Here is a 135000-nt window from a genome sequence, read left to right as displayed (position 1 = left end):
GCCAAATTTAGTGTATATAGCACACATAACAATTCTTCAACTACAAAAAATAGTTGCTATGCAAAAAAATAGGTATCCATAGCAACTAAATAAAAAATGACTTCTTCATAAAAAGCTCAAACCTTATATTGGTAGTCATGCCAAAAATAGTGAATGTAGCACTACTATTAAATTAGTTATTAATTTTGTCTCAAAATAGGCCATTCTGGCACACTGTGCATGGGTGTGCTTATTTTTAAAGGTTTATGAGTATATATATTTTTAGAATTGTTAAATTTGTTCTTAAACTGCTTCATCTTTTTTATTACTTAATTTTAAAATATACTAACTGACATTGCTTCATTATTTTAATAAGTTTGTGCATTAGTTCAAAATAGTTCTTTGTTTAATTAAAAAAAATTGCCCAGTATAAAAAAATTACTTTTGAACAACGTTGTTCCAACTTTTTTTGTATCGTTGGAAAGACGTTGGTATAATGTAATAAATAAAACAGCGGAAAACATTTTGCTAACGCTATTGCAACGATATAAAATTGACGTCGAAACAACGTTACATTTTCGTTAAATGACGTCGGAAAGGCAACGTTACATTTTAGTTAAATGACGTCGGAAAGAGCAACGTTAAATTTTAAGAATAAAGACGTTATAAAGACGTTAGGCAAACATTATATTTTGATTGAAATGACGTTGAGACAATGTCTTTTCTATCGTTGTTTAGATATTGGAATAATGACAGTAATGAAACATAGGCCAACATTATTTTGACAACTTTGGCCAAATGCTGTACAAATAACGTTCTCCAACGTTTTTCTAACATTTTCACCTTGTTACTTTTACACTAAAAAGAACAATAAAGCACAATGTTACACTGCATAACATCGCAATGTTTTTATTTCCTTTTTTTTTATTAAAGTGATACAGAGCACTTATGTTAGTCCAACCAAATAATTGAATAAGGAAATTAAAAGACTAAAATAAAATAAACTTTTCAATTCTTCTATTTCAAAGTTTTTAAAATTATATGCAATAACTCAGAGCGAAACTAGTTTGATTTTTTTACTTGTTTGACTTTTTTTCTAAATTTCAACCATATCTCAAATAATTTGCGTATTCTTTGTTTGACACTAAAAAAGGAAAATGTACGAAGAAACATAAAGATACAAATAAATCCTATTGCATGGATTTTCAAGAACGTAATAATAAAAACATTCGAAATGAAAAAATAGAAATACCCCTAACATCGTTTTTTTCCGAGATTGATATGTATAGTAGGGGGATTTTTTTTTAATCTATTGGGCATAATTACTTTATTTTTGTTTACCAGCCATTTCACAATTGTTTGTATGACTTTGGTGTGTTGTTAAGTTACTTATTTTTTTGTATTAAAAATATTACTAAATTCATATTAAGTTAATATTAAACTAAACTGATAAATTCTTAAAGTAAACTAGAAGCTAAACTAAAAAATTGGCTTCATCTAGTTTAAGTTCTGACCTGGAGCAGGGTTGAGGTTAAAAAGATATTTGTATTTGGTAATAATTGGCTATATTGTTGTATTTGTACTTCTAATGCATTTGATAAACTTCTAAAATGTTTGTATTTGATTGAAAAGCATATATACATAAATGTACATAATTACCTAAATTGACTGGTGTTTATGCAAAACACCAAGAGACTGTTGTTTTTTTCATTTTTAGCACTAAAATAATTTTAAATTTTAATTTCAAGTGATATTTATGATTTATTACGTTATTTTATCAGTATTGACTTTTTGTATTTTTTCTTAACTTAAAATACAAATGTTTGTACTAGGAAAATGCTGACTACATATACTTGTATTTGAACTTGTATTTGAATATATAAACTTGTATTTGAATCGGTATCGAAAGTTAATATATTTGTATTAGATCAAATACAAATACATTAGTTACATACAAAAACCCTGACCCAGAGCATAAGCTAGTATGAAAGCCAATATTTTATGTTATATAAAGCAATATTATCATTTTTTGCAAGATGTACTATAACTGTTCAGGCTTCATTATTTAGTATTTTTACATAGTGATGTCAGTGTTTACATAGTAATAGTCTGAAAGACTATTACTTCTATAATATTATAAAATGTCTTGTGATGCAGTTGTTTTTATTTGGATGCTAGCCAGAATACCTAAGTTCTCTAATAATTAAAAAATGATGCAGCGGATTGAATAACGTGTCGGAAAATTGTTAGAGCCGCATTTAAATATATTTATCTGGCTATGAAGGTACACAAAACAAAACAGCAACATGTTCAAAAATAGGCGTAGGGATGAAATCCAGAATAAAGATTGTTTATTCTTCTCATGCAAAGAAAAATTGCTTTTTCCTGCTGCACAAGTGGTGTAGTAAAAAGGTAGCATAAAAAGACAATAGGGGAAAGGTAAAAAAGCAATTTTTAAATAAAGAATGACAAACAGCATAAATTTAGTTATGAGTCAGAAGCAAATGAGGAAATCAGCTAACTCAAACTAAGCCATAGAAATGTCATGTATGATTAGGGTCATAATGGTCACTCCGCAACTGCGTTATCCAGTGCAACCTGCACCCTGCTGCCTTAAGGGTTTGTTTTTTATAAAAAAAGGCTAGAAAAAGTTAAATCAAACTTGAAATACACCTGCCTTGGAGTTCCTAGTTGAGTTAAGGCTAGAGATGATGTCTTAATAAAAGTACTAATCTTGAGGAGATGCTAACTGCAACTGGCTACAGTGTCATGTAATAGGCCTCCTAGGCAAAGACTTAAGGTAAAAGCAGAAAGTTCTGTTAACCAGTTTTGCAGTACTTATTCATCTATTAAGCTGGTGTAAATATAAACCTGTGTTACATTGTTTATTGTCTTGAGTGGTGAATTGTGACTCAACTTATGGATTTTTTGCTTGTGTATCCTTGTTCGTGGTTATGCAACTCTTCCTTTTAACTCCTAATGAGAGGTATGGTTCAAAAACTCAGTTTAATTGTTCTAAGGCAGACTGGAAGTAAGGTTTCCTGAGTTCTGTGTTAGCTTTCAGCTCGGGTGATTATATCAACAATATATCAGTGTAAAATATAAGTGTTGATCATTATCACAGTACCATGATATGGATAGTGTTCCTGCCAGTGCTTTTGGTGAATGAATTTCGCAAATGGATGGAGTCTCTGCTTGTAATTTTGGTGTGCATAGTGAAGCCGCATACTGAACCCTTTGTTGTGACTTTGAGTTAGTTACCAGCTAAAGTGAGTTGATTATTATTATTAACTAATCGAATCACGTTCTCTAATAACTTAAAACATAAGAAAAGTACCTAAAAATAAATATTGTAAACCTTTACTACCAGTTATTTACTTTAATCTTTCTTATATAAGTAATTTTAGTAACTTTTTATCTGTTAAATCTACTGAAGACTCCTGAAAATTTACTTACATGCTTTTTGTGCAACTAATTTGAGTTAGCCTGTTTCATCTTTGCATCTCAGTGTTATTGGCTTTTGTCTTTTGATTCACAAAGACTGCGATAATCACACGTTTATGCCTAATTTATGTTTATGCTTACGTATCAACTCACTTATTTTTTGTAAATTAGATGTGAATCCTCTAATCATTTTTTTATGTGCTTTTATTTAAAACCTCTGCTCTCACCTTTCTCTTTGTTCTTAATTATTCTACTTCTTTAGAGTTCACTCTTGTCAGTGTTGAAATCAAATTGACAGTGTCCTTTACCCATCAGCCAATATTTTTACCATTGATTGATTTAATGCTTATCACAGTTAATGGCTTGGTACCACTTACCCTGCTAGAACCAAAGCCCACAGCTTTCGCATTTCTCAATTTGACTTTGACCATAAATTTTGCTCAGTTTTTTCTTGTTCTTCTTTAATCTCAAATTATATCCAAAAAATAATGCAAAACTATTTGCAGAAACTAATGACCAAACTCTTTCTATCATCTATTTGCAGAAATTTAATGACCACACTCTTTCTATCATACCAGTGAAACAGGTTTATCTTTTGTTAAATTTTAAAATGACTTCTGTTGGTAAAGTTGTTTCTTTGTTAGACCCTTCCACTGCTTGTAGTAATAATAAAGTCCTGTCATAGCCTCACAAAAGTGTTCTCTACAACTCTCTTTAATATTCTGTAAACTATTTAATAAATGCTTAACTAAATCTGGTTTTCTTGCATGCTGTTAAATGGCATCTGTGTTTCCTTATTTTAATAACTCTGGAGAACACTCTGACCTCTCAAACTATTTTCAAATTTTTCTTCTCTCTATAATTAGCAAGGTCTCGGAGTCTTTAATAAACAAACTTTTAATATCTCATCTTGATTCTAAAAACTTACTCTCTGACAATTAATTTGTATTTCTATACTCTCCCTCTGCAGCTAACTTGTTGATTATTTTAACATAAAGGTTTTATTATTCATTATTTGGAAATAGAGAGGCAAGGGTTATTGTTTTAGACATATTAAAGGCTTTCAATAAATTAAAGCATGCTGGTCGTTTTTATAAGCTTATTTCATATGGTGTAACTTAAAAGGTTTTTAACATTAATAAATCATTCCTTATTAATTGCAATACTTAAGTTGCTCTTAAAGATCAGCCATCTTCCATCTTTTATCCTCTATTGCTTCCTTTCAATAATAAAGATCTTGACATTTAAAGTGGCTCAATTTGCTAACAACACATTCAGCAAAGTTGCATTATTTTTACTTTGCTTTTCCCTTCATGTTTTAAAATCTTTTATTCAATTAGTTTTTTTTCTGCATCAATGCATTGGAACTCAATTCCGTCTTCATATTTACCAAACTCATGCAATTTACAATTTTTTTAAATATTTACCGTTTGTCTTGCTCCATAACAATATTTTTTTGTTTTCTGGTTACTCGCAATTTAAATTGAGGTTGTTTGCAGCCTTGTTAGAAATAAATTAGTTTTAAAAAAATATGAACATGAGAGACTTTAACTTACGCCTGTACTGAGTTAATTGAGAAAAAAAAATTTGACTTTACTAAATGTTATGAATTCATAAAATGAAGACCTCTTGATAAAGGCTTTATTTAATAATAATTTACTAATCTAAAGATAAAAGAATTGAAATATAAATATATATATATATATATATATATATATATATATATATATATATATATATATATATATATATATATATATATATATATTATATATAATACAAATAGCAAAATAAATAACAACATGAACACTAGAAACCACAACAATCTTTTCATCTATATTGAAAAGTCAACGTTTCATCATTTCAATGTAAAGTCATTTGTAAAGTGCTTGTAAATTTTAATTTTGCCTCTTGTTCTTCTTACCCCTCAATCAAATGGTTTAAATTGTTTAAATGTTTTTCTTTAATTAAAGTCAACAATCTATTTTCATCATTTCAATGTAAAGTCATCATATTTAACGGGAACTTTGCAAGTTCTAGCAGAGCGTTGCAGAATGTCAGTAAATGACTCATTTATTGGGTTATTTACTTTAACTTTTATTTCAGATTTAATTTTAAGTGATGGACTGTTATTTATATCAAATACTTCTGCAGTTGCATCTTTGTTATAATTACAATTTTTGTTGAGTATACACATTTCCTGTAAAAAAATCTTCAAAAGATTCACCTGATGTTTGATGTCTTATAAGTAATTGATACCTTGAAAAAACTTTATTAAGGGTTTTTATGTACAAATTTTCAAAGCTTCATTAATACTTTCATAGGAATAACAATCTTCGATGCAATCATATTGCAAAATTAATAGTGAAACTAAGTTTGTCTGGAACATTCTCTCCACAATCCTCGATAAAATTCTCAAATGTTTGCATCCAATGCTTCCATTTTTTTATAGCAGTTGGTGCATTATGATCAAGATCAAGCCTCATCGTTTTGAAGATCTTTAACATTTTCCCTTAATTTTTTTCAAGAGTTGAATGAATTGTGATAAACTCAAAATGAAGACCTCTGATAAAGGTTTTATTAAACAATAATATATTAATGCAATGATACAAAAGTTGTATATATGTAAATATATATATATATATATATATATATATATATATATATATATATATATATATATATATATATATATACAGAGGCGTCCCGAAGAGAATGGCATTGGGGGGGGGGGGAGGTGAAATACGACTTTTTGCCGACGAGATTTACATTTTATTAGAAAAAGACTAAAAAAAAAAAAAAAATATTTGCCGTCTGAAAGTCTACATTTGTCGACAAGGTAGATATGGCCGATATTTGCCGACAGGTTTTTTATAGTCGGGGGGTTAGACACCACCCCTAAGGACGGTCCTGTATTTATATATATATATATATATATATATATATATATATATATATATATATATATATATATATATATATATATATATACAGGACCGTCCTTAGGGGTGGTGTCTAACCCCCCGACTATAAAAAACCTGTCGGCAAATATCGGCCATATCTATTTTCATGTGATTTCAGAAGGAATGGCTATCAAAGAACCAAGATGTTTTTTAGACTGTGTTCATTTAATTACTTGTTGATTCATGTATTTTATTCTTACCAAATGTAAATGAAGCAAAAAAAATTCAAACTTGATTTTTATTTGAGTACAACTCTAAATTTGCTACAACTAAGAAAAAATTAAAACTCTTTACTATTTCTTTCGATCCTATTTTTTTCTATTTATTTTGTATTGGTTTTTATTACATATTTTCTATTATACTCTTCATTTTTATTTTTTATTTTTTTTTTGTCATTGCCTTGTGGTAAGGTTTTAAATTAAAAAAATTGTCTCGTGGTTATATTTTAAATTAAAAAGATGGTAAAAGTTTAATATTTTTCATATCTAATTTTTATTTGTTTTGTTTTAGTTTTCCTACTGTTGAAATATGGTTTTAATATAGTAAATTTTCCTGATTTGAAAATTACTATATTAATCATTAGCCAACAGTTTCTGAAAAGTAATTGAATTCAACACAATTAAGATAAGAATAGCTATGTTTACTTTTTGTGTTACAAAATTAAGTTTAACGGTTAATTATCAGGATCGCCGGCCTTCTTTGAAATTCGGGAAATTTCTTGTAGCTTAATAGTTCCTGGAAAAGTCATTTAAAAACGACTACTTATCACAACTAGTCCTATAACGTTTAGGATTTTCTTTCGAAATGATTTAATAATACCTTATCATGTTTTTATTTTTTACAGAGTCATTAAAGTTTAGTATTAGTATTAGTTTATCCAGTGACTGGCATTGCTACCAATGAGTGTGGTTTTAAAGTACACTATGACAGTGGAGTCTTGTGATGGTTTGACTCCCATCGATCAAGTCTTGCTTTAAATCAACTTAATGAATTAGCTTAAATAACATTTTTTTTCATTCCATTAATTTGCTGCTGGATTTAGTAAAATATTTTCTCTATAATTAAGTACAGAAAATTCGTTAGAATACTTTAGGTTATGGCCAGGAGTACAATTAGATTTGAAGGACTTATTTTCTTTAAATTCAAGTTTATCGTAATCTTTGAAAATTTTTACAGTTGAGTTATGTCACCTTGTTGTTTTCTTTTAACTAGTGAGGGCATTTTAAGACAAGTTAGTCAATCTTCAAGGCATAATTTATTGATTGAAGGTATTAATTTAGTGGCACAACGCTGTACTCTTTGTAAAATGGCAATATATTGTTTTTGATAAAGAGCCCATACTGGTACAGCAAACTCTAGAAGTGGTTGAACAAAAGAAATACATAGAGGTTTTAGCAGTTCTGCAACAAATTTAATAAAAGATTTCTTTATTATGCCCAACATGCAGTTTGCTTCGCTTGCACTCAATAAGACTTGATTTTTCCACTTCAAGTTATCTGAAAAAATCACTCCTCGGTCTTTTTCTGAATATGATATGTTGAGTTTACAACCATTTATATAAACTTGATATCTCTTATTTTTATAGCCGTAGTGCATAACTAAACATTTGTCAATATTAAAGTAAAGCAACCAATTTTGTATCCAAGCATACGCAAAGTTCAATCAATCGCGTTGTAGTTTATTATGTAACTCATCAGAAGATCTGATCAACATGATTTTTGTGTCATCAGCATAAAGTTTTGAAATATTTTTAAAAGGCTCAGGAAGATCATATGTATAAAGTATAAAAAGTAGTGAATCCAATACGGATCCTTGAGGAGCTCCCCTATACACATCAGCCCAAGTTGAAACATAATCTCTCATATAAACTCTTTGCCTTCTATTAGATAAGAAAGCTTGAAACCAATGAAGTGCTGAGCGACTAACACCATACGCTTCAAGTTTCACGATAAGCCTTTGATGTGGTACAGTATCAAAGCTAGTACAAGTATCATGCTTTTTTAAATCAAGTAAGACTACATCCACAGGAATTCCTTGATCACATTTCTTGTAATGCAACCTAATGTTTCATGTAAATTCGTAGTATATGACCTTTTTTTAACGAATCCATGCTGTTGATTAGCAATAATATTATTTTCATGAATATATTTTTCAAACTTGTTCTTTATTATGCTTTGGAGTATTTTAAAAGTAACACATGAAATTAATATAGGTCTATAATTTCCAGAATCAGTCTTGTCACCTTTTTTTATATAAAGTAGTTAAATTTACTGAATTAAATGATTTGGAAGTTGACTTCTTTCTATTGACTTCATAAAAGTTAGCGTTAGAGGAAGAACGAAAGCAGTAGCACAGTTTTTTAAAATAGATGGATGTAACTTGTCGACTCCAAAGGGTTTGTTTGATACAATATGAAGAATATCTTCATATTGGATATCTTCAGGAGTTAAATTAAAGCTGGTACCATTGGTTCTTGTTTTGAAAAATGGAGTGCACTTTTTAGTTTCCTAGACAAAAAACTTTTGAAAATTTTTTATTTAGTAGATCTTTAGCAATCTTTTCTGGATCCTGGGTTATTTCATCGTTTGGTTGTCGCAGAGCTTTTATATAGTCTATTAAATATTGTTGTGAATTCATATATCTAAATAACACTTTTGGGATCTTTTTAGCTTTTTTCAAAATCATTGTTTCGTATTTTCGTCTTTCTATGGAAATTTCAAATGAAACTCTTTTTGAAAATTGTTTATACTGTTTAAAAAGGTTTGAATTTTTCCATTTACTACAACAATTTCTGTATCTTAAATTCTGTTTTTCTCTAATTATTGAGATAAGTTCTTTGTTTAGGTATAGTTTTTTTGATGAAGAATTTGAGGTATTTATAGAAACATATAAGTTACACACTTCTTCAGTATAATGAATTAACTTATCATATATTTCTTGAACATTTTTGGTATGAAAATACTGAAGCCAATCAACACTTGTAAGGAAATCATTAATGTCATTGTAATCTGATTTTCTATATAAAAATTTATTTTCTTCTGTATTTTTATTCATTGTTTTATTTTTAAGAATAAAATCAAAACACAATATTAAATGACCCCTGGATATGTTTCCTGAAACAAATTTACTATCAATGGCACTTTTATTTGCCGACTGAGTAGTGAATATTAAATCTAAAATATTTACAGCGGATTTTTTTTTTTTTTGAAATGTTGGTATCTTAACATGCTAATATAATTAATTGTCATTTATTATTTTACAAAAAACATGCTTAATTTCTGACAATTCTTTAATCAAATTTATTAAAAAATTGGACCAACTTGTTCCAGGAAAATTCAAATCACCAACTATGATTAGACCTTTATATCCTTTTTGGTTAACATATTCTTTTGCAATTTTAAATACATTTTCAATATCTATCACATCCGTGAAGTAATAAGGTCTATAAATACATCCAATAAGATATTTATCATTGCCGAACTGGATAACAGCCCAGACATGCTCTTTTCGACTCAATGTAAATCTGTTATCGTTTGAAACTTTGAAAGCTTTCAATTTTTGAACAGGACAGCTTAACGATAAAGGTATTCTTAGTTAAAATATTTACTTTAAGTTCTTAGGAAGCAAGATGTCATTAGTGCAAAACAAATTGATATTTCTAACACGTGTGTACCTTCATATCTTTTGTATATATATATATATATATATATATATATATATATATATATATATATATATATATATATATATATATATATATATATATATATATATATATATATGTATATATATATATAAATATATATATATATATATATACATATATATATATATATATACATATATATATATATATATATATATATATATATATATATATATATATATATATATATATATATATATATATATATATATATATATATATATATATATATATATATATATATATATATATATATATATATATATATATATATATATATATATATATATATATATATATATATAGGAGGGTAGATAAGGGCAATATGAGTATAATAAAAAATTTCTAAGATGTAACCAGTGAAGTTAAAGTTGCTTTTTTTAAAATTGACTTTATGTGGTGATAACAGAAATCAGTATAAATAGCATAAATTTATATGCAGTACTTATCGGCTCTTACTTAATTTAAAGAAATCCGTTGTTTTTTTTGTTTGAAAAACAATACACAGAAGCACTTAGTTTAATATTTAAAGACACCATTTTGTGTAATATGAGCATGCAAAAAATTACCCAGGGTTTTTCATTGAAATTACCTAGTTTAAAATCCTAAAATTGCAGTGGTTTTAATTTATTTTTGAATAAAAGCAAATCATAGTAAAAGTTTTTTAGTATTTCAACAAGACTAAATATCTTTTTGTTATTTAAATTCAAAAAGTTTGAACTTTTATCGTTTGCGTAAAAAAAAAAGTATTTTTCCAATAAAAGCGGTATAAAGTTTAATCTTTTAACAAGTTTTGTTAATAACGAACCATTATACTTCACAAATTAGTTCTAATAGTCAGTATGATATTTTTTTACTTAACTAATGTTATTTTTTTTGAACTAATTTAAAGAACATTCTCCTAATTTAAACTTTTTTTAAATTAGGAGAATGTTCTAAAATACAAATTAATGCAGCCTACTATAAAGGAAATTTAATCTTTAATTCTGGCCAGGTAGAAATAATATGGACCTTAAACAATGTAACTTTTTTTAATGATGATGTTTTAATCAATTTAAAGTGCCTATTAAACTAACTTAATTTAAATTAATTTAAAGTGTCTATATACCTAAGTACCTATATTCAAATGAAATTGGAAGAACATGCAAAGAAGTTGAGCTACTTTGATTGAGGGTTTGGATTAAGGTAACATGTTTTCTTCTTTTTGCAAAAAGCCTTATGGATTTAAAGGGCATAAAAAGTTCAACCTTTGATGGCCACCCTGATAAATAAGTTTAAGTAATTTATTGGCATGAAGTTTCATTTTATTGTGATAACAAGCTTTATAAAAAATAAAAGAAATGTTGCAACTTAGTGGAACAAATGTGAATCTTATTTTAATTTTCAACTATTGAGTCACATTGCTATCCTTTTTTTAATAATAGCTTAAACACATTAATTAAATCATATTCACCATTTTCTTTATACTATTCCAAATGCTAATTAGATAATAATTTGAAGAAACTTTGAAATTTGAAAAAAGCTGATTAGATTATAATTTACATATAAAAATCTTACAAAGTTCAAAATTAAAAAGTAAATTAACAGCTTTTTATTATTCATATCTATAGTATCGGAAAAGCATGTAAACTCAGCTCAAATCGTTGAAAAAAATTATGTTTAATCCCTAATCTTAAAAGCGTTTCAAATTTGGGCTCGTAATGTGGTTAAAGACTTTTTAGGTGGTAAATGATAATCCGTTGTGTTTAAGTTGAATGTGTTTGCAACATTAGCTTAAAAAAATTTTTAAATATGACTTTGCGATTACATATTTTATATTTATTTTAAGTAAACAAGTAGTAAAATGTTCCTTATATTATATTATATATTATATATTATATTATATATTATTATATTATACACTTTATCACAAGTATAGTTGAAAAGTTTATCATTAAACATATAAAGTAATTGTTTACTTATTACTTTTTAAATGTGTTATATCATACCTATATTTCCTATTTTCTTTCCTATTTTAACTCAAATAATATAGTTGCAAATGGTTAGGAAATGTGAGATTTTTTAAATATTTATTTATTTTTTCTTACTGGCAGAAACAAATTTATCACCTGTTTAAAAAAAATTAAATTTTTCTCATTAGCTAATAACGTAGTTATTAGTTAATGAGAAAAAAAAAAAAAATAAAACCAATTTGTTTTTTAGCTCCACTTACATTCGGTGAGAATAAAATATATAAATCATCTAGTAATTAAAAAAAACTACTATTTATGATATAAAAATACTTATTGCCAGGCGAATTTAGAAAACCATTTATTTTAATCAAATGTTATAACCACTATTATCACGCTGTGACAATTTGGGTACCAATAGTTTTATTTCTAAGACAACCAGTAATACTTAGAATTTCAAAATTCCAACGCGATGAGAATGATATCTAGTACATCTAAAAAATCTAGTACATCTAAAAAAATATTAACGTTTAAAAAAATAATTAGCTCAAGTTATTTTTAGAATCTTTTTCGCGCCGTGACGTCACGGCGTGACAATTTTTTAACAAAATTTAAAACTGCTAAACTGAACACACAATTGAGTTTTTATCAACTTAAATGACCCAGATTAATTTGTGACCCACTTTTTAAGAAGTTTTCTACAAAGACTACAAAGTATAGGTATGTTTTGTATAGGCAACATTTGGAGGATAAATGCTCAGCTATCCTTGAGGCTCTCTTTTGAAATACATTGAGCCTCTCTAAGGGATAGTTGTAACTCCATTGAGCCTTAGATGTAATACGTGCTACTTCATAACAACTGTGTTTCTTTTTTTAATCTTTCAAGGGTTTAACATGCCTCTTACTCATGCTGAACGTCAAAAGAAATATCGTGAAAGTAGTTAAAGAAAAAGAATCAAAAAGGAGAAAAGAAAGAAGACTTGCTAAATTGGAGGCTCAACGAGAAAAAGACAACAAAAGAGAAAGAGCAGACAAAAAATAGCATAATCAAAATCTTTTGCTATTACATCACCCCCTTACAAATCTGCGAGCACTCTTGGAAAAGCTGTTAAGAGAGCCAAGTCACAACTACCAAAATCACCCAGAAACAGGGCTAAATGTTACAAAAACTTTTAACAAAAATGAATGAAATCCCAAGCCCAAAAAAAATACTCAGTGAAAATGCATTACATGCTTCAACTGTAAAATTGGTTCTTGATTTTTACCAGCGTGATGATATATCCCGTCAAGCACCAGGTAAAAGAGACACCATTGTGGTGAGATTAAAGAACTGTGCAAAAGCGTCATTTGTTTGTGAATGTTAACAAAGCTTATGCTGTTTTTAAAGGAGATTATCCTAAAGAATTAGTTGTAAATACAAAGTTTGCTAGTTTACGCCCAACACATGTCCCAGTGGGCACAGGACCTAAATAAGACGTCTTTTGAACGTTCAAAAGACGTTCAAAAGACGTCTTTTTTACATCTTGTGCCCACTGGGGTGCTTTTGTCTAGTTCAATGTCAAGAAACGTTTGTTGTTGTCAACGACATCAAAATATAATCCTTATCCTTTAAGCCGTGCACAAGTTTGATTCAAATATTCCATTGTATTCATATGAATTTCCTCTTAGCATTGTATGTGAAAGTGAAAAAGACATTTGTTATAACAATATGTGTACATCATACAAGATGCTGCAAAGCCTTATAACCTATATGTTTTGAATGAAATTAACAAGAATTAATGCATTACATGGTACCAATGGGAAAAAAGTTGCGGAAGGTAATAGGGAAGAATATAATAAAAAATTGAAAAAAAAGGGTAGAGTTGATGATCTTTACAGCACCTTTTCAAAATCTTTACCTTCATTTCTTTGACATTATTTTATTAAACAGAAACAATCAAAGACATATTGTGATCATAAGATCCAACTTCAAAGTAATCCAGACACAGCCGTTCTTCAAGTCAAGTGCAGTCAGCACATTGGCACAAGAAGCAAGTTACTGTGTTTACTGTTGTATTTTGGTACCAAAATTCATGCTCATCAGCTGTCATAGTTTCAGATGATTTAAACCATTCAAAAGAATCTATTCTTGTATTTGTTCATAATTTATTATTTAACCATATTGAAAAGTAATAAAATGCTACAGGTTTGGACAGACGGACCGAGTAATCAATTTAAAAATCGTTTTATAGCATCAGCAATATCCTGAATGGGAGAACAGCATGATTTAAAATTACTCGAGAACTTTGTTGCTGCTTCACATGGGAAAGGACCGGTAGGTGCAATTGGTGGGACCGTTAAAATAACAGCAACGCAAAAAATAATCCAGAGACAATTTATAATAACTGATGCCATAACTTTTCATGAAGCTGTTAAAAATGAGAATAACTTCAATGTCTATATTGTTTCTATGGAAGATATTATAAATACAATAAAAAAATTTAAAAATGATGAGTTATTTACAAAAGGGGCAACAAGATTATTATTAATTCGAAGATTGTATTTGTTTTTAGGTTTCATACAATAAAGATTTTGTAATACATTTGGCAACAAGTATTCCCCACATTTAAACATGAAACGTAAAATATTCAAGACATTTAGTTGATATAAATTTAAAATATTCATTTTTTAAAAAAGTTGTTTCGTATGAAAAAACCGATTTTTAAAATTTATTGCGCGAGCTGCGTGTTTCTGATGTAGACAAAGAGATTTTAGCTTTGTTCTATGAGTGCTTCCCCATATAATGTTCGCGTAGTTTGTATGATAATGTATTAATTAATATTAAAATTGTGTTAACTAGTGTTTGCATAATATATTTCTTGCTTTATAGAGAATTTCGATGAGTTTAGCAGTTTTATTGGAGGCATTATCAATATGATTTCTCCAAGATATATTTTTATCAATATTTTATATATTACGAGAAACTTAATAAGTTTTTCTCTTTTTATTATTATATTATCAATTAAAAGGTCTGGCATGATATGAGGCAGTTTTTGTTTTTTTGAAGGTGGATAAAAAAGTTTTTATCCACCGTTTTTTCTATATTTAGAGACAATCTATTTTTTTTAAACCTAACAGATACTTATTTAAACTCATTTGTCATATTAGTAAAAAGCATATCAATATCTTTATAAGACAAAAACAAATTTGTGTTATCTGCAAAATTTATTGTTGTTAAGTTTGATGATTTATTAAGATCATTTGTGTATATTAAAAAAATAAGTAGACCAAGTATGGATCCATATGGAACACCACATGTTATATTCATTAATCTTTATTGTAAACAAACTGTTTACGGTTAGTATGATAACTTTCAAACCATAAAAAGGTTTTATCTTTAATACCATATGATATTAGTTTTTTCAACAGGATTTGATGATTGACGGTATCAAATGCCTAGACAAATCAATAAACACTCCTAGTGTAAAACAAGAGTCTTTAAAAGAGTCAGTTATATTGCGCGTAAGTTGAAGAATGGCATGCTCGGTTGAATTATTATTTTTGAAACCAAATTGGTTTTCGTTTAGAATTTTGTTTTCAACAAGATAAGAGTAGATTCGGTTATATATATTAGTTTTTCTAAAATTTTTGAAAAAACTGGAAGAACTGAAATAGGGATAATTTTTAATATTTGTACGATCCCCTGTCTTAAAGGTTGGAGTTACTTTTGCTATTTTCAGTTTATCTGGAAAGTTTGTGCAATGGATGCTCTGAAGATTTTATTAAGAATATCTTTTATAACATAGTAGGAATCAATCACAATCTTTGTGTTAATATCATCATAGCCAGTAGCTATATTTCGTTTTAATGACTTCCTCAAGCAACCTCAAATGCATTAAAAGTTAACTCAGTAAAATTTAGATTAGAGCTTATTTATGTTTTGAACTCATCAACAGATTTATCTTTAATGAATAAAATACTATCGCCTGATTTTGTCCCGATAGTTATGAAAAGCTTATTAAATTCAAATGCAATATCATTTAAGTCTTTATTAATTTGTTATCAATTTGTTATCAGTTTGTATAAAATTTAGGAGTAAATTTTTATTTGGTTTAAGTTTTCCAGACACCTCCTTCATGATTTTCCAGACGCGTTTTGAGTTTTGCTTAAATTTATCAAGCAAGTTTGATTAGTAGTTTTTTTTGCATTTTTGCGAAGCTTTTCAAATAAGTTTGTATAAGTTTTATAATTTTGTTTATGTTTTTCTAATTTCGATTTTAGGTATTTAATGTATAGCTTCTGCTTAGTTTTTGACGATTTTTTTAGACCTTTAGTAATCCAAGGAGATGACATTTCTTTATCGCTTAAAACTATTTCAATTAAAGGAAAATCGGAAACGGAATACACTTGGTAAAAAGTATTGAAAAAATTGTCGTAGATTATGTTGATATTATCATTAAAGTTAATATAACCCCAGTCTATAAGTGATAATCGTTCTCTAAAAGAATTTAAATTATTATTATTATTGATAAGCTGTCTTTTTATAAAAACTTTTCCCTGCTTTTCTTTTTTTAAATTAACACAAATAGAAAAAAAAATTGGGAAGTGATCGGAAACATCGGTTTTTACAATTCCCTTTTTTTAGTGACTTAGGGATCGTCCATAAATTACCTACGCTTGGAGGAGAAGAGGGGGTCTGCAAATGGTGTATATGAGATGGGAGGGCAGTGGGTCAATTATAAAAGAAAGGAAACACTAAACTTAAAATAATATTATAAAATGTTTGATAAATAGGTTAAAAGCGTAGAAACTTTTAGGAAGGTGGAGGGTACTCAAAAAAGCGTATTGCAAAATGCGGAGGAGGGGGGAGGGGAGGGGAAGACGAAAAAAAACGTACGTACTTTATGGACGACCCCTTATTAAAAAAATCTGTTGTTTTAATGTTATCAATTAATGATGATGAATGACTTATGATTCTAGTCGGGCGATAAATTAAAAGTAATATTCCAGTTTTAAATAAACCATTAAAAAATTTTCTCGAACTTTGATTTTCATAATAATCAAAAGAGTTTATGTTGAAATCCCCGATTGAGTAATTTTTTTCTCTTCAAGATCAGTTTGCTTTATTATGTTTTTTAGTTAAAATTTGCCAAAGTTTTCAATTCTTCCAGTTTCAATTCTTCCAGCCTATAGCAACAGCTTATTAGTATATTTTTTGAACGCTTATTGATAAGTTTTATTGCTAAAATCTCTTTGTTTTCGTCAGAAACACACATTTTGCTTTAAACTTTATACGGAAGGTTATTTTTAACAAAAAATAAAATTCCTCCTCCTCGCTTATTAATACTAAGTTCTAAAATTACTGGATCAAAACCTGGGAGGTTTGAGTTATTTTTAAAATCTGCTTGTAAACACCAGGTTTAATTTAAACAAATTAAATTAAAAGAACTTTCCGCTTCGCTTATAAAATTTGATAAGTTTTCAAAATTCTTTTTGAAGCTACTTATATTAATGTGGACTAATGTGGACTGCATTGAGTTAATCGCTTTTATTATCGCTTTTTAAAATTTTGCTCATGTTACTAGGATAAAAATAAGAGGTTTCATTTCAGGAGAATTAATTTCATTAAAATAATTAATATGCGGATCGGATTCGTCGTCTAAGTGTAATTTATGGGTTTCAAATAAATTAACTTTTTTTTCAAAATTGTTATCAACTGTTTCCATTTTCGCTATTATTTATATTTGGCAATAAATAATAGTGTGCGGCAATTTGAAAGTCTTTTAGGAAGACTTAGTGATAAAAAAAATGAAAAAGATTAGATATTTCTTTATTTGGAATTCCAATCCCGAACAATAAGTTTGATTTTTTTCACGTGGCGTCTTTCGTATAACATTCGTTTCCTTACAGTAATCTTCATATATGAAAATATTTTTACCTTTTAATTTGGAAGAGTTGTTGAGAACAGTTTAAGTTAAAACTTCAGTTTTAACTTTAAAATCCAGAAGTTTTAGGAATATTGTTCTATGTTTGTTGTGAACTACTTTGCCTATTCTATGTACTCTTTCAATGTCTACACTTTTGACTCCAAATATGTCATTGAATATTTCTTTTACTTTTTTTCACATTCACCTCAGCTTTTATTGTCATTTTCAGGGACACCATCGATTCTTAGACTATTACGCCTTGACCTATCCTTAATCTCTCTGAGTTTGTTATTTATCTTTATAAGTTCATTGTTGTTATTTTGTATTTTGATGCTTGCCAGATTTTCTTTAGTATGACAATCAATGGCGGTTTTTATTATTTTATTGAAAAGATCTTCATGAAAATTTAAACTTTCTTTGATTTCTTTTACTTCCTTTGCAATTGATGCTATTTTGGTTGAGTTTTGAAGGATGTTAAGTTCAACTCTGTCAAATCGATCATTTAATATTTTTGTGTTAGAGCTAATTATGTTGATAAAAGTATTTTCTTGTTGCTTAAGCATTTCTTCTGTCTTCCGTCATCTTTAACTTCATAAACATTTCCGTTATTAATTTTTTAACTTCAACTTCAAGTGTGATAGACATGTTTAATAAATATAAATTATTATAATATAAACAATTATTAATACTATTACGATTTTTTATTTTCTTTAAGCAGCGAAAAAAGCGTGCGTTCACTTCAGCGTTCTTTTTAAAACTGAAAACTTTTAAAAACTAAAAAACAATGAGAAAATTTTGGTGACGCTGTGACATTTTCTATTTTTTTGCATGAATGAGAGAGGCTAATATATCCACCCAAATTTTTTTCTTGTTTTTTGTAGCACCTATTATGAGCTAACTAAATAGCAAAAAAAAAATTCTTTTTATATCTATTTTAGTATTAAAATATTGAAGGCTTAAAAAAAAAAGAAGACGGTTGTCACGCTGTGGCGGTCGTGGAATTGCTCAAAAATATTTGAAATTACAACTTCAACCACCTGAAATCGACAAGTTCAGCTTGCAGAGGAAAAGTTTAAAGCTGGGTCAGTGGTATCAAGTAAATAATTGTGATAAGCATTAAAGTCACCAATAACAACCATAGTCTAATAATGGATAGAGAAAAGGATTTGATCAGTTTGATCAGAAATAAAGTTGAAAAAAGTGCAGTCTTGATGCAGTCTTTCCATTATTCTTTGTTTTTTTCTTCTTTTTCTGAAAATTCATATTTAACAGGGTGGCCAGCGGTCCTTGAAAACCTGGAAATGTCCTGGAATTAAATAGGCCCTGGAAAAGTTTTAAAAAACACCCCTTTTATCAATAAATCCCGGAAATCCTTGAACTTTTTTCTGAAATAGTTCAATATTTCGTTATCATATTTTTACCTTTTTTTTTACCTTTTGCAGAAATATTGTTAATATTGCGTAGATTTTTACTGAATTTATTAATTATGTATTTTCTGAAATACAAAAGTTTTTTGTTAACTGCTACTGTCAGCATTATTAACATCTAGTAATTATTTATTTTGTTAACTGCTACTGTCAGCATTATTAACATCTAGTAATTATTTATTTTGTTAACTGCTACTGTCAGCATTATTAACATCTAGTAATTATTTATTTTGTTAACTGCTACTGTCAGCATTATTAACATCTAGTAATTATTTATTTTGTTAACTGCTACTGTCAGCATTATTAACATCTAGTAATTATTTATTTTGTTAACTGCTACTGTCAGCATTATTAACATCTAGTAATTATTTATTTTGTTAACTGCTACTGTCAGCATTATTAACATCTAGTAATTATTTATTTTGTTAACTGCTACTGTCAGCATTATTAACATCTAGTAATTATTTATTTTGTTAACTGCTACTGTCAGCATTATTAACATCTAGTAATTATTTATTTTGTTAACTGCTACTGTCAGCATTATTAACATCTAGTAATTATTTATTTTGTTAACTGCTACTGTCAGCATTATTAACATCTAGTAATTATTGAAAAAATATAATATATAACTAAGATAATGCCTAAGAAAAAGTAATGTCATTTTCAAAAAGAATGGCTTTACAACAAAAAAAACGGCTTTACAACAAAAAGTATTCTTCTTAGGTAAAATTTTGTATTTCAAATTTTAAAAAAGCAAGCTATAGTTGGTGCAGAACGGATATTAATATTTCTAACATGGGAGTATCTGACTTGAATTCTCATCCAAATGGTAAGAAGCATAAATTTAATGTAAAGACACATAATGCAGCAGATATACTCTTTAATGGCAGTTTATTAGTTTTTTATTTTAATTTAAGTTTTTTTACTTTTATTACCTTTTTTTTACTTTTATTTAAATGTTTTCCTAAATTTTGGAAAGTTTGTAGCGAATTAATATGGAGCTTAATATGGAGTTTGACAGAAATAATATGGAGCTTGAATGTAGTAATGTCACATTTTTTAAGATCGTGCTTAAATTTAAATGAAATATTCAAATTCATATTCTCTGACAGCACAATAGCATCAAAGTTTGCATTAAGTAAAACAAAATGTGGTTACCTTATTAATTTTGGATTAGCACCATACTATCAAGAACAGCTTTCTCTGATTTCAGAGCATCACCAATCTTCATTTTGTCATATATTGAAAGTATGAGTGTTATCTCCAAAAATGAAAAAATGGATTTCCGAGTTTGATACTGGAATTTAAGTTCTAGTGTTGTAAAAGTTAGATTGACTCAAAATTCCTCAGACGACCTAATTCACAAAGTGTATTTGACAAACTCATTGAAGCAACAGAGGTGTTTGATCTTGGAAAACTATTTCAAGTACCAATAGATGAGTGCTAATGTTAATTGGGAGGTTTTGAAAATGTTAGGAAAACATAGACAGGAAAAAGAATATTGTGGTATAGTTAATATGGGGAATTGCAGTTTGCACATTGTTCATTGTTCATACAAATAGTAATAATGTTATAATATTGCTATAATAATATACATACATACATGCATACATACATACACATACATACACACATACATACATACATACATACATACATACATACATACATACATACATACATACATACATACATACATACATACATACATACATACATACATACATACATACATACATACATACATACATACATACATACATACATACATACATACATACATACATACATACATACATACATACATACATACATACATACATACATACATACATACATACATACATACATACATACATACAGACATACATACATACATACATACATACATACATACATACATACATACATACATACATACATACATACATACATACATACATACATACATACATACATACATACATACATACATACATACATACATACACACATAATTTAAGAGTAATTCAGTTTTAAAATTTTTTTTATTATTATGTTGCAACTTCTGTGCAACTCGCTGGGTAGAAGATGAACTAGTGGCATCTAGAGGAATTGATTAAGATGATCCAACATGATTAAAGTTATAAAATATTATGAATCAGTGTGCAACAGCAGACGTCACAAAAACAAGAGCTATGATGCTTTTTTAGATTATTACCTTGACAAGTTTGCACCTTTGCGAATGCAGTTTTTTAAAGATCTTGCTAAAAAATTGAAAGGATTTCAAGTTGCACATTCCGAATGCACTTGCGCGGTGCTCTGTGACAAGACCGATAGGTCTTCTTGGGGCACCTAAATAACAACAACAAAAAAAAGTTCCATTTCAAACAGAAAGACCTATGGTGGCATTTTTATTTGAGAGTTTAAAAAATATGGTGGAAAGTTTGATGAATTGATTCTCAATCCAAACATTTTAAAAGAAGCTGCAACAGCATTTAGTTTACTAAAGATTGAAGTAGAGAAATTAAATAACCAACTAGAAGTAGACCAAATTGACATAGGAACAGCACTGAAATGCTAAGTTCTCTTTATTATTAACCAGAAAAGAAATTAGAATTCAAGAAAGAATGAAGCCAGATTATCAAAATGTTATTGCAAAATTTACAAGAAAGATACCCATTGAAGTATTCTTAAGGGAGGAATGCTTCATCTTAGTCTCCAAATGCAATGGTTTAAAACAAGGAAGTATCCGCTCTGAAATTCAAGGGATTAATTGCATTAAATGGCTTTCAACTGACGATGCAGATGATACAAAACAACAATTTAATGAATTTTCAGTGCAAAATGTGTTTGATTTAGAGTCTTTGAATTGATAATAAATAAATTTGAGTATTTTAATGAATTAACTAATTTTGTTGATAAGTTTCTTGGTGTCTGTTTGCACAACTCAAAAGTATTTAGCATTGTGGAAAGTCTGTGCGATCATTTTTGTATTATCTCATAGACAATAGGGAATAGAACGAGGATTTAGTGTTAACCAGCAGTTGTTAGTTGAAAATCTACAAGAATGATATCTTGTTTCCCAAAGAATAGTTTATGACCACATCAATTCCCATGACATTGTTAGTCTTCAGCATGAGCTTCCAAGTGATCTTTTAACAAGCTGAAGGTTAGCATAAAATACGTACAATTCAGTGTTGAAGGAAAATAAGGATCCGTTAAAGGTAAACGAAGTTAGCAAGAAACTTATATTGATTGATGAAGAATTTGTAATTATAAAGAATCAGAATAATTTTTTTGCAAAATGAACCAAGGTTCTTAAAACTAATGTAGACGAGTTAAAACTGATGTAGACGAGTTAAAACTGATGTAGACGAGTTAAAACTGATGTAGACGAGTTAAGCATTGAAGCAGAAGAAAAGCGAAACTTCACTATCCTTACGAAAACAAATTCATTTAGAAACACAATTTAGAAAAAGAACTGGTAATTGAAGAGCTTGATGTTTCACTAAGAAAAATGTAAACAACCAAAGAAAGAGATTAAATAGAAGTGTTTGATAACCTAGTGTATATACAGTATATTTTTTAACTTGTACCATACTATTTACAACTATATTACAACAAATATTTACATTTATACATACAACGTATTTTGAAGACAATATATTTTGTTTATTACTGGTCGAGAAAAGATCAATATATCCTTAAAAATCCCAAATTATCCTTAAATAGTCCTGGAAATATCGTGGAATTTTAAATTAGCTTTTGGCTGGTCACCATGTTTATTTAATGTAACAAAAGTATGGTACAAATTTGTTACATAAATATGCTATAGTAGATACATATATATATATATATATATATATATATATATATATATATATATATATATATATATATATATATATATATATATAAATGTGTGTATATATATATATGTGTATATATATATATGTGTATATATATATATGTGTATATATATATATATATATATATATATATATATATATGTATATATATATATATATATATATATATATATATATATATATATATATATATATATATATATATATATATCTATATATATATATATGTATATATGTATAAATGTATATATAGATATAGTTTCTGAAAGTGTTATCTACAAATAGAGTGCTCAATGTTCTATCAGAACAGAGCAATAATAAATAAGTAAAAACACTTATCTTGATTTTTCTTTTATATATATATATATATATATATATATATATATATATATATATATATATATATATATATATATATATATATATATATATATATATATATATATATATATATGCACAGGCCTCAGCGTGAGTAAATGCGCGCGAGAGCGAAGAAAAGCTCTCCTGTTTATGCAGTTAAAAAAAAAAAAATCTATCTGTTTATGCAGTTAACAAACTGCTTATGTATAAAAAGTTTGGTCTCATACATGTTACGTAACGTAAATGTTACAAATATATATACATAACAAGCGTCATTTATTGCGCCGTGAAAACCTCTTCAGACGAGCATTGTCTTTATGCTTTCACACTAGCTATCCATTTTTTTAATTAACAACATTACTTATTTGATAGAAAATTGACAAAGAGCTACAAAAGTTTTTACTGCTTATAAAAATGGTTTTATATTTTCTTATTGAAATAGAATGCAGGCATTTTAAGAATTATTACCACAATTAAAAATTCCACAATAAAAGTAAAAAATATAATAAAGTAATATCTAAAAAATATAATTTATTACATAAAATAAAATTTATTAGGTCATAATTTAGAGTGTAATAATTTTATATTTAATTAATATCTAATTTTATCAATATAATTTAGAATCTTATAATTTTATACTTTTCAGTTAGTCCAATCTAATCAAAAACATTTGCATTTCAATTCCCAGAAAAAAATATTTTATAGAATTTCTATAAACTTTTGGAACATATGGTCCATAGAAATTCTATAGAGTTCTATAAAATTTCTATAGAATCTCTGTTAATTTCTATAGAAATTCCAATAGAACTTTTTTTTACTACTATTTTATAGAAAATAAAGTTTTATAGCAATTTCTATAGAAATTAATAGACATTTTATAGAAATTTTATAGAATTCTTTAGAATTTCTATAGACCATATGTTCCAAAAGTTTATAGAAATTCTATTGAACTTTTTTTCCTGGGTTGGCGCTCTTTTTGATTTTATTTTTTTTATATTTGCAATAACTTTGCCTTTTAAAAAGTGTTGCAGTTTATTATGCAATTATTTATTATTTTAATTATTGAGTTTTTCATTTTAGTTACAATGATAGTTACAATTTTGAGAAAAAAAATTATACTTTTGCAAGAGCCGTAAGTTGCTCCCGTAAACCATTTTAGGGGAGTGTAAGCAAGAGCGAGAGCTCTCACTTCCCGCCGAAGCCTATATATATATATATATATATATATATATATATAATATATATATATATATATATATATATATATATATATATATATATATATAAATATAAAATACGGGTATGTATTATACATTATAATATATATGAATGATCCGACATACTTTATGAATGATACGTGGGTACATTGACCATAGTGGTAGTAAGCCTTTTTCTAGGTACTCTTGATACTTTAGATATATTTTTCTTGGTACTCTTGATGCTTTTATTTTACAACTAATTAACAAAACTTTGTGATTTCAATTCACGTTGACAAATGGCTTGCCAAACTATAATATTTTTTAGGAGTTTCTTCAATTTTATCGTTTTAAAATTCGTGTTAACCATTTACCTGCAAACAACTTAAAATTATATTTAAATAAGTAATCAAATTTATGTAAAGGTATAATAATTGTAATGTAAATGTGATCTAATTTATAGGTATATTATAATAGGTATATAATAAGTAATCTAGTTTATGTATATGTAAAGTAATGTAAATGTGTAAAATAAATAAGTAATTTAATTTATGTAAATGTTAAAAATTATTTTTATGTAACATTGCAAAAAAATATTATACTAAAAGTATTTTTTTTATTAAAATAATGTTAAAATTACATATATTAGATAAATACGTATTTATATAAAACTTTAATAAATTTCAATACACACATTTTTTGGTCTAATGAAACATTTTTTGGTCCACCTTATCCACGTGCTTTTTTTAGGGTTGGACTGACCTTTAATTCTGTAGAACCCATAATCCAGCTCAATTCTTTTGTTTTAAAAGTAACTCGTTTGCGCGAGTTAAAAGTACTACTTTGTTTTTATAGTGCTAAAGCTGAAGTTTGTTAAAAGTAGCAATTTTTTTTCAGGGATTCTTTAACTATAGGTTTACAGCTATCTTTTGCTAATGAAAAAATAATTTTAAAGTCCTTAAAATGTATATTCACTTCTTAATATAACTTTCTTTTTTTTGTATGATACTTCTACCTAACCTAACTCCAACTCCCACCTAACCTAACTCCAGTAAATTTTAATTGTAACTTTAGAAAAAATATAAATGAAAAGTATTTCCTTAGAACAAACCAATCAAATTTCTTTAAGTTGCCTAAGAAACTAAACAAGTTTACAGAGTGTTCAATAGCATTTCGCGGACCAAAAATATGGAACTATTTAAAAAAAAAAGAAGCTAAAAAAGATAATATGGTAAAATCATTAAACTCATTTAAGTTGCTAGCAAAAAAACACATTTTTAATTCGGAGGAATTACAAGAACTCCGCTAAGTTTTTATCAAAATAGTTTTACCTTTTTTATTCTTTGAAAAATTAATTGTACATATCTTTTGTAGTTATTTATGCAATGGTGTATATACTTTAAATCCTTGAGTATTTAAATTTGAAGTTTTTACATCTTACTTTTATCTGCAATTTATTTGAACATTTTGACGACATTTTATTTTTTCAAGGGGCTCTATGAAAAGATTGTGGTGGTATTGTATCACCCATTCTTTGAGTCCCGGTCTGTTTTTTAAATTGTCTTATTTGTTTATATATTTTATTACGTGATAATCTTATGTAACTTATTCTATTAAGCAGCAAAAAAATATATTCTAAAAAAAAAAAAAAAAAAAAAAAAAAAAAAAAAAAAAATTGTTTTTAGCAATTTTAAACGAATTTCTTATTCGTTTACTTGATAACTCGATTAGTTAATCGAGTTTTCAAGAAACTTTTTTTGAGGGACATTTTATATTAATTTCGAACTACTGTGTTTTATTTTAGTGAATCTATTAGAATATGCTTTAATATTATTTATTCATGCAAGCTTTTGATTTCCTTCTTTTTTATACTTATGACTTACCGGTTTTTTAAAAACCTCACTCGAAAATACTCGAAACTACATTAAAAACATCGGACATTTGTAAATAAAATTTTTGTTACACTTGTTAGACTTAGGAAAAATTACTCCATAGATTTTTAAACTTTTATATAATAAATGTTTAAAATCTATGGAGTAATTTTTCCTGTCTAACAAGTGCCCTTAAAATAATTATTTGACTTAAAAATCCAAAACACAAAAAAACAATACTTTTGTCCAGTTTTAAAGCTATTCTGCCCCACTGTGCGACACTTGTATTCCAAGCTGACTTGAAAAACAAGTGTTGCACAGTGAAGTACGTGTCTCTTTGCCTCAATTTATTTTATTGGCAAATTAGAGTTTTCCACTCAAGCGTGAAAATTTGCATTATGCACTTGTTGCTGTTTTGTTGTTATTGTAAATAATAATTAAATTTTGTTTGAAGAAAACTTTTAAATTTAATTACTAATAAGTAGTTAACTTGTTTTATTGTTGTTTTTTTTTGTGAAGCCAAATTTTGACTAATAAAATGTCAATTTTGCTTTACCCAACTCTTATTGGCAAACTATTGCAACGGATGTTTAAAAATAGGTAATCAGCAATAATATAAAATTAAGGAGTTATCTCAATTAACTTGATAAACTTTTATGAGGCATTAAATAGATTTATTAATGAAGTATCTTGGTATTAGTTTAACATCCCCTTTAAACGAAAATATTCCATTCTTACTGAGAGTAGTGTTAATAAAAGATGACATTTAAAAGCCTACAAAAAATTATTACGACCTTAATTTTGCTATAAGTATAACAAAAACTATTGATTCCACGACAAATACAACATACTAACACAAATTAACAATGAAATGATAATAGTCATAAAAAACTGTTTGATGGTGTTACAAGAAAACAAAGTTGTTCTTACCTTGACGGTGTTGAATTCAATTTTATTACCAAAACTGTTGGCTAATGATCAATAAAGTAAATTTCAGTTCACGAAAATTTACTAAATTAAAACCATATTTCAACAGTAGTCAAACTAATCATAAATTACGAAGTATAGCAGAGCTTTAATGTTAAACTAAAAAAAAATTATAAAAAAAATTTGATATAATAAAAAAAACATATTTAAATTTGCATTAAATATATGATTCTTTTAATAAAAATATATAAGAATAAATAACGGTTTATGCAGATTAACAGAAATGGCAAAAATAGAACTTAAAAACATATACATGATAAAAAATTGAATATATATATATATATATATATATATATATATATATATATATATATATATATATATATATACAGTCGTCCCCCGGTTAACGAACTTAATTCGGAGTACGAGCTAGTTCGTTATCCGAAAAGTTCGTTAACCGAAACGCGTTTTCCCATTGGCCGCCATTAAAAAAATTTTAATTGGTGGATTTTGCCGAAATAATGGGGGAAAAAATTCAAAAAATTGTCCAACTTTATAAATAAAATAGGCAAAGGTGAAATGATTGAAACCTGAGATTTATGCACTTTTAAAAATTGAAACAAATTGAAATTGTGCATGAAAATTGCTTGTCAAAGTTTTAGAAAAAACTAAAAATTGAACATGAACACTGCTTATCAAAAAATGAAAATTCAACAAGAAAATTGCTTGTCAAATTTTTACCAAAAAATTGAGAATTGAACTTGAAAAATGCTTGTCAAAATTTTACGAAAAAATTAAAAATTGAACATGAAAAATCCTTGTCAAATTTTTTACCAAAAAATTGAAAATTGAACTTGAAAGAAAAATCAACAAGAAAATTTCTTGTCAAATTTTTACAAAAAAAAAATGAAAACTCAGTTGGAGTCATCCGCCAAGTCAATTACAGCAGCCCTCTTCTGAGCAGTTCCAGATGGCCCAGCAGCTGCAGATGGCCCAGAAAAAAGCACAAAAATGCATGAAAAATATTAGTGAAACAAGAAAAGAAAAAAATGAAACAACAAAAGCACACCCAGCACAACCATTCACCTCCCAGGCTTCCATGACACTCACAAAACTAAGGGGGAAATGCTGGACGGCGCGCCCGACCTTCACGCGCGTGTGCACGCCATTTGGCGGTTCCGGTTCGTTAACCGGGGGAGGATTTTGGGCAAACTTTCGGTTCGTTAACCGAAAGTTCGCTAACAGGGGGGTTCGTTAACCGGGGGACGACTGTATATATATATATATATACAAAATAGATAATGTATTATTATGGTATAATAATAATAATACAAATACTCTTGTGAGTTTAAGAGTGCTCAATATTATTAAATAATGGAGCAATATTTATTTAAAGAAATTTTTACTATCAAATTTTATCAAAAATTTTTACTATCAAATTTTTACATTCGAAGAACTTTTTACTATCCTTATTCAATACCGGGGACTAAAGCCTTTGACGTCTTTTTGTTTTTGTTTTGTTTTATTTTTGTAACGTCAGAATTCGTTCCACCGTAATTTTAATTCGTAATTTTTAAACGGTTTTTAAGTGACGAAATACACAATGGCTGATGATTGCCGAAAGGCATAAAACTCTGAGTTCTATCAAAAGTTGTTTTTATTCATTTTATATATATATATATATATATATATATATATATATATATATATATATATATATATATATATATATATATATATATATATATATATATAAAAATGTGTGTGTGTAATTCCGGAAAGTTCTAGAACATTTAATGACGTTAGGGGTTTAAAAGCTTTAATAGTTTTTACCAATAATAATTGTAAATATGTGTTTGCGGTGATTTATGACGGTGTTTGGAAGGATATTTTAGGAAAAGCATAGGGTATATATATTGAGGAAAAAATTTGTAAAAACAGAGTTTTAATTAGGAGAAAAGATTATTGCTGTTTATTAATTTGCTAATTACGAGAAAAAACTACAAGCTAACCTGGCATGGAACCAAGTATGAGATTATTTGATATGTTTGAAACGTATGATGGCACTTCGGATGCTGCTGTTTGGATTCAACGAACGAAAGTGATTGCTGAAATTCAGAACTTAAAGCTTGAACTACTTTTTCCGATTCTTCTCAGAGAAGCTGCTTATGCAGTGTACGATGCTTTAACCGCGGAAGATAAAAAAGATGTAGTGGAAGTCGAGCGTGTGTTATTAGCGGCGTTTTCTGTAGATGCGTATACTGCATATGAACTGTTTACAAAACGAAAATTATGTGACGGAGAAAAAGCCGACGTGTTTTTGGCTGATTTAAGACGATTAGCCTATCTTGCTAAATTACCAGAGGAGTCTGTGCGTTTGGCGTTTGTTGTGGGTTTGCCAGAAGTCTTATCATCAAGATTTCGAGCCGTAATGAACCCAATTGATATAATGATACTCAGAGTGAGAGCTACTTTGAACTCTGCAAATGTGATTGACAGTGATGCTGTTGGCGCTGTATCTTGACGCCATGCTACAAAAACCGCGTTAGTGTGTTACAACTGCAAAGGTTTGAATCACATTGAAAAGAATTGTTTGCTTGCGAAGAACTTGTCACCGAAGACTGTTAGATGTTTTAAATGTGGTGAGGAAGGACACAATGCATCGAAATGCTGGAAGCTGCAGGGAAACGATTGCAGGAGTGAGGAATTTGCGCTACCTCGCTCCTGAACAACGGTGGAATGAGCGCATTATCTGTTATTCGTTTGAAAGTTAACGGTATGGTTGCGACAGCTTTAGTAGACACAGGGTGTTCGAAGACAATTTTGAATAAAAAAATTCCTGCCCAAAAGTCAATGTAGGTACTCAAACTTTCAAAAGGTAGTAACGTTTGAAGGAAAGGTTCATCAGTGCACTGGTTCAGCGGTCGTGATTCTTGAGGTTGATGGCATTAAAGCACGTGATGAAGTTATTTTAGTGGAGTACCAACCGTTTGGAGTTGATATGATGCTCGCAATGAGTTCCATTAAATTACTAGGAGGAGTATCCATTTCTCCTTTGGGAAAAGCGAAGTTCGGATTAAGTTACTGTGGAGCATCGGCTTTGAACAAGGACAAAGTCAAGAAAATCGAAATAAAAAAGAAAGATCATGAAGCAGTTTTTAATGGTGTCAAATGGAAATGGAGAGATGGAGAAAGCCCCAACCGATTGCATAATAAAGTGGCACAGTACGGAATTCCACAATACGCTAGAGCAGACTATGAAAACGAACTACAGGATTGAATTGATCGGAAGTGGCTGTTAGAGTATGACGAAAATGAATTGGGGCCGCCCAAAGGGTAGATTTTTAATGGCTGTCATTCAGAGAAACAAAGACAACAAAATCCGACCTGTTCCGGACTGGAGAGAAGCTAACGATTTCATTGAGACATACACGAGAGATGCAGATGTGTGTGTCGAAAAGCTTAGAGAATGGAGAAGAATGGGTAACAAACCAGCAATTATTGATTTACGCAAGGCTTATCTTCAACTAAAAACTAATAAATCTCTTTGGCCCTTCCAAACAGTGGTGTTTCGAAATAAAAGGTATTGTTTGACACGACTTTGTTTCGGATTGAATGTTGCGCCAATGATCATGAAATCCGTTGTGAGTGCCGTCATTGATCAAGACGAATTAGTGAAGAGTGGAACGTCCGCTTATCTAGACGACATTTTCGTAGACGAAAGTGTGGTGAGTCTTGATTATGTCAAGAGGCACTTTTTAAAATATGGTTTAAAAAATAAAGAAGGTGAGCAGATTGGTGATAATGGAGTTCGTGTGTTAGGATTGTGTGTGCGCAAGGTTGGTAACAAACTGATGTGATCCAGAGGGAATCGAGTTGATGCTATCTCGCAAAAGTTAACCAGGAGAGTTGTGTTTTCAATCTGTGGACAGTTAATAGGACATTTACCCGTGTGTGGTTGGCTGCGAGTGATTTGTAGTCTCTTGAAGAAGAAAGCTGTCAGTCTGACGAAGGGTTGGGAAAATGAAATTTGTGGTGAGAACGTTAAGTGGGTGCTTAAAGAAGTATTTGCTGAGGTGGAACGTTGCGAGCCTGCTTGTGGTGATTGGGCTGTGTGTGGTAATGAGGGAAAAGTGTGGGTTGATGCCAGTTCTTTACCGATTGGTGCTCTTATTCAAGTTGGGGAAACTACTGTGCCATGGACTGCGAAAAGAAACGTCTGATACTCATATAAACATGGCAGAATTAGACGCTGTGATACGTGGAATGAATATGGCTCTGATGTGGAAGCTGAAGAAAGTGACTGTTTTTACCGATTCCGTGACAGTATTCCACTGGGTTTCTGACGCCCTTACAGGAAAATCAAGGTTGAGATCAAAAGCGACGTGTGAAATGCTGATTCGAAGAAGACTGAGCGTGTTGCAACAGCTAATTGAAGAATACAATGTTAGCGTTGAGGTGAAACTCATTCCTTCTAAAGATAATTTGGGTGACGCATTAACAAGAGTTCGCAGCAGATGGCTCAACAAACTGACTGTGCCAGAGTGTCGGAATAGTTGTATGGGAATCGCAGCTACGAAGGCTGAATCTATTTCCAATATACACCAAAGAACTGGACATTTTGGAGTGAATCGAACGTTAAACTTTGTTCGTAAAACAATTCCGACAGCTACTGAAAACGATGTTCGAAATGTGATAAAAAGTTGCGAACCATGTCAGTCAATAGATCCAGCGCCAATACGGTGGGAAAAAGGGAAATTAGATGTTGAAGGAAACTGGGAGAGATTGGCCATGGACATCACGCATTATGGCACTGACAAGTTTTTGAGTTTAATTGATTGCGGACCTTCAAAATACGCGTTGTGGCAACAATTATCAAGCTCATACGGAAGTCTTGCCATAGTCCGAATACTCCGTCTTTTTTTTTGTGAACGTGGAGCACCGTCTGAAATATTGACTGACAATGAGCCGACATTTAAAACTAAAGAGATAAGGAGTTTCCTTGATAGTTGGGGAGTACAAATTAAATTTAGAGCCGCTTATTATCCTGAAGGAAATGGAATTTTGGAAAGAAACCACCGTACGATCAAAGAATAGCAGAACGATCGCAAATGTCGATACCGGAAGCACTATATTGGTACAATGTCTCAGCCGACAAAAATGTTGCAAGTCCGATGGACAAAATATACAGTTATACCATTGGTGTGAAAGGATTGGGAAAAGAGAATCTTCCTGTGCAAAATGTCACGAACGAAAGATTTCGAATTGGCGATAAAGTCTGGCTGAAACCACCAAATGCGAGGTACTATACAAAGTGGCAACCAGCTACGATAACTCGGAATGCGTCGAAACAAATCGTAGAAGTGAACGGCATTCCGCATCATGTGAAACACGTTAGACCTCGAAATGATACTCAGTCCTGCATTATCCCTGATGTGGAAATAGAGATGAATACTGAAACTGGTCAAGAGAACGCTAAAAATCAAGGAGAGCAAGTTAAAGATGTATTAGAGACGAACGAGGAAAATATCGAAGCTAAAGATAGACCCCAAGAAATTGACATGCTTTTGCGACGGAGTGGTCGGGAATGGCGCATGCCTTCAAAATACTTTGATTGCTATTTGGATGATCCGTAAGGATCAAGGAGGAGTGTTATTCCGGAAAGTTCTAGAACATTTAATGACGTTAGGGATTTAATAGCTTTAATAGTTTTTAACAATAATAATTGTAAATATGTGTTTGCGGTAATTTATGATGGTGTTTGGAAGGATATTTTAGGAAAAGCAAAGGGTATATATATTGAGGAAAAAAATTGCAAAAACAGAGTTTTAGTTAAGAGAAAAGATTATTGCTGTTTATTAATTCGTTGATTACGAGAAAAAACTACAATATATATATATATATATATATATATATATATATATATATATATATATATATATATATATATATATATATATATATATATATATATATATATATATATACATACAAATACATTAATTCTAAATTTCTAAATCAAAATTCAAATACATGCAACCAGGACTTTCGAATCATTTATAAAGTAGCTCGGATGGTGTATATGAGATAGGAGGCAGGTGGTCAATTATAAAAGTAAGGAGAAACTAAATTAATAAAAATATCACAAAATGTTGAGTAGGTAGTTTAAAAGCGTAGGAACTTTTAGGAAGGTGGAGGGTACTCCAAAAAGCGTCAGCATAAGTGAGGGGGAAGGGGAGAGAAAAGGTCGAAATATTAGCGTATGTAATTTATGGACGACCCTTTTCCAAATACATATACAAATATTTTTACTTCAAGATATGAAAAAATATATAGATTTTTTCGAGACAAGACTGATAAAACGGTTAACTTAATAGAAGAATGAAAACAAATCTTCAAACAAATTTCCCTCAAAAACAATTTATTAATTAATTTAGTGTTACAAAGTAAAAAAAAAACACAACAAGTCTTTTGATTATTCTTAAAAAAACACAAGTTAATCTAGTTTATAGAATTGCAAATACATTTCAATTACATATATTCAAGAAACTTTTCAATAAATACGAATACGCCAAATTAGCCTACTTTTTACCAAATACAAATACGTATTTGATCTCAACCCTGATACACATATAATTTCTTCTTAATTAGCCAGCAAGTGGGTTTCCAGGTACATGGAAAGACCACCAGATAGGCAGGTACTCTTTCTCTTAGTTTTTGTCAAATCCATCATGGTAGAATCATGGTATGCAAACTGTTTTAGTTTCTTGACTAAAATCAAATCGTTGACTGAGGTATCAGCTGCAAGCGGGAATTTAATCCACCATTGCACATAGACACTTACAGCAAACTCACAGAAATGTTCTAATTTCTTGATTTGATTTTTGGTTGTTACTTCCGAGTTGGAAAACTGCTCAATTGTCTTTCCGGATAATAGGACTATTTTTATACAGTACAGAAGTTTTGCCATCCATCTTGCTTTGTGCAAAGCTCCGGGTGCTTCATGCTAAATGTCTGAGGTTCTGATCCTTTTGTAATTAATAACAGGCTGAGATTAAAAAGTTCTAGGTAATTGTCTCAAGTGAAACCTAACGCAAAGAATTCATGGAAGCAATTTGTTAAGCTTTTTTGTTCTTTCTAAGTTGGTCTAGGAAGTTCAGGATAGTAAAAGTTTTCTTTATTAACTGGTGGAAATTGCAAATAGTGGTTCTTGAATCAGCAATAATTTATAATCATTTAGTTAAAGCCAATTGAGTCTAGTTAAGTCACTTGAGTCTAAAAAATCTTTTTATTCAATGATGTTGTAAAAGCATCAAGCTTACTTGTAAAAAGTTGAGTATTTGAACCGGATTAAGCCTCTATATTCAATGAATCCCAACAGTCGCTAAGCATGGCTTCTCCTACATACCTGCGGCATGTAAACCAAAACAAAAGACGTTCTAGCTCTCTCTGCAGGCAGACACATGCTGCAGTATTCTGTCCTGTAATGTAAAGAGTGAATTAATTAGCTTTTTAATAAAACTATACCTAATAGCCTATTACAATAGCCTATTACTTGAAACCTCCACAGTATTTGTAATCCTAGAGCTTGTGAAAGACCATGGCTATGATGTGTCAAAGACCATGGCTATGATGTTTTTGTCGCATTTTTAATCTACGAATAGATTTTTTGTTGCAACAGAAATAAAGTTATCGTGTTTCAGATCAGTTTTTGTTGTTAAACTTGGAAGGAGTGTTACACCAAGAAGTTTAGTTCCATTGAATCCGAATACTAAAACATGCAAACAATCATCAGTGACTTCGGAGTCCAGGGTAGCCATCAGTTTTCCGTCCCAATGTGTCTGCATTGATGGATTTTTTTTCCATTAATGTTTTATGTCGTTTTTGAGCTTCCATATCTTGGAAAGCAGATTTCTTATGAAATTTCATGGTGGCATAGAATGTTGACATAAATTCCTCAAATCCTTGGTTATCCAAATATCTTCAATTTTCATTGTATTTCATTAACTTTATAAATTCATAATATGCTTCCTTGATTATTTTGACAATATAATACTTCAGAACATTATCAATTGTAAGAGAATACATTATTAAAAGTTAAATCCTTAATTTTTGCAAGCAGGCCATAAATTACTTGCTTCTTTGTTGGTAGTTTATGTCCCTTGATTTCCTTGTTATTGATACTAGGAGTGGTCCCTAATATCATTTTTACATATCAATCATTGTGTCTAGTTTCCATTATGGTACATTTATATTATATATTAATCATTAATAATTTTCCTATTTATTTTTCATTATCTCAAGATTTAAGAACCTAAAACAATCCTAAAACCAAAATTTATAAAAGAAAAATCAATTAGTTTTCTATTAGAAATTTTAAAGACTCGCTACCGGTAGTAAATTGGGATGGAGTGTATCAAGAATGTAACCTTGGACACACAAACTCCGCATACAATTTATTTATAAATATTTTTCTAAATCACTACAATAAACATTTTCCTATTGAAGAGAGAGAGAAATAAAGCCAAAATGTTTAAACTGCCTATGGATAACTAACGGGATTAGAAAATCATCAAAAACAAAGCAAAAACTCTATATCAAGTATTTAAAAAATAGTAACGAAACTAACTTAACAACATACAAGGAATACAAAAATCTATTTGAAAAAATTAGAAACAATTCAAAAAATATATGTTATTCAAAACAACTACAAAAAAGCAAAAGTGATATTAAAAAAACCTGGAACATATTGAAAGAAATAATAGGTAAAAACCATACAAAATCAAATAATTTACCCGATAAAATTATCGTTAACAAAACTGAATATATCGACAAAATTTCTATCGCTGAAAACTTCAATTGTTTTTTTGCAAACATTAACCCTAAAATGGCTTCAAAAATTCAATGCCTTCATATTTCCATTGAAACCTATATCTCATACCAACATTTCTGTTTAAATACTTTCTCTGGACTAAACCATGAAGAACTAGAAATTGCAAAAAACTCGTTTAAGACCAATAAGCCTCTTGGGAAAGACAACATTTGTAGCTTTATAGTTGTAAATGTGTTTCCGGTGATAAAACAACCTATCTATGAAATATTTAAATCTTCAATTATTACAGGATCTGTACCGAATAAATTAAAAATAACTAAGCTATTACCAATATTAAAAACCGGGGCTTCATTTACACTAAGTAACTACAGATCTATCTCAGTTCTTCCTGTATTTTCAAAACTTTTGGAGAGAGTAATATACGATAAACTGTATAAATATCTAACTAATAACGAAATCCTAAATGAAAAACAGTTTGGCTTCCAAAAGCAACATTCAACCAAACAAGCAGTTCTTGATCTTATAAATAATATAAATGACTCCTTTGAAAACAAAAAATACGTCCTTGGAGTCATTGTTGATTTATCTAAGGCGTTTAACACAGTAGATCGCGCTATCTTAATTAGGAAAATGGAAAAATATGAAATAAAAGGTGTTGCACTAAACTGATTCACAAGTTTTTTACTAGACAGAAAACAATGCGTTATTGCTCATAAAATAAAATTTTTAAAATTACTCAAAATAAAATGCGGTGTTTCCAAGATTCCATTCTTGCACCTCTTTTGTTTTTAATATACATAAACGTTCTTCCCAAAGCCTCAAGTAAATTGGATGTCATAATGTTTGCAGACGACACTAATTTATTTTATGCACCCTCATCAATTGCAGAACTTTATGAAACTACAAATACTGAACTTGAAAAAATAAACAGTTGGTTAAAATCTAACAAATTATCGCTAAACACAGAAAAAAACAAATACATTCTTTTTCATTCTCACCTTATAAAAATACCTCCCAATATACCTTCGCTAAATAAAGATACTAAAGAAATAGAGATAACCCAAGCAACTAAATTTCTAAGGATACTTATTGATGAGAACATTTCATGGAAATCACATATAGATTTATTAAATACCAAAATATCAAAAAACATTGGTATCCTTTACAAAGCTAGTTCTATACTGTCTCCTGATAACTTAAAGTTCCTATACTTCTCGTTCATACAAAGCTACTACACACTAAAAAATAAAGGTAGAAATTTTTAGTTAAGGTAGGATATGTGATATACCCTTAGTAAGGTATAATTTTCTACCTTATAAGGTAGAAAATTATACCTTTAAGTTAGAAAATTGTATGACAAATAATTGTTTTTAATATAATTTTCTACCTTAAAAGGTAGAAAATTATACCTTCCTAAGGGTATATCACATATCCTACCCTAAGGTAGAAATTTCTACCTTTTTTTTTTAGTGTGTACATGTACGCTAATGTTGCATGAGCGAGTACTCATAAATCCAAACTAAGCATACTATATCGGAAACAAAAACATGCTGCAATAATAATAGAATAGCCACTTTTCTATTTCATACCGTGGTCCTTGTCTATATAACAAATTAATATCCAAAAGTACTCAACTGAAAAAATTGAATAACTTAAATACTCTGAAAACGTTATTAAAAGATCTCATTTAACACTAACTCACTAACAACTTGTTGAGTTTTTATTAACCCTAAAACACTTAAAACTTTGTATAAAACTAACTTTGTTCCGAAACCAATGTAAACTCTAATATCTCTAAAAACTCTTAATAACTCAAAAACAACAACAAAAATAAAAAAAATAAAAATTTTAGGCTTATTTATCAACACGTGAACGACTATATATTACCTATTTAGCAAATCGTGTGCCTACTTATATTTATGCGTATTGAAATAAAATTAAAAACTTCTTTTTGTCTGCATTCTTTGTTTTTTGCATTTTGCATTATTATTTTCATTCTGCCAAAACTGATAACATTATTTTTTAAATATAAACTTATTTTAAATTGAAGTATCAAAAAATATTAGTAACGCATAGCGGTTTCTTGATGACAAGGCCACCGGTCTTCCGCAAGTTTATGTGATCAGATTGGAGAAAAAATTAATAGCCATTGTTTTTAGGCTAAAACCCGCTACCAAAAACTTGAACAGCTGTCCACGACCAAATTTTGATATTTGGGGAAAGCTGGGACACTAGGGTGTTTCATTTCCGACAAATTTTCGAAAATGATTACGTTACATGCATAATAGGGTAAATAATGTGCCAAAAAAAAGTCTGAAAAATTTTCAAAATTTTAAAATGTCATCTAGAGGTCGCCATCTTGAAAAAACAGCGTTTTTTACACTTTTTTCAACTTTAAACTTGAAAAACTTAAAAAATAATTAAATTTATGTTACGTTACTGGGTGTATATATTAAAGGTTATTATATGAACATTTGGTGAAATTTTCAGAAAAATTGGTAAATGTCTAGAGGTCGCCGTATTAAAATATAAAGCTAAAAAACTTGTTATTTTTTTAAATCTTAAAAAAAATTTAACTGGGCTATTTTTAGGCTTCAGCTTTTCTAAGAATAATAATTAATAAAGAAGATATTAGTAACATACAAAATACTATAAAGTATTAATTAGTTTTGATTTCGAATCGGATGAATTTTGCTTTCTGTGTTGTTCGACAACTTGCAAAATAAATTGTCGTTGTTCTTCATTTTGTGCACACTCGCGGAAATCACCAATAAGTTTTATTCCTCTTTCGGCGCAATCATTTGTTACCTCTAATTGTTTAACAAAATCGTCTGCAGTTCGATAATCTTGGAAGAATTTCCACTTTTGTGGATTCATCTGGAGCCATTCCTGGTTGTTTATTAGTCCTAATAAATCAAAAAGAAGCCACGACCGTGGTCCAATTAAAAAATAAATAACGGTTGAAGAACTTAATGTCGGAAATTTTGGTTTCCCAATTAAAAATGTTTTTGGTCTTGGGGTAGAAAAAAGTTTCTTTGCCATTATTGTTCTGGTAAATTCTGACAATTTTTCATTAAATAAAGATAGAATAACAAGCTCTTCTGTTAAATACCAAAGGTGACGGTTAATCGACGAAATCACAGCGGTTGCGATATCTGAATCTTCTTCTTGATACCAGTTCATTGCAAAAAAAAATTTGAAGTCATCAACTGGAGCAAATACGGAAATCCTCGAGCGGAGAAATTGCATCGAATAAAAAAGACTAATAAACTTAGCCATACGGTGGATCATAATTTGCTCATTATTGGACATAATAAATTTATTAGATAAGAGTTCCATTTTTAAAATATATATGGAATGTGACATAAATCTGGCATTGTGAATTGCACCAGGTTTGTGAATTTTGAATATTCTTTCCATTGATAGTTTCCCCCCAAGGTAGATAATAGTTAATTCAATTAACTCACGATAATCTTCTCGCGGAAATATTTTCTCTTCGAGGCATTGGTAAGCCCATTTCAGAACTAAACTTGCTTGATTAAATATTTCTGATTTAATATCAGTAGGCCATTTACAAAAATTCAGGTTTGAGTAATCAATATCAATTCTAGAAAATTTGGCTCGGAAACGTTGATAAATAGGTTCATCTGGACTTTTGCTACCTCCTCTTAATGCGGTAAATGCATGCTTAATGTATAGCTCATTATGATGATGGCGACATGCGAGCCATAGAAGAGGTCTCTTTAACTCAATTTCAATTATAGTTGCTGCTCCTTTTTTATTACCTGTGTTGCTTGCTGTTGTATCAAAGCATATACCAACAATGTTTTCCAAAATGTTCCAATCTTGCGCAAGTTTCACGACCTTGTCACATTGAGTTTTACCTGTCGAATCTTTAATCAAAGGTACACCAATAAGTTTCGGCCTGCAAATAAAACTTAAGTTAGTTTCTATGAATACAAAAATAAAAAATATACATAGGATTTATATAAATAAATAAGTACCCGTTAAGAGATCCGCTAATAAGAACTGCTACACGTTCTTCATTATGAGCTATGTCTAAATGAAAAAGCTTCGAATCCCAGTGCAAAATGGCCTTTTTAGGTTTGTTTATCTCCCAGTCAGCTTTAATTGACAGAACAATATTCTTTCGCGCATTTTGTCTTTGACGATGCACAGTTGATACTGACATAGAAATTTCATTAAGTTTGCCTCCGCTTTTGCAGATGATAGTGGATTGAAATAGAAGTTGTTGGCGAACTGATAAACAACATCGATCAGCCACAGATGCCGTTACTTCTGAGAGCTTCTTTAATGATATCTCTAGTGAATTTGTTAAAGGCACCTTTCTTTTCTTTAGTGGTAAAGGAGTAAACTCTGTATCTTTTTGATCTTCTTCGTCAGCACTTTCAACTATTTCACTGACATCAAAGGCACTCGATTTTTGATCTTCGGTTGAACTTCTCCGAAAATCTATGCTTAGTCTATCTTCTCGACGTTCTAAAAATTTTGAAACATCTAGATCGATGCTACCTGTCATATGATACTTTCTGCTACTCTTTTGATCTTCATAAAATGCCCAATCTTCTTTCCATTTTGGTCTACGTGATATTAATAACTGTTCATATGCATTTACTGCTGAAATGTCGCAAAGTTTCTCAAGTTCATTACAAAATGTGACAATTTTTTCTTTTCCAGCTTTAACATCTCGACTTGCGTAATCAATTTTTTTTATTTTCACCATTTCCACAAACAATTTGGTAAGCAATGAAAGACAAGAGTTATCTGAACGAACTGGTACTCCAGCATTTTTCCCAAACTTCCTTAAGCTCACCAAGAACAAGTTCAAAAATATCTCTTGCAGAAGTGTCGCCTTTTGAATAAAAATGTAAATGAGAGTATCTACCCAAAACATGTTTTTTTGTTGGTAGACGACTGAAACTTGATAATTTATTGGATTCAGGGTAACCAATTAACCAATCTTGATTATTTTTTCTTAGGTTCATCGTTACAATAAAATATTCGCTTTTCCAACTAGTTTTAAAATTGTTTTAATATTTCAATTTTGCTAATTGAAATAAGAACGAATTTTTTAAAATAAATTTATGAAATTTATATACATACGTCCAGATGTTTATTTTGCAAACTATTTCATCACGCAACAACTTTTAGTGGTCAATTATGCTCAAAACATAAATTATGCATTTTATTTAAGGTGAAAGCATTTAAGCAATTTTTCAGCAAAAAAATATGTTGAAAAAATAAAACTTTATAATTCGGCGACCTCTAGACATTTACCAATTTTTCTGAAAATTTCACCAAATGTTCATATAATAACCTTTAATATATACACCCAGTTACGTAACATAAATTTAATTATTTTTTAAGTTTTTCAAGTTTACAGTTGAAAAAAGTGTAAAAAACGCTGTTTTTTCAAGATGGCGACCTCTAGATGACATTTTAAAATTTTGAAAATTTTTCAGACTTTTTTTTGGCACATTATTTACCCCGTTATGCATGTAACGTAACCATTTTCGAAAATTTGTCGGAAATGAAACACCCTACTGGGACACCCTACCCAACTACCATTGGTTTTATCACCAGCATTAATTTTGCAATTGTTTATAAAGCTCTGAATTAAAAGATGCATCAAAATACATTAGATCCTGTTTTATAATAAAAGATTATACTGTTTTTGAGCAAATTAAAATAACTCAACAGACAAAAGTTACGTCATCGCAATATTTTGTTATCATTGTTGACTCAGTATTATTTTCTCAAGTAAAAAGAGTTATTATTTTATCACAAGATATTTTATCACTTGATAAAGTGATTTGAAAATGTTTTTAAAATTAAATACTTTGACAGCGCTTTTAAAAAATTTTTGAATCTCAACGCTTTTTTGTCTAATTATAAGGCGAATAAAAAGCCATAATGCACTGCAATTTTTTTCTAATGAGCGTATATCTTGAGCATTGACAAATTTTTTCAATTTATTGTGTTTAAAAATGGCAAACTTATTAATGGCAAAACCTATCAGCAAAAAAACATATGTTTCAAAAGTTGCAGCGGCAAAAATCAAAGAAAAAGTAGATCAAATAGTAAATTCAAGTGAAAACAACTTCTTCAAAATTGATTGTCTAAAACAAATCGAGAGAAAACAATATAAGAACTTAATTCATGAACTTGCTTATAAGAAGTCTGCAGAAGAACTAAAGGACTTGGCAATAATTATGAATGATCTGGGGCATTTAACTTCTCATTTAGGAGATTTTAGCAGCGAGCTAAAATACTACACCGAGGCTGCAGTATTTTATCAATATGTCATCACAATACTAAATGAGAAACTAAATGAGAAGGTATTAAGTATTGAAGATAAAAACAAATTTATAAAACAACATCATATAAATCCATATCAACAGTTAGCCCATATACAAAAGCTATTATTTTTAGCGATTGGTGGCGACCAACAAAAAATGCTAAATATACAAGTGGAAGCAGAGAATAATAAAAATCTATTATCAACATTGAGAGAAGAAACTTCACAAGTAATAAAAGAGTTAGAGTCTAAACGTGAACAGATTAATATGGATAATCAAGAAGAAAAACAAAAGTATCAAATAATCTATGTAGATGTTGTAAGAGCGTTTTTTGAAAACATAGCTGATGCAATGAAAAAGTTTTTAAAAAAATTATATTACGATAGTGAACAACAAATGGCTGTAACAAGGCCATGTAAATATGCAGTAATAGGACTTGGTTCAATGGCACTTAAGCAAATGACACCTTATTCAGATTTTGAATTTGCTATTTTGACAGAGAGTGATGACTATAAGAAAAGTGATAACCCAAAAATAAAAAAGTATTTTAAGAATTTATGCCACTTAGTAAACTTTAAGATCATCAATTTAGGAGAAAGCGTTATCCCTACAAGTAAATATGGTTTAGATCTAAGTCATTTAGTAAATGTAGCAGTTAATTTAGATTTAGGAGGAAAAACACCACTTGGAAGAATAGAGGGCGATAAAATATATCATTTAATACAACCGATAAATTTGATGCTTAGTTATGTATATAATAAAGAAAATTGGGCAAGTCATATTGATAAAAACTTGCCATATATATTGCAAAATGTGTGTTATGTTTATGGAGATAATAAACTTGTGGAAACTTATAAAAAAAAAGTTACAGAGTTTTTGCATAGTCATGAAAACGAACAAACCAGATTTAACTATGAGTTAAGAGCCATTAAAATACTCAATGAAGGTATATTAGAGCTTGACTACCTTCATACAACGCCACATCTGAAACCAAAAGAAACCTATTTTAAGGGTGATATACATAAATTTCAACCTGAACTTTTTGATACAGAAGGTCAATTATTTAACGTAAAGCAGGAAATTTATCGGTTACCTGATCGCATGATACATAATCTTGGTTTGTATTATGGCATTGAAGAAAATAGTTCTTGGGATATATTAGATAAGTTAGAGGTTAAAGGAATTATCAATTCACAGGCAACACTTAATCTAAAATTTACTATATCTTTTGCTACTTACATCAGATTAAAAACTTATTCTCATCACAAAGCACAAAGAGACGATATGTCAGTATTTGTCAGACCAGCTAAAACTGAATCTGAACTTAAAAAGAGATCTAAACAGATATTTTATTTAGCTAAAGAAGATTTAGAAGAATACGGTGAGTTGTTTCAATATTTTTATACAGCGTTGCCCTTTCATGAAATGATAAAAGACTTTTGCAATCAATATCAGACATTAGACGAAACATGCAGACAATCTTTTTTTAAGGACAACAATTTTTACAAAGATGATAGTGCTACAAAAGGTTTTATTTATTTTAGATTAGCGCAATATAAAAATGCCGAGAGCAATTTCAAGAAAGCGTTAGATGATCCAAATAATAAAAATATATGGCAAATATGGGAAACATTAGGAACTTTATATCTTAGTACTGGTAATTATGATCAGGCTATTAAGCAGTTTGAGCATTGTTTTAAAACGATAAAACTGGTTTCTTGTGACGACCCTCATTTTAGTATTTTTAGCGGAGAGTCGTTAAATAACTTAGGGGTCGCTTATAGTTCTAAAAATCGTTATGATGAGGCAGTTGAATGCTACAACAATAGTCTAAAAATCTACAAATTTATATACAAAGATGAGCCTCACCTAAGTGTTGCCTTCTGTTTAAATAACTTAGGAGAAGCTTATAGAAATAAAGGCCAACAAGATCAGGCAATAGAAAAATTCAAAGAGAGCTTAAAGATTTTAAGAAAAATTTATCGAAGCAAATCTCATCCAGGTTTCGCTGCTTGTTTAAATAATTTAGGATTGGCAAATGACCACAAACAAAATTATGATAAAGCAATTAAATATTATGAAAAAAGTGTAAACATTTACAAGCTAATCTACAAAGATGAACCACACCCTCGAGTTGCAGATTGTTTAAACAATATAGCAATAACTTATCGTGCCAAAGGACAATATGATCAGGCCATCAAGTATTACAAAAAAAATCTTAAGATTTATAAATTTGTTTACAAAGATGAACTTCACCCAGCTGTTGCTGATACTCTTTATAATTTAGGGATAGCCTCTGCGGCAAAGTTGCTGTATGATGAAGCTGTTAAGTATTATGATGAGTGTATACGAATTTACAAACACGTTTACCATGATGAACCTCACAAAATTATTGCTTCATCTTTCAAAAATGTAGGATTGGTTTATAACGCTTCAGGGCAATATGACAAGGCGATTGAGTGTTATGAGGAGAGTCTTAAAATTTACAAATTAATTTATCAAGATAGACCTAACCCTAATGTTGTTGCTTTATTAAATTCTCTCGGAAATGTGTACCAAAGTAAAACCAAATATGACCAGGCAGTAAAGTATTATAAGGAAAGCCTAATGATAGAAAAATTGATTCTTATAGATAAACCTTACCCTAGTATTGCCAATTCATTAAATAACCTTGGATTAATTTATAGTAATAGAGGGAAATTTGATAAAGCAATTAACTGCTTTGAGCAGAGTCTAGCAATAAGTAAAGTTATCTATAATGATAAACCTCACCCTAGCGTTGTTATCATTTTAAATTCTCTAGGAAGTGTGTATACAGATAATAACAAATATGATCAGGCAATAAAATATTATGAAGAAAGCCTTACGATGGAAAAGTTGATTCATCAAGATGAACCTTTCATTAGTGTTGCTGATACTTTAAAAAATCTAGGAGGGTTGTATAAACTTGTTGGAAAATATAATTTGGCAATTAAATATTGCGAGGAGAGTCTAAAAATGAAAAAGTTCATTTATAAAGATGAACATCATCCAAGTTACTCTAGTTCTTTAATGTTTCTTGGGTTTATTTATGCTGATGCTGGTGATTATGATCAAGCAATTAACTTCTCTATGCAAAATCTAAATTTAAACAAACTGATTTATCATAACCAACCGCATCCTTATGTTGTTGATTGTTTAAATAATCTTGCATTAGTTTACTGCGAAAAAGGGCAATATGATCAAGCTATTAACTGCTATGAGCAGAGTCTAGCAATGAATAGACTTATCTACCAGGATAAACCTCACCCTAGTGTTGCTTATTCTTTCAACAGTCTTGGATTACTTTATGTTAGTACAGAACAGTATGATCAGGTAGTTAATTACTGCGAGGAAAGCCACAAAATTTATAAATTAATCTATCAAAATAGACAACATCCAGATGTTGCTCATTCCTTATATAGCCTTGGTATTGCTTATTATTCTAAGGAGAACTATGATCAGGCAATTTACTACTATGAGCAGAGTATACAGATGAAAAGGTTCATCTATCAAAATCAACCTCATCCTAGTATTGCTGATATTTTAAATAATCTTGGGTTAGTTTATGCTGCTAAAGCACAATATGTGGAAGCAATTAATCACTATAAGCAATGCCTAGAAATGAAAAAACTTATCTACAATGATCAACCTCATCCTAGTGTTGCTTTTTCTTTAAAGAATCTTGGGTTGGTATATGGTAACATAGCGCAATATGAACAAGCAATTAAATATAGTAAGCAAGCTTTGGAAATCATTCAAGTTTTTGAAAACCATCCCTATGCGGCTGATATCAAAACTAGTTTTCAAAAAATAGCCACGGCATGTGCTGAAAAATCTTCTTCAAATTTGCAGGAACATTCTCAACAATGCCAGAACAACAATCATTAAGCTAGCTGGTATACTTTAGTTAATCATATTTTAGCTATTTTATCATGTTTTTACAACGTGAGCTTAAGATTTTTCGATATAAAGTGTATATATATATATATATATATATATATATATATATATATATATATATATATATATATATATATATATATATACCTAGAAAATAACTTTTTAAACGATTTTGCTTCGAATAAACTTTTATATGTTGAGGATAATTTTTCTTTTTTTTTTTTTTTTTTTTTTCATATCAATAACTGATAGTATTATTTTTTTAGATATTATTTCTCTTGTTTAAGTTTTAAACATCCAAATACTAGTCACATGCAAACATGAATAAAAAGATATTATACCATTTTTGCATGTTTACATTAAAAATAGTAAAGAATTAATTCCTAGCATTGATCATTAGGAAACGTTTAACTGGCTTGTTTACTTTTTTAGCTTTATTTTTATTAAATATAAAACTGTGCTTATTAAAACTCTTCATTTTTAAAACGTTGTTTTAAAAATAAAAATATGATATAGATTATGATATTATGATAATAGCATTTTATTTCTTTAGAATTAAACAGAATCTTACTTTCAAGACTTAATTTCAAGAAATAATAAATCAAACATTGTTCATAAGTTCAAATATATATCGAATTGTAATGTTTGCTAAATAGGACAAACTTTCCAAAACTTTTAACAACGTGTAGATGATCATTTAAAGGCAAATGAAAAACTCTAAGTTTTTCATTACATCAATAAAAACGTATAAGTTTTTCATAAACATCAATAAAAACGTCTACTGAATTTTTTTTCTTGGGTTAAAATAAATACAAACTAAAAATTAAAGAGAGCTTTTTTTTTTTTTTTTTTTTTAATGCGCTTATAATGATCAATATTTTTTAGCATCATGATTGACTTTTTTTTATTTTTTGACGCATCAGATTTCAAAACTTAAAGTATTTGTGATTTATCTTAAAATTCACTATATTTTATAATAATTGTATTTTTTTTATCTCAGTGCTTATTGTATGCTTATTGTATGCTTATTTTTTATCTCAGTGCTTATTGTGATATTGTAACTGCATTTTTAGTTTATTGCAGTTCAAAATGTGTTTAAAAGCTTTCAAGTGTCACACACACACACACACACACACTCACACAAACATACATACAGGGGCGGACGCAGATTTTTAATTTACCCGGTCAAAAAAAAAGCGCCTTACGCCATGTTGTAGGTGACGTAACTATGGCCACAAAGCATATTTAAAAAAAAAGGGGGGGGGGCTGAAACAAGAGCGAATCAGGACCATATAGTAAAGGAAGAAGGGGGTAATTTTTCAATTTAGTCGATCCAGACCATCTATTAAGGTGTGGCGATTTACAGGTTTTTATAAGGAGACAATCCTTAAAAAATAGAATTTGCATTACATCATTTTATCCGAATTTCATGCCACTTTTAAACAGCCTTTCAAGTTTACTTACGCTTGTGCTCATTTTCTCAACAAAAAAAAAAATATCTAAGGGGGCAATTGCTCCAATAGCCTCCCCCCTATGTATCACTTTAAATCATCTTGCCCTTGGGCTGGAGGATTTAAAGGGATTTTTTTCTATTGTAGTGAAAAGCTCATATCTTTATTTTTTAAAAGTTTTACTTTTTTTAACAAAAAGTGTTTCTTATTAAAAGAGTATAGAGCTGTAGATTCTTTTGAAAACATTTATATATTTATACTTATGTCAAATGAAAATGCGTTTGGATTAATGGCTGGTAGCAAAAAAGGCCCAAAAATTTTGGCCACAACTGCCCAAACGTGAGAGCAACAAGTTGATAAAATATTTTTTTTACTGTTACCAATTAAATTAATATCCATCAATAAATTTTATAGAATAATCTCATAGAGTTCAAAAATTATAATCTTATAAAGTTTGAACCCCCTCAATTGGAGGGGATATAAATTTTATGTGGTCGTAATTTTCGAACGATAAAAATTGTTCAATTAGATAAAAATTTATTGATGAATATTAACTTATTTGGGAAAAGCAAAAAAATTATTTTTTATCAACTTGTTGCTCTCACGTTTGGGGTAGTGGTCAAACTTTTGGGGCTTTTTTGTTACCAGACTCAAATCATTGCAATTTTTTACGAAGCATTTTTATTTGACATATAAACATACAAATGTTCGAAGTTTGCTTTTTGAGAAAAACAGAAAAATCTCAGAAAGAAAATTTGTCTGCTGCATTGATTAAACTAGAGATTGCGAAACTTTTGCAATAAGCGTGTAAAATTTGTTACATAAAAGTTTGCGTACAAGGTTTCAGCATTAAAACAACTTTAGGATTAAAACTATTTATTTTAACGTTTGATAAGCAAAAATCAGGTAGAGTAGTACAAAGAAAAAAAATTAAAAAAAAAATTCTTTTCTTCTAAATTCTTATTTTAAAAGTAAAGAAATAAAAATAATTTTTATAATTACAAATATTGAAAAATTTCTTTCTAAGCTCATCCATTAACATGGATGAGCCTAACAAGACAAAATTCGGAGGCAAAAAAGGAAAACATTTATAAAAAATTGCAAACCTAAATGTTGTTGTGTCCTTGCCAAAGTTGACAATTTTTTTTTTGCAAAAAGATAATCTGATGCATTATCACAAGAGGCGTTGGATGATTTAGACTCCATTAGGGTACATAGCAAAAAGTTTTGCTCAAAAAGTCAAAATATTTTCTAACGAATCTACCAAATTTATACGTCAAAATAATGGCCTAATTATGATCATTACAAAAAATCAGCAAAAAGAGATTAACGCCACTGTTTTTTCAAGGTCTAAAACATGTGACAATGCTGGAATTTAGCAACACACCTCAAAAGAGTTTTTTTTTCCAAAAACTAGCAAATGGAGAAAAGAAAGAACGCGATTGGCTTGTATATTATGCTAAAAGAGGTAGTATTTACAGCAAATCTTGCTTCTTTATTAGGAAAACTAAGAGTTCCTAAACAAACAGTGATGTATTTTGCAACTGGAAAGTTTCTAATAAGGCAATCTGTGAGCATGAGCATTCAGCTAAACATAATAATGCTTTCTCTCTCTTTGTTAATCAAAGTGAATGCTTTTATTTATTGGCAGGGCTTATCGCAATTTTGTTTCATAGTGAAACAGTTTTATAGTGAAAAAGATTATCTGAAAAATGCGTGCTCTGCTCTTCAAACGGGTTATTATTAGTTACAAGGTACAATTATCAGAATCAGTTTTTTTAAGGTCTTAGTTGTAAATAGTATTTGTACATTTGAAATATGCGTTTAAATTTCAAAGTAACCTTAAAAGAGCTGAACAATGACAAAACGCAACAGCCGAGACAATAGCAGAAGTTATTAGACTTCTCAGGATATGGATCAACTGGAGACGTGCGTCATCATAGTCATCTGAGCACACAAATGGAAAGGTGTGTGAACAAAATGCTTCAAGTTGTTGAAATCGACTTACCAGTGGTGAATGAACTGTACAGCTCTCTGTCTATTTTCGTTCGAGTGGTCAGATCAAATATTGAAAAACTTGAAAAAGAACCATTAATGATGGTGGGCACAGACAGATACTCTGCTGACCAAAAACGAAAAAAAAGGAGCAAAAATGCCGTATGTTTATTGAGGCTTAAAACATTACTGGAACGGAGGAAAAATGATTTCTAAGTTTAATGTCATCATGGATTGACTTTTAGTTGAGTTTGAAAGGCAAAAGTAAGCTTACCCACTATTTATCTCTTGTTCTCCTGTCCATCTTCATAATATTGAATTTGTTGCAACCAAATGCATGGCCTAGAGCTTTTAAAGATACGGGAATTTGTTTTCTAAATAAATGTCTGTATTTAAAATGCTTCGTTTTCACTTTAATTAATATTGGTATCACTTAGAGGCAATTCTACAAATAAAATGATGGAATCCTTATAAAAGGCCGACTGGTTTCCTAAGAAAAAGAAAAAAGTTCCTCGAAGCTTAAATTTACCTGACTGAATTGTGTCAAATACCCAACTAGCCAGCTTAGTTCGTAAAAACACCAACAATAACATAAAAATCACCTTCTTTGGGGGAAGGAGGCTGTTCAACCCCTTTACCCCTCCCCTCCCCCCTCCCCCACACACGCACACCCTCCCCCATTTGTAAAATTGTCTCAGGTAACAGTGATTAAAGAAACTGGTATCTACGTATCCTAGTTTACGTAGGGATTTTAGTGTGTGATTGTAGGGAGGGGAAGCAAAAGCGTTTTTAGGCTCATACTGGCCCCCAATTTCGCTGGGGGGCCAGTATGAGCCTAAGACGGGTCTGTATATATGTATATATATATATATATATATATATATATATATATATATATATATATATATATATATATATATGTATATGGGGTCATCCATAAATAATGTCAGTGTTTTTTCTCAATTTTTCGACTCCCCTCCCACCTTTGTCAAACTGTCAATTTTTGGCAAACCCCCCGTTATATATGATGTCAGTTTATGTGTACTACCCCCTAAAAAACAATAAAAATGCTTAAAAGCCATTGATTTTTTTTCTGACTAAATTATACATTTATATAATAGTAGATCTCATTAAATTATATTATATAATAGTCGATATCTCATTAAATAATCAACTAAGATAATAGTATTATATATCTTTAATATAATCTTCCCATGGGTTGTTGAAGTGATCATCGATTGAAACAATAGGTAGTGAATGCTCTCCGCGCTCTTAAAGGATATCGTATTTTTGAGGTACAATCAAATTCGTTGCGTCAACTTCATTTTCATTTAACCATTCAGCAGTTTCCGAACTCTTCTGCAAGGCGACGACTGCCAAACATTCTGTCTGATGCTTGGCAGCGATACGAACAGGTTGGACCCTTTTGATTAGAGGGAGTGTTATAGCAGAAGAATGGATAGAAGCATGCTTTTTCAACATAGCTTGAGAGGCAAAGTAGATAATGCACTTTTTATAGATTCTATCAGCTAGGCTAGACTGAATTGATGGACAAAACGTATCATACGGCAAAATTGGAAATCCTTTGGCAGTACGAGGAAGAATACTTTCAATGTTTGATGCAATGAGCATAAAGACGGATGATGGAAACAATTTTTTTGCTCCTTCTGAGACATATACTGCTTTGAGCCCACCTCTTGTTTGGTTGACAGGGACAGGTGGCGCAAGAAATCTTGCTCTAATAAGAGTAAAGTAAAAGCTTCTAATAGTCCGACAACAAGAATGATTTTCACATTTCACAATTTGAGTAAAATATTGACTTGTACAAAGATGATCGGCAATCCAACGTTGATCTTGTAATAAAAGGCTCCTTGACTCTAGCTCTGATTTGTATGGATCAATATACTCTGCAATGATTGAATAACCGTCAATTTATAGATCAGACCAAATATCAGCCAAAGCCTGTCCAGCAAAACCAAAGTTCTATTTTTCTAAATTTTCATCTATTGTCCTGCCTGATTTAAAAAGATATGTTAGTTATTAAAGTTTAAAAATTATATTAATATTTTTACAAATTAACTTTTGTCAATATAATTACCTTGAGAATCAAGATGAGTTCCGTAATGTTCGCGAGGAAAAAACACCTCAAATAATTCTTTACTTAGAGGTGCCATTCATCGCTCAGCTCTGTTGAATGCACTGCGGCCTGGAGAGTCCTTCATGATGAAAAGAGCGTCAAGGTTATTCTTCAAGAAATGGTGAACCCCAATTTCAATTACTTTCTGGTATCTGGGATTTTCGTCGGTTCCTCCATTGATGCTAAACACAACGATAGGCTTAACCATTTTAGTTTGAGGATCTCTGGTAATAGAGTCGAATTCTTTGATATCCAAGAGCCGCTGAAAGTCTAATCCATGAGCAAAGGCGGTCAAGGATGCGTGTTTTCCTGATCGAACAGCAATGTAGGTAGGTCCAGAATAAGTAATAGCATCTGTTTTTTTGAGACCATCTTTTTTGATCGTAATTCCAGCGTATACAGGTGGTATAAGCTTGTGCTTAGCAGCCACGACCCAGTCGTGGTCCGGGAGAGATACCCGGTACTCCAAATGCATCAACAACGGCGCCTGTTTTTTAGCTTCTGTGATTCCATTTGGGACTCTAGCCTTGTCGTCTTGGCTAATGAAACACACTTCATCTGGCCCTAAAAAAGAACAAACTTTTTGCACATATTTTATAGTTGAACTGAAAAAGAGTCCGTCAACATGTTTTAAATGAGATTCGTTCTGAGGACTGATCAATCTAACAGGGACTGCTTTGACGTGCTTTTGCCTTCTAATGTTCCGTAACTTCTCGGAAGTAGACGAGTATAGAGGGCGCTCTTGCTGATTGCGAATTTGTTCATCTCGGATGTCAATTCGTCGAGAGTTTTAATGCTTTAAATAATAAAGAAATATATTTGGATATAGTTAACTTTTTTACAGAGATTTATATCGTAAATTATATTCAAATCAAATCTTGAAATTAGTTGTTATTGAAAGTTGTTATTAGTTAGTTGAAATTAGTTGAATTTGATTCGCAATCAAATTTTTAAAAAATAAAAAAAAACGGTAGTAATTTTTATTTTACGTTAGTAGTTGTTATTTATTTAATGTCTTTGGGAAATTTATTATATTAATTTATAATATTATTTTATAAATAATTTAATAAAATATAATATCAAATTCCCCGCATTTAATATTAGTTTCCCCACAAACAAAACATCATTTCTATACCATTTAGTAGAGGGGTGTTAGCCTCTCCCCATTGTCAATTAGTGTCAAACTTTCCAGCACTCTATTCCCCCCCCCCCCCCCACTGTATTTACTGACATCATTTAGGGATTACCCCTATATATATAAGAACATTAAATACTATATATGTATATATATATATATATATATATATATATATATATATATATATATATATATATATATATATATATATATATATATATATATATATATATGTATATATATATATATATATATATATATATATATATATATATATATATATATATATATATATATATATATATATATATATATATATATATATATATAGTATTTAATGTTCTTATAAAACAAAGCAGTAATAAATTTATATAAAAAAAACTCTTATCCAACTTTTTCTTCTACTGCTAGTTTCTCTTTCAACTGGATCATCAGGAATCAATCAGGATATAACTAAACATTTGCCATACAAACAAGATGCCATACCACCAAATTTTCATAAAATGTAAACTAACTTGTCACCATTTTATATTTTTTACTACATAGCTATAATTAGATAGGATATTTCAAAGCTAGTAAAACCTATCTAGTTACATTACTTTCATTTTTTTTTTAAATTCTATTCACATCTAGAAGAAGCCTACTAGAGTGGAACACTCACAGAACTTGTTTAACAATCCATATGACGTATGCAATCTAATTATAGAAAAGTACTAGTCAATCCCTATGTAGTTACGTTATTATTTCAAGCATACTACAGAGAAGGATTAAGGATTGAAAGGTGCATATAGTGAGCGTTATATTTTTTGTTTTTTTAGTTTTTTTTTATATTTTTAGTCTTTTATAGTTTTTAAATTTTTTTTTAACAATTTTTTTTTGGAAAAAAAGGGAGTTCTATCAAAAAATATTCTTAAAAACAAGGATGAAACTTAATTGAATGACGAGTAACAAAAGAATGAATTAAGTAGATGGCTCAAGAGACGCTAGCTCTTTAGAGGAGTGCCTGTCGTATTATTTGTAGAAAAGAGAAAGAGAAGCAACATTACAACAATGTAACAATGGTTGGAGGTTGGCTGCAAGAGCAGGTTCAACTATGTTTATCATGCGTTTTTGCACCTTGTTTAAAAGCGAAAGGGCATCATTGGAAGATCCACCCCAGATATGGCAACATTGTTCCATACAAGACCGGGTTTGAGATTTGTAGAGATAAAGAATAGAATCCGGAGCTAGAAAGTGTCAAGCACAATAAAGAGATTTTAGCAAATACTAATTTTGTATCAGCTATCAACCTTAGTAGATACTAATTTTGCAATCTATTTAATATATAGTTTCCAAGAAAAATCGGAAATAAGAGTTAATCCTACAAAATGAAGGGTAAATAACTCGTCAAGTACATTACCGTTCATAAGTATAGGAAGATCTAAATTATTGCGGTAACAATCGGCAAAAATAAAATTGGGTTTTATCTGAGTTAAAGTTTACCAGCCACTCTGAGCCGCATGCTGTAACAGAAATGAGATCCTTTCAAAGCTCTAACTCCCCATCCAAGCAATCAGAGAGTGTTGGCTTTATATCAAGGCAAGAATAAATGGTAATATCATCAGCGAACAATCCCTTCTTGGATGTGAGAATATCTGGAAGATTGTGAATGTTAATTAAAAAGAGTATAGGGCCAAGGATGGAACCTTGAGGAACCCTGGAAGTTGCAGGATATGAAGAAGAGAACAGTCCAGTGGAGGCAATTTTTATATTATGATTGGAGAGAAAGGCTTTAATAATCTTAAAGATTTTATCTAATACACCGTAAGAAGAAAGCTCATGGAGAAGACCAGCATGCCAGACTTTATCAAAAGCTTTAAAAATGTCAAGAGTGATAGCCTTTATCTCTCCACCTCTATTTAATCTTCGATAAAACCTATCGGTTATTACTGTTGGCAAATCAGCTATAGAACAAGAAGAACGAAATCCATATTGATGATCAGAATGTAAGTTATTAGATTTAGGATAAAAGATTAGGTGTTTGTTAATTAAAGATTCAAAAACCTTGCTTATGATAGGAAAAAGACTAATGGGACGAAAGTTAGAGAAGTCAGATTACTCTCCAGAGTTTTTTAAAATAGGAATAACAGATGCCGCTTTCCAGAATAGCGGAAAACAGTCTCTGATAGGCAATTGTCAAATAGTTTTTAAAGTTTAGACGACCTCTCCGGAGAGCACATCTGCAAGTCTTCAACAGGTATGCTGTTCAGACCACAAGATTTAGAAGAGTCTAAGCAAGAAATCACTTTAGATACAAAAGCTGAAGTAATGCGAATGTCAAACAATGGATTAACCTGTTTGTTGGCAATTTCAGGTAGATTGCAACTAGTGGAATCAAGAGATGATATTGATGAAAAGCAAACAATTCAGCTTTGTCTTTAGGCGAGGTGACAAAATCTGAATCGTACAAGAGAGGTGGAATAACAGATATGCCATTACTATTGATACTGTTAAATATTTTCCAGAAGTCACGAGAGCCTAATTTTAGATGAAATACGAGATTCATGACTTAATAATAGCGGGCCTTGGCGTTAGAAAAAACCTTCTTACAACGGTTTCTAGCATTACTAAACTGACGTCTGTTTTCTGGAGAATTATTTTGCTGATAGGTATGGATGTAATGCTTTCGATTGGAAATTGCAGCAGTACAATGTGAGGTAAACCACATTAGATCCACTAATTCAAGCGTGAGGCTTGACTTGGAATTGTCGAGAGGGAATAAAAGGTTCCACGACAGCCTGAATCTAAGAAGTTACGTAAGTAGCACATTTATCAGCAGGAAGAAAAAAGATTTCTATCCAAGTGCCATCACAAAGAAAATTACGGAAAGAGTCCCACCCTAGAATTAAGGGTAAATTAAAAAGTAAATTCTGCATAGTTCATTGCGAGTAAAGTAGCATTGACCGAGAAAGATCTATTTATTTTTATTCTAAATGCACACAGTAATCTTTCCCAAACAACAATGAATGCAATGTATTCAAAGACTGGTGTGTCCCTCTCCGTTTTGTTTTGACTTTTTAGGTAAATTCTGGTGAGCACTTCAAGAATCTCAACAAGCGTATTTTTTAAAGCACAAACTGCATTTACTCAAGAAGACCAACTTGTTGGACAAAGTCTTTTTAACTTTAATGTTATTACTTGTTTAGATGAGAAAGCTCTGACCACCACACATTGATTCAAAATCCAAAAAAACAACCAAATGAAATCTCAAATAAAATAACAGCAAGGAATTTTAAATACAATTTTAATGTAATACCACAAGAAGATGATAATCAATTGTTTTTTGATTAAAGTTCAAGGATTCGCTTCGAACCGTTTTAGACATATAAGATATTTCTCAAATGTCTCATGAAACGGACCGTTTCAAACATTTTATTTCATGAGCTTTTTTTTTTCATCGCCAAACTTGCGCACACAAAGCTTGCTTTAGTGTCACTCTTTTAAGGTTGATATAGGTAAAAACAGTTTAAAGTTTAATGGCACATATTTAAGATATTTTGAAATTAAAAACTTATTTTTGACACTGCATTTTAATTTTAGATTGTCGCTGCTTGAAAAATCCTAAATTGATTTTTCTTTTTTGGTAATAATGAGTTCAGTTGCAAAACGAAGAGATTAAAATTTGTTAAGAGTTAAGAAATTTTGTTATTTCAACATTTTCATACTGAGGTGGTCGTCTAGTAAAAAAAAAAAAATACAATTTGTTGGAAAGTTTATTTTATTTTTTAGCTAAAAGAAGTTATATTTGTATCATATTAAAAAAAAAAAAAAAAATTATTTACGTTCTTTAATGCTGAATCAGCAAAAAAATGCTTAAAATATCACTTTCTTAAAACAAAGAGTTCTAATTAACTGTACATTCGTTTTGCATGATGCTTGGTTTGCATGCAGGATATACATAAAATAAGTATGTGAACCAGTAAAAACTTATAATTATGTTTATATCCATAATGGTAGCTCTACGTATTTGGGGAAATTAAAAAAGGGGTAAAATTTAACAAAAACCATACCGTAGCTTCTAAAATACTCAAAGAATTAAAAATTTCTGGTTCGCATACTAACTTATATACAGATGAACAAACCCTGAAAATTTCATTCAAAAATAATTCATTGAAGCTTACCTCAGCTTCAATTAATTATTGCTTGTTTTAAGTCTGAAATATCACAAACAGAGAAAACTAAAAAACTAAAAATAAAAAAATTAATATGATCATATAGAATAATTTTCTCCTCCTTCCAGGTGTATTTCTTAATTAGATGGCTTGAAAGCTGTATCCATTTCAGACGTCGCCAGCAAGAATCATTTTTCTTCTGTATTTTTTTTTATCCAATATTAAGAGCATCATTCCTCGATCATTGAAATCATTCAAACCTCCTCCTTACAATCTGTTGTGTCCCTCTGTGGAATCAAGTTTGTCTCAGAAAATCTGAAAGCACTGTAACTTGTACTTTGTCTCCCAAGTCATGCTCAAAAAGCATGTCAACTTTGCTCATTCCAATGTTATTAACCGAATGGCTATTACTCTTTTGCAAGTCAGGCCTGTTCGCATTGCCGCCAAGCGCAAAAGAGCGTTAATGGCTGTAGTTGCAGTAGAAGAGAACGTGGCCTTTGCTGAATGGTTCGATGAGGACGAAATCGAAACGGAGGGCCTTTATATTCCGAATGATTCAACTATTTCAGACAAACCGGGCTGCTCTTTTCCAATCATATCAATTGACGATTACTTAAAAAATCCTTGGATAGATAATGAGTGAGGCAAGCTCCCATGATACACTTTGATTAAATTTAATGTGTCGGATAAGACTAAAGTAATATTAAATAATTTTTATTTCAGAAAGGCAAAAGAACAAAAACAAACGTGGAAATACTTAATCAGATTCTGAATGATGTTTATAAGGGTGGAGGTGGGGCTCAATTTTATGACGTCCTTTTTAAGGCGGGGTATAGGGAAAAGAGACAACCGGTGACAAAGGAAGGGGGGGAGGGGGTCGAAAAATGCCTAATAAAGGGTGACGTCCTTTGTGGACGGCCCCATCATTATCACGTTGTTGCATTCTAAAACTTACTGCTGCAAGTGGATCATAGATGTATAATTGACAATATGTTGGCGGAACAGCTTGATTTGGCCTAAGATTACCTATACGATGAAAAACTTGATCACATATTCTAAAACATGGCGGCCCATGATTCATGGGTTGAACTACATTAGCTTTAAATGAAAGACAGGCATTATAGTTTCTAATATATTTAAAAAAATTCAGATTGGCATTTCCATCTACATAATTTCCTTTTAATAAATCTTGTAAATCTTGTGGAAATGGTGAAGGTTGCGACAAAACTACCTTTCCATTATGTCAACATAAAAAATGCATTTCATTAGGAAATTTCTTAGCACCACAATGCTGACAAATATAATTAATTTCACCTGAATAATTATAATCTGGAATAGTATTACTACTTGCTATACAATGCATTCTTTCGTATCTTGCAGCATATCTAGTAATTTGTTGACTATTAATTTCATCTCGCCAAAGTCTATCTCTTTCATTTCTGCGATGATTATTTTCAATTCGCCTAATTAAGCTCTTCTCATTTGGGTTCGAATTATTTGCTGCTTGCCGAGCAGCATATCTAGCATTTTGTCGATTATTAATTTCATTTCGCCTAAGCCTGTATCTTTCATTTCTGCAACGCTTAACTTGCGTAATGATATTTCCATTTTCTAAACTAATATCTGCTTCTAGCCTAATATCATCCATTTAAACTTCACTTTTAATTCAAAGTAGTTACAAAAAATCTTGAAAGAGTCTTGAAGATTGTGATCTTTCCTATATAATTTTTTTTTTCTAATCTAAATAGCACACACAAATAATTTTTATATTTAACAAACTGTCATCTAAAATAAATTATACAATAACCTTATGACTTTAAAAATATATATATACCAGCTAGAAGATGTTTAAAAAAAAATTGACTTAGCAAATAATAAAAAAAAAATTATTAAAAACGTGCAATTCTAATAATAAACATACTGCTAACACAGAAAAATTAAAAAAAAATCGTTGTAAACCCTTTTTTGCAAACTTCAATATTATTTCTTTAAAAAAATTATTAATAAACGTTTTTAAAAAATTCACAGAACTTTACAATATTTTATTCTTCTGTACCACATAAATACATCGTCTGATAAATCTAAAATAAAAAAATGTTACGAATGAGTAAATAAGTAAGAAAAACATTACGTACAAAAAATGAAAATCAATGTACCTTATAGAGAAAAGCTGTTGTGATTTACCAGAGTAGTAGTTGTTAAATAATATTATTTCATGTTAGCTTTTAGAAAATAATTTATACTGGTACATCATGATTCCAAAATATTTATAGCAAAATCATTTAATGAACAGCGCTAAAGACAAAAAATCAAATTGAGATAAAACAAACAGTGTATATGACAAAACAATTTGTCATCGCTTTTAGTTTATAAAATAATTTGGTACAAAATAATTTGTAATTGCTTTATGTTTTTAGTCTTATAAAACAAAATGTATATATGGCAAAATAATTTGTCTTGGCTTTTGGTGAATGATTAAAAGCAGTGATTTTTAATAATGAAATTACCTATTTATCATTTTTAACAATAGACACCAACATAACATTTATATATAATAGAACATAAGTAACAACATTATGCAAAATGTTATTAAAATACATTATTGTGTATTTTCAGAATAATTAATAATAAAGGCTTGAAAACACCTAAACCTAAAGCAGTAACAGTTTGACACTAAACACTGCCGTGTAACCCTCTGCTACAAGTACATCATTTGGCTGACAAGGTTTACATATTTTGCTCTACACGTTTACCAAGTCACAGCATTTTGAAAACATGCAAACAACATAATATAAACATATGTACCAACTATAAACACAATATATATATATACTTAACATATTTAAACACATTTATAAAACAATTATATAACACATATTACCACATACACAAACAATAAAAAACACTTTACATTATCATAAAAACACATTGATAAAACAACTATAAAGCACATATTACCACATACACATACTTTTCAAAAAAGCATATATGCAAACAGTAAACATGTGCAAACAAAAATTTTAAAAATGACACGAGAAAATTTAAAGATATTCAAAGTAAACAAAAAATATATATAGAAACAATACTCTTTACCTTCATTTTTTTTTTTTTTTCATAAAAACTGTAATCCTCGTAACAAAATTTAACCTTTACATACAATAATATGTGACAGAGACATGGTGGCACCTAAAAAGCAGGTACGAATTTCCAGAAGAGGGGCCCGGTGAAGTACTTTTAACGAGAGACAAATAAGCGATCAAAGAAAATTATATTTAAATTAAAAAAAGTTTTTATGGATACAAAATATTACGTAACTCATTTGTATCAGCACATTTTTTTATTATGTCTGAATGCATCAAGTTGCACATTTTCTCATGTTTCATTGACAAGAGAACACGATCCCCAACATGCTCTGGTGTCAACCAATTTGCTAGACGAGTTTTGGCAAGTTTCAGTTTACTGAAAACTCTCTCACACTCTGCTGAATTTGTTGGATTTGTACTGAATATCTTGTATAGAACTGCAACAGAGGGGAATACAGCATTTAACATAGTCTTCAGCATAAAATTGTAAATGGTGAGGAAAAAAGGCAAAGTTTTGTAATCCTTCTCAGCAGCCTTTCTCCACAAAACATCTCTCGGTGGTAGATCTCCACAAAATCAACCATTTTAGTAGTGACTTCATTTAAACTGATACCAATTTTGAATTTTTCAAGCACTGATTGAATTTTTTCTTATGAATTAGAGTTATGAAAATTATGACTAATATCTTCACTCATATTCTTCAATAAAAAGATGTCTATGCTTTCTATAAGTTTCTGCTGTGAAGAAAATTTGTCAACTGCAGTTGCTGAATCCACTACAGTATAAAACACTTCTGCTAGCCACTGATCTTTAGCCTGAGTAAGCCGCTCATCTTCCGTTTCATCGAAGTCCAGTCGTTTCTTTCTGCGAGTCTTTTTCTCAACAAGTGTTTGCTGTTTAAACTGAGCTTCAGTTGCAATTTTAACAGCAGATAAAATAGCATTTTGGCCAGCACTGTCCCTTAGTACTTGAAGCTCTTCTATTTATATTTAGACAGACATTGTAGCAATTTAAAAATCAAGTGTTTCTCCTTAAAGAATTTTATTTAGGGGACCCAAGATAGCAAAAATTTCTTTGAAGAGACATAAAGTAACCATTGTTTCATATGACTGAAATTGGGATAAAAGACCTTGTGCTTCACTTCGAGTATTCATTTTAAATTCCATGTCATTTGAAATTTGTTCAAGGCGATTACTGCAGGGTATAGCGTCAACAGTCGGTCTGTAGCATTTTGTAAGGCACCGAAACAAACACTGTGGGTAGCAGCCAGTTCAAGAGACTGATTCACATCCTCAAGAAGAGATTATCCTCAAGAGAAATTTGCACTTCTCAAATATATTATTTCGTTTCCTTGAGTATCTGTATAGAAAAGTCTTTAATTTCTGCACATCACCAGGCTTGTTTTCTGTTCCAAAAAGATGAACAGAAACAACAGAAGATTTTGCACAAGCTTTGATAACCAGATTTGTTCCATGAGATCCACAATAAATATTTATTGCCATGGGAGAACACTGCTTCAAATTTGTTGCAACTCCTTTGTTTATTCTTTGCATGTTGCTCGCACCATAAAAAGACATACCCATACACTTTTGAGTATCAACATTACTTGATTTGAGTTCATCTTTGATTTTTTCACTTTTTCCTTTACCAGTAGCTGCTCCAGTTTCAACAATTGAAATCAGATGCTCCTTTACAAGGCCTCTTCTGCAGCAAGCGTTACATAACGTTTATCTGCTGCAGTTATGACATCTTGATTATTGTCTGTTTCTTGAAGAGATCATTGGCCACTAATCTCTGTTATTGGCTCTGTTTCAATAATAGGCTTACTTGTGATATTCACAATAGATGTTGATTTTAATTCCATGTTATTTCTGTTTGCTGTAAAGGATGTTCAAGCTTTTCTCTGTATTTGTGGCACTTGCACTGACGCCAGACCTGCCGTTAACTTTAATTGTTTTGGATCATTACCAGCAGCTTTCAATTCATTGTTTTTGTTTTCTGTTTTTGAGCTTTTTGATTCAGAACCAGATTTGTATTTCCATGTTGCCTCTTTCCTTTTTTTTCCCTTCATTTTACCTGAAACATAAACAAATATAAAATTAAAAAATATGTCCTATGATAGAAACCAGGGCATTGGTTTCTTTCGTTTTAGAATAACTACTATCCATCCATGGAATTTATATATAGTAGTATTATTTATAAATTCTATGGACCGATAGGAAGTGGACTGGAGCATGTTGAGTAGTAGTGAATGAAAGTAATAACAAAAATTTATTAAACACACAATTTTATTTATCAAACATATATTAACCATATTTATCAATGCAATGCAAATGAATTCATGCATTTTGTATATTTATTGTTTTGAACTTTTTGATAACAATTTTCTCTTTTTTCTGTTGATGGGATGGTTAATTTCATCAAATAAAGAGGAGACACCGTTTAATCGTTCGTCACTAAAATGCTTGTTTTCGGTATTCTTTTCGTTAAGCAATACGTCTGCCTCTACCTTCTTCTGTTTCAGCAGCCCTTGCCTTAACGTATCGTTCTCTTCGTTTTTTTAGCCGAGATGCTCATTGTTCAGCTGATTATTTGCTCTTGATCGAACTTTTTATTCTCTTTCTCGAGCAAGGCAAGCTAATTGATCAACTTCAGTTTCCAACCTTCTTTTTTATATTTAGCTTTCTTCTTTATATTTCTACATTTATAAGATTTTTTTTTTTACTTATTTACTTTAAAAACTTTAATTATTTTTTTAATTACAATTTATAAGTAAAGTATTAAGGCATTACTTACTCTTTTACAGTATAAAATCTATTAATTTCAGGTCAACAACGTTTTTTTGTTATTATTATTCAACAGTGGTTTTATTTATTTACGTTAAACAAAGTTTGTTTGTTTTAATTACTGTTCTAAACGATTTCCTTTATTTACGCTAAACTAAAGCCTAGCGTATTTCTTTTATTATTACCGCTGACTTAGTGTTTGTTTTGCACGGACACCAAACAAACAAACCGGCGTGAAAGTAAGTTAAATAAAATGTTATAAAAAATGCCCAGATAGAAACTTATAGAATTAAAATGAATTTTTAACTTTGAGGATTGGGGGCCCAGTTTTCTGAGCCAGAATCAGGGCCCAGTACAAGTCCTCGTACCCTCGTACTGGGCCACCACGTCCTTGGTATGTGACATATCATGTCAGTGTTGGCACAAAATTTTTATCTAGTTTTCTGAATTTTCTATAAAAGAACAAAAATAGTTAATAGCATTACCGAGATTTCAAAGTAGTAATAACCAATTTTATGGAAATAGTATTAGAATAACTTTTTGCATAAAAAATGCATAAAAAATAATTAGGCCTCATCCATACCCTTACTTTCCTTCTAAAAAATAAAATATAAGGTCAATAAAAACAAAACTGCTAAAAACAAATAAAGCTAAAGAAAAATTAAAACAAACAAAATGTGAATGATTTAAAAAATTAAAAGGAGTGATCCTTTCTACTTTATATCTAATAAATTGCTAAACTATTTTCTAAACTGAATTCAATTATAATATGATCTTAACGATAATTATTTATCTTAATATGATTCTTTATGTAATATTTCTAAACTAATAAATGATAGTTAAATTCAAAAGGTAAAAAGTTTTAACTCACTTGAGAGATCTTTCTCCGATGATCACGTACATTTTGAGAACGCGCTCTTTTAAATTCGGAAAAGCCTAGTAACTAATTAAATCTACTTTAAAAACGAAAGCGAAACGGCGTTAAACCTTAAACGTTAACTCTAGCAACTATATTAAGATTACATTATTGTTTTGTTTTTTTCTATGTTTTATTGAAAGTTCATTTTTTTAGCATTGATTTTAAATACAGTACTTTTGTATCCTTAAATCATTTTGCTTAAGTGGAGTTTCAAAATAAATGGGCTGCAGCTGTTTAGCATGAAAATGTTAATGGGAAGAAGCAAAAAGTGGATGGCGTGGTTAGATGGCTAGACAAGGCAGAGAAAAAATTGTTGTGGCCACAAGGCACAATGTACTGAAGTAAAAAAATTCTCCTCCAAACAAAGAGCTATGGTATCAAGATGATCTAGTCTCAACTTAGTTAGTCGCAGGTAAGTGTTTTAAAAAGTTTTACTGTTTAATTTTGCATTTTATCACATGAGCAAGGCTGAAATACGCATATAGTTAGAGTTTACAAGCACTTGATATCATTTCACCTAATTTTTTAATGCGTCGTGCTTGAATAACCTTGTTTATTACATATTAAATTAAAATATTCATTTCCAGACAAAAAAAACAACCTGTAAACAATTTCTGTCTGTATTTACTTGTTCAAGTGCCAGTAAAATGGACGATAGAAAAGAAAAAGCATTCAGTATGCTTGCAATTTATTTTTTCAAAATGTTTTTAAACGATCTGAATAATTTTGTTGTTTGTATTTAGTTAAATGATGAAATTGTTTAGACAAAAGATTGGCTCATTAACTTTTATGTTAAAGTTGTTATTTCATTGTTAACTGCTGTCTGTCGTTAACAAAGCAAGTAAAAAATGCACATAATGACAACAGATTTATCTTTAGAATTGTCTGCAAAACTTTTGGTTTGGATACAAAAGACCAAGTGAAAATGATACTGGAAAGGTAGACTTTCTTATAGCTAAAAATTATTGCAGCTTTCTAGTCATCATTTTTGTTTATGTGGATTTCATCTGTGTGGCTAATGATATCGCCAGTTTTTATAATTTTATAATGTTAAGTAAAGCATCATTATGTTTCAGGCTAAAATAGCGCATTGAATAAAACTTTTATCCAGTTTAAATAAATAACAACTCTTAATGTGTATAAGCTGAATTATCTTTTCGTTTTTGATAGTCTTTAGTCAATAACGGATTTTTATAGGATACTATAGTATACTTATAAGTATGACAAAAAAGTCTTTCCGACGCCGAGAAAAAACTAGATTTTAGATATGCATTATCGATTAACAAAGACGTCTTAAAGACGCATTTTTGTGTCTTTTCATGACAAGATAAAGACAAAAAATACGTCTTTTCGATGTCGAAAAAAGATGTTTTTTAGATTTACAGAATCGACTAAAAATAAATGCCTTAAAGACATCGTAAATAAGACTTTTAAAGACGTCTTTAGGACGTCTTTTTTCCCACTGGGTAATTATTTTTGCCAATTACTTTTTTAATTACATTCCAAGTTTTTTTGGTGTTTACGCTTGCTTTGTCTAATAGCTTTGCATAATAAAGCTTTTTAGACTTTCTTTTTGTTTTTTCGAATATATTTTTGTAGTTTTTATATGCCATTTTGTTTTTATAAGTTTTTAAGTATTTATCATTTAATTTTAGTTTTCTTTTTGAGGATTTTAGTAACCCATTAGACATCCATGGAGTCATAACTGTTTTTTGTGTTCACATTCTTTTTTTCTTTCAGGAAACGCTGTTTCATATTATTTGAAGCATGTTTTTTAGGTCAATGTTTAGATCCCCAGCCAAAAAAACATGATCTCGCGTTTTATTGATTTATCGTTTCTATCGCTGTTATGAATGATCTAAGATGAGTTTTAAATTTTTTTAAGTTACGTTTTTAAGTTGGTTTTTTTTTTAAGTTTTTAAGATAGTGGTCTATATGTCGCGTTTACAATTATACATTTTGTGTTTTTATTTTTTAATTAAATGCATAATGACTCACAATCTATTTCATTCACCCAGAGATCGTTACGTAAACTATAATTAATTGAGTTGTGGATAAAAATACTTTCGCCCTCACCAATTCCAAAATTACGTGGTTGGTGAACTGATTTGTAATTAATTAGTTCAAATTGCGCATTTGTTTCACCACACTTACACCAAGTTTCCGTAAGACAAATAATTTTAAAGTCATGTTTTAATTCAGATAAATAGTCAAAGGATACGGTAATCCATTCCAATGCTTACCTCAATCTGCTAACAGACTTAAACAAGTTTAAAAAGCGCAACCTAATTTATGTCCTACCTTCTTTTTTGGTACGAAATACCACCACGGCGATACAAAGAAATTCTTGATGGTTGGCTTCAAAAAAGTCCGTCTAAGCAAGTGCCACTGTATTCCTTTTCCTATTCACTTTAACAACAACCACTGGACTTTCTTAATTGCCAACACTGAAGATAAACAGTTGGAACTGCGGATTCTCTCAATGGGGATAATACTTCGAAGCTTATATTGTTGTGAAATATATGGTACTACGGTTATCTGTTACTGATGAAGTTGGAGTGTGGAACAAAATTTCTTTTAATGCACCTCAACAACTTAATTGAATTACTGGTGGAGTTTTTACACTAATATTTGCAGAAACTTTTTCCAACAATGGAAACTTTAGTATTGAAGATCTAACAGCTGTAGCATTCGTCGATCAACGGTTTCTTGGTTGCTCTTAACTAATGATTCCAGCAAAATAACTTATTTGTTTTCGGAAAGACATCTTCAAAAATATCGAATGATGTTTCACCATCAGTCACCAGTCATTAGTCACCAGTGCACAATAAGTTACTTTTAAAGCTGGTAGTTTTTTTTTTAAATATCAACAAACGTTTTTTGAGTACTTTGTTACTTTCTTTTATGAATCATAAATATCGCTGGTGTTACGGGATTTTCTGTAAAAAAACTCCATTAGAAGAACAGATATATAAAGTTCTCCAAAGCTAAATGTTGTGTCATGTGTCAACAATTGCGTATAAGTTTTTCCTTGCGTTAGTAAAAGGTCACGCATATGAGAACGTAAATATTTCCGCCCTGCAACAACAATTAAGTCAAGAAACGTCTGTATCAGCCAAAAAAAATTAGTAGAAGAAACACGACATTGTGTAAATTAGTGATTCTGTCGTTGGATAAATTTTGACTAGTTGCTACCCGTTCTCTAAAATTTTGCACTTGATTAATTTTTTAGGAATGCCATTGATGTTTTCTGTACTTGTTACTGATTATTTGTGCACGAGTGAGAGTTTATGCTTTTGCAAGTTTATGCAAGACATGCTAGTACTAAAGACGCTATCCGCTCATACAATCCTGTAGTAGGTACTTTGCTACTATTGTCAAGTGGAAACGATGAAGCAGTTGGTTCATCGCCAACATACTGCTTCACATTAACGGGTATTTCGACAAGTCTATTGATTTAAAAGAAAAATGACAAAAAGCCAGGGATGATCCAGTTGTATTGTGCAATTTGAACTTGCGCTTATATATGACAGGTTGTTTTCTAAATAGTCGATCATTTCTATTATTAATCCATCAATAACCATCGGCCACCCAATCTGAAAATTTAAAATGAATGTGTTATAAAAAAGTTAACTAATCTCACATGTTGCGGTTTTTTTTGTTGAAACTAACACCAAAAATATTTCATATTTCTGTATCCTTTTAAAAAATATACATAACTAATACAATTAATTTAATAAATTGCGTACCTTTATTGGCGTTTCCTTGATATGAATGTATAAAAACGTCTCCTCCTTTTGGCTTTTGGACAGTTTTCTCAGACATGGTTTCCATTAAAGATACTTAGCATTTCCTGACTCACAAAGTACGGCTTAGCTTGAAAGATAGGCTCCATTTAGTCTCTGCTGTACTCTGAACAAATTTTCTTCTTTTATTGGTTTCAGTAACTTCCTAGATGAAACAATTAAAATGCTTATGTAAGTGTTATATAAAACCCATAAATTTACATATTGTTTTCAGTAATTATCTCACCGCTTCCAGGGTAATTCAATCAAAACCGTACAATTTTAAAATATAGACACTCTAAAGAATTTTTATTTTTTTAAAAAATTTAAAAAGCCTACAGATTTTTAAATTGGAAATCTGTAAGCTTTTTAAATTTTTTAACCGATAAAAAGGTAAACAAATCTATGTCTTTTCCAAAAACAAAGGCTTTTCGTAAAATAAAGAAAATCCGGCTTTTAGGTTTTATGTTTTAGGCATAACCTAAAAAAACTTGAAATTAACGTAAACAAAACTGTTTACGTTTTTTTACACAGAACTCGCGAACAAACGTAAACAATTTTGTTTTAAAATCCCCTCTAAGAAAAAATACTTCAAAACTTTTTTTAGCAAAGAAACGGTTGTGGAAAAATGAAGTAGTTTTATTTTATTTAACAAAACCTGTTTTACACGTATCATGTCCCACGGGGGGATGCTTGTAACTGACAATTAAAAAAAAAGAGTTTCAATGGACAGAAAACAACAAAAATTCACTGAAATTATTTTTGTTAAAACATTTAAAAAAAAATCCTTCAGAGGATACGCTGCATAGTTTTAACCATTAGTTATTTTTAGTTATTATTAGTTATTAGTTATTTAACAAAATGTTTACTAAAACTCGGTAATTAAATAGAATCACTTTATTTTAAAAGCATATGTTAGTTTAATCTTGTTTTCTTGCTTTAAATCATAACACGACATTTGATTAAAAAGACAATTAAAGCAATTTTTAAAAAACCAAAAAAAATGTTTTCTAAATTATCAAAGTTTCATCAGTTGTAGGGGAGAGTGGTACTGAATGGACCTTGTACTGAATGGACAATTTGAAAAATAAGAACTTAACAAGCGGTAAATTACTTTTTTTTCATTGCATATACATTTTATATACCCAAAGTCTCTTTAGTATTTTTTGTTTAACTTTATTCGTAATAATGCATTTATATTTCTATTTTGTATTTTTTTTAACTCAAAAGTAATTTTTTATCTTTTCAATTTATTTCAATTTAAAATAAATTTTTAAGGTAAAGTTAACTATGATTAATAATGATGTTATAGATATATATTTTTTACTTTGTATAACATTAGATTGAAGGTTATATGATTTACTGATTGCTTTAATTAAATGGGTAATATGTGCATTTTAATAAGTGTACTGGATGAACCACCATTGATGGTACTGAATGGACCGGTTCATATTTCTGTAAGAGTATTTATGGCGCTTCAGTATGTTACTTACTAAAACAAAATACAAAATTTTTTAATTTAAACAAACAATGGAAGTGTGAACTAGGAAATAAAAAAATAAAGACTTTAGCATACTACTTATTTACATACCTTGGTAATAATTTAATCTGCAGTTTATTTCATTATTTGAATAATTTGATATGTCGTAATATTATTACGATATATTAAATTATTTATGTTGTTATTATTTAACTTCTTAGATTGAATGAAGGATAATTATTACGAACAAGAAGTAAGGATAAGTAAAAAAATTGAGTATCAAAATTTTTAAAAAACATCGAGAAACATTACGAATGTAATGAGACTTAATCAAATGTCTAAGTTTCTTGTAATAGAAAATATCTTGTATATCAAATTATCAGTAGCTTCTACAATAATATAAAAAACAAAATAATAAAACCAATAATAATTAATTATTCTTAGTTTAAGTGCAATTGTTTAAATTGCAATATTTAAATATTGCAAATTATTTATTCTATTTATATCGCTTAAGCTTGTTGATCATCGTATACAAATTATTCTACATTCAAACTTTTATAAAATATAGAATTTTGTCTATGTTATATGTATATATATATATATATATATATATATATATATATATATATATATATATATATATATATATATATATATATAAATATAAATATATATATATATATATATATATATATATAATACTAATATAGCACACACTACTATTATATATATATATATATATATATATATATATATATATATATATATATATATATATATATATATATAATAGCACTGATGATTTTTTTTTATAATACGGTTATAAGCAAGTTTTATTCATTTCAGAACAATTATGAGACATCGTAAAGTAACAGCAGTAAAAGGTGATTGGGATCCCATTAATATGATCCAAGCAGTTGAGAATGTTTTGACAAAAACTTTATCTGAAAGAAAAGCTGTTGAGATATTTGGAGTCAAACGTTCAACTCTTAAAAGGAGAATTAAAGAAGCTCAACTATCACCAGACGGTTTAAATAAATTGCAGTGTGTTCCATATAGTAACAGTTCTATGAAAATTTTTTCAGTATCAGAGGAACACGAGCTGGTTCAATATTGTTTAGTTTCTGCAAAAATGGGATATGGTTTAAGTCCAATTAAGCTAAGAGCACTAACGTTTGAATATGCTCTCAAACTTGAGAAGAAATTACCACATTCCCGTCTAGGTTCTGCTAAACCTTGGGAAACAAAGAAACATGCTGGTGTAGATTGGTTTAGAGCATTTTTAAAGCGTCATCCAGAACTGGTTATAAGAAAACCAGAGGCAACATCTATTGGTCGAATGTCAGCATTCAACAAACATAATGTCGAAATATTTTATAATAATCTGCGTAAAGTTTTGATTAAATACAAGTTTTCACTGATGGATATATGGAATGTTGATGAGACTGGTGTTACTACTGTACAAGTGCCAGAGCATGTTTTAGCAAAGAGAGGAGAGCGGCAAGTTGCGTCTGTTACAAGTGCAGAACGAGGTATCTTGGTAACAATGTGCAATGCAATAAATGCAAGTGGATCATCGATAACACCATTCTACATTTTTCCACGTGTTTATTTTAAAGATTATTTTCTGCGAAATTCAATTCCTGGTTCTGTTGGCACTGCCAACAAATCTGGGTGGATGGTGGAATCAACGTTTATGGAGTGGTTTAATCATTTTAAAAAAGTGTTCGACCATCTAAGGCAAACCCTGTGCTATTGATACTAGATAATCATGAGACACATATGTCCATTAACTTCATTGACTTATCATCAGATAATGGTGTAATTGTTTTGACAATCCCACCCCATACATCACACAAACTGCAACCACTAGATATAGCAGTTTATGGACCATTCAAATGCCATTATAATCGTGAAATTGATAGCTGGTTAGTATCACATCCAGGAAAAACTGTCTCGATCTATGACATTGCAGAAATTTCTGGAAAGGCTTGGGCAAAAGTATCAATGCCAGCTAACATCATTAGTGGTTTTTCAGCATCTGGTATAAGTCCATTTCAACCTGATCAATGGAAGGATGAGGATTTTTTTTTATCTCAGGTTACAAACAGACCCAATCCTGAAAGACTCAACATTATTCCAGTTTCAATAGAAATTAATAAACCTAATTCTGAAGCACTTAACATCGATCCAGTTTCAGTAGAAATAAACAGATCCAATCCTGAATCATTCAACATCAATCCAGTTTCAGTTGAAATAAACAAATCCAATCCTGAAACACTTAACATCAATTCAGTTTCAGTAGAAATAAACAAATCCAATCCTGAAACACTCAACATCAATACAGTTTTAATAGAAATAAATAGAAATGTTAAAGACAACAAAAATGTAAGCAATACCCTGAATGTAGAAAGTATACGCCCTTATCCTTCTGCAAAAGCTCGTTTAGAAAAATCTAAAGGTGCTCGTAAAAAGCTCTCCTCTTCGATTCTAACTGATACTCCAATTAAAGAGGCTCTTCGAAATCAACAACTTCAGCGAAATTTAAAAAAACAAAACCTTTCTGAAAAACAAAGAGATAGTACAAATAAACGCCAAAGGAAACCAAAAAAGAAATCAAATAACTCTAAATCTCTGAAGTTTCCATTAATGACATATAATAATGATGAGGCTGATGATATTTGTGTTGAAAGAAGTGACAACGGTGTTAAAGATTGTTTAAATATTTGTGAAGGTATTATATCAAATAATGATTTTTGTGCTATATGTGAAGAAATGGGTCAAGACAACGAAGTGTGGTACCGTTGCAGACAGTGTGCAAGCTGGGCACATAAAGATTGCACAAGTGCAGATAATGCCAGCCAATATGTTTGTGACTATTGTACTTTGACTATCTGATTGTTCTAAAATTGTATTAAGTAATTCAACTTATTTTAATTTTTTTGTCAGAAATATCAATGTCTCAACATACCGTTTTCTTGTTTTTAAGCTCCATTTATCACCCTAATTACTTTGCATAGTGTAACTTGCTATTCATTAAATAAATCAACTAAAATGCTAGTCCATTCAGTGCAAGGGCAGTAAATGGACCACTAAATAGTTTGGTATGAGTCACATTTATAGTATATTTTAACTATGTTCTGTTTGCGCACTGGCTTACAACTTCCAAAATAGTATTCAATATACAAGGATAGTTAGTTAAAATATCAATCTTTCCTTATAAATTAATTTATCTACCATAGTTTTAAAAATATAGATATTTATCTTATTTATAAAAAAAGGCTTATTTTGTGGTCCATTCAGTACAAGGGCCGGTCCATTCAGTACAATCAAAAGTACTGAATGGACCACTAAACAATTTGGTACGGGTCACATTTATTGCACATTTTAACTATGTTCTGTTAGCGCAAAGGGTTACAGCCTTTAAGGATAGTTCGTTAAGATATCAATCTTGTCTTTTGATTTAATATATTCGCCATAGTTATTGACAATATAAGAAAATATCGAGTTTATAAAAAAGGCGAATTTTGTGGTCCATTCAGTACCACTCTCCCCTATATCATAATTCCATTCATGCTTTTAATACTCTCATTCATTTGATCCATCCAGTCAGAATCACGTGACTACATCGCGAAATCAAAAGTAACGCTATTGACTTGGGGAAAACAAACTATTCTTTTTTTCTAAGTCAAGAAAACGTTATTTAACAACAACTTTATGTCCTACAATTACTTTAAATGTTAAATAAAAGAAACAGCAGAACTATGTCTGCAAAACACAAGTCTTTTAGGTGATTTTTATTCTTTATTTTTACATACTTTTAAATCTCTGTTTCATTTGTTTCATTTCACTTAAATTGTTGTCTAAATATTATTTTGGTTATTTTAGGGTATAAAAAGTACTGATATTTCGATATTTATTTACCAATACTAAATTATGATGCAAATTAAAAGTAACCCACCGGTAATAAAGTGTGTCGAATAAACATAAAAATTAGAGAATTTAGGAGATCAATGCTTGCTACATGCACCACCATCTACAGCACGATTTATTGTATTCAACCACTTTCTTCGAAGTACTACATCTTTAGAAAGACTTAGGTTCTTGATTTTTTTTATTTTGTTTGTGCAACCTATTGCACAATAACTTTTTAGCATTTAAAAAAAAATCAATAAAACAAACCGCAACTAATTTTTTAGTTGTTTTTTTCCCTAATTCAAGGTGATTAATTTTAAAGCAATACTTTTCAATACGGAGTGACGTTACGCCGACTGGAAGGGTATGAAGTGGAGGAAAAACGTTATTTGCCGTTACGTCGTCGTCATTTTTATTGTTTCTACATAGTCATAAAAATAATAGTCTGGAAACGCTGGCTGTTTTTAATAGTTTTTACTGTTTAATTTGAAAATCGGGTGGTCCGCGTGAATGAGGTGCATAACAAACTATTATGATGGCTGAAAGTTTAAAAGATTTGAATAACTTTGAGCCTATTTTTGAGTTGCATCAAGATGAGCTTATTCATTCTTATGATTATAGTTTTTACTTGAACATTATTAGCTCAAAAAACTATATTTTATAATTATTAAGAATGCACCACTTACTTGCGTCAACATAGTGTTTAAGTACAGTCTTAATCGTTCTTTTTTGTTTACGAAACAAAAGGTTGCTTAATCCCGAAGCATTTCAATACGGTTGAACTTCCATCTGTTTTATACTTCCTTGCACTTATGCACCTGTTCCAGTTTTGTAAAGAACTTTTGTTTTAGATTTCTATTGCTCTAAAAATTTAAATCTTTTTAGACAACAAAAGTTTATTAAGTACTTTTAATAAAAAGAATAATGAACGTTTATTTACGCTCCAAAACATAAATGAGGTTCAAGATGCAAAACGGTAACATGGTAACGTTTTATAAAGATATTACAAGAGCTCAATAAACGAAATAATAGTTTAAAAAAAAAAACATTTTGATACCTTCATAAATTTTGAATGAAAAAATTTCGAATGAAATTTTGTTTGAAAAAAAATTTATAGAAAATTCGTTAGTTTTGAAACTAGCGAAGTTTGAAAATTACTTTAGTGCTGTTAATTAGTAAAAATATAAAGTTTTTAATAACTTTTATATTCTGACAGTGCTTTATATATATATGTATATGTATATGTATATGTATATATATATATATATATATATATATATATATATATATATATATATATATATATATATATATATATATATATATATATATATATATGCACACACGTACAGAGTCGTGGCTAGGCTACCCCAAACCCCCTATTGGAAAGGGACAAGCGAATTTTGGGAGCCTATTTTTAAATTTAGGATTTTATTTGTAGTTTTATTTTTTTCTATTTCAACATTGAGAACATTGACAACATCGACAACTTTTCTATTTCAACATCTTCAATAGAAGTTTTTACTTTGTTTTTTCTTAATAGAGGCAATAGCTTTGGCTGTAGCTAATAGCTACAGCCTCGATATCTTTGTGATGATCTTTGTGGTACAGCCACGGTATGGTGGTTAAAGTTTTGGCTTCAGAACTAGAGATCCATTGTTCGAAACCGGCTTTGGCTTTAAATTCATCATTGGTATGGAAGGAGACGGAAACTTCATGATTAAATACTATTTCATGGTGCTCTGTTATAAAGCCGTAAGAACTTCTTAGAGCCCCTAAATAATTAATAAAAAAAAGAAAAAAGAAAAGAAGATAGCTTTAGATTTAGTTGAACCAACAACGGTATTATCATAAGGAACTTTAGTATGGTATCCACTTTGGTTACATCTTCAAAGGCTTTACCCAGTGGGTACGCGTTGTCTGAAGGACATCTACTGGACGTCACATGGACGTTCAGACGTCTGTGAGACGTCCGACAGACGTCCCCTGGACGACCCATGCCCACTGGGTAATGCAGTCAGTTACAGCCTTGATACTTACAATGTTTTAAGTCTCAGCTTTGACTATTATATTTTTTAAAATAAATTGTTCTTTGAGGCATAAAACTAGTAATTCCCAAAGTGGGCATTAGCACCCCTAGAGGCATCCTGGAGCAATCCAGGGAGAGGTAATATTTTGAATTCATTTGTGGGAAAATGATTAAAGACAAGGGAACGGTGGAAACATAAAAAGGGAGAGAAAACTAATTGATTTAAAAAACCGTTCTTGACTTGTTTTATTTTTTCTGTTAAATAAACTGTATATTTAATGCATTTATTTTGCAGGGATTATTTTTTTCCGAATATATCTAGAACTCCGGACATATCCGGAACTCCGAATATTTCTTTAAACTTTCATTTTTTCCGGATTTTTACAAATTTTTCCGCTATTCCAAATTTGAGTAGATTTTTGCAATATATTTGTTTTATAACCTTTTTTTTTACTCATTACCCAATATTTTCATTACCAAAACATTAACAATGAATAATTAAATTTTTGAAAAACTTGAAAAAACCATGTGCTTAAATCTATATTAAAACAAATATAAGTGAACAAAATTCCGGATTATTTCAGGATTTTTTTGCAAAATGTTTTCCGGATTTTTAAAACATGACCTTGATAATCACTGCCTTTAAATGCAAGAAGCTCAATACTCCTGCCTTGTAATGGGCTCGCTGAGTTTCAGTAACTATATTTTGATTTGTAAATTCATATACCAACAATATATATTAGGTATGCAAAATATGTTTCATTTTAATCCATTTATATTTTATATTTATACAATCAAATTATACAATTGCACATACTTACCATTTCCACAACTAGAGTTAATGGATAGGAGGCATTGCACCCTCAATATTTTTACACAAGAAGAAACCTGATTTAAAGGTCACGTTTTCACTTACTTTAACTTACTTTAAATGTCTTTTTTGCAACTTATTCCATTACTATATTTTAGTTAATCTGTAAGTAGAAATATAGATATACAATGTATATCTATATATCTATGTATATCTATATGTGTATTTAAAAAAAAGTTCACCCCGCTATTGAAAAATCGATTTTATGTCAAAATCGATTTTTCAATGGCGGGGTGAACTTTTTTCAAAAGATATGCAAATAATAGTTCATTTCGTGCGTTTTAGGTAAAAGTTCATCAAACTACAGTACAGGAGCATGGGTCTGAAAAAATGTCATAACCCTAATGTGTATTATACATATCTTCCTGTCCGTTCCTCTAAAAAAAAAGGAGCACCGAGTAACTATTTTTCTGAAAAGAGGGCGGTAGAACAAATAGGTTTGAGAATCATTATACTAAACAATAGATTGAAGTTATACTTATATAAGTATAATGTATCTTATTTAAACAAATTATACAAGGTATGATGATGTTGATAATTAAGAAAACATTGATAACATAGAAATTAATTGATAAGCAACAATAATTGATTCTATTTACAGGTATAAGATAAATTTGGTTAAAAAGGTTCTTCGGTTTTACATTTTTACAAAATGCAACTGAAGTTCCATAAAATTAGTTAATTTTAACCGGTTAACTTTTGTTGCTTTAAAGTTTGCGTTTAAATAAAACTATCTGTATAAAAATGAAAATAAACTTGAGTAAAAAGACGGCAAATTTTCTCAATTTGGGTTTGCTTAAAAGTCTTTTTATCAGAAACTACGGCAGGCAAGTTTTTGATCTTTATATCCCATTGAGGAGATCTTAAACTTCAATTGAATTAACATTTAGTTGAAATTGATAAGAAAAACAAATAAATGATATTAACTATATATAGCTTTTCATAAACTTTCAAATCAGTATGTACATTCCAGATGTTGTTTCTATAGCAATTTCTATTTGAAATATAAGTTAATATTTCGCTCACTTTGTTCAATTTGTTAAATAAAAAATATATACAAAGGCTTAAATAAAAGCAAACATATAAATAACAATAAACAATAAAAATTGCACCTAGCAGCGGTAGAACTATCATTAACAACAACAGAAGTACAAGTTGTAGTAGTAAATTGTCGTTACATTACATTATAGTAAACATTTAAATAAAAACATAGCAACACAGTATTGCATAAACATACAACAAAACTTTACATAAACATTTATGATCATGATTAAGAAATCGTTATTTACAAATGCTTTTCGTAAAATAGTTTAAAAAAATTTTATAACTAAAAATAAAAAAAGTTTCGAGAATTTTTTATTGTCATGGTTTCTTGAATTTTTCACAAACTAGCTGGAAATACATTGTTTATAAAATAATCAAGAAAATATATTTGACTTTATAAATATTCTTTTTCCGTTCAAAAGTCGCCTTTTGATAAATAAAATTAGCATTATTAGAGCTAATTTATCGCCTTTAGTAAGCAATAAATGTAAATACCTAAATAAATTTGAATTAAACCGCTGAAAAACGAATACCATCATACGGAAGTATACTAGACAAGGCAAATAATATTTGGTGTTTTAAAAGCTAAACAAAAACAATACGCGAGACAATTACTGGAATATAATGACAACAAAATGAAAGCATAAACTCTTTTTTATTGCATAAATTACGCCAGAGTTAGAATAATTAACTTTTTGATTATTGAGTCGAAAATTATTTTTTTTTTAACTTTAACTCTAAAAAACATTAAGAAACGTCACAAGCGTGTGTGCGCTAAAGCGTGAATCTACTGTAATTTTAAATATACACGCGGGGCTTTATATCTGATTTGCATAGCGGCTATATCAGAAAGCTTTTGTTGTCAAATAAAAAAATTGTCTGATTGCAGTTACAAAAATAATTTGCTAAATTCATTGTGTCTAAAGAATAGAGTTTAGGTCGCTTTTATATGCTTTCATAAAAAAGGTAAAATATGCTTTTATATAGCGATAGGCTTTCATATAGTAATATTAAAACAAAAATAGTTTTTAATTGTGAACAATTTCTTTTATGTGTTTTTTTTTTCCATGAATGTTATACAGTTTTCTATAATGTAACAGAACATTTCATAGATGATAAAAATCATTCTCTAAAAACCATATAATGAACATATTTTCATGATGTACATTTAAATCTAATGTTTTAAATTTTAAGTTTAAAAAGTAATATTAAATTTCCAAATTTGTTATATAAAAAATTTTTCCAAAAAACTAAACAAAATTTTCAATCAATACGAGTTTCTCAAAATAGTTAGAACCATTAGTAAAAAATAAATATTACGAGCATTATATTTTAGCTTTTATGGGTTTTCATATAGGATTTATTTTTTTTATTTAGGACTTAGGTTACTTGTTTTATTTTATTCTTTATTTAAAAATCTGCATCTAAACAGAGGTTATGTTTTTTATTGTTATAGCGTGTGAACAAAAATTTTTAACAAGCAGCTCTCATTTTGCAGGTTTAAACTGCTATGAACGCAATGGTAACATCGCAAGCTAAACCTGAATTCATGACGCTACATACAACACAATTAGGTCTACATCAAAGTCAATCTCCAGCTCCCACAGTAGCTCCCACTTCCCCAAATCCATTAAATGGAGATATGTCTCACGTGAAAAGGCCGATGAATGCATTTATGGTAATAAATTTTTGTTTGGAATTATTTTTTTTACCATATTTGTTTTGTTCATATATAATATTATTAAAACTTTATTAAACTATTATTTATTATTATTATTTATTAAACTATTATTTATTATTATTATTATTTATTAAACTATTATTTATTATTATTATTATTTATTAAACTATTATTAAAATTTTTAACAACTAACAGCGTATTTCCAATTTTAAAAAAAGGTATTCCTCATTTCATTTTATTTAAAATATATTTTCATATGTTATACCCCAGCCGGCACAACTAAGAAAAAAGTTACGCTTGGTTTTTGTTGCGTGTTTAGAACTTTCTAAAACAAAAGAAACAACACGTGTAAAAAGTTGTTTTCATTCCGTAAAATTAACTACTTCTATTTACCATAAATGCTAGTTTAAATGTTATTGGTTTCACTGTTACTATTATAATAACTAAGTATTATATTATAATAACTTATATTATAATAAATAAGTATTATATTAAGTATTATATAAGTAAATTATATTATAATAAATAAGTATTATATTATAATAACTTTCTGTAAGGAATGTGAAGCCACAGATAAAAGCTTGGACTTTAAAACCTCAAAAAACACGTGTTAAACTCGAGTAAAACTGCCCGTAATATACACGGGTTTTTGGTTTACGCCTGGATCGTTGGTTTTGGTTTTAAACCCGAAAATGAAACTAGATGTGCCGTTTGGGACAGTTAATTAGATAAGGATTCAAAAACTTTCTATTTTTAAAACTTATTTAAGAAGTAAATTTGTTGCATTTATCACTAAATTTCTGCTTTTTAAAAGGACTTTCCAATCTTTTCTAATCTTTTAACTGTAAATCCTTATCGAATAAAATTGTTGAGATAAAAAAATCATAACACATTAAGAAATAAGTAAAAAATGAAACATATGAAAGTAATTAATTTAAAATAAAGACGCGGAGAATCTCAGAAGTCCATCTTGTCATCGAAAAACACTTGCAAATTAAAAATCTTATAATACTCCAATACATAGATATTTATACATGGATGCATGAAATAATACAGCAAATTATTAAACTTTTAAAAACGTAAAAATATATCATCAAAAGACAATGATTTCTTTAAGCTCATTCTTGAATGAGAGGTAACTTTATTTCAGTAAAGATACAAAACTTGTTAAAACTATTTTATACCCAAGACAAACTCCAGTAAATGAAGTGCTTGATTTTCCAAAAACAGCTGCCGAATTAATTTATCATTTCTTAATTTGTATTTATTTTATCGTTTAATGAGTTTGAATTTGTATATTTCAGAAATCAATGATAATTATATTTTAAATATACATTTTAATGAGAAAGTGCTAAACTAAACATTTCCATGCTGATAGAAGACCCGTGTCCGATCCTACTTCTATATTCTCCTTTCTTTAAGTGTAGTTAACCCAATTTAACGGAATCTTTCTTCGTAAGTGCTTTATTTGCGTTTTTGGTAGCTCTATGTAATAATTGCTTTAAAATAGCAATGGTTATCTTCTAATGTGGGGACTATGTTTAAGTAGCAAATTCCAACTGAGGTCTTAAGCGATTGTGTAAAGTACATACCACAAAAAGAGTCCGAGGCTTCTGAAAACTTTCCCTAGTACCGAAATCTTAATATTAAAATCGAAAACAAACAAAAAAATCGTTAAAAATTACAATATACTGTTTAGTGAGTTCTTTACCTTGCTAAAAGAATAACTTGATAGCAGCCGAAGAAAAAAAAAATATTAGCTAATCACAGGTATCAAAAAAGATATGAGGAATTTAGTATGCTCGGAGGATGGTTAGAGTCAGCATGTATATAACTTGTTGAACTATCAGGCTTGCAGTATGGTTGGAAAGAACTGTCATTAAGATTTAACGTTAAGTCCAGATAATTGATATTATAAAACCAAGGTACAACTGAGGAAAAAACGTCCATCTGTGTCAACAAATCCATCTGATCCATGAACAATTAGTGCTTGACAAAAAACATCATTCATCGAGCCTCCGTGTCGTCAAATAAACCTGACAACAAAGAAAAAGTATATTTTGTCTTATGTGAAACTCCATTTAAATCTCGGTACGTTAATTACCTAAAATCTTTTAACATTAATAATAATAAAAATGATACTAAGTTTTCTAAAGAAATTTGGGACATAAACGATAAAATATTTACACCCTTAATTAAGTGAAAAATTGTGAAACGTTGTAATTCATACATCAAAAATCTGCAATCTTTGCTTAAATAAAAAACTTATCATTTTGACATATAAAGGTGAAAATCTGTTAAACAAAAGAAACTAATGATTTAAAAATACAGACGCGAGAATAATTTCCTCTTTTATTTTTAGTTTTTTGAGACCGGCGATTAACTAATTTTTTTTTCTTTGGTTTTTATCAAGTTTTTCTTCAAGCGGCGTAAAGAACTCACTACTGAGTACGTTGTAGTTTTGACATTTTTTTTTTGTTTTTGGTTTTGTATTCAATGGATGATGATTAGCTAGACATGAAACTTAAATACCATTATGTACCATAGAAAACTTAAATACCATTAAAAATATATATATATTTTTTTCATTAATATATATAAATATAAATAAAAGAATAATATATAAATATAACGAGACTATATATACTGAATATATAGTCTTGTTATATTTATATAATAATATTACCCCCTTCCCCCTCCAAATGCTCTTAGAGCGTCCAAAGAAAAGTTAAAACCCGGATTGTTGTACAATACGAGTTCAAATCCTGCCACCACCAACTCAGCGCTTCAGTAGCACTTCGGTACACAAAAATGTTGGTCAATAACGGACGTTACTTTGGATTAGTCTTAATTAAATAAAAGACTATTTGTGGCTGTCCTTATGCTAAACCAACGATATCTTCGGATATAAGACCATTGTATAGAAATATATAGCATGAAATTTTAAATAAAAATAAATAAATAATAAAAAATTAATAATAATAAAATGTTTTAGAATTTGACGATTGTGCCCCTCAACTTTGGAACCCGTTGGCCCTGTTAAATGCCCAGAAGATATTCAGGAAAAGGGATTACGTTAAAGCAAATGATTTAAAAAAATTGCCTTAAAACAAAAGCTAATTTAAAGTGGTCAAATATGCTTTAAATAACGAACTAGTTATGTTTTTTTCTCTAGCAACTATAAGTCAAATTTTTTAAGCAAGAAACATTTAAAAAATGTTTTAAATATAAAACGTTTTTTTTAAAAAACATTTTATATTAAAAAATGTTTTATTTCCTCCTTAAACCTAAAAATTTATTGACTTTTAGAAATAAAAATAAATCATACTTTTGCGACGATTCGCTGCGCATTTTAAGCCAGTGTCAACGATCAAATCATTTTAGTGTCAAGTTGTATGTTGGGTGTTACAAATTAAATGCGAAAATATAAACTGATTTCAAATTTATATGTATGAATTTATGTTAAATTGGACGCAGTTGGACTGAGGGCAAAAGAGTTTTGAACTTTATTTAAAAAATTTAGGGACGTTTGAAACCCGTCTGGTATTTATTACTTTTACATGGTTTTAATATGGTTTTAATCTTAATAATAATAATAATTAATTAATAGTAATATATATATTAATCGTATATAATATATAATATTAATAGTAAATAATAGTATTAATAATTAATAAAAATGGTTTTAATCTTCATACGAGTTCTTAAATAAAAGTTTATGCAACTAATTATCTCCAAAGGTATCAAATGAAAGCAGTATTCTGAGTAATTACGTTTTAAAAAGTAAAATTGTTTTCATACTATTCATGTACACTTAGTTTGTCTCTACCCTGGTTACTTTAAAGTGACGAATTGTGTTAGTTCAGAGCCTTAGAAAGAAAAATGCTGTGCATAAATTTTTGGAGTTTTAAGCAATGGAAATAAAGTATGTTAAGTACGTTTAAAAAATCTAGTTTTTTGTATTTTAAAACATTTCTAACCAATGCCTAATTGCTACAACAAGTTGCATCAAAAGCGTAATAAATGTTTTTATGCACTTTTATGAAACTAACAAAATTATATCGCTTTAATTGAAGTTTTATCTAATCCAGTTGTTTGGGATTGTTAAAATATAATCCTAGATTAAACTTTTGAATATGAGATAGATAATTAATTATAATTACGATATGCGTGATTATATATTAGGGGTTGGAATTTTTAAAATGTTTTTTCTAAAATCGTTTGCCCTTAAACCGGTAGAGAAATAATAAAAAAATGTATTTTAAAAATAATTTTAGTCAAAACTGGTTCAAAAACTCTTCGCGCAAACTCGTTAATTTGAAATGCCAAAATAATTCAAAAATGCGTTGTTAGGACAGATTAAAAAGTTTTGTTTTTTAAAGTAATCTTATTTATAAACTAAAATATTTGTTAAAAAAAAAACAAAGTAAAAAATTTACATTAGAAAATAATTTACGAACAGTGCCGTAGCTAGATAGTCAAATGCTCCTCCCCCAACCTTAAAAAGAAATCTTAAAAACCTTCCACTGGTCTATTACTAAAACAAAACTCTCTAAATTTGAAAAAAGACCCCAAAAATTTGCAGGCCCTGCGCCACAAATAGGGAAGCCAGCGAATTTTTTTTCTTATTTTTTTCTTTGTTAATTTACCTCCCTAAGGCCGAGAACTACAGTCAAGGAGGCTACTATAATTGTGGTTACAACCCTCTCCCTACTCTATAACTCCAAAAAACGAACCTTGACGAACAAGGCCGATGTACGATGAAACAAGTTGCCTAGTGTAGCTACCCTCCCTGCTCACAAACTACGCATAAAAATCAATGTATTTTGCCGTGAATATATTGCTTGTAGAACTCTAAGTTTTCAGTTATTAGCCTTTGAAAATTGCGCCACGGAAGTAAATATAGACCAACACTAAATTATTTTATTACAAAAAAACACACAAAGCAGATCAAAGTTTATCACAGCGTCTCAGAAATTTGGCCTCTAAGTTGAGGACGTTTCTTTGAAGAAATATCTTAATTTTTTCAAACAACCTTTCCCACACTTCATTGGTGCAATTGATTTCTAATGGACAATCATGCCAAAAATCACATTGTCTTTTCAACAAACTTTAAGTTTGTGAAATTAATCAAACTTTATGTTCATAAAATGCTAAGGAATCAGTTGGAGAACATGGAGTCGACAAGGATGATTCACAAAACTTTTGCCAAACGTTTAATTATTCTATTTTTTAGAACCTGCATTTACTGCAGTGATGTCACATATTACAACGGAAATTTTACTTTATAAATTAAATTCTAAAATAACTTTATGTAAAATGTTATAAGTAGAGACAGAATTGCCTTTTTCTAATATTTTTAAAGATATAATCAAAGATATAGACTTGCTCGAAATGCAAGTGATAAAGTAATGCTGTTTGCCCTATCAAAATGTAAGCACCAAACTTCTTCAGAAGATTTGATATAAAACTGAATTAAGCTTATTTATGCGCGAGTGTTGCATATGCTTTTTGGACCGTGTATCGGCAAATCGAAGCTTCACCAACTGCGTTAAGTACAGTTTCTGCAATCTTTGCCGTACAACTTATTGGATACCCCTCATTTTTTGCTATCTTTGCTACCATGTTTCCGGTGATTTTTGCACGTTTAAATGGGATGGTGTTACAAAAAAAATTTCAGTTATATAAAAAATAATAAAAAAATAAGCAGTTGATGGTACTACAGATACAAAAATAAAAATTTTGAATAGCATTTAAAATATTTTTTTAAATTTTCATCACTTGTTATCTTCTGAACTCTCATTACTTGTCTGTTTTATTAAACAATAAAAAATTTATTTCAATAGGCTCTGTCATAATACTGCATTGACCTTTGCAACTATTGGAGGATTTTTGAAGTTCTTAAATGAGTTTTTTTACCAGATTTTTAAGTTTAGCATTTTTGGGCAATAAGTCAAATAATTTGTCTCGTTTATTAATAATAATTATCTTCTTATTTTTACTTTTGTGTTGATTTAATGGCAAATTTGCAATTTTGAATTGTAGACTTTACTTTCCTTTGCAGAGACTTTTCTGGAAAACAAGGTATCGTCACATGGTATCGTCAATTGAAGTTTGTCAAGTATTCCATACTTGACAAACTTCAATTGAGAATTCTTTTATAACATAACTTGATCTAGGAATATTACTCAATTCTAAGTGAAAATGGTATCTTCTTAATTTCTGATTTGTCTGACAGCTTTGAAAAATCCACCAGTGGCTTCTCAATCAAATTTTTGTATATACTATCCTTTTGTATATACTTCTCTTGAATTTGAAATATTGGAAAAGTGATCAATTTCTCTAATTAAATTATTCTCTTATATTTTATACATCTAAGCAATATGAGTTATTTAAGCAAATTTTTAAGGCTTTTACTTATGTATATTTGTGAGTTTAGGTTATTACTCCATCAACAGTTAAAGGGCCATGACTTGAAAATAAAGTTTGCACTCCTATTAAATATCACCGGAATTATAAAATATATTTGTTTTCGGAGATTTTATGCCACTCATAAAAAACAAGCATAACTCTGTTAAATATGAACTAAGATAAACATGGATTAAATAAATTAGATAAAAAAATTTTTTTAGTTTCTTAAATTTCCTAAAAAAATAGTTTCTTCATTTTGTACTTTGGGATGATTTTTAATAATATCAATAAAGTAGGCTATAAAGTTGTTTGACAATAATTGTTATGGGCAACGGGAGTTTATATAAGTAAACGTCAATAAAGTTTCTAATTAAATTTTTCATTCTTAAAAAACTCAAAAGCTTATCAGAAATAAATAATCTGTTGAGTGAGGAAGAAGTAAGTTTTATCAGCGAAGTCACAAAATGTTTGACAGTTGTTGAGACTTCAATATGTAATGAGGGTAATCCTATAGGAGTTCCTCACGCTATTGTTTTAAAAAGTTTTTTACATTATGCACAAAAATAAAAACTATTTTTAAAGTTGGGGGAAATGATGAAATTTAAAAAATATTAATAACTTGTTTTTTTTGTAGATTTTGTAGTTTACAATTTAAACTTGTAACTTGATTAATATAATGAAACATATTGTTTATCTCCTTTAATGTAGAACCTACATTTATCTAAAATTAAGTTTAGTAAAGCTTTTTTCATAATAAAACACGCATATATTTGTATTATATATACATTTATATATAAAAATATGTTCATTGTTATGGTTACATAAACTAAAAATATGTTTATTGTTATGGTTACATAAACTAATATTAAACAATATTATTAAAAAAACACTCCACAATATACACACAACGTTAATTTTAAATTAAACAACTGTAACTACATTGTAAAAACTGAAATCAAAATAGATAAATAATAAATAACTGAGATAATATTTGCGTCATTTGTTAAATAAAACATTTTAAAATAATTTAAACTTTGTAAAAATTGTGTTGAAAAGAATATTATAGAGGGGTTCCTTTTACTTTAAATTTTACAATAAAAAGATGAGGCGTTTCTCACGAATCACCTCATCTTTTTGTTGTAAAATTTACAATGTATAGAAACTAGCATTGTATTTTGAATGTAAATGCTATTGATGCCATTTCATTGGTGGCTTTTGTTGTCCAACATTGATGCCAAAGATCTTAGACCTTTTTCATGTAAGCGATAAAGACCTTACAGATCAAAGATGCTAACATGAAATTTGCCAAACAATAACCATTAGCTTTAAATTTATTGTTTTTTTATTATTGATAATTGAAAATCGGAATTGCGATTTTCAATTATCAATAATAAAAAAACAATTTTCAACCATAGCGATGTGTCAATCGCTATGGTTGAAAATTGCTTATCATATCTTCCGGTTAAATGCTCAGCAGAAAAGCCAGACAAAATCTTGATCATTTTTGTAATTTGCATCTAAAAGTTATATGCATCAATTTGATTTGAGGTGAAATTTGTCTCTGAAGCCAGCATGACAAACTTCACACTTTGACATTAGAAGCATATATAGTTTTTGTAAACTTAAGGTTCCTTAAGTTTTGATGTTTTAGTACTTGTCCATGAAATGTTTGCATAGCTAATGAAGCTATGAGTTAGCCCAAAGTAGATTTTGTGTATTAATGTAAGAGCAAACTCGATACATCAAACCTATGGTTTTGGTTATTTTTGACTGGATGTATTTTATATGAGGTAGCCAAAAGTTTTCATGAACTATAATTTATAAATTGATAAATCAAGAAATACTCCTAAAGTAAATTTTTTTAAAACCATTAGTTATTTGATTTATTATTTCATTGATTGCGTGTCAGTCGAAATATTTTTTTGAAAATTAAACTGATTTGGGTAAAAAAAAAAAAAGTTATCATAGATTTTATTAAAAAGATTTTATTATAAAACACACTTTTTGAAAATACATAAAGTATTGATATAGGTCTGTAGTTCGAATGTCAGAATGGTCATAATGACCATTCTGACATTCGAACTACAGACCATGTAATGACTCATTACATTTGTATAATTGTATAAATGTATAATACTTTTGCTAATTTAAGTGCATCCCAGAATATAATGAGAGTTTAAGTGAATGAATCAAAGTTCTATTCCAAAGACTGTGTTTGTTTGTAACAACTATATTACTTGATATCTCGTCAAATACTGGCGCCTTTTTTTTAAAAGGGAAAAAAACTTCGTTTAATTATTTATAGCTTAATTCACAGTCATGCACGGTAGCGTTAATTGCATATTTTAGGTAGTTTTTAAATGATTCAGATCGATTTGTTCATCCAAAGATTAGCAACTGCTATTTTCTTAGCTTTTGTAATCTCTTGAGGACAGGTTTCAATAAAATACTCCGAAAATGTACTTAAAAAAGCATTGTAAGCTTCTTTAGTACTTTGACATTTATATACGTTCGTCTATGTTTCCTTCTTTAGTACTTTGACAATTATATACGTTCGTCTATGTTTCCTTCTTTAGTACTTTGACAATTATATACATTCGTCTATGTTTTTCTTCTTTAGTACTTTGACAATTATATACGTTCGTCGTTTCTTGCTTTAGTACTTTGACAATTATATACGTTCGTCGTTTCTTGCTTTAGTACTTTGACAATTATATACGTTCGTCGTTTCTTGCTTTAGTTTACTGCTTATTTTATTTGTGTTATTCGTTTTTAGATTAGGTTTTTTCAAATGTGCAATTTTTGGTTGACAGGTGTAGATTTAAAGTTTTTTATTTGTATGAATATCGGAAAGTGATTGCTAATATCTGTCATAAATATCCCAGTTTCAAATGTTAATTCTAAATAATTGTTATTGAATATATTGCCAATTGCTTTTGCCGAGGTTTTTTTCTTTTGTGTTGGATTATTAATAGCCGATAAAACTATAAATTTAAAAAGCATATCCAAAAAGATTTTACTTTTCGAAATTTTATGTTACATTGTGCATCAAGATTTATGTCACCAGTAACAATCAACGTTTTGTTTTATTTATTTATTTTTGTAATCGTAAATGTTTCGGTATTTTTTATTAATTATTTCAATAAAAAGTCTTTCGTAATTATCACTTGAAAAACATACTTTTCTAAGACATAAATACTTAATTCTTCACTTTTTTTTCCACTTCCACGTGGTTGCCTAATTAGTTTATAAAATGGTAAGATATAATTAGAATTTAATTCAAGAGAACTTTCCGTATCACGCCAAGTCTCTGAAAGAGATATAAAGTCGAATGTGTAGTTTGACGTCTTATCTTTTTTGTAGTATCCAAATGGGTAAATTACTTAAAAATTCTTTAAGTTTCTTAAAATTTTGCTACATGCTTCTAATTTTTATGTTCTAAACAGAAAAAGAACAAATATCGTTTATTACTTTAAAATCAAGGGTCAATATAATAAACCACAATACCAAAAAAAAACAATATATGGTGTGTCATTTGAGTTTTGTGAAGAATATATGTTTATTTATGAAGCAGGGCAGGTTTCAAAATAATATGCGCAATGGTCAATTTCTAAAAAAAAGTTATCTATATCTAAGTCATCGGGTCTCTAAAGTTGTCCTCAAAAAGGTCTAAATTTAAATTTGAAATGAAAATAAAATGAAATAAATGAAAATTTATTTTTGTTTAATACAAGTTTTATTATTGTTTATACAGAATTTTATGATTTTTATAAAGTCTCTTTTTGAACATCTTTAAATTTTGCTCATTTAGTTTGTTTTAAATAAAATTAAAAAAACGTGCTTTATTTGGACGTGATTTTAGCTCGAAATAGTTAGAACTTTTCCAAAGTATTTAAACCCATAAACTTCCTAAAAACCATGTCATTTTTACTCAAAGTTACAACATTTTCCACTTAAAAAGTAAAAGTAAACAAAATTATATGCCGGTAGCTCTTTTTCTTCTAATTTCTCCTTGAAGGATATTTTATTGTTTAATAATCTTTGCAATAGTTAAAATAAGTCCTGCACCGAGCAAAGTCTTCACTTAAAAATAGCTTTCAACATAAGATTTTGAGAGATCTGAAAATTAAAGCTAAAATTAGGGTTCCATAAAATACGGTAATTATATTATATTGAATTATATAACATAAAATTTTGATAAGCATATTACATTTTAAATAAATTTTAAGAGATTGCTTCCAGTCCACAGTGAAATCTTTTGTATTTTTCTTTAAAAAATCTATTTGCTTATCTTGCAGACCCGTTATTTTACGGAAATATCTTGATTGTTTCAACTAATACCCGACTGACAGCAATTTCTTAAAATGTACCTTAACTACATTGAGTAAAACTAAAATCTTTGTTTATGAAAACTTTTACTGCTCTTTCTATCGTTATTTTTTTATCCTCGTAATCACTTTTGTGAATTAAAGTTTTTTTAAAATTTTAAAACTTTTACATTGTGTTTCTGACATAGACAACTTTTCTACACCCAGATAAAACAAGTTGAAAAAAATATTGCTGCACTTTATTTTTTAAATTTAACTTGCCAAATTAAAAAATGTTTTTTTTAGGTATGGTCACGTGGCAAGAGAAGACAAATGGCACAAGACAACCCAAGGATGCACAATTCAGAAATATCAAAGCGGTTAGGAGCAGAATGGAAATGTCTGACACAGCAAGAAAAGCAACCGTTTATCGGTTAGTAAAAAATTAGGATTTGAAATTTAAAGTTATTTATAACTATCATTTTGAAAATTTTTACATGCGGAATTAATGAAATAAAAATAAAAAAGCATAATATGTTAATATAGATGAAGCAAAACGCCTTCGTGCTGTTCACATTCAGGAGCACCCTGATTACAAGTATAAGCCAAAAAGAAGAAAACAAAAGACTACTAAAAAAGATATATATACGCCTTACCCAAGTATTGGACAAGGAATGGTTCCCAGTATTGATTCTAAATATGGTTCGATTGGTTATCAACCAACTCTAAGCTACGGAATGAGCTCAGATATGTATAACAAATTGAACGGAGGTTACGGTTACCAGACAACGATTAGCACTGGTTACCCTTTAATGTATTCTAATTACAATGTTGGACCAAGTATGGTAGGTTCTCACTCTCAATCTTCTCCTACTGGGGCACATCAATCATACCCATCTTCTACAATAACTTCACAAATCGGTACACCTGTCATAACAGATTCCACATACCGTGTTTCGACGTCAGACTATATTAATAGCAAAAATTATTTTTCAAACATGAACAGTCCTTATAGTCCGGTAGATTCAGCTGCTACCTCAACTCATTCTCAAAATCGATATCCTACTACAGACGAAAACAGAAATATTGTAAATCATGCACATTCTGTTGGAAACGGAATGGTATCGAAGTTAATACAAGAACACGATGTTCAGACTAATTTTCCAGATAACGCTGTAAATAGAAACTGGTCATTAAATTTTTCTTCTGTTTAGTTTTCACATATTTATGAGTTACTATAGATACTGTTCAAACTTAAGTTGCCATGTTGGATTTTTAACTGAGATCTATTTTAGTTAGACTAGATATTTTGCTACTCGATTTAAAACTTACGAGATTATGTTATAATCTTATAATCTACGTTTGCAAGAAATCAAATGTACGGTATACTTCCTATGGAGTTTTTTTATTTGTGTTTTTTATTAATTCTCTTTCTCAAGCTTATTTTTTATTTTTGTAAATATTTATGCTAACAAAGAACTTTAAGAAAGTTTTTTTGCAACGATAAACTTTTTTTTTTTTCTAAAAAAATCTGTCAAGATTTTCTAATAACATAGTTAAAACAAATAAAAAATTATTTTCATATCAAAATGTCCAAATTAATCTTAATCTAAATATTGTTAACCAGTATTTTATAGTTTCTTGTTTTTTGAGTATTTATGCATCAAATGTATATAGTTTAGCACATTTTATGAAAATATGCAGTCTAGAATCTATTTAATATAAATATATGTGCTCAGAAATAAACTTAAAGTTTTATTAACTGCGATGAGAAACAAAAATTATATTTTATTATAAACTGAATTGCTTTTTTCCGTAAAGGGTCTTTAACTTTGGAAGTGATTTTGACCCTAATTTTTTTTTTTTTAACAATCAATATTTGATGTGTAATCAGTGCTGCTGGTTTTAAGAAGTTCTATATATAGTTACTTTTTAAACGAGTTGGTTTGGTGCTATGGGAAAAAATATTTTGTTACTAGAACTTATAGTTAAAGAAGTTAAGATCATTTCTAGAGGGATTTATTTTGGAACTTATTTCAAGAATTTTCAAACGTTTTATGTTTGCATATGCAGACTAGTATGCATTTAAGTTTTACTTTATTACATTTGCATGACAAGCTAAGCAGTTAGATTTTATATTTAAATGAAAAACAACTTTTGCTAACTAGCAAAGTTTTCCAATAAGAAACCCTTTTTTTGTTCTCTGTCGTCTATTTGTGGTTCTCTAGAATCTCTTCTGGCGATTGCGATTGGTGTACCAATGCCTATATACTGGCCTAATAAAGATTCCTTTTTAAATGTAAAGCAAACGCATAATTAGATAAGGGTATTCCCTCAAAACTTTTATACGTCAGAAAAAGAAAAAGAAAAAAATCAACCATGTCAATATTAAAATCATCATTAAAAGAAATATCATTGTCATACAACGAAAAAACCGGCTTACGAGGTATCTTTGTTTGTATAGCTGTCTATATTTATCTTTAATTCACCTGAGTTTGGGAGGTACTGTGAAGGTTTGCATGCTATTTTATTCAGATTCAGAAGACGTATTGCTTTTTCAACTTAGAATGAAATCCAAATTTCTCGCTTTCACAATTCAGTGGCGATTTGAAAGCAGCACAACAACAACATTTATATCACATGTCGTTTTTATAAAAACTGATAATGTGGTCACAGCGCGGAAAATGTACCAACAATTAATTATCTGCTTTGGTAGGATAAAATTTACGATAATACTTAGTGATAATAATACTTATAATAAATAGGATAATACCAAGTGGTTTCTAAAAATCTGGACTAACTTTAACTGGCTTTTTTCCAACAAACTACACCTTTTCTTTTTCGTTCTTATGTCCATTTTATAGCTTTGTTATTCTCTATAAGTTATATTACTTGTTTTTAGATAATAAAAATTAAGAAAATAATGATGACCAAGCAAGAGGAGATAAGAAAACGGATTTACGAGTTTTATTTAAATAATAAATTGCAAGGTAAAAAGTTCACAGTAGATCACTTCAATGCCAAACAAATTCCAAGAAGCACTATTTATGATATAATCAAACGTGCTGAGAATGATTCTGGACACAAAAGAGTGCAAGGAAGTGGTAGTTTGGCCACAATCATAACCCCGAGGGTGATCAAGCGTCTAAGAACCATATTTGACCAGTGTGACAGAGTTTCGATGTGACAAGTCAGTTGAAAATTTGGATGCAGTCATTCACATATTATTAAAACTCTTGCCAAGTATACTAACATCAAAACTTATACGAAACAGGGTATACCTAATTGACAAGAAAAAATGAGCAAATCAAGACCGGCATTGATCGACTTTAACGCAATTTTCAAGGAAAATTGGTCACTCTTGACAACGAGTCTTACTTCACGCTATTGCACTCAACAATTAACGGATACACTAGCAGCAGAGACACGACTCCACCAAGCATTAAATATCACAAGGAGCGTAAGTTCGAATCCAAGCTGCTCGTCTGGCTTCTAACAAAAGTATTTCTAAGTCATTTTTCGTTCTTAGCGGTCTTGCAGTCATTAAGGCCATCTACGAAATGGATTGTATTAAGGAAAGATTAGTGATGTTTATCAATGCTCATTATGCCGATGGTAATTATGTAGGATCTGGCCACATCACATTATGCCAAAACCGTGACCAACTGCTATGAGACTCATAACATCAATTTTGTCAAAAAAGCATCCAACAGCCGTACCGGAGTGTCGCCCAATCGAAGACTTTAGGGCTATATTGAAAAGCAAAGTGTATGAGGGTAACTGGTAAGCAAAAGACGTTAAGCAACTACAAACCAGATTGACCTTAACCTTATATTTTCACTTTTTGGGTCAACTCGTTTTAGAGTTGGCAGAATGCAAAGAAACAGACTGGTTGACAAACTTAATTAATACAAATAAATAAAAACTCTTTTTAATGATATTTTTATTTAATCTCTACCTTAAAAACTATGAGAGTAATTGCCTTTGAAAGTAAGTCCGGATGTTTAGTAATTACCATTAATTACTCCTATGATTGCAATTTTCAAACATCAATCCAAAAATACTTATTCTGCTATTTCTGGTACTTTGGATGAGATAAAGTTGAGTTTTTTTTAATCTGGTTATTTATTTGTTATTTTTAATGATAAAATCATCATTGATCTTGAAGTAAAAAACATAGAAATTAAAATGTTTTTAAAATTTAATTACAATTATAGTCATTTATTTCAAAAATAACAATTACAGTTATAATATAATATAAAGTTAATAGTTAATGTTAGAAACTTTAGAATTTTATAAAACTTTTTTGAGTATCTTTAAGTTTTTTCAAGCATATTTTTATAATTTTCATCAGTTATTTCATTTTAATAAGATTGTTTTTTTAGAATATTTTATATATAATTTTCGTTTATTTTTTGAGGACTTAAGTGAGCTTTAAGACACCCAGAAAGTTAAAAGTATTAATTATTTCTTTTTTCTGGAATTGCAATTTCATGTGGTTTGCAATATGGAACGAGTCATTTGCAATCAACGCAAACTTTTAAAAGGTTTTTAGATAATTTAAAGGAGTTTTAATTGATCTCTTGTCTAAAGAATGTGGGATTATCGGCTGTTGATATTTATGTCTCACCGCATTTATAGCAAGTTTATGTCAGACAGATCATTTTAAAGTTGCGTTTAAGTGCATCCCAATAATAACTTTTAATGGTTTTTTTTACAAACTTTGTATACTGATATCTAAAATTAAAAAAAGTGTTTTGTCTAAAATATTGCAAACTTTTTGAAATAGAAGTTTAGTTCACTTTCTTCTCAGCTTTTACCTTCATTTTCATTAATTCTATCTACTCTAATTATTCCGTCTCGATCTTCCGTCTCCCTTATAAATTCTGAGTTTTCTTGTTTGCTGCTTACCTTTGAATTCTTATCTTTTATGTTGATTGTTCATGAAAATTTAATTTTTAATTGTTCAATATCTTTTTCTACTTTTTTAACTTATCATTAAGTATTTTCAAGTTTCGTTTAAAATATCAATAGAAACTTTTTCCTGTTGTTTTAGCATCAACTCAAATTATTTTTTGTAGTTCTCAAACAGTCTTTTTATTTCTAGTAATGTAGCAACCATTTTATATAAAAATTGGTTTCTTTTTTCGAGAAAAATAAATATAAAGAATTTACCTTAAAAAAAAATTCAGTTCGCAATAAAGATCCGGTTCATTTTTGAAAATGACTATGAATTAAATTGAGACGATTGTTACTTGCTAAATGTTTTACAAATAATAGAAGATTCTTAGATCTCTTTATCCGTCTGTACAACTTAATGCATTTAGAAACAAGTTTAAAAAAAGGATTTAATTTTTTTTTTAATTGTAAACTAATAAAAGATCTGTTTTTCATATTTATACCGACAAAATTTAAGTTACAATTGTCAACTATATTTACACTGTCATATATTGTGCATAGTTATTTTAATGTTTATTAAACTAAATTTATTTATTATTTAAATTAGACTTAAGTTAGCATAATTATAATTTAGCATTTTATTTTATTTTTAAATAATTTTAAAAAAGGTAATGAAAAGAAATTCTATTTAACAATATCTAAGCTTAGAAAAATTATATATGACAGCTTATAGAGAGTGGATACGAGAGCTTATTGTAAGTAGATACGAAAACTTATGGAAATAAAATATGAGAACTTATGGAGAATAGACGTGACTTGATTGAAAACATATAAATGAGTTAACTTAAATACAAAAACTTTTGTTTGATTTCTTTTTATTTTACTTGTTAAACTTTTTGCTTATAATAATATTTAAAGGAGAAATAAGAAATTTGTTCTCGCCAAGTTAAACATTTTTAGCAGAGTCTATTTTTATCTAGTTTGGTTAATAAGAACTTGAGGAATATTAAAAGTTATTTAGTTATAGAATTAGAAAAGCGTGGTCTTAGAATAAAAATGATAGTTCATTTGGAATCAATAAAAATTGAGAGATAAATATCAAGAACAGTTGTTAATTTTATAGACATTTGTAACTGGCAATTTTTAAATGTTTCGTAAAAATTTCTTTACGGAGGTTTTAAGGGAATTGACTGCTGAAAAAAAAAAATCAATTTTTCAACAGTTGCATAGTTTAAAATTTTGTAGAATCCAAGAATGTATATATCTTCTTACAAAACAAAATTAAAAAAAAATAAAAAAAATAATTTATTTCAGCAGGGTGGTTTTGCTACCCCTGGCAATACTCATTGCAATGTCAAAATCTGAAATTTGTTACTAAATTTTAAAAGATTTTAGCACTCAAACCAATAACTGTTTCTTTTTTATTAGTTTTTATTTATTTAACTTTTTACTAACATAAATAAAGTGTATGCTATCAACAAGGGTTCTGCAGATAAAAGAAATCAATCTAAAAGCAAAAAACTTAAATCTTATAGATTACTTGCAAATAAAGTTTACTTATCTTTTAATATTTATATTCTGCTTATATCAAGTTAAAATGATACATCTCTAACAAATACTTCAAGCAAACCAGCATGTGTTCAAAGGTCATTTCTTCCTACTACTACTACTAAGGTAGTAATTCTCGATATCTTGAATGTTAAATTATAATTAATACTAACGTTCCTGAGTAATAAAAAACAAAGCATGAAATCATTTGAGATTAATATTAGAATGTGTGTAGCTCTTAGACATTTAGAAAAGGTCATGCTGCAATGAAACTTTTGTAACATAATAAACACTCCACCACAAATGCAAAAAAAAAGCAAACATAGAAATTGCATTTGTCTAATACCTTAAATGATTTTAAACTTTTGAAAGAAACTGTGTTTTTTTTTTATCAACCAATTCATGGTGTAAATATCAAAGGGACAAAACTAATCAAGTTTTAATCTATAAAAACAGCATAAACATTCAAGAAGCTGTTTGTAAAATTATTAAGCCTATTTTTTTACACAAAGATTATGGTGCCAACAAGTATTAGATATCTTGATGGGAAAACATCGAATACAAATGAGTTACTCAATAATGTGATTCAGACAAAATGCACCAAAAGTGTGTACGTGTGTAACTCCACACAATTAGTGTTGCATCTGCTTTCATACAGTTTAATAAAGGTGAAACTGGTATGATAGATGTTCTTCACAGTTTAGAAATTGTTCCTAGACATTCTACCAAGAACCGTTTCCAAAATACTGGTTTTTTGCGTGTAAAAGTCATAGATTCAAAATCATGTGAAAAATTTAAAAAATAAAGAAAACTACTAATTTTTAGTCTACTGCATTTTCAACCTACTGCATTTTAAACCTACTGAATTTTAAACCTACTGCATTTTAAACCTACTGAATTTCCGACAAACTGTTTTTATGATCGACTTTATAACTACGTCTTTTCCGGTATGTATTTTATATATTTTTTGTTGATTTGATCACTAGGTCTAAAAACTATATAAAAAAGAGAAAAGTTTCTTACAATATTTTAAAAACCTGAAGCAAAAAAAAACTATAACAACTAAAGCTCTATCTATTTATTGATCATAGGCTGATATGAAATAGGCTCCTTATTGTAATCAACAAGGAGCCTATTCTTAAAACAAAAATTTGTCTATTCTTGATTTATTGTTAATGGTTTTTAAAAAAATATCCTTAAAAACGCAAAAAAAAACGTTAAAACCACAGACTAGTAGGTTAAAATGAATATCGCTTATAATCGAGTAATCTACCCTTCATCTTCTAGGATTAACTCTTACTTCCGATCTTTCTTGGAAACCATCTATCAAATCCATTGGAAAATTAGCCTCACTTTCTTACTCCGGATTCTATTCTTTATTTCTATAAATTTCAAATTTTGTATGAAATACTGTTGCCATACCTGGGGTGGATCTTCCAATGATGCCCTTCCTCTTTTAGACAAGGTGCAAAAATGCGTTCTAAACATAGTTGGACATGCTCTTGCAGCCAACCTCCAATCATTATCACATTGTCGTAATGTTGCTTTTCTTTCTCTTTTCTACAAATACTATTTTGGGCACTGCTCTTAAGAGCGAGAGTCTCTTGTGCCATCTACTAAAATTCATTCTCGCGTTACTCGTCAATCAATTAAGTTTCATCCTTTTTTTGTGACTATTCCTAAGTGCTCCAAAAACTCTTAATTGTCTAGTTTTTTTCCTTGAACATAAGTTATTTGAAATTCGCTTCCTTCATCTTGCATTCCTGATTCATATAATTTGCAATCTTTTAAGTTGTCTGTCAATCGTTATCTTGCTCTCCTAACTTCGTCTTTTCTCTTCTAGTAACTTCCAACTCTAATAGTGTTTACTTGCAGTCTTGTTGGAAGCAAAGATATTGAAAAAAAAAAAAAAAATTGGTTGAAATTTAAATTATATATATATATCGTTTATAATCAGTTAAAAATCGGCTGAGAAAAAAAGCCGTCAAAATTGAAAACGTCATAAGTCGGTCAAAAATAAAAAGGACTATAATCAGTTGAAAATAATTTAGGCCTCAGTGGGACATATAAAAATTATTTTCACTTTTTAGTAGATGTTTTATTTTTTGTAGATCAAGTTAGTAGGTCCAGGTTTTGTAGGTCGAACTATGTAACACCTTTTTTTTTTTTTTTTTTTTTGTTATGAGTAGTAAAAAATGCCGACGATTTTTTTAATTTTTTTTATCAGTATTAAATTTAATCATTCAAGCATAGTAATGTTGATTACTAAAGAACCAAATATAATGAACATTTGCAATAATAATAAGTTCTCAGTTTAAACTTCTTATTAATGAGGTCAAAAATTTACTACATCTGTGACGTTTTTTTTCACCTGCTTTAGAATTAACTAAGATATTTCTTGGATGGTGAAAGTTTGAGGCAAAAATTTGGTAAATTTTCATTCATTTGAAGCCATAGCCCCCGGCGCTGTGGAAGCTATAAGGGCTATGACTCGCAGTTTTAAAGCAAAAAATTTGTAAAAAGTTGTGTATAAAAAACGTGTTTAATAGGCTATAATAAAGTATTTTAAAAAAACAAAAAACTTTGGACCCCGCAGATTTTTATTTCCAAAAAACCCCGAATGATGTACCTTTGGGTGCTGTTAACATTAATCTTAATACTTTGTTTATAGTTGTCAAAAGTTTCTCGTGCATTTCTGAAACTTTAAAAGTTTTTGATAAACTAGAAATGCCTTTACATTTAAAGAGACTTCTGATTTATCAGAAACTTTTGAAGTATCAGAAATGCATGAGAAACTTTTGACACCTATAAAATTAAAAAAACTACAAAAATATTCTCTTAAGGCTGTGATGTATCTATGATGAGTGATTATGATTGAATTTATTCTGTTGTATTGTTGTATGTTGCTTAGAATGTTGTATACAACAATGAATCAAAATTAAAAACTCAGAATAAATTCCATCATAGTCACTTCTTGTAGATGCATCACAGCCTGAAGGGAATAGTTTTGTAATTATGATTTTATTAATTAGGCTTGAGTTGTTCATTTTATTTTTAAAAAATTACAGAGTAGCAAAAAACTTATGATCAATGATAAACATTTTTGTAAAAATATGCATTATTCTAACTCAAAAAATAAATCTAATCTAACTATAATACGGGCATCATAGCGGTGTTCAAGGAATGTATTAATTATATGGGCCTACCATAATGTTAGGCTCGACTGGCGAGAGGGGTTTGGGGCTTTTCTCCCAAACCCCTGCTATGTTTAAAGGTCCTGGACCACTTTTAAAATCAAAATACACAAATGATTATTATTTTTCTATACCTTTTATGAAAAAACTATGCTAGTGAGGGTTAAACGTAAAGAAAAAGGTACCTAAAAAAAAAAAATATGGACCTTGATATGTAATTTAGGGAAATTTTTATATATAAGGCGGCCCTGCATAAATTTCTCCCCCCGAGCTCCTTAATGCCAGTCCTACCCTGCATAGTATAAACGGAGTTAAGTGATTAAGAAGATCAGATCTTTTTTCTTGTGTTCCAATTACTTTTACAGACATACTTCTATACGTTTTATATCAAACATACATATCAAGTTTTCTTTTATAACCATCGTCGAGTATGATATTATGACTTCTTTTTCTTTTTTACTTTCATTCATTTTAACTTCTAACAAAGTAAATATGAAATTTAGTAAAACTGTTTGGAATACTGATAAAAGAGCCGCATCCATATCTGATTATACTTTGCTATAAACCGGATTTCAGAGTATTTCAATTTTCTGTTCTTACCGCACGGCGTTGAATTTTGGGCAAAAATCTATTAGCGCGAAATGTTCGCACGACTATTAAAAGTAAATGTCGTGTAGACTGGAATACTTTTACGTTTGGTTCAGTCTACACAAAAATATGCAGTTAAGTAACTAAGGTTCGTGGCTTAATTGGACAAAAGTTTAATATTTTAATGTGTTAATATGTTGAAATAGGAGCTATATTTTTTGTTCATGGAAGAATATATGTATTTTTACGCATTCTTCGTATTATTTTAATCATAGTAAATAAGTCTACAAAAAGTTGCTCGATAAACCACTATGTTACCTCTTCTATATACACAGTTTTACATTTGAAATTGATACTTGCATTAATATCTTTATTTTTAGCTAGAGAATTTGAAAGTTAATAAATATATCTTGAGTTATCTTATTTTTTCTTGTAAAAATTGACATTTTTGATTTTCAAAAAGTCTTAAAACCAAAAATAATGAATTAACTTTAAAATCTGTAACTAAATATGGACTTGAAATACTAAGGACCATTTGCGGAATTTTTTTATAAATGAAGTAAAAGAAAAGTATGAGTTTATCTCTAATGTTTCTGGCAGCTATTTTTGAAAAATACTTTTTTGATCTTTGATTAAAAACAATCAATTTACCTTGAATGTTAAAATGTATATGTTACACAATTTTTTATTTATTTGTCACTTGACATTTAAAAATTTTTTTTTTAAATTTTGTAGTTAATAAAATATATTTCATAAAAATAATATTTATAAGTAAGTATGAATATATATATAAAACAGTATGAAAAAATGTTTACAAATATCTTAAACTTGCAACGTGTGACTGGCTACACATTAGTGTTGTCCGTGTTTAACCGAGAAATGCATTTAGATCATTTAATAAAATAAGTTTATGTTTATTCTACATTATTGTGTTATTAAGATATTTAAACACACTAAATATTACTTTTTATTTTATTTGGCTGAGGTAACAGGCTTCGTAAGAAAAAAAAAATGCTTGAAATTTTTTGAAGTTTCAAGTTTTATTTTTTTATTATTAGATTTTCATAATTATTTATACTAATTATTATTTTTACTTATATATTTTTGTTATTTTTACTTTTATATTTTTGTCTTTTTGTTTTATTTCGTATTCATGAATATCAAAGTTATGTTCATTAAATTTAAATATTGTGTAGATTTTATTCTGCATTCTTTTTTTGTATACTTGTATTGTAACTTCATTAAATATTTTTATGAAGGATATATTTCTTACTTGGTTACATATTATTAACTTATTATTAAGTTATTATTAAGTTGATAAACAAGTTTATTATTGATTACAACAGTTTTATTATTGAAAGACCTCCAGGAATGTAAAGACTGGTACTAATGAGAATAAAATCTATTAAAAATCACAAAAAAGTATTTAAGGAATTATAATTAGTATATTTAAATAACTATTTGTTACATTATATAAGTAATGAACTGAAGTGTTCACAAATGTTCTATTTTTACAGATTTAAATGTTTTAAATTAATAGTTTTTCATACAAATATTAGTGTATATCTTAAAAAACTGCGTTTCTCTCATTTATATTCATTAATACCCATTTATATTTTGCATGTTCAAAAACAAAAACAATTTGTAGTTTGATTTTCAAAATTGATAAACATCCAAAGCATATCTAATACAAGGTATTAGATATACTTTGTATGAGGTTATAGTAATGATGCAAGGTATCAGATTATTAAAAACCTTGATGTTTGGGTTAAGGTTATCTAAGTAAAGCCATGATCCAAGCAGGGGTGCGGAGTCCCGAAAAGACTCCGGATTTGTATGTCTCAAAAAAGTTACTTTAAATGTTGTGAATTTCAAAATAGGTATCACAGATGTAATGACTTGCAAGGCTGCTCAGTTTTATGGCTTTTTATTAAAAAATTTGTGCTGGCAAACATCAAAGACTATGTATGTATAATATACAAGCAACAAATTTTTTGGTTTCACTTTATTTCCCAAAATCCTTTAGCATTTTGATTATATCTCGATTTCAGAAATTATATTTGTTCAAATTAATTAATATATTTTTTTAGACTTGGATTTTATTTATATCATTTCAAGATATTTTCATATAACCTTCATAAAAAAGATAAGATATTCAAAATATGAAAATAATTTATTTCTATTAGTTTTAATAAATATTACCTGTTATAAAAATATCAATACGATGACACTTTTCTTAATGTTATCCTTTTTATTTATTTTTTAATAAAAGGTGTAGATATATATTGTGCATGTAGTTCTATTGGTAGGTTAAGTTATTATATTGTTAAGTTTTTATATTGGTTTAAAATAAATTATTCTATTGGTTTAAGATTAAGTTAAGGTTAGCTGTTTAATCTACAGCATATCTAAAGCTAGGCTGTTCAACAAGTTATACAAATTACAGTGTGTGTGGATTTACGAAATAAAATTTACAAATAGAATGAAAATAGAGCATCTATGATAAATTTATGGGACAGTAGTAATTTTTTATTTTTGTTTTTTAGGTATTGGCAGATTGTACTTGACGACTTACTTTTCTGCAAAGAAATCAAAAGAACCTTCATCTACAAACTAATTTAAAATTATTTTTATAGCAGCATTTTCTTAGAAGAATTTTCCCTTTATTTTATTTACTAATTAGATAACTTACATTTCATATTTTCTTTAAATTATATTTGGAGAATTTTTTTCAATTATTTTTGTTTAATTTTGGTGTTTTGCAAAGTTTTAAGTTTAAAAGATTATTTAACATATAGATTTTTAGTTTTTAATAATTAATTTTTATTCAGAAGTACAATTATAATTGGATTGCCCAATTTTTGTAATATTTTTTCTGCAAATATCAATTTGATATTATGTTATCAATGTGAAAGTATAATCTCAAGATAAAATTAAAAAAATGATAGGATGAGGTAGATAAACATACGCTTTGTTTTCTTATAAATAAAATTCAAGTTTAGCGCAAAATGTCTGTACCAATAGAAACCACTCGCAAAAGCTTTTGATAATGATTGATGTCTATTAAAATTTTTAATCTTATTTTTACATGGTTTCCACTTACCATGACTGTAAGTGTGAAAACTCGCGCAAACTGACAATCGGGAGATTTTTAAACAAAAATTAACGCCGTGACCGCTCTTTTATTCAATTTCTGCGCAAATTTACTTACTTAAGTGCCTACAGAATGTTGTTAGGTACTGATCAACATTCTATTATTGTAATAGTTTTAAATTATTTTTTATTATTGATAGCAAAAACTCAAGTCTAAAAATAATGTACAAAGCATCACTTATAAGAGAAATTCATTTTGAATTGCCGGCAAAGGTAACTCATTTTTTGCGACTAGGATTTAGTGTTTTGAGGAGGAATGGGTATCGCACCCCCCCTATTTTCGGTTCTGGAAACAGTATATGATAAGAGGAAGGAAGCAGGAGGGGGTTAACCTAATTTAATGCTAACGTATTTTTATATTCAATATATAAAATTTTATTTCAATTTTTTTCTGTAATACAGTGTATCATTCTCTGGAAAAGATCGCGGGAGTTGTATTTATCCAACTGACTTTGTACAAATGCTCATTTTAATAAGCTTCATGTCCTGAAATATAAAATTATAAATAAAAATCAAAAATTTTTTTGGGGGGGGTTCATTATGTCAGAAATTTTTCCCTAAATTTAGACAAAAAAAAGCTTACAATGCTTCAAAACTAAAAAACATCAATCTTTCTTGTTTATCTCGGGACATTTATCCACTTAAAAGGTATACAATTGTAAAACATTAAGACTTGATACATTTATACTTTTTGAAATGCCTTTTTCATGAACTTTGCATTTTTTTGATCTAAAACCACTAGTGAATCCAAATCCGGATTTCGGAATTCCGTCATATTTTGAATTTTTAAAAATCCGGAATTCAAAAACGCAAATTCCGGATTTTTCGAATTTAGAATTTCGATTATTTAATTCTTATTTTATTTTTTAAGTTATTTAGAACTGTTTTTATAAAAATTTCAAAAAAAACTTTTGTTTTGATTTTATATTATGTATTTCTTCCGTTCTAAAAATTTTAATTTTTATTACTAAAACCGTTTTTCAACAACAAAGTTGTCATCCTCAGTAGTATAATACAACAGTTTTTAGTAATAAAAATTAAAATTTTTAAAACGGAATAAATACATAATATAAAAACAAAACAAAAGTTTTTTTTTGAAATTTTTTGAATTTAGAATTTAGAAGAACTTTTACTATAGATGGGAGCATTGTGTACTTTCATTGTTATAAATTCAAAAAATTTTAATTTTAGTAGGCTTAGGCTACTGCAAATGCATTAAAATTTTTTTTTTAAATGAAATATTAACATTAAGAAATTAAATTGTATGCAGAGCAGACAAAGTAAGTCATTATATTAATTTTATGTTTCAAAAATTTTGTAGACTTACATTGTTATTGTTTTAAATCCCAACCCAAGTATGGTAGATAAATCTGAAGAAACTTTTATGGACATTTCAAAAGAAAGCTCATCAAATTCAGTGTGGAAATATTTTCTACGAGGGAAAACAAATCAGGTGGCGAAATCCATGCAATGCAAGCAAGTTTTAAAGATATTGGGTGGATGTACAACTCCCATGCACACACATCTTCGTTCTAAACACAACACAGTTTTGAACAAGCGAAAGTTTGATGAAAATACAACAGCTTCTACATCTGACAGTAACGATAGTGTTGTGAGCACAACCAGAAAAACGAACACGATCATTGATTTTTTCAAGTCAAAAAAAGATGAAACTTTTCCTGCCGTAGTAGCTAGAATGATTGCTTCTGATGGTTTACCGTTTCGTGTTTTTTGTACGTCAAACGATTTAAGAAAATGTTTAACAATGCGTGGATTCGGTGATATTCCAAAATCACCCACCAGCATACAGAAAGTCGTGATGGATTATACTAAAAAAATTAAACAATTGCAAATTGCTGAAATTAATCAATTAAAAAAGAATTTATGCTTTAGTCTAACATTGGACGAGTGGACGTCCTCTCGAAATAGACGTTATATGAATGTTAACGTTCATGGGTCAAAAAATATCTGGAATTTGGGTCTTTCTCGAGTTAATGGTCGATTTGCGGCTGAAAATTGTGTAAAATTGTTAGAGGACAAATTAGAATCATTTCAGTTAAATATAAGGAACAATATTTCGTGTATTGTAACTGATGGTGCTTCTATGATGCAAAAAGTGGGTAGATTATTACCATGAGAACAAATTTTGTGTTTTGCTCATGCAATTCAAATTGCAATTGTAAATGTGATCTACAAACAAACAGAGAAAGAGGTAGATGAAGATGATTATGAGAGTGTCCTAGATCTGGACTCTGATGAAGAAGATTTAAGTGATGATGAAGGAATGCAAGTGGGGACGAGAAATGAATGTGATGTAGAAATTACTGAAAAGTTTACATTGCGAAATGTAATCATGAAAGTTCGGGTAATTGTTCGAATGCTTCGACGTTCCCCTTTAAAAAATGAAGTGTTGCAAAAACATGCGAAGGAAGATCATGGAAAGGAATTGCAGCTATTGCTTGATTCGAAGACTAGATGGAGTAGCCTGATGTCCATGTTAGAACGTTTTAATCCTTTGAAAAGTTCAATAAAAAAGGCAATAATTGATATCAAAGCGGATACATTTTTGAATGATTCAGAATAGAATATACTATCTACAGTTTCTAGAAATTTGAAGCCTATAAAATTAGCCGTAGACGCGTTATGCCGTGCTGATGCAAATTTACTTTCTGCGGATGCAACATTTACGTTTGTGTTAGAAAATTTTGATGAGAATGAAGAAATTGGCCGTGAAATGAAAAAAGAGTTTGAAGTTCAAATTAATCGAAGAAGAACTGTGGTATCCGATGTTCTTCAATATTTGCATAATTGGGGTAAAACCAAAATTCACAAGAACATTTTGCGTCGCTCGAAAACTGAAATAACCAAAATTATCATATCCCTAATCCAAAGACTTAGTGGTGAAATAGCATTAGAAATAGACCCGACAGTATCTAAGTCTACTAAAATGGATGACGATAAACCTATCGAATCATTGGAAACTCAGTTATCCTTGCAGGAAATTCTTCAGCAAAAGATAAAGGAATCACTCTCGGAATCACGGTCAAAAGTTCTACAAAAATCATCGATTCATTCCGAAATTCGGAGTGAAATGAAATTTTGGGATGAAGGGGGATCCCGCGGAATGCTTTTGGAAGATCTTTACAAAAGTTTATTAACAATTCCACCAACTAGTGTGGAGTCAGAGCACGCTTTTTCCGCTGCAGGAACATTTTCAACAAAAATTCGATCAAGGCTCAACGACAAAACATTAGATACTTTGTGCTTTTTAAGAAGCTTTTTCAAAAATCAAAATGAAAATTGAAGTTTCATTTTGCAATTTTATTTATGTAGTTCAAAAATATTTTAATATGAAATATTTCCTTATTTTGTAATTTGTTTTAATTTTATTGTTTTGAACTAAATACATTTATGTTAAAAAATAATGTACTTTCTTTTCTTTATATTTTTTAAATTCTTCTATAATAATTCCGGAATTAAACCGGAATTCCGAATTTCATCTCCTGTAATTCCGAAAATTCGGAATTCAGTTTTTTACAAAAAAATGGATTCACTAAAAACCACCCAAAAAGTAGAAAAAAATAAATAAACTTTTTTTTTTTTTAATGTAATTAAAATAATAAAATCAAAATAATAATAAATAGAATAATATTAGATATAACTTTTTTTAAACAGTCTACCACGTTAGAAAAAGGAGTTTTTCAATTTCAATTTTGATACAAGTTCATAATTTCAAGTTTTTAAAAGTCACTATTTCCAGTAAGTTGACAGGAGATAAAAACGGTTTAAAACGATTTAAAAACGGATTTTTTTTTTCTTTATGACTTTTTTTCTGAAAATGAAAACATTCAATAAACGAAGGGGTTCAAAATATTATATGGTTGTATCTTAAGATTGCTAAAACATGTTTTAACGAATTCATCGTTTTCGATGTTGGATATACTCTCTTACATGATTAAATCTATTCCATGTAGATTTAAGTTTAGAATAACTGTTCAGCAAACTGACTGTAAACTGTTTAGAAAACTTGTATGATAAAAATCTTAGGGAAAAAGTTTTTTAATTTAGCAAATGTTAACTTATAATAGAAAAAGAGTTTCATTTATTTTCTTTTACATACTTTAGAACAAGATAAAAACTATTTAATTTTTGTTCGATTATGTACCATATACACTTTAATATTGTAAATACTTTTAAATATTATTGTTGATTTAAACTTTGTTTTAAATTATTTGAAACTTAATATATATATATATATATATATATATATATATATATATATATATATATATATATATATATATATATATATATATATATATATATATATATATATAATACAAAAATGATACTGAACTCTCAAAACATGTATGGAAGTTAAAAGAAGCTAATTTAGTCCCTATAGTTAAGTGGAAAATTCTCAGGCGATGTAAAGCATATAATCCAACATCCAAATCTTGCAAATTATGTCTCACCGAAAAATATGAAATTCTATATTATAAAAATACTAATTTATTGAATAAAAGGAGTGAGATTGTTTCTAAGTGTAGACATAGAAACAGATTCCTTTTTTCCCAATATGACACTGGCGATTAAAAAAAAAGTTTTTCCATATTATTATTATATTTATTATTATTATTGTCATTACTATTATTATTATTTTAAGTACTTTAAGTACCGTAAAAAAGTTGTTTTTTTTCATCTTACTTTTTATTTATTTATTGATCTATTTTGTGATTATTTCACTTTACATTGATTACTCTCAAATCGAAAAAATTGATTACTATTACATAATCAAAACAACAATATATATTATATATATATATATATATATATATATATTAGGCATTTTATATGCCCATTATAATATATATATATATATATATATATATATATATATATATATATATATATATATATATATATATATATATATATATATATATATATATATATATATATATATATATTATAATGGGCATATAAAATGCTTAAACAGGATAAAACCACCTCAATTTTACCCTTTGCCCCATATGTGAACCATTTCACTTTTGTCCAATTTTCCAAAAACTTTTTTTTTTTCTATTTTGATCGAACAAATACTCTTATTAAAATTTTTTTTTTGTAAAATGCATCTAAAGTGCTTAAATGGACTAGTACCCGCTCAACTTTACCATTTTGCCCCAATTATGACTTTTAGCACTTTGGATTTAAAAAAAAACTATTTTTTGTTGTTACAAGACAGTTACCCTGGAATTAAAAATTTTGGATTCAAGTGACCTAACATAAAACTTGGCGGTCTTTTACCACCAGTGTTACCTGTCATGTGGTAATGCTATCTTTGCAGTAGCCAATGGGTGGGTACCCAAACGCCTGGATACCCGTCAACAGCCTTACTTTTTTCTGTACTAGTTGAATTGAAAACATAAAAAGTGTTAAAAACAATTTTAAAAGCTTCTTTAAACCGCAGTGTTCCATACATATCAATTTGAGAATGGAGAGAACCATGTCTGTTATAGTCAATCGTGTCTATAACAGACATGGTTTAATAAGATCATTTTAATATTGCAACTGTATATATAGTTAACTATTATATTGGTATTTTCTGAACTCATCTGCTAGTGATTTGAAAGTATTTTAAACTTCTTTCTCATCCATTATCATAATAATAACTTAGTACTTTCCACCGTAACCCAATATTTTAGAAAAATCTTTAGGCATTGCATTCAAAGCAAAGATAACAAAATAAGATACTTACAAAGAATCCAAGGGTGATTTTGTTTGGGGGTCAAAAGCAAATGTAAACTTTAATTGATTGAATTGAAGATTCTCTGATACATTTTGAACTATGTCTTCTATAATCACTTTGTTGACTCCGTTATAATGTTTGTTCCTTGGTTGAAAATATGATGCTGATGGATCAAACACGTTCATGCTAATCTTTAGAGATCCCTGTCCTCCATCAAGACAAATACAAGCAACAGAATTAAAAAAATCAAGTTTCCTTTTGAAACACGTTTCAGTTACTAGCATAGAGAGGTCATTACAATAATCAATAAATTTTTCAAAAGATTTTTATTACTCTAAAATTGATATTTCTTAACAACGTAAAACTATTACGACCTTTTACTAGTAGCTTGATCGTTTCATAACATCAGCATGGTTGTTTTCCTATATTTCAGATCTTCCAAATATCTCTTTTCATTTCCTTCATTACACCTAACTCCGCACAATTTAGAAGGTTATGATTTATTGTAAAGTTCATGTTGCTTTTCCTTTTTATATGCTTTACAAGTGACCGGTCTCTCGCCACTTTAACAGTAAAATGTTTCCTCTTGTTGCTTTACAAATTTTACACTTGTATTGTCATAAACAACAGAGTTTTTTTTAAGCACAAAAGTAATAACTCTGCAAGCGGTATTTGGATTCTTTGAAGTAATTAAAGTATGGATATTTTGAACAGATCTATTTTTTTGTTGTTGATAAGAATACCAGGATCAACTATTTGACAGCATTTGAGTTAAATTAATTTCTTTTTTTTTAATGGAATTTTTTGAGTTTCTTCGTTGGTGAATTCAGATGTAGAATTCGATTAATTTTATTACACTACACAGCAAATAACACAAGACCAGTTCTCGCTTCATTCTTCGCAACTTTTAACTTTAGAGACTTCCGGGTCTCTAAATCTTTTTGTTCAAAGTTCAAGCCACTTTCCTTAACTATGGCGCTTATTGGGCTTAAGTCGGCCGAGGACCTCTTGGTTTAGAGTTAGACCTCTAACTACTGCGCCAAGGCAATAAACCATTGACAATTTTATTGAGATTATTTTGTCTGAATTTTGATTTATTTTGTGCCGACCGATTTTTGTGCCGATTTATAATAAATAAACCAGAAAAATATTTTTTCTTCGTTACCCTTATCTTTTCAAATAATAAATCATATAAAATACTTTTTGTTTCCGTTAACCTTTTTATTTAATAAACCAGAAAAATATTGTATAATAGTAAATTTAGCGGCGCCTGTTGCGCTCGTTTTTAACAATCTATATATATATATATATATATATATATATATATATATATATATATATATATATATATATATATATATATATATATATATATATATATATATATATATATATATATATATATATATATATATATATATATATATATATATATATATATATATATATATATATATATATATTGAACTTACTTTAAAAAGTTCAGGTGTGCCCGTGGCACCTGTTTTTAGCCATTATTTACATATATAAATGTTATTTATTTTCAGATCAATAGTATAAAAATTGTTATAAAAGTTTATTTAGAGTAAAGATTATAAATATTCATTTCAAATTGTACAAATATATAACTTATTACATATTTGTAATTAAGTAAACAACTTTTTACTTAGGGAAGAGTTGCCGAATTTGGAAAACTTAAGGAATAAGCATATTTTAGCTATGAAAACATTTATAACATTTTGCCCGGCTAAAATAAAATTATGCAAATCATAAATTGTAAAAATGCTTGAACTGTTATAAAGTTCTTTTATTTTATTAATTAAAAATCACTAAATAAAGTATCATATCTGAGATTTACGAATGTAACTATATTATTTTTAAATTGCGTTTGAAATATATCTTCAACTCTTTGATATTATCAATGATTAAGTAAGTGAAACTTGAGACTATTTTTATATCACTTGCAATATCATGCTTGCAGCAACTCATAGGATAAGTTTATTGTTATTACTTGAGTTTTAAATCCCACTGTGTTAAACATGAAAAACTGTATTACCCACAGCAGTATAGTTTATCCGGTGAAATTGATGTGATCGGTGTGATAGTGCGAACTCGAAGTTGGATCACCTTAAAAAAATTGATGGTGCACGTTCATTTTTGAGGGATAACTTTGAAAATTTCTCAAAAGAGACAAGGTTCACAAAGCCACAAACTGCAACTTGATTTTTCACAAGTTTTCCATAAAACCTGCATCTCTGGCTTTTCATTTTCAAAAAACGTTAGGCACTTTTTGCACATTTTGTACTTTTTTTGGCTTTCTTGGCAGGAGTTTCTACTTCTATTACAATTTCAACATATATTTATTTTAGTAGCTTTGGGTCTTCTTTTTCTCTTATCTGGTTTAACCATGCTTGACCAGCCACTGTTCTGACATTTCTAGCAGAGTTTTTGCAGGATGCTTGAAAGCATTTTGGAATTGAAATTGCTTTAAGAGAGCTCTTTCAAGACTAATTTTTACACAAGTTGCCCATTCTTCTTGAGAAGTTAAATTATAAGCTGGAATTAAAGTTGGAGTTGCAGGCGGAATTAAAAGATGCGATGTTTGTAGTTGTTCTTTTGCTTATCTCTGAGTGCCGTTAACTCATAAATCCTTTGTACCATTTGCAAGCAAGAGTTTTATTTTTGAACAAACACGTTTCATCATTTTCAATTAAATAGTCTCTCACAAAACTTTGAACTAGATCTAATCTACCAAAGACCCAATCGCCAAGCATCTGAAGAAGTTGAATCAAGGTTATTTCAATAAAAGGGCTCGGTTTTGCTGTATTGCCACTACAAACTACTAAAGTCTTATTTGATTTTAGTCTGATAACGTTGATTTTGGCATGCGGCAGAATTGAGCTGTATCCCTTAAGCTCAACTCGCCATTTTCAATCTTATCCAATGCGCTTTTTATTGTCTCCTCAGTGTCAGGATTCTCGTTTATTTCATTTTTTACCATTTTAAGTTTAGTATATTTAATTCAGTTACAGATTTATAGAGATTTTTGAAATGGAAGACGATGCATTTTTCTGGTTGCTTTGTTTACTCTTACCCTTTAACTTCAACAGTGTGCAAAAAAAAAGTGCAAAATTAACGAACACGAAAGTGTAAAAACTTAAAAAACCCAAATAAAAAAAACTCAGTCGGTGTGAAAAAATAATAAAGTAAATCAATTTTAACATAACAAAAAAATTCAATTACAGTGAAAAAATAATAAACAGATTTACTTTTTAAATTTTAATTGATTGTAGGGGAGATTTATTGTGTCCGGTTTAAAGTGAAAACTAAAGAAACTTTGTTTCCGTTTGTAACATTTTAACGGAGTAAGATTTTGAAAATCTAAAACTATTTTTGGAATTAGCAGAAAACTTTCAACAATATAGCTTCCTTTGTTTTTAAATTCCCTTTTTAAATCTTTCATGGGAAGAACTTAATTTCCCAAAAAAAAGTTTGATTTTTAGGGTTAGATTTTGTTTGAACTTAAATATCTTATTAAAGCAATCATTTTAATAGTTTTTATTTTGAAATTTTATAATTTTCCACAAACTAAAAATTGAAAACTTTTTTAAAATTTGCAAATATCTTTATTTATAGTGAAGATATTTAGTTTTCCCGATAAGTGTCCGCTTTTGCACACATACCAAAATTAGTTGCAAGGCTAAATAATCCTTAATTTAATTTAAGATGCTGAAATAAAAATTGTTTTTCATTTTTTTATGCTGATTCAGCATTAAATGCAAAAGAATCAATAAAAAAGAAAACTACATTTTCTCAGCTTTTTTATGACATTACAAGCTAAAACTTACCGCACTGATGGATTATAGTGTAATAGAAAAGAAATATTTAATGAGTACTTGGGTGTAGAAAATGTAAAAATTGAAAGAGCACATAGAGCTGGTAAAAAAGGTGTAAAAGAGAACAGAACAATTGTTCTGAAATTATTGGACTTTAAAGATAAGAAGGAAATTTTAAGAAATGCCTCAAAGTTAAAAAGAAAAAATATATATATTAACGAAGATTACTGCATGGAAACGAATAAAATAAGAAAGAAATTACGTGAAAAAATGAAAATTGAAAGACAGTTGGGAAAATTTGCTTACATATCCTACGACAAGCTTATTGTACGCGAGTGGAAGACAAATAAAAAGTAATTTTTTACTTATTTTATTTACGGTTTATTTAATTCTTATTTATTTTTTTGGATATATTTATTGATAATATATCAATAACGAAACCCTTTAAAATGAATCCGAAAACGTTTGAATACGAAAGTCTTTTTGAAAACATTTCAGATAAGGTTTTTAAAATAAATGATCAAAATACTTTTGATAAATATGACCTTGACAAAAACTTTATTGATAACTTTTCATTAATGAATATGGAAACACCTTACATGTTTCCAGATAAAATAAATAAGTATTTAATAGATGTTTATAATATTAAGATGAACAAGAGAGCCTTTCTCTTGTTCATCTTAATATTAGAAGTGCTAAAGCAAATTTTGAAAACTTTAAAATATTCTTAGAGGAAAGCAATTTTATTTTAATATTATTTGTTTAAGTGAAAATTGGTTAACTGATGACGAATTTAACGAAAGCACGCTTTTTCAATTAAATAACTATGAAGGAGTGCATTTGCAGAGGAAATCGAAAAAAAGAGGCGGGGGTGTTGTAATTTACATCAAAAATAGTTTGCGGTATAAATTACGAAACGACCTATGCACATCTGATTACGACAGGGAATTTGTTTCTATTGAAATCATTAACAATGACTCTAAAAATACCTTAATATCATGCTGTTATAAACCGCCACAAACATCAACAGAAATATTCTCAAATCATCTTCAAAATATTATTTTGAAAAGCTTACAAAAAAAAAAAAAATTATTTATCCTAGGAGATTTTATTCTTAATGCTCTAAATTATGAAAATAATATAGAAACACAAAGTTTTTACAATAATTTATTTCAATTTGGTGTAATTCCTCTTTTAAATATACCAACCCGAATTACAAAAAACTCTTTAAAATGACAGCTCTTTTAATTTTAAAGGATATTTTCGATCCAAAAACCTTTAGTAAAATATAAATGTATTCAAATGGAAACAAGTTTAAGGTTAGTTCTAGTTAGGTATTGAAGTTCTATCTACTAAGAAACAACCATTAAAATTTGAAGTTAATTACAAATCATTAATATCTGGTTAAAACGATATGAATGATTAGCTGTTCGCAGTCAGAAAAAATACAATTGAGAAATCAAACTTCAAACTTTAAAAATAATATATTGATTAAAAATTTCATACACTCATTTCAACTAACAGCATTATCAGATTTACAACTTTGGTTTTTAAGTAGTTTACAGGCCCCTAGGAACAAAAATTATATTGGGGAGGAGGGGGGTAGTGCTGTTGTAAGGGAACCCAAAATAGACGGGTTGCTTTGTTTACATTTTGATGCGCGTGCGCAAAAAACGACAGGCAAAACATTGAAGCTAAAGTAAGCAAGAGTTGTGGTGTGAAGTTTGTACAAGTAAACTATGTGAATAGAAAAAGTCTCACACTAAAGTAGAACCAGCGGGTTAAAATGTATCAAATTTTATTGACCAGTTAAAAAATACTTTTCCATTTTTTAAAAGTAAAAAAAATTTAAAATTAACAAGATATACTTCTAATAATCTATACTTCTATCAACCCAGCAAGTTATAGAAAAAACCGAGAATTTGTATCAAAGTTTACAGAAATTAGCATCGACAGCTATTGTTTTTAAAATTATTAGTTGGTAAATTGATGAAACAGAGACTGTAACGAAATAGACACCGCATATGTAAATGAGCTTTACTTTGCTCCTAAAGTTCAGGCTAAACCAATTAATGCTCATTATGTAGGTACGTGCGTATCTGGCTTTTTACGGCACCGATTTCAAAGTAAAAATTTGTGACCTTTTTTTTCACAGCGTGCTCGAAGTCGGTGTGGTAAAGATGTATTTATTTGTCTTTTTTTTTAGAATTTTATATCAGCTTAGACTTTATTAAAAAAGTAGAATGTTTTATCTTGAATAAATTATGGTTTTTTTTTACGTGTAATAAATTTTTCAGTTTTTTTATTGCTATTTAAAATTTCGTTCCTGTTCTGGCACTGCATTGATATCGAAGGCATGTTGGTACACATTTGAAATTTTCCAGTCAACTGTATAGATCTATTTTCTATGTGCCTGCCAAATTTCATTAAAAAATATTCATGACCAAATACCGTATTTTTCGACCCAGTGGAGGTACCATTTCCACCTCTTTTAGTGTTACTGTTACTGTTACACTTTATAAAACTGTTTCTGCTATTGTTACTGTTGCTTTTTGTTATAAATTCTGTAGTTTTTTTTACAGTTACCAGTGGTTTTCATTCGTTTTTAAAATTTTGTTTCTGTTCCGGAGGTGCGTTAATATTGAAGGCATGTTGGTACATATTTAAAATTTTTAAGGCAACTGTATACATCTATTTTCTATGTGCCTGCCAAATTTCATCAAAAAATATTCATGACCACATGCCCTATTGTTCCGCGCAGTGGAGGTATGTATTTCCACTTCCGTTACATAGTGTTAGGGGGAGGGGCGGTTTTTGACAGTGGAGAATTCAGTATTTTTGATTTTTTTATTCATTATAATGATATATTTTATTAGAACTGTTATACAAACTTTATTTTTAATAGCCTTTTACTACTAAGGGTATTTGGGTTTTCTCTTTTTAAAATTGTTAAATGATGTACACAAAAACTAACAAGTATTAAGGTGGTTATATATTAATTTTTTTTTTGATAACTAACTCTTTTCACCCACCAAAATTAGTGCAAAGGCAAAATTCTGCCAAATAAAATTTAAATTGCTAAAATTAAAATTGTATAACACTATTTTACGATGATTCTGCATAAAATTCATTAAAAACATAAAACAGCATTTTCTCAGCTTTTTCCATACCCATAATTTACCATATAGCCACCTTAAGCTATATATGATATATAAAAATTATACGTATATTTAAAAAAATTTTTATAGATTAATGGCGATTTTTTAAATTATTTAATTATGATTAATAGCCGACCCAATTAAATAGTAGTATTATGATTGTTGAATTTAATTTAGTGCATCATGGGACCTCACAAGAAAACAAATCTTTTTTATGGTAAAGCTAAAACTTATTTAGCTTGTAATTTTCCAATACCAGCTCATTTAAATATTGGCTGTAGAAATGGACATGTACTGCATATATTTGCAACTAACAACGATTCATATAAAGTAACTGTAGAACTAATCGGTAAGTATTTTAACATCAAAATTTGTATAAGTCAGATTCAGCAACTAGTTAGAACATCGAAAGTCTTTGTAAACCATTTTTCACGAAATTCGAAACCATTTGTTGACATCTGCAACATGCTCTTTGCATACCAAATAACAAGATCTGCTGTGGCACAAACATCGCAATCGAATGCAACCTCAATTGACTTTCCTACATGTTCTTCATTTTCTTCTCAACAAATCAGTGTTTCATCTGTATCAAATAGTGATCACTTATCTCCTTTATCTCGTCCTACTTTAAAAACCTCTTCTCATGAACCACTATCCAGTTTGAGAGCTGACCAGTTGAGTCCCAGAAAAAAGGTTATGAGAAAGAGATTAACCATTTTGGCAAACGAAATGGCAATTAAGAAGAGAAAGCATAAAGAGGATATTAAAGGTTTAAAAGATAAGACAAAGGCTAGAGCATACAGATTTAAATATCTAAATCAAGTTATTACTCGTAAGGAAAAGTTAATTTCTCAACTTAGAAAAAAATTAAAAGAAAAGTTTTTAAATTTACAGTTAAAAAAACTTCAAAATCATATTTTTTGTTTGAAACAACAGTTGACATCCACGCAAAGAAAATTTTCTTATCAAAAAGCAATGTTAAGCCATCAACTTGCTGAAAAAAATGCTGCAATTCTTGTACTGCAAAATGACATTCTGAATTTACAAGAAGAGTTGGAGGAAATTCAGCAAGTAACACAAAACACCAAAAATGAAAAATGCTACTCAGCAGATATTAGGAGACTTATATATGACATGCTTGTGTGCCAAGTTCCTACACAAAGTGTGCCATCTCTGCTCCGTAAAATTGGGGAACATACTGGCTATCGATTTAGTCAAATTCCACATCGTACAACTGTAGAACAAATGATGCGTGAGCTTGGTGTGCTTTCAGACTTACAGGCTGCTGAGATAGCATTTACAACAAAGGATCTGACACTTGGGTTTGATGCAACAACCCAGGAGGGTGTTCATGTAAATGCTGTGCACTTGACAACAGAATCAGTATGTATGGTTGTAGCTATTGATCAACTTCCTGGCGGTACAGCTTATGACTATCAGAGTCATATTACAAAGTCTATTGATAATCTCGCTAAGTTATATAGTGATTTCTATCAGCTCAAATATACTGACGTAAGAAGCACTATTATTGGGAACATAACAAATACAATGAGTGACAGAGTTGCAACAAACCATGCAACAATCGCAAAGTTAAACCTTGTTTGGCAGAAATCATTAAATGAACTAAACTGTCACCTTCACCCCTTAGACACAATGACCAGCTCTTGTAAGTCTTCACTTAAAGCATTAGAGACTTCAAAAGGGAAACTTTTTGGAAGAGACTGCATTGCAGCAAACATTGTTATACAGCTGAACAAACTTCGCTATAAGGATGCAAAAGGTACTCTAACTAATCTAAACCATTCTTTTACTTAAATATATTTAGTTTTCTGAATAAAATTTCGAGTTAAAATAAGATATTATAACTAGTGCATGTTTTTATTTCACATTCTTCTTGCAATTGCCAAAATGAGCTTTTTTATGATATTCATAGGTGATCCAAAAGGTTTTGTAACCTTTTTGGACCAACACGAGTTGCCCAGAGGATTGCTACCGCGCTATAGAGGCAACAGACTACATATGCTTTTTCACACATGTGGTATTTTGATCCATCATTATGCCATATTGAAGATATTTCTGTGTTCTGGCTTGGCGTTATGCGGAGGTCTGCGAAATAGTTTATTTCAAGACTTTACATCTGAAACAGGTATCTTTTTTCTTTTTTATACCTGTTCAGTTCATTTGATAAAGTGCTACACAATATTATAGGCTATAGAATTAACTACAAATATAGTTACAAATACAAATTACAAATAGACACTTGCAAGATTAACGGGGAGTAAAGACTATTATAAACAAAGATTATTCTTTGTTACTAATTAACTTTTTCACCTTAGGTATCCGTGAGTTGTGTGTTTTAGCTTTAATTGGAAAGCTACTTTCTGGTCCTTGGATGACAAAATTTTATATTGCACCAGGTACGGGACTTGACTACATATCTGGCATTCAGGTAGTAAAAGATGTTCGGAACACTCTTATTGAGAGCAGCAAGAATCCTTTATCTCTACTTAAACGAAAAACTGATTTCTTTGGTAATGATATTGAAGATGTAGTTTTTGATTCAATAATCAGCTTTTGCCCAGTAACTGATGAAATGAGTAAAGCATTAGCTGACTGCCTTAATGCAGTTATTAGCGTCATTGACAGGCAGTATAAGCGGCAATTTGAAATGAGTTCTAATGATCACCTTAAAGACCAGACTAAGTCAGCTAGGCTTCACAACATTGATTCAGAAGAACTTATGGGTATGTTTAGCGCTGCAAAGCACAAAGCTCCAAATGCCACTCTTTGTTTTCTTTCTTCAAAACTTCGTGCTTGCAAAAATAAAACAACTGCTCTGCTATGCAAAAAGCCAAATGATATTCAAAACAAGTTGATATTATGGGCTATCTCTAATGCCAGAAAAAAGCGGTTTACAAATATGCAATGTCATAATGACCTGAAGTTAGAATTGATAAAACGAATAGCAGATAAAATTCAGAAAAAAGAAAACAAAGAACGCAGAAATGTAGAAAAAATATTAAAAAATTGCATGCCTGATCAGGTAAAAGAAATGTTTCCTGACCTAGAAAATAATGAGGCCTCAGATATTGAAGAAATTCTTATTGGAGCTTCTATTGGAAGAAGTATTTGCCACATGTGGTTCGATAATGCCACTAACACCCAGGATGTATATTACGGCAGAATTGTTGGCATTAAAAAGAAAAAAAGTGATGTATATATAGTTTCTTATTGGAAACCAAAAGAGAATGAAGATGATGATGGTGTTGAGTATGATGTGAGCAAATATCAACTTTCTGCAGACATAATAAGTGGTGATATGGTGATAACATAATAGAAATGTGTAATAAGGTATATGTTATTTTAAATAATAGTATGTCTTATAAACTTGCATTAACAGATATTATTTACAGATAGTAGGTTAATCTTTGTTTTTTATAATAAATTTTACAGTGCCTAATGTATATCATATTCTCTACCCTCCCCTTTTTTTAAGATAATGAAAAGATTTATTATTATTTAATTTCTTTTTATGTATACATATATGTATATACATATATGTATATAGAAATGTAATTTTAGGTAGTCGGTTAGTTACCGATATCCAACAACCAGGGTTGACCTGGTTGCAACGAGCTATGGGAAACCAAAGCTCATTTACTATTTGACATAAGCAAATTGCCTGGCTCATGACAATTAATGTTAATCATAATGATGGCTATACATTGTTTCTACCCAGAAAGACAGACTTTTGCTTGCATGGATTGAGAGATGTAAGTGTTTAGTTACAATAAATCAGTACACTCTAGGCAAATGGCATATGCCATTACCAGATAGTTACGCTAACACATAACTTTCTTTTCATTATAACTTATAATCAAATCTATTATATTTCAGGTTAAAAAGTATTGAAGGGTCTACTTCTATCGAATTTTCTGTTTGGTAATGGAAAATGTGTTGTGTATCAGGAGTTAAGTGATTTTGAGTTTTTTTTTAAGTTAGGAAATCATTCTTATCTTCTCTAATTTATAATGGGTTTTTCAGTTATTGTGCTAAATATCTAATATAATTTCTTTTATTGCAAGGTTTTAACTATGATGGCAGCTTGCTACTGTAGATGTTTATCTTAAAGACCTCAAGATTATATTTATTAATTCAGTAATAACAGTTACATGTTAATTTATTATACATTAGTTAATTGTTCGCCTTAATTTTTTTTTTTAATTTTATATATCTGATATATTTTATCTTATCTATCATTGCAAGGTTACGCAACATGATGAAAACCACACGATTGCTTCGATGGATGTTGATCTTTTTCATATCAAGATTAAACCGGTTCATATTTTTTTAGAGATTGATTATGTTTATTAATGCAATAATAACAGTTATATGTTTATTTATTATCCGCGCCATAAGGCATCCTTATTTATTATCCGCGACATAAAGCATCATAAATAGGTATGGCGATTTTAATTTAGGGGTTTACTTTATTTTAGATATCATTGGATGTGGTTTCCTTTGCGTACTAAAGAATCGATTCTTTCTAGCTATGGATGTCACAGTTTTGTTTGCTTCAAAAACTAGGCTTTCTTCAAAGCCACAATTCTGTTAAAAACATTATTAAGCAAAAAAGAAAATAATTATTATACTCTAAATTTTTTGTTAAAGAAGTATGTTTTTAAAAAAATTATTTTTATTTGTTGCGGTTTCTTGGAATTTATATATAGTTAGATAGATATAAGGACTACTGAAGAGAAAATGAAGGAGAGCCGTGGTGGACGTGTCCCCTTCTCCCCCATTGTTTAGATGGATATATTTTTGTAGGTTTTTAGTTGAACTATATGGTGTTTTATGATTATTTTTTTGTACTCCGGCCCCTACTGAAATATCACGCCATTTCCGATGTTATATATATATATATATATATATATTTTATATATATATATATATATATATATATATATATATATATATATATATATATATATATCTTTAATTGAAAATCATTAGTAACGATAAAAATAAGGAGAAAACGCTAAGGCTTTTAATGTATTTAAAGATCACCTATATGCATTTAAACATACGCTATAGAAATCCTATCCTTGGTGCATATTTAATAAAATAAATATATATACCCTTAACCATAAATATATATATATATATATATATATATATATATATATATATATATATATATATATATATATATATATATATATATATATATATTGCAAAAAAACGCGATATTTTTTTATGCATATTTTATAAAATTTTGTTATAAATTTTACTATTACGTTTTAATCATTAAAAATATTTTGTTATTTAAATTCAAAACTTTTTTAATTACGTTTTTTAATCGTTTTGCACATTTTACTATGCAAAATTAAGCGCAAATTAACAATGATTCTATTACAAAGCTGCCGTTAGCCGAACGCGAGTTTTATACGTAAGTTGCATTTTTCTTAAGCAATGCTTCATAAAAAATAATGTTACTTAAAAGAGCATAACTTTTTTTGTAATGATTCTTTTTTCATAAATTTTTCACCATTTTATTACAAATTTAAAGCTCTTTCGAACCATATATAAAACTTGAATAAATAAATGGTTTGAAATTTTTACACACGTACCTACATTATGAGCCATTGCTTATTAACAAAAGCCAAGATAAAGTTACAGAAAAATCAAAAGTTTTACTAAAATTGTTTATAAAATCTCATCAAAATCAACTTAATACTATGGAGATTTTTTCTAAAACTTAAAGGAAAAACACTGCATCTGTTTATAAAATACTGAATCTATTTATAAAATGGGGTACAATGTAAACGTTGATAACCCCTCACAAGTCTTTATAAATCAAATAATGTAATAATCTGAAATTGTTTACTATATTCCAACAGATTATTCTTAAAATGGAAAGTATTGCAAAATATAAACTTTTGAATGCAATGTCTCAGGTTTGTACGTTGATGTTGATTATCCTAAGAGCAAGTCCAGATGGAATTAAAAAATAAAATTTTCATGGAATGGGTACTTTTTAAATGAAATTCTCTATAAATATAGAAACAGCTTAGAGTTGTGGAAAGATGACCAAAATTATCCACTTAATAAAGATGGTCTAATTGAAACTAATCACTAGTATTACCATCAAATACAACAACAAACGATGGTAACCAAAACAAAATATTGTCTGTTGGAGTAATGGAAACATGACAAATGATAAACTCTGTATCTGAGAAATTCTGTTATATGTTTAAAGATAAACTTAAAACAGTTTTTAAAAAAGTTACATTGACAAAAATTGTAACAAGAAAATTGAATCCAAATCAACTACAGCTATTCTGCATGTGTAAATGTTCAAAATTTCTTCCTTTGACAGAGTGTATTAATTTTCATTGTCCAGTCAAATGGTATCATTACAAATGTGCTAATATTACTATACCTCAGTCTTCAAATAAAAAATGTTTTTTCTCTACACGCATTTTGCAACATAAAGACGATATCAAAAAGCTTTTGTGTAACATCACCAAATAAAATTTAACTCCTTTTTAAATTGGAAAAAATATTTTATGATTCATTGACAAAACTTATTTCGTTAAATATTCAAATTTTTAAAAATATTGGAGATTATTTTTTCTGATCCATTAATAATATATATATATATATATATATATATATATATATATATATATATATATATATATATATATATATATATATATATATATATATATATATATATATATATATATATATATATATATATATATATATATATTATATATATATATATATATATATATATATATATATATATATATATATATATATATATATATACATATATATATATATATATATATATATATATATATATATATATATATACATATATATATATATATATATATATTTACATACATATATTTATATATATATATAATATATATACAATTATAAATATACAGTAGTATATAATATATATATATTATATATATATATATATAATATATATATATATATATTATATATATATATATATATTTACATACGTATATATATATAATATATATACACATATAAATATACAGTAGTATATAATATATATGTATATATATATATGTATATATATGTATATATATATTACATATATATATTATATATATATTATATATATATATATATATATATTATATACTACTGTATATTTATATGTGTATATATTTATATATTTACATATGAATATATATAATATATATACACATATAAATATACAGTAGTATATAATATATATATATATATAATATATATATATATATATATATATATATATAATATATATATATATATATATATATATATATATATATATATATATATATATATATATATATATATATATATATATATATAATATAAATATAATATATATTATATATATATAATATATATATATACATATATATATACATATATATATACATATATATATATATATATATATATATATATATTTAAATATATATATATGTGTGTGTGTGTGTGTGTGTGTGTGTGTGTGTGTGTGTGTGTGTGTGTGTGTGTGTGTGTGTGTGTGTGTGTGTGGGTGTGTGTGTGTGTGTATGTGTGTGTGTGAAATTTATTATCAGGCATGATTTGAAAAAGGGAACTATTTAGAGAAAGTAACTGCACTGTTTTGGAAATATGCAGGATTTGAAATAAAGTTTGAACTTGTTTTGCCTGTCGTTTTTTGCGCGTGCGCTTTAAAATGTAAACAAAGCAACCCGTCTATAGTTTTAAGGACCTTTTTTTTTTTCTTTCTGGTCATTTTTTCTCCGAAAAAAAATAGCCCCAGGCCCCGAAAAACCTTAATCCGCAACTGTGGAGGGGGGGGGGGGAAGGAGGAGGGAGGAGGGTTTCGAGGGGAGGGGGAGCAATAGGTCAAATAGTATTAGGTCAAAAATTTTTGTCAAAGGAACTTACGCTGAAAATACGGATAACAAATTAGGTCTTTCCTATTCTTTTTTTTCTTTTATATCTTAATTTTTAATCGCTTTTTTCTAAAAACTAAATTCAAAATTATTCATCTAAAAAATTATCGGGGAGGGGGGAATGCCCCTGCTGCCTCCCCGGTTGCTACGGGCCTGGTTGAGTAATTATACAAACCCAAACATAAAAATAATTATTAAAAGTTTAGTTCTTAGATAAATATATCAATAAAAAGAGTGATTGCTATGGGCGTAACTAAGTAAATTTCTGAACTCGTAATCAATAAAATTAATTCTTTAACTATTTTTTGTTATTAAAGCCATATCATGTTATATATGGTTTAAAAGCCAGTTAAATTTTATAAAAAGTTAGCTAATAAAATAAAAATTAATTTTTTCAATGGAAACCGCTAAGTTTTTACCACCTTAACTAAAGTTATATAATAACAAACTATGAAGTAATTATTTTTTAACAGAAATGTTGAAAATATAAATAATAAAAAAAATTATTTTAGCGGCTGTTTGCTTTTACATTAATTCTTTAGCTTAAGTTTAATTTCTTATAAAGTTTAAAAAATAATAACTTAACAGTTTGTTATATAACTACTTAACTTGGAAATCTATTGTCAATGCTTTCCAAGTTAAGTAAAGTTATATAACAAACGATCTATATAATAAACTATCCGGAAGGTGGTCTTTATACAGACCACCTTCCGGATCAATTAAAGTGTTTGAAGAATTATAGTGTTAATAGTGTTATTAAAAATAATACCGCATTTTACATAATACCCATATTAAAAATAATTCCACATTTTAAATAATACCCATTATTAAAATAAGCCGCATTAATTAGTGTTATTAAAAATAATTCAATTGCAAAAAAAACTTTTAAGTTTGGTTGGTAACTTGAACCTCAACATTATGACTTTAATAAAAACAATTTTTAGCGTCATTTTTGAAAATAGTTACATTCCTGTCCTCAATAAATTTACTCTATAAATGACTTCATTAATATAAAGATAAAAACACGTATATTTTAAATAAATATTTCTTATTATTTCTCCATATTCATTTTTTTTACAAAAATGTAAAAGTGGTGATTTCCAAAAAAAACAAAATAAAATATTATTCAGATTGATTAAAAAAGAACTTAACGTTTCTCAATTGTATTATTGCGGAAGTCATTGGTAAAAATAATTCAGACAGAAATAATATTATAAAAATTCTCAAATTTGATAACAACTATGTTATAAAAACCCATTGGCGGCTGAAGCACTTTTACATTGTTCATCATTCGACACAAGAATAATATTATGTCTAATAATAACCTTACCGAAAAAGAATTGTTAAATGCAGTCTCTTTGATTAAACCCAAAAAAAAGTATACGAGTTGACAATATAAGTAGTAAAGTTAAAATAAACTTAATAAATCTTTAAATCGCTTTTGTATATCTTTACTTTATCTTTAAAAGAGGTAGCTTTTCTGAAAAAATTAAAAATTGCAAATATTGTCCTAATTTTTAAATCGACGAGCAGTGAGTACGTTAAAAAAAGTTTAAATTTTATCAATTTTAGACTTAAAATATTAAAGTAAACAACCGTTTGGTAAAAAATCAACAATAAAAAATAGTTAAACAATTATCAAAATATATATTTTAGCATAAAATATGTGAAAATGAAAAAAATTCTAACCATAAATTTTTAAAAATGTAATGTAACTTTGAGGTTAATTTAATCTTATTTGTATTTAATTTGAAAAATCTCTATTACTGTTTATGTTAAACTACTTTGTCCTTAGTAAATAACTTCTTTTTTTTTTTTTTCAATAACAATTTCAGTAACAAATCTTTTTTATTGCATTTACAATTGAGGGGCTCAGCAGAAAAGTGGTCTAACCCACATTTTTGAAATTTTCCAGATAATGACTGCCAACAATACATTGAGTATGTAGTTTGTTTTGGGAAAAGTGCTGAACCTCAAAACCCATCCATACAGTGCTGCTACCTATAATCATATTTACTTTAACAGAAAAATAAAATTTGAATGGTGGAAAAGTTCCCTATCCCACAGTCAATATGACAAAAATGGTATATCCATGGCATATCCCACAATCAACATGGCAAAAATGAACAGCTCAGATTTGGAAGGCTTTCTAATGAAAATTGACTGTGTTAATTCAGATGCAGATAATAACCCTTCTTTAGCGAATGATGCTAGCGAAGATTAATGCAGCATCAAGATATAGTTTTCATTGAGTTTATCATACAATAATATAGTTTCTAGCCTCAATGTTGTTTAGGAAGATTTTCCTCTTCTAATTTTTTCATTTAACTGATTTATTGCAGATTTAAGTATTGGGGATCGATATGTTGTAGAAAACGCAAAAACTATATCTATATTAACAGGAGTTGATGGTATATACTAATTGTCTAAAATAAATAGGCTTATACAAGGAATTTTTTTCTAGTCCCCATTGTTATGACGTTAGATCGATTGTTTACAATGGTGTAAGACCTAACATTAGACTAGCTAGGGTCATTTAGTTTGTTGTGTTAGTAATTCTTTTCGTATTAGAAAATATTTTAGCCTAAAATTTTAATTGCAGATTCAAATGTTGACCTTGTTAAAGAAGTAGGAGAGGACGAGAGCTTCTCCCAGGAAGTACGAGAAGAAACCCAGTCTCTTTCGAGAAGAAAAAAGAAGACATAGTCGTAAGCGATTTCCTATCCAGAACTGCACAAAAGAAATAATCTGAAACAGAAAAGGTCAACAGGGAAAGGATATGTTACAACAAAGGGCTAAGTAGTTGAACCAAAGATTTTTATTAACAGAGATTTGGTTGCAATCTAGAGTGCAGCAGTATAATAACAGTTGCTCACTGTAATCAATTTTTTTCTAACTTTTACACCATGAACTGAGATTTTAGAAACGTCTTTGTAATGGGTTCTGTTGCTGTAAAAGAAAAAAACAGGACGTATACTGCATCAAAAACTCCCGTTGGGCAAATAGACGCACCAATAAACTGACACCAATGTTAAAAAGATTAGCAAAATTTACTTCAAAGACACATTGCAAATTCCTGATGGGACTATAACAAATATTTTAGTAAAAAAACAGATGGTACACCTATCGAAGACCGCAGGGGTAAATCGGTTCCAGAAAATAAAAAAAGTGATGAAGACTTAAAATATCTTCAAAGATTTATTCGCTTATATCCAACGTACCAATCTCACTATAGCCGAAAAGACAACCAGTACAGAAATTATTTGCCTCCAACTTTACAAACGTTGACAATGTACGAGAAATATGTTTGCAATTGCAGTATAAAATGATTGCACCCCACTTTCAATTTTTGTATTCCGACACATATTTAATACAAAGCTCAGTTCACATTTTCACCATCCGCAATCAGATACATGTCAAAAATGTGATCTATTTAACAATAAAATAAAGTGTCTTTCAGAGGGTGAAGAAAAGAACAATGTTACCTTATTATTCATTAAAAGATGGCTATAAATGCAAAAGAAAAAATGAAAGAAGATACACTAAATGCACATACAAATCCAAACTAGATGGTGTTTTTTGACTTACGAAAAACTTTACCGACACCAGTGCTTAGTACAGGAATAGCCTACTATAAAAGGCAAATATGGACTTACAATCTTGGAATTTATGAAAAGACAGAATTTATATATGTATGGTGTGAGGAACAAGCATCTAGAGGTACTCAAGAGATAGGTTTGCGTATCCTTGAGCATGTTTTTCGACACATACCAGAAATACGACCCAATTAATATTGTATAGCAATAGTTGTGGTGGTCAGAATTGTAATATAAAAATGTCTCTAATGTTACAATATATTTTGCAAAAATCTCCTTTTCTGAAAAGCATTGAACAGAAATGTTTTGTACCAGGGCATAGTCTTTCATCCTGCAACGGGGACTTTGCTGTGATTGAAAAAGCGGAAAAAAACGAAGGATCAAATATTAATTCCAGATCATTGGGTAGACTTTATTAAAAATGCAAAAAAGAGGGCTTCAAAATTTATTGTATGAAAAATAGAGACCCATGAATTTCTCAGTACAAAATCGTTGGAGAGTGGGATAACCAATGGAAAAAAATTAAATAATGGCGAAAAAGTTTCATGGCTAAAGAGAGGCTGGATAAAATTGGAGAAAGAATCACCACGCTTATTTCAAATGAAGCAAACACATTTAGAAAATGACACATTCATATTGCTGGACGTAACAATGCGAAATCATGGACGGCCATCTGGCACTATCAATGTTGAACTTGGGCCCTTGTACCCAAACGGTAGAAAACTCACAAAAGAAAAGCTAAGTGATCTTTTTAAGCTAATACAATTCATACCGCCTGCAAATCACCCCTATTATCTTGCTCTTAAAGGTGACGAGGAGGCAATTGATTTAGGTCTAACTGATGATTTTGATGACGAAGACATAAGTTAGTGCATTTTATATATATAAAAGAATCATTAACAAGTCATTGACAAAATATCCATTTAGCCAAACTAACTCTATTAATAATGTTTTCAAAATTTTGAAGAGACAAAGTTGCGTAACCTTTTTGTTAATGCAGAACACAGTAATATAGTGTCCTAATTTTTTAATAGATATACCAGTGTATTGTTTTCCCTGTCTTTATAATAAATATTATCCAATTGATAATCATATTTTTTCCTGTATTTTTTAAAAGGGATCCTTAAAGTCTTTTCCAGTTTACTTAAAATGAAGCAATTGTGGCTTAGACCACTTTTCCGCAGAGCCCCTCACTTCAAATATGTGATTTTAAATACGCAAATATGAACATATGTGCTAACCAATTAAAAATTCCACGTTGTTCCACATTGTTCCACGTTCAATTTTGGTTTTAACTAACAATTAACCTTTATTCCCCGAAGATTTGCTGCACTTTGTTGCTCTTTAAAGGTATATTTAAAATTCGATAATGCATAATTTTGTTATTTACAACGTCCTTCTTTTTTTTTGAAAAAGTGGTAGTTTTCAGACGTGTGCGTAAAAATGTTCAATCAAATATTTACTTTGCGTATTTACTTGAAAAAGTGGCTTTAAGTTTTAGCCTAAAGACATTTGACTATAAGCGTTTTAGCTTGTAATTAAAAATGAGAATATTGAATCTATTTTAAAAGTACGTGAGTTTAAAGCAAAAAACTAAAGACTCAGTAAAATTCTTACTGACTTTATTAATTATAAATTAAGTGAACTAAATATATTATTGCACATATTTCCAAAAAAATTTTCGAAGCTATTTGGTCTGCCTAATGTTCAAAATTCTAAGGAAGCTATTGAAAGCCTTAACAAACTAATCCGAAATGCAAGGTTTGCACATCATAGCAAAAATATCACGACTTAACACTATGAGAGATCAGATCCACTAATAAATAAATTTTTATTAGATCGGATCCTTACAGATGAAGCATTTTCTTTTTGCAAAGCATAAGAAATATTAAGGGAAAGCATTGTCAATAAATATATTCAACCTGTTAGTATCTTAAAATGTAATAATTATTTATTTTTTGAATATCTGGTCAATTTTATATTCTGATTTATTTTAAATGATAGATAAAAATTTTTAGGAATAACATTTTTATTAATTTTAAACATAAGAATTAGATGATAAATATTTATTTGGTAAATGTTTAGTATAATTGACTTTGGAAATGTGTAAAACGGCTTACATTAGATATAAATCTAATTGTAAATTTTTGCATATTTAAGAGCGTTTTAAAAATTTTTTTTATTGGTATTGCACCAATCAATGTTAGTAATTAAGATGAGAGTGAATAAAGGAAAAATATAAGATTTTTAAACAAAGTGGATTTATAAAAGGTTTTACCCGATAAATTAGGCCAATGCACTTTGGGATTTTACCTTCCGAATACTTTATATGATCTCTCCATATTACATTTTCGTCGAGGAGGACGCTGAGAGACTCTAGTGAGGCTTCTCTTCTTTTATAGCAATCCTCAATATAAAGTTTTAGAAATGTTAAAGAAGCTTTGTCTTGTAGCAATGGAAAAAATTATATTTTGTTTTAGTTAAATTTAGTGATAGTTTCGTTTAAACCATTCAGTAAGACTTAGGAGTTCTATATTTACTAGTTTAAACAGTATTTTTATATCATTATGACCATAGAAAAGATTTATATCATCAGCAAATAAGATTGTGTCTAATACCTAACAAAATTAACTTATTCACGAAAATTTAATAGCAATAAAAGTGATCCATTTTGTTAGTTTTCCCAGAGAAAAATAGGCAGCAACATAAAAAATATGTTGCTGTCTATTTGAGTAGTTCTTAAAATTTTATTTGTTTAATATCGTAGTTTTCTAGTTTGGTTATTAAATTTTAATTATCATCCTAGTCAAAAGCCTTGCTTAGTTCTATAAAAACACCTAAAGTTTGTTTTTATTAAATGAGATGATAATTATGTTAACAAAATGAACAACTTCCTGATCAGTGGAGTTACCCTTTTTATCTTTTAGAAACCCATAACTCCAAAAAATCAAAGAATTTAGGTCTACTATATAAATTATGTTCATTTTTGTCTCAAAATAATCTAAAGTATATATACATTTCTTTTATACATAGTTACTTTGTGTATGCTAATTTAGTATGGACAAGTACTCATAAAACAAAGTTCAACCCGCTCTATTTAGTTTAAAAAACATGCTTCAAGACAAATTTACTTAAGCTTAACCCATATCGGAACCAATGAAGGAAATATCTTTCAAATAAATATTTAACGAAATATACTGTTTTATAGTTTGGTGCCGGAACATTTTGCGAAACACCTTTTTAAAAGTAATTAAGCAAATATAAAACAAGAGCAACGGGAAGCTTTGAAACTCTCAAGATTCTTGATTTCATATAGTGGCCCCTCATGTTTCTATTAGTTTCCTAAAACATATCACTAACAAATTTGAATAGTGAAAACTATTTGAAAACAAAGTTAAAAAATATAGTTATTAAATTAAACAAGTAGAACGACTTTTTTAAACTTTACCCAAACTTAAACCAAAATGTAATTTAACACTTGGAAGAAAAAAAATTAAAATATTTACATCAGTGAAAAGTAAACCGACTTGTTTATGTGTTTACATGTTTAGTATAAAGATACTCAATGAAAAGTGTTTCAGCCGTCTGCGAACTCCCGATGATTATATAACGTCATATGATGACTATATATATACATTATATGTAATCTCCTTCTAACATTTTTTCTTACTTTTATAAAAATATAACTTTTAAAACGATGTGATAAGTTAATATTTAGTTTTCAAGTATTAGAAACGTATTACAAGATGCAAAAATATATTTGTACATGATAATTATTTTTTATTTTAATTTGAAAAATAGGGTATATTTATCGGAGTATTTATATGTTTACATTATTCTATTGTTGCTTTCGGTATCATCTTGGATAATTATTCTGGAAATATATTCTACTATATCTTAAATATTTATCTCTAGTTAAATATAAAGTGTTATGAATTATTTAAATGCGGCATTTCCGACCACTTCGCTTTTATTTTTTATTTCACAAAAATGAAATAATCTCTGTGCACCAATCAATATCAATCAATCAAAAATCCCTTTTATATATACATATATATTTATATATATATATATACATATATATATATATATATATATATATATATATATATATATATATATATATATATATATATATATATATATATATATATATATAATACACAATCTTGTCATTCTACCTTTTTCACCATCTTACTATCCTACTAGATGTCAAGCCCGAAAACTTTATTCACATATTAAATGTAAAATTGATACGCGAAGATTTCTCTACTGTGAAAGAATTATCAAGATATAGAATTCTCTTCCTGATTATATTGTTTACTTGTTCACTATGTCTTTGTTCAAATTTAAATTTAAAAAAGTACAATGTTCATCATCATTGCACACTATTTTAACTTGTTACTTTTGTTTTGTTTTTCGATGTTACATAAGAGTAATTTTGATATTACCCGTATCACCTTTCTGTATTTCTTATTTTTAAATGCAAATAAATTAGAAAATGAAATAAATAATTATTTATTTATATATAAATAAATAAATAAATATATATATATATATATATATATATATATATATATATATATATATATATATATATATATATATAAATATATATATATAAATATATATAGTGCTTTCAAAAAGGTAGGCGCAATAAAACATATACTGAATTTTATTTAGTATATATTTATACTAAATAAAATTTAGTATATATAATATATACTAAATTTTATAATTATAAAGAAACCACCTTTTCTTAAGACATTTTTTTTTTTTTTTCAAACTTTTTTTCCACAACTCACATGTCAATAAGACTTATTTTTTATGTTCGTTTTTTATTGATTTCACAGTGTTATAAAATGGGTTCTAACCTTGACTTTCTGACCCGAGGAAACCCTTTTGTGGAATGATAGCCCACACTATGGGGATCACTTGGATATAAGTATTAAAATCAGCTTACAACGTCCTGGCAAGTTATTGATGTTTAAATTTTCTGAATTTATTGATTACACACGTTCGAAATGACAGCTTGTTTTGCATTTTTACAGTAAGATATAATTTTAAATTCAAGTAAACAAACATACTGTAGCATAAAGAGCATTATGTTTTATGAAAACATAAAAAAAGTTGAAAAATTAAAAGATATCAAGAAGATAAGCTTCCTTTATTACCAAACAAATATAATATTTTTTTATTCTTCTGTTTTTCTGTTTAACTTTTCATAAAAATTATTTTTAACTGTGAAAATAAGACAGTTTTTGAATTTCGGGAAAATAAAAATTTCGGGAAAAGGCATGATTTATTTACTTTATTCACGAGAGCAAAACTGCGTACATCTAATTTTACAAAAAAATGCCGAATACAGCAAAAAACCACCAAGACTGCAGGAAAACTGTCTGTTTTCTTTGCTTCAGTAAATGTCAGAGGGAACTGACACCTTTCCTAAAAGAAAAATGCCAAACAATACTCAATGAGAGCATCGATTTTAGTAATGACAAAGTTCCACTTGGAGTTTGTGAAAAGTGTCGTTCTTGTTTAAGAAGAAAGGATTCTGGAGAACACATCAATCTTCCATCTCTTTACAATTTTGAGACTATAAAAATTCGACCTCAAAATAGAGACACACAATGTGACTGTTTGATTTGTTCTGTTGGAAAACTGAGAAATAATGGTCAACAGAAAACTCAGCTTTTGCAGAGCTCAGCATAAAATACTCCATCTTCAACTGTCCAAAAACGATGCTCTGACTGTTTTTCAATTATTGGAAGAGGATTACCTCATCATTGCACAAAGGGCACTTTGCGAAATAACCTTGTTGCTGTTGCAACCAAGGATCCTGTTGCATCTGAACGAGTTGCTGCTCTTGTTGTTTCAAGTAAGGATTCTTCTCCACATGGCACTGTTCGATTGAGTCAACCACAAGGTGGAAGAATGCTTCCAATAATGCCAGGTAAAAGTTTAACTTTCATGAAAAGATATTTTAGAAATTTCGAAATTAAACAATATCTGTATTTATTTTAGGTTCCTCATCAGCTAGAAAACTATTTCCTCCAAACCCATCAATTAGTATAAAAGAACTTGTTCAAGTTCAGGCAAACACAGGGCTTTCAAACAATGGCATCAAGAGACTAGCTGCTACAATTAATCAGTAAGCTTCACAACATATTGCTGAGAAAAACTATGCTGTAAAATTTGATGCAGTTAGTAAGCAGCTTTCTCACCATTTCACGAGTTCATTGATTAAAGATCATGCTGGATGTGGAAGGACTGTCATTCATTGCAAGGACTTCAAAGAGCTTAAAAATGAACTCATTTCTATGATAAGCACATCAAACAATCATATTGTGAAAGTTGGAATTAACGGTGGGGGAGGATTCCTGAAAGTATGCCTTGGAATTATTGAATTAAATCGTGAACCTAACACTCCCCCAGCAAAACTCAATTGCACAAACAAGTTTTTCAAGGACACTGGAGTTAAGCGACAACTTATTATTGCTGTCTCTGAGGACCTGCAAGAAAACTACTCAAATGTGTCTCAAATTTTCGAATTGATCAATATGAGAGACCAAGATTTTGTTTTGTCCTGTGACCTAAAACTGGCAAATATAATTTGTGGTCTCCAAGCACACTCAAGTGCACACTCCTGCACCTGGTGTGAGTCAAGTACAAAGGACCTTTTAAATCAAGGAAAATTAAGAACTTTCCAATCTCTTGATCAGAATGTCTCACTTTTCAATGCAGCAGGATCAAACATCAAAAGAGCTCGTGATTACATGAATGTTGTTCATTCTCCTGTATTTGATCTTGCTGGTGGCACATTAGTTTTGGACTTCATATCGCCAATGGAGTTGCATCTCCTTATTGGTGTTTTCAATCATCTCTTTGCTGCCCTACTAAAAGTTTTCCCTCAAGGAACTCTTTGGACTGATTCACTGCACATTAAACAACAGCCTTATCATGGAGGGCATTTTGCAGGAAATGAGTGCAGGAAGCTGCTAAAAAATATTGATCTTCTTCAATCTATTGTCGAGAAACACTCATGCTATGCTGCAATACCATTAGTTGATGTATTTCGAAAATTCAATGCAGTAGTGTCTGCCTGTTTTGGATGCGTTCTTGATCTAAGTTATGTACAAAAATTTGAAGCTTTCAGAGTGGCTTATGTGGCACTGCAAAATGTTTCTGTGACACCCAAGGTTCATGCTGTATTTTTTCATGTGAAAGATTTAATTGACAAACACGGCCAAGCTCTCGGACTTTACTCAGAACAAGCAACAGAGGCAATGCATCACAACTTTCAAGTGCATTGGCAAAGGTACAAACGACCTAACCATCATCCTGAATACAGTAAAAAGTTGCAATGCTGCCTTGTGGACTTTAATATTAAACATTGCTTGTGAAAAGAGCCATTTTAGAATGATTTTTTCTTGTATTAGAATATTTATTTTA

The 135000-nt window shown here is 28.9% G+C and overlaps 5 protein-coding genes and 1 long non-coding RNA gene across 8 annotated transcripts; all 6 read left to right on the top strand.

The window, feature by feature from the left end:
* Positions 1-31815: 31815 nt before the first annotated feature.
* On the top strand, positions 31816-32676 carry LOC136091794 (uncharacterized). The gene has a single exon (XM_065819506.1). It carries the CDS (start codon positions 31816-31818, stop codon positions 32674-32676), a length of 861 nt encoding a protein of 286 aa, XP_065675578.1.
* Positions 32677-42167: 9491 nt separating this feature from the next.
* On the top strand, positions 42168-47714 carry LOC136092349 (tetratricopeptide repeat protein 28-like). Its single transcript, XM_065820379.1, has 2 exons — positions 42168-46649; positions 47207-47714. Exon 1 carries the CDS (start codon positions 42421-42423, stop codon positions 46639-46641), a length of 4221 nt encoding a protein of 1406 aa, XP_065676451.1. The 5' UTR covers positions 42168-42420; the 3' UTR covers positions 46642-46649; positions 47207-47714.
* A 21840-nt stretch (positions 47715-69554) lies between these two features.
* On the top strand, positions 69555-72542 carry LOC136091623 (uncharacterized). The gene is made up of 2 exons (XM_065819334.1): positions 69555-69693; positions 70425-72542. The coding sequence occupies exon 2, from the start codon at positions 71361-71363 to the stop codon at positions 72474-72476; it is 1116 nt and encodes a 371-aa protein (XP_065675406.1). The 5' UTR covers positions 69555-69693; positions 70425-71360; the 3' UTR covers positions 72477-72542.
* Positions 72543-78250: 5708 nt separating this feature from the next.
* LOC136071975 (transcription factor Sox-19a-like) lies at positions 78251-91582 on the top strand. 2 transcript variants are annotated; one of them, XM_065818729.1, is made up of 4 exons: positions 78251-78403; positions 78936-79115; positions 90143-90269; positions 90383-91582. In XM_065818729.1, exons 2-4 carry the CDS (start codon positions 78948-78950, stop codon positions 91048-91050), a joined length of 963 nt encoding a protein of 320 aa, XP_065674801.1. In that variant the 5' UTR covers positions 78251-78403; positions 78936-78947; the 3' UTR covers positions 91051-91582. The 2 variants fall into 2 exon arrangements, with proteins under 2 accessions (XP_065674801.1, XP_065674802.1); XM_065818730.1 differs by having other exon boundaries at positions 78255-78403; positions 78894-79115.
* Positions 91583-101223: 9641 nt separating this feature from the next.
* On the top strand, positions 101224-102736 carry LOC136091333 (uncharacterized). The gene is made up of 2 exons (XR_010643909.1): positions 101224-102370; positions 102612-102736. It is a non-coding gene; the product is annotated as an uncharacterized LOC136091333 (long non-coding RNA).
* Positions 102737-116056: 13320 nt separating this feature from the next.
* On the top strand, positions 116057-120658 carry LOC136091447 (uncharacterized). Of its 2 annotated transcripts, XM_065819043.1 has the most exons (7): positions 116057-117741; positions 117895-118107; positions 118298-119312; positions 119544-119734; positions 119859-120119; positions 120228-120299; positions 120461-120657. In XM_065819043.1, the coding sequence occupies exons 1-3, from the start codon at positions 116145-116147 to the stop codon at positions 119293-119295; spliced, it is 2808 nt and encodes a 935-aa protein (XP_065675115.1). In that variant the 5' UTR covers positions 116057-116144; the 3' UTR covers positions 119296-119312; positions 119544-119734; positions 119859-120119; positions 120228-120299; positions 120461-120657. The 2 variants fall into 2 exon arrangements, with proteins under 2 accessions (XP_065675115.1, XP_065675116.1); XM_065819044.1 differs by lacking the exon at positions 119544-119734 and having other exon boundaries at positions 120461-120658.
* The last annotated feature ends 14342 nt before the right edge of the window (positions 120659-135000 follow it).

This window comes from Hydra vulgaris, chromosome 15 (genome assembly GCF_038396675.1).
Source record: "Hydra vulgaris chromosome 15, alternate assembly HydraT2T_AEP".
Lineage (NCBI taxonomy): Eukaryota > Metazoa > Cnidaria > Hydrozoa > Anthoathecata > Hydridae > Hydra > Hydra vulgaris.
The sequence above is the reverse complement of the archived record's forward strand: the minus strand, read 5'-3'. Positions and strand labels throughout refer to the sequence as shown.

Excerpts from the sequence above, each read along its gene's own strand:
- LOC136071975 (XM_065818729.1), top strand. The coding sequence starts at position 78,948 with ATGAACGCAATGGTAACATCGCAAGCTAAACCTGAATTCATGACGCTA. Across the intron at positions 79,116-90,142 it reads GGCCGATGAATGCATTTATG|GTATGGTCACGTGGCAAGAG; the intron begins GTAATAAATTTT and ends TGTTTTTTTTAG. Across the intron at positions 90,270-90,382 it reads AGAAAAGCAACCGTTTATCG|ATGAAGCAAAACGCCTTCGT; the intron begins GTTAGTAAAAAA and ends ATGTTAATATAG.
- LOC136091623 (XM_065819334.1), top strand. The coding sequence starts at position 71,361 with ATGTCCATTAACTTCATTGACTTATCATCAGATAATGGTGTAATTGTT.
- LOC136092349 (XM_065820379.1), top strand. The coding sequence starts at position 42,421 with ATGGCAAACTTATTAATGGCAAAACCTATCAGCAAAAAAACATATGTT.
- LOC136091447 (XM_065819044.1), top strand. The coding sequence starts at position 116,145 with ATGGGACCTCACAAGAAAACAAATCTTTTTTATGGTAAAGCTAAAACT. Across the intron at positions 117,742-117,894 it reads TCGCTATAAGGATGCAAAAG|GTGATCCAAAAGGTTTTGTA; the intron begins GTACTCTAACTA and ends TGATATTCATAG. Across the intron at positions 118,108-118,297 it reads AGACTTTACATCTGAAACAG|GTATCCGTGAGTTGTGTGTT; the intron begins GTATCTTTTTTC and ends TTTTCACCTTAG.
- LOC136091794 (XM_065819506.1), top strand. The coding sequence starts at position 31,816 with ATGGCAGAATTAGACGCTGTGATACGTGGAATGAATATGGCTCTGATG.